Source organism: Atractosteus spatula, chromosome 4 (genome assembly GCF_055471065.1).
Source record: "Atractosteus spatula isolate fAtrSpa1 chromosome 4, fAtrSpa1.hap1, whole genome shotgun sequence".
Taxonomy (NCBI): Eukaryota; Metazoa; Chordata; class Actinopteri; order Semionotiformes; family Lepisosteidae; genus Atractosteus; species Atractosteus spatula.
The window spans coordinates 19,620,623-19,764,801 of record NC_142709.1 but is presented as its reverse complement, the minus strand read 5'-3'; the positions used below and the strand labels follow the sequence as shown (position 1 = coordinate 19,764,801).

General features: G+C 34.5%; 1 protein-coding gene across 2 annotated transcripts; it reads right to left on the bottom strand.

Annotated features, from left to right (window-relative positions):
• Nucleotides 1-72,509: 72,509 nt before the first annotated feature.
• pcdh17 (protocadherin 17) lies at nucleotides 72,510-131,882 on the bottom strand. 2 transcript variants are annotated; one of them, XM_088913679.1, is made up of 6 exons: nucleotides 131,327-131,882; nucleotides 127,757-130,561; nucleotides 113,078-113,128; nucleotides 108,517-108,575; nucleotides 108,221-108,393; nucleotides 72,510-76,684 (listed from the first exon to the last, which is right to left on the bottom strand). In XM_088913679.1, exons 2-6 carry the CDS (start codon nucleotides 130,238-130,240, stop codon nucleotides 76,020-76,022), a joined length of 3,432 nt encoding a protein of 1,143 aa, XP_088769805.1. In that variant the 5' UTR covers nucleotides 130,241-130,561; nucleotides 131,327-131,882; the 3' UTR covers nucleotides 72,510-76,019. The 2 variants fall into 2 exon arrangements, with proteins under 2 accessions (XP_088769805.1, XP_088769806.1); XM_088913680.1 differs by lacking the exon at nucleotides 113,078-113,128.
• Nucleotides 131,883-144,179: the final 12,297 nt, after the last annotated feature.

Below are 144,179 nucleotides of genomic sequence, written 5' to 3'. Positions count from 1 at the left end.
TGTGCATATTATTAAAACTTTAAAGAAATGAAATTAAATTAAAAGTTTCAGTTCTCTAGACCAGGTCAGCCAGTTGCTGTTTCAATTATTCTGAATATCTTTATGTTATTTTAGTTATCAATACAGTCTATTTTAATCCTTACAGAAAAAAAATAAAGCAATGTGAAGTGCAATAAAAACAAGACTAAGTATCTACTATGGCACTGAAGCCATCAAACAGATATGTAGTGTTTTTCCTCAGGTATTATTTTTTGCATATTATTAAAATCAGGAATCAAAGCAGTGGGTGGGCATGGATTTGGAAGAATATGATACTTTCTGTCTCTATGATGTTATTCCTCAGGGTCTGGTAAATGATGAAATATTTACTGTTTGTTCATTGATATTTCCTAAGTAGTAAAACAGATGGCTGTTATTGAGTTTCATCTGTCCTCCATTACACCTTGCCTTATTTTAATGCAATGACATTCCTTTTGATTTTTCAAAATTCTTCTAATTCCTGATCTCTCCTATTCCCAAAAAATGCTGTGACAGACTAGTTCTGTAACCCAGTTATTTTTAGCAGATTCTTCTTTCATCCATAGCTGTCTGCTACCTTCCTCAGATATAATACGGTTTCTTTAGAATCAGTGCTGTTGTTTAGCTTTTGTTTGCATCGTTGCCATGACTCACGGCCGGTGGCCAGCACACAGTATGCTTAATGGAACAAAGTTTCTGAGCACCCCACTGTACTATTTCATCAGATCCCATTGTCTTTCTCCCACCACTATTTTTCTAAACCTTAGTGCCATTTAGTGAGACTGTGAATTTGAATACAAATGCAGCCATTCAAAGTGCGCGGCACAGACACGTACTGGAGGTAATTGGCTACGGCCTCGCACATCGTGACGCGCGATGATGCAAAATACCGCGGTACGTGATTGGTTGACCGACAGGGGCACTCGTGGTCCGTTGGTCGGTCGTAGAAAGATTTAAATGTCTTTACTGTGCCCGTTTTAGTATTGAATATTTATATGGAATTTTACCACTGAAGAGAAATCTTAGTAGCTGTGCATAAAAAGAATAGGAGCATACTGTAACGCGTGTGAAGGCCATAAACGATATTAATTTTGGAACGTAAACATACAGTATATGGCTGGTCTCGGTACTTTAAAGAACAAATACACACCAGTATTCCATTTCTCCCTAAACATTTTAAGCATCGAAGTCTTTAACTAACGTGATACCGGAGTCAACAAGCATACTTTTAGAATTTGATTAAAAGGGAATATAATATGGAATCACGTATCTAAAGAAATTAATAACGATATAATTATATTCATGTACCGCAACACAAGAATAGTACACGCTGTACATTGTCTGTTGATAATTTTTCTGTAGGGCTTTTTTAACACTCCTCATGTGACTTTGCCAGTGGCGTTGTGGGTTAGCTTCCCAACTCCCACATCACATGTTGGGTGTTCGAATCCAGCTGGAGCCATGACTTTTTTTTAACAAACATTTCTTTGAAAAAATAAAACGTTTCCCTGGGTCAGAGATTAAATAAAACTTCACTCGCACCAAACAAATTTATATTTCTAAATATCACAACATGATCGAATTTAAGTCATTTTAATAACAATGAATAGTCACCTACTGTATGCGTTACAATATAAACATTTATATTGATTTAAATCGCATTTTGATTTAAATCGCAAATGCGTGTTTAAATATATGTGTTTTTTGATTCACAATCAGACAAATGCAACATAAATTGATATCTTTGTCTTCTAAGTATCTTAATAAACTTTCAGCATACCTTTCTCCCCATTTAGATATATTTCTCTTGGGATCTTGGGATCAAACGTGGAAAGATTAGATTGTAATCGTTTTTATTTTTTAAATACATTTTAGAAAAGTGTAATCTATACTAAAAAGCTGTACACCACCTGCTATAAAGATACATATTGTAATACTTTCGGGTTCGGATAGGACGGACACAAGAACTCAGACTTGCGGAGTTAAAGCAAGTTAAAGCCTTGATTTTATATATCACCTTTAAAAGTGGCATCTCAAAGCAATACAGTAGATGTAAAAACAGTTAAAAGGACCACAGATTACAAAATAAATACCCAACACTGATTGTACCCATCTGTCATGCTAATAAAGCACCTTGAATTGAATTGAATTGAATTGAGAGAGAGGGGAGAGCGAGCGAGAGAACACAGCCAGGACAGGCAAATAAGATACACTCCACAGACATTCACAACAGTGACATATCATAAAACTTTTGCACATATTGTTAAATTATAACTTGTTTTTCAGGAAGTTAAAAAAACACTTGAATTACTTATCCAGTCTCTCGAAATAAAATTATTTTTCAAGCAATGCAACTAACGTCGGGCAACGTGTTTTTTTTAATCCAACATTGACAGCCACATCTTAAATCTTGTCAGTCAGCTCTTTTTTTCTCTATTTGAATTGTGGCGATTCAAACAACTTGGGATAACAAGTGGTCTCAAAGTCACCGAGCTCACAGAGATTCAACAACAGATGACAATTTCCTTAGTCCTTCCTTAGTCTTCCTGAAATTGTCAGATTATGAGTGAATAAAAGCATTTTTTTAAAAACACGTTTGCGTTTGTTTGGGAGCTATATTATGTATTTTTCATATGTAAAATATAATGATGTGTTCCTGCTTACACATCGCACAACTTTAAAAGCTAGAAAAACAGGTTTCGATTCATATTATCTGGCGAGCCTTGTTTTGTCAAGGGACAGCACATACTTTGAAAAGACCGCAAATGTATTAGCAAGGTGTGATTTGGGGTTTTTTGACAGAGGGCAAAAAACTCTCTCGCCCGCTCTCTCTCTCTCTCTCTCTCTCGCTTGCCCTAAACAGACAATACACAGGGGGGAGGGAACAGAAACAGACCCTGACGAAGTACAGGCTCAGTGACCACAGCGAGAGAGAAAGTTTTTTGCCCTCTGCCAAAAACCCCAAATCACTCGGGGCAGAGACTCTAGGGGGATCATTGTGTGGTACAGAGCGGAGCTCAGTCACTCCATACAAGTAGTAAAGAGAGAGGAGTCAACAATTGATTTAAGGACGATCTGTGAAAGTGCAATGAAATACAATATTGTTGTTGTTGTTATTGTTGTTTTTATCCTGTAAAGCGTTTTGAGAAGCCACCTTTAAAGGCGCTTTTAAAAAGCACTGATTCTTATGGAATGTGTTTTCTTTCTTCTTTTTTTCAGCATGGAATAAACCTATTTCTTGATTATTATGGATGCCCAGTTCCGCCGGGGATTCAAAAAAAATTTTTTTTTGAATCGCGTATCTAAGGAAATAGCAGTATGACCTTATTCATGCACAAACAGTGGCATGTTACATTATTAATTTGGGTGTCTCCTCTTGCCAGAAAGCTCTAAATTGCATTTTGAGTGCGGTTTTTGACTTTTTTTAAATTGCAACCCATAAATAAAGCTGATACTGCTTAGACTTTTAATTATTTTAAACTGTATTACAGCAGCACAATGCACAATGCAACGTAAATTGCAAAAATGCACTTGGAATCTGTCCAAGCCCTACTTTGTCAGGCATTTTCTTTTACTGTAACGGACATACAGATGCAGCCATTCAAAGTGCGCGTTACAGACACGTACTGCAGGTGGCGTCGCGCATTGTGACGCAAGATGACGCGCGGCACCGCAGTACGTGATTGGTTGACCGACAGGGGCACTCGTGGTCCGTTGGTCTGTCGTAGAAAGACTTACAGTAAACGTCTTTGCTGTGCCCGTTGTAGATATTGAATTTTACCACTGAAGGGAAATCTTAGTAGCTGAGCATAAAAAGAATAGGAGCATACTGTAACGCGTGTGAAGGCCATAAACGATATTAATTTTGGAACATAAACATACAATATATGGCTGGTCTTGGTACTTTAAAGAAAAAATACACACCAGTATTCCATTTCTCCCTAAACATTTTAAGCATCGAAGTCTTTAGAATTTGATTAAAAGGGAATATAATATTGAATCGCGTATATATTTTATGAAAGCAAGATCAAAAGTACACAACCTACCTTTATCAGAAATATTTATGCATCAAAGCCTTTACCGAAGATATTACTAATAGTATTAATAATGAATGACTTTGGACAAGCTGTATACTCAAAGTATAATTTCTTTAGCACATTTGTACAAGCACTTGGAATCTGTCCAAGCCATACTTTGTCAGGCATTTTGTTTTACTTCAACGGGCATAAAAACTCCCTTGCTTTTAACAGGGCTTTTCATAATTTCTAACTATGAAAATGATTTAAAATGCGACACTTATCATTCAACTAGAGCTCAAAATATCACAAGGATCCTCAAGAGCACAGCAAAGACTGTATTAAAAGATACTTGTATGAGATACATGAGAATCCAGGCTTTTTTTATCAATGCTTTCTTTTCCGTATACCAGATTTTATGGAACCACTTCAGAAGGGTGTCAGCTAGTCAGATTCCAGGAATCGGTACTTTAAAGGAAAAATACACAACGGTATTCCATTTCTCCCTAAACATTTCAAGCATCGAAGTATTTAACTAGCATGTGAAATAGCGTGTGAAAAAGTGGTAGTTTTAAGGTTTTCTGCTAATATAATATGGAATCGCGTATCTAAAGAATTTAATAACGATATGATTATATTCGTGTACTGCGACAGGGCTGTGTAGGGCTGTTTCGCCTCCCTGTTCATGCGAGTTGTCTTGTAGCCTACTGGTCTACGTGCCTGATTAACAACTTGCAGGTTGTGTGTTCAAATCCAGCTGGTGCTGGACTTTTCTTTTAACAAACATTTCTTCGAAAAAATAGAATAGCGATATTATGGACAATCAATTGACTTTTATATTTCAAAATATCGCAACATGATCGATTCTAAGTCATTTTTGATAACAATGAATAGTCACCTTCTTCCCTTCTGACAACGGTCCCTGCTTCTGCTTCCTGCTTCTATTGTGTGTGTGTGTAATATGAGTAAATTTTTATAGAGAAATGGAGGCTGGACAGTATGCGATACAATATAAACATTTATATTGATTTAAATAGTGTTTTGATTTAAATCGCAAACGCGTGTTTAATTATATGTGTTTTTTTAATCATAATCAGGCTAATGCAACATAAATTGATACAGTATCTCTGTCTTATTTTTAGTAAATAAAGTGCATTTTTGCACACTATATGTGCAAACGTTTTATGATATGTCGCTGTTGTGAATGTCTGTGGACATGTGCTGGCTGGACAGGAGGCTCCATTGTACACAGAGAGCTTAGAAGACAAAGATATCAATTTATTTTAGTCAAAAATGTATATATCACCTTTAAAAGTGGAATCTCAAAGCAAAGTAAATACCCAACACTGATTGAACCCATCTGCCATGCTAATAAAACACCTTGAATTGAATTGAATTGAGGGAAAGAGGGGGGGAGGGTGCGCGGCAAATAAGATACACTCCACAGGCATCCACAGCAGCAACATATGAAACGTTTGCACATATAGTTAAGTTATTACTTGGTTTTCAAAGTCGGGAGACATTAGAGGCTTGCCACACCCGGACTGTTAAACCAACACATTAGCACGTCAAAGCCCATTGAGGACCCGGGCGCAATAATTGTTTTGTCCCTTGATTTATTGATCTGCATTAATTATGGAATACGAGTTCCTGCTCTGTGCAGACGACCTGGTCCCGCTGTTGCCCACAGAACAGAGGCTACGCCAGAACCTGGCACTGCTGGAGCAGCACTGTCAGACCTGGGCGCCGACAGTCAATCTGGACAAGACCAGTTATGGTTTTCCAGAAAAAAAGCCAGACCCCAGGGAAACAGCTACAAATTCACACTTAACAACACATTAACACCTAACAACGGGAGCAGGGACGAATTAGGCCAGTACCCACTATTGTTAAACATACAGAAAAGGATATTAAAGTATTGAATATTAGTATTGGCTTTAGTATTAGCCATACAGAACATTAAAGTGCCCCTTTTCCATTCAGCGGGTGCCTGAGCCGCTGTGTCCTATCTTCTGACAGTCGCCGTTGTGAACAAACATTTCTTTGAAAAAATGAGACGTTTCCCTTGGTCAGAGATATAAATATATAATATATAAATAAATTAAATTTAACTAACGTGAAATAGCGTGTGAAAAAGTGGTAGTTTAAGCTTTTCTGCTAATATAATATGGAATCGCGTATCTAAAGAATTTAATAACGATATGATTATATTCGTGTACTGCGACAGGGCTGTGTAGGGCTGTTTCGCCTTTCTCTTCATGCGACTGTACCAGGAAGAGGATTTCTTTCTATTCGAAACGTGTATTTTAAAAGTTTAAGAAGTAAAAACCTTACAGCGTACACAGATTTCTAAACTGATCAGGATCGTTATCTTTGTCTTATGCATAATAATGTTCACCGCTCTGTCCAGCAAATTAATAATAAACTTTATTTTATATAGCGTTTTAAACGAATAAGTAATTAGATTGTTCATAAACCTAATCACTTGCTTTTTCTTTTTATTTAGGCTCAGATTTCAATTATAGATCGTATTATTAATAACCATAATAACAACCAACCAACAAAAACAACCATATAAACATAATACCAACCAAAAACATAGATAACGACCACAATACAAAATCAAATATATCAAACCATTATACTCTCGCAAATTCCTCCAATTATCATAATCCCGCCCCTTATGCAAAACCAAACCCTCCTCCCATCCCAGTTTCTCCTCTTTATCATAAACAGAATCCACCTCAATTTTCGCTGGAAATCTCGCCTGCTTCTACTTTACGAGTACAACCCCCTCTCTGCAGGAGTGCTGGCTGTGACGAATTAAACCGGTTTCACAAGTATTTTTAAAGTAGGAAGTACAGTGTTAACTGGTAGCTGGGCACCTCAATTAAGTCACTTTAACATGCTAATGCGTTGGTGTAACAGTCCGGGAGTGGCAAGCTTCTAATGTCAACTCGACTCGATTGGAAGACAATGAACGTATTTTAGCCCTAAATGAATTAATAGCAAACATGGTTAACATAAAATACATTTTTCCAAGAAAGTTTATAATAATGCGATCTATAGTTGAAATCTGAGCCTAAATATAAAGGAAAAGCATTTTCAGAGAGCATTCACGCTGTGTTTATGTAGAAAAAGCGATTAGGTTTATGAGCAATCTAATTACCTATTCGCCTAAAACGCTATATAAAATAAAGTTTATTTAGAGATGAATGATCAGTGTCGCAGTTTAAATAATTTTCATTGGAGGGCTTGGACAGATTCCAAGTGCATTTTTGCAATTTACGTTGTAATACAGTTTAGAATACAGTTAGTCTAAGCTTTATCAGCTTTATTTATGGGTTGCAATTTAGAAAAAGTCAAAAACCGCACTCAAAATGCAATTTAGAGCTTTCTGGCAAGGGGAGACACCCAAATTATAATGTAACATGCCACTGTTTGTGCATTAACAAAGTTATACTGCAATTTTCCTTAGATACGCGATTAAAAAAAATAAATTTTTTGAATCCCCGGCGGAACACACTCCATAAGAATCAGCGCTTTTATACAGTATATCGCCTTTAAACACATATATTTAAACACGCGTTTACGATTTAAATCAAAACGCGATTCAAATCAATATAAATGTTTATTTTGTAACGCATAGGTGACTATTCATTGTTATTAAAAAGACTTAAATTCGATCATGTTGTGATATTTAGAAATATAAATTTGTTTGGTGCGAGTGAGGTTTTATTTAATCTCTGACCAAGGGAAACGTTTCATTTTTTCAAAGAAATGTTTGTTAAAAAATAAAGTGATACTGTACAGTAGTTCCATGGGATTCAATCACAGACCATGTGACATGGGAGTCAGGAAACTAACACACAGCGCCACCAGATTTGATAACGCTATAAAAACGCTATAAAGTAATGTGACTAGGCACAGAACAAGTTTACAGCACAGTACAATAATAAATGCTGACCATGACTTTAGAAGCATAAATTACCTTACACTCAATTTAAACACAAGCTGTCTTTAGCCCTCTAAGCTGGTTCATACAGAAATGTAGAGATCCAGGCTCAGAACACACAGCTTCATTAGCGAATACATATGCAGGACAACTAGAGAAGACGTTTTACAGAGGATGGATTTTTAGAAACATCCCATCAGTGACATCACTGAAGTCAACTCCTACTGTGGGTAACTGTCGTGTGGATAGTTTCACAAGAATCAGACAAAGGTTTAAGCATCGCTTGTTCTAGATAAAACTGCAAAAAAAAAACAACAACCCATAATGTACTTCTTTGCGGCTCTGTTTGCCCAAATCATATATTCACAACGTTAAATTAGAAAATAATATTACGTAACCAAAATCCGCAATATGGAAACAGAACCTGTGTAATTGTTGACAGATGATGTTCTCGTAACATTTTTACAAGACAAACTACAACATTTAAAAAATGACTTGTATGTACTTGATATCTCTAATCAATCCACGGCGATATAGTTAAAGCACTCCCCGCACAAAACGAAACTAAAACGCCCTGGGCATACCGTTTCGCGCTTCTTATCAGTTGCTCAAAAGTAATTTGACCGTATGAAATGCATAATATAAACCTAGAAACATATACAGTACGTGAGCAGTACTTACGTAGTATCGGTGTCAAGACATACCTCTCAAATACTGTAAATCAAGTTAAAAATATCTCAAGTCCGATTCTGGTCATAATGAAACCATGTTTCGTGTATGTTTTCTTTAAAGTACCGAGACCAGCCATATACTGTATGTTTATGTTCCAAAATTAATATCGTTTATGGCCTTCACACGCGTTGCAGTATGCTCCTATTCTTTTTATGCTCAGGCACTAAGATTTCAGGCACGTAAAATTCCATATAAATATTCAATACTTAAACGGGCACAGTTAAGACATTAAATATACATATACATACTGTATACAGTACAGTTTGCATACGGTAATATGTTTATGTTCCTAAATCAATCTCTTTTATGAGCATGTGTAAGGCATGGTGAATCGATTCTCAAAAATTACTGTACTTTGCATGATTGGAAAAAAATGCGTGATTGCTAAATGCTGTGGTGTTACTTTTACAAAGACGGTCAATGAAAAAAAGAATGCGGACCAGGGCAATACTTTGAGTTTACAGCTTGTCCAAGGTCATTTATTATTAATACTATTAGTAATATCTTCGTTAAAGACTTTGATGGCTACAGCTCAAACATGAGAGGTTGAGCTTTATTAGCTCCACCTTGCAGAAATTCCGGATAGTATTATTTTGCTAGCGGTATTTACCGGTAACTTGCGGTATTTACCGGTAACTTGCGGTAGACTGCGTACAGCGTACCAGAAAATAATGCGGTATCGCCCGCGCATTTTGAATGGCTGCATCTGTAAAAACTCCCTTGCTTTTAACAGAGCGTTTCATAATTTCTAACTACGAAAATTATTTAAACTGTGACACTTATCATTCAACCAGAGCTCAAAATATCACAAGGATCCTCAAGAGCACAGCAAAGACTGTATTAAAAGAATCGCGTATCTAAAGAAATAATAAGATATTATACTGCGACAGGGCTGTGTAGGGCTGTTTCACCTCTCTCTTCGAAGTCGGGAGACATTAGAGGCTTGCAACACCCGGACTGTGAAACCAACGCATTAGCACGTCAAAGCCCATTGAAGAGCCGGACGCAATAATTGTTTTGTTCCTTGATTTACTGATCTGCATTAATTACATAAATCGAGTTCCTGCTCTTTGCAGAGGACCTGGTCCTGCTGTCGCCCACAGAACAGAGGCTGCGGCAGAACCTGGCACTGCTGGAGCAGCACTGTCAGACCTGGGCGCTGACAGTCAATCTGGACAAGACCAGAGTTATGGTTTTCCAGAAAAAAAGCCAGACCTCAGGGAAACAGGTACAAATTCACACTTAACAACAACACATTAACACCTAACAACGGGTGCAGGGCCGAATTAGGCCAGTACCCACTATTGTTAAACATACAGAAAAGAATATTAAAATATTGGCTTTAATATTAGCCGTACAGAACATTAAAGTGCCCCTTTCCATTCATCTAAATATCAAAATATACATTCACCCTGGGCAGAGGCTGAAGAGCGCCCAGGTGGGGAGCGCGGGGAAGAACAGGAAAGGAGTGAAAGTGGTCAGGGCGGGGTTTAGGAAGGCCGCTGACCAGTGTGGCTGTCCCACAGTGAAGCAGGCGTACAGTCTGGGGAGGTATCTGTTTTCCTTGTAAATAGTTCCCTGCTTCTGCACCCCTGGGTCTTACTCAATTCAACTCAATTCAAGGTGCTTTATTAGCATGACCGATGGGTACAATCAGTGTTGCCAAAGCAAATGAAAGTAATGATATTTACATTAAACAAAACAAAAAATAAAAGTAAAATACAATCTACAGACATATTACAGACATTTACAACAAAGACATATTATAAAATATTGACATATACTGTAGGCGGCTGGAGCATTATTGGGAGACAGACTCACTGTTCCTCAGGCTGTGACAGGAGATCACATACTGGGCTGCCAGTTCAACTGAGTTCCCTCCTCCCTCTCCCAGTAGGATTGGGACCCGTTATGATTCTGGCAGGTGTGGGAACTCTGGGACTAGATTTCTGAATTTCGGGAAGAATGTTTCTCTAATCCCAGAGTATCTGTCATAGTGCAGTAGGAAGTGCACCTCTGTCTCTATTTCTCCCCGCTGGCAGTGGGAGCACAGCCTGTCCTCTCTGGGCAGCCAGGTCTGCCTGTGTCGCCCAGTTTCTATGGCTAGGCTGTGGTCACTGAGCCTGTGCTTCGTCAGGGTCTGTTTCTGTTTGTTGTTTCTTATCTTGGTCAAATATTCAGCTAGTGTGTAATGTCTGTTTAGGATACTAAAAGAGAGAGAGATACTCTCTCTCTCTTTTCTCTCTCTCTCTCTCGGGCACGCGGGCGATATGTTGGCTTGTGCTGTTGGCGGGCGGGGGCGCGGGAGAGCCGGGCTAGCAGGTGGTGACGGAGAAGAAATATAAAGGCTTTAACTTCCTTTAACTCCGCAAGTCTGAGTTCTTGTGTCCGTCCTATCCAAACCCGAAAGTATTACAATATGTATCTATATAGCAGGTGGTGTACAGCTTTTTAATATAGATTACACTTTTCTAAAATGTATTTAAAAAATAAAAACAATTACAGTCTAATCTTTCCACGTTTGATCCCAAAATCCCAAGAAAAATAAATCTGAACCGGGAGAAAGCTATGCTGAAAGTTTATTAAGATACTTAGAAGACACAGATACTGTATCGATTTATGTTGCATTTGTCTGATTATGATTAAAAAAACACATATAATTAAACACGCGTTTGCGATTTAAATCAAAACGCGATTTAAATCAATATAAATGTTTATATTGTAACGCATACTGTACAGCCTCCATTTCTCTATAAAAATTTAAAAGATCGTGTGCGCAGCCTAAGAGGGGGGGTCTACTGTCAGTGACAGCTGACAATCCTCCAAACACCCATGTGAAAAATTAATAATGCCAATGTAAACGTCGTATTTACAATTTAACATTTTTAAATTTTATTTAACATTTTTGATAATAGAAATGTTAAGTTCTCTAAAGCTTTGTGATAGTTGATCCAGGCAGCAAAAGATCAGCTGCACTGGTAAAATGCGACACCGAAGATATGATTAATAACCTTTTAAATCTGAAGGGAGATCTAAAGGGATCCCCCCCACACACACACAATAGAAGCAGGAAGCAGAAGCAGGGACCGTTGTCAGAAGGGAAGAAGGTGACTATTCATTGTTATCAAAAATGACTTAAATTCGATCATGTTGTGATATTTAGAAATATAAAAGTCAATTAATTGTCCATAATATTGCTATTCTATTTTTTCAAAGAAATGTTTGTTAAAAGAAAAGTCACAGCGCCAGCTGGATTTGAACACACAACCTGTAGGTTAGTAATCAGGCACGTAGACCAGTGGGCTACTATGGAAGTCACATGAAGAGATAGGCGAAACAGCACTACACAACCATGTCGCAGTACACGAATATAATCATATCGTTATTAATTTCTTTAGATACGCGATTCCATATTATATTAGCAGAAAAGCTTAAAACTACTTTTTTACACGCTATTTCACATGTTAGTTAAAGACTTCGATGCTTAAAATGTTTAGGGACAAATGGAATACTGGTGTGTATTTTTTCTTTAAAGTACCGATTCCTGGAATCTGACTGGCTGACACCCTTCTGAATTGGTTCCATAATATCTGGTATACGGAAAAGAAAGCGTTGATAAAAAAGCCTGGATTCTCATGTATCTGATACAAGTATCTTTTAATACAGTCTTTGATGTGCTCTTGAGGATCCTTGTGATATTTTGAGCTCTGGTTGAATGATAAGTGTCGCAGTTTAAATAATTTTTGTAGTTAGAAATTATGAAACACTCTGTTAAAAGCAAGGGGAGTTTTTATGTCCGTTGCAGTAAAAGAAAATGCCTGACAAAGTAGGGCTTGGACAGATTCCAAGTGCTTGTACAAATGTGCTAAAGAAATTAGCAAAATAATTCATTCCTTTATCGTATTGGCTAGCTAATGTCCTGTCCTCATTAGTTAGATCAACGAAATGCTGTGGTGTTTGTCAAAGAAAAAACTAAAAATATTTTCGTTTAAAATGACAGTTAGAAAGAATGTGGACCAGCGTAATACTTTGAGTTTACAGCTTGTCCAAAGTCATTCATTATTAATACTATTAGTAATATTTTCAGTAAAGGCTTTGATGCATAAATATTTCTGATAAAGGTAGGTTGTGTACTTTTGTCCAACTGAGCAATCTTGCTTTCTTAAAATATACCAACTTTTTAATGACTGATGATTAACATGCTGTAATACACAGTTTAAAAGCTCAAATGCTGTACATGAGAGGTTAAGCTTTATTGGCTCCTCCTGGCGGTTTTACAAGGTAATTCCGGATACTTTCTGGCATGACGTCAAATGACGCGATATACCGCATGATATTGCGTTTTGATGTGACACGCCCACCGGGGTATACCGCGAAATACCCCACCCATATTGAATGGCTGCATCTGTATGTATACAGTGCTCTGACTGAATGCATTATATAGTATATAGTATAAAGTATATAGTACCGTTTATAGAGAGCTAGAATTATATAATGATTAGCAAGGATCAAAGTTTGCTGATTTTTTCTTCTTTTTGTTTTCCCTCTGTCTCTCATTTCCATGTCCAGTCCACACAACAGAGCAGTAAAACTCTGATTGTCTTAATTGATAGGTGCCTAAACAAACAATGTGAAGATTGCTGCTACTGTACAAATCATGTTTCCTGTTCTAGTCCACACCTGACACTTCCGTCCTGATTGTGTGGAAATGGATGAGCACCTTGACAATCAACCTGTGATGACTACAGACTGGTCAGCCTGCAATTCTGCTCCCCTGTCCCTCTTTTTTTCACACACAGACACAGCTAGGGCAAATAAGGAGGAAACTGAAATATCATGCATGGTAATTTACTAAATGTGTTTATGCAATGGCTGAGAATGGGTTTGCTTCCGAATTACGTAAAGATGTGAGACATCGAATCCTTTCATTACCTGGGTTGTGAGTGTGTTTGGAACTACTGATTTCCTTTTTATTGGAATCTGAAGGCTAAAGATGTTTTAGTGATGCCTTTGAATAAGGAAATTGGGTCCTATTCATTTGTGAGAATCTTTTGAGAGAGAGAAATTTACTCCTGGTTAGGATCCATTATGTTTATAAGGGTGCAGGTTTACAAGGGTAGAATTCTAGACTTTCTATGTCTAAAGACATCAGGCTCCGGAACTCACAGGATTCTAAATGTTTATATACAGTATAGTGTCTCTAGTTTATGTTGTGTAGCATTGTGAGCGTATATAGTTGTTTTTTAAATGTAAAAGGTCAATATAGAGTATATTTTATCTTGGTCAAGTTTGGGCCTAGTTATTAATCTATTATCAAGCTATACTGGTGGATAAATGACACATGTCTGACTTTAGAGACTGAAATTATTAACTTTATCGTTTGCTTTTATAGCAAATCTGTATTGATTTAATAATATCCCTATTTTAGTTATTACATATCACTCCTCTATTGTAACAGTATTGTCACATAAGATATTATAGATTTTATTGAATATTAACTGATCAATAGTGTGTGCACATTACATTGTTTTCTTGTAAATATATCCACATTAATTGTCCTGCCATTGTTACCTTCCTTGTTGTCAGCCAGGAAACCTTGAGACATATGGTCACAGCATTGATCAGTGTTCAACTGAACAGTGCTGTGTGCACATTACATTATGTGCAATTTCTGAAAGCAAAGGTCTGCCTTAATGGCCTTAGTAACTTATTACCAACATCAAATTTTGGCACATGAGGGGAGAAGTATGATTAAAAAATAATTATAATTTCATAATTTATATGCACTTTTAGTGTAAAAATTCCAACATTTCCAGTTATCAAATAAAGACACACAGCCACACATGCTTCCAGAGGAGGGGTAATTTGTAAGGAGTTTAAAAAACAGACAAAAAACAAACATTGACCTTTAAAAGTAATGCTGATATTGCAGTAGGTTTTCAGTCTATAAGTTATCACTTTCAGGCAAAACATTTTGGTAACCTTTGCACTTTGGAAAATGTCTATAAAACATGAAATACATGGAGTAGCTACAAAAGTGATACTGCCAAGTATAATCTATCATGTTTAATGTATGGGGTGTTATTAAGTTGTTATGCCAAAGGCGATACCCAAAAAATAAAGACCAAAAAAAGCTGAGAAGATACATGGCCTAAAATCCCGCAAGTAAATACTGGTAGTGTGGTTTGTTTACAGCTTTTTATAAATTTCAGATACAAAATAAATGCAGACTTTTAACCAAAATTATAACATTTGATTTAATTTGCATCAATATTAGCAATTAGTATATAATTTAATCAAAACTCTGTAAATACAAATGTTAAACATTTATTGTAAAAGTTCAGGTGGAAAAGACCACCGAAACCAAAATTATTCTGCAGCTAGGATCACACATTCTCCCTTCTCTTAATGACATACTGTTCTTTTAAATTTTCTCCATTCATTGGAAGTTTCATTTCACACCTCTCTACACCCATTCTGACTTCACACCTCTTGATTGGCCTCTCTTTCTGTCCCCTGTTACCGCCTCTCACTCCTCCTCCCTCCCAACCTTTGTTCTCCCGCTACTTTACCTTTGCCTACTGCCTTGTCTCTCTCACACCTGAAGAATGCTCCACGGCCGAAACGTTGTGTTTTCTTTCTTCTTTTTTTCAGCATGGAATAAATCTATTACTTGTTCATTTATTGTAAAATGTGAGCAAAAGTATCATGATAAGTTTTCAGTATGACAAGTGACACAATGACACAATGAAGACATTACAAAATAAAAAAAGGGTATGACTTCCTGGAGCATTAACACAGTCCTGGCAGTGTTGACATATAAACTCCAATCAGCCTCTAAATAGACTGCTGTGGGACCACTTCTTCCATGTAGTTGTAGCCAATTGATGAAAGCAGTTGGCCAATTGCAATTCTCTCCTTTTGAGACATTTTTAGTAGTTTGCTACCACACTGTTCAGATGTTCTCCGGATGAAAGAAAAATACAGCCACAACAAGTCCTCAAAATTGTTTCTAGGTGTTACAGTATGTCACTTTGATCATTGCAATACTGTCTATGCACCTTTCGTTGAGTGGATTAATTTACAGTAATGAACCCACTGTTGTTTTAAGGACCTCATTAATGATATAACACTAATTTGTAAGATTATTCTTAATCTGAATATCTTAATCAACAGTGTCCTTGTGTTGTTTTCACTCCTATAGTCACACTTCCACTAACCCACAGGGTGGCTTGAGCAACTCAACCATCACCATGAAATCTCCACACACATCTTTAGATTTGCAAATTGCCAATTTTACTTTAGATCTGCCAATGGCAAAATAGCAATCATTGGTGAATAAAACACAAACCTTGAGTAACTAGGGCAATGACTGTTGGACTGTTTTCCTAATACTGTTGTGATTTGCTGGCTCGCTTCACTGTTTGCCTCTCTGATTTACTACTTTGTTAAGTAATGGTGTTTCACTGGTCTAGATTGGCTGTAACCCAGAGCATCTTGCTTGGGCTAGTGATTGACAGTGTCAGCTGCCTATTGGCAGTGGTCAGCATTAGTTCTGGATCAACTGCAGCATTTTTTAATAAACATATTGTGCAATCTGTTTTTGGTGAACTCGTATTATTTCTCACCATTATTGTGCCTACGACTCCTCACATCCTTTGTTATTAAAACGATCTGTGTTTAATCTATCTACTGTACTTTGCCTTAGTTTGGGAATTCTGCACAGATATCCTTATTAGCACATAAGCACTGGTTGCTGTTTAGTCTATAATAATAGTTTGCATTGTAATATTAGTGCTATTTTGTTCTGCTTATGTGCAGAAGTTTCTGTTTGGTTTCTTTTTTAAGAAATGATCACTTCAAACATCATGTTGTAATTGGTTAACTTCTCGTTTCATTAAATTATTAGACAGAAGTCGCTAAATTCGATGCTGTTATCTTAGGCAACAGCAAAGCCAATACAGCTAGATTGTACAAGCACAATTCTTACAGTTCTCCAAGTGTGTCCAAACAATAATGTTTTCCTACAGAACAGCAAATTATGTGCTCAACAATATATATGTTAATATACCAACAACTGCCAGAAAATATTGTTTTCCCGCATTGCCTGAATACTTGTAAACAATGTTGGATTGGAATTAGTTAAGTATAATGTAAAGCTAAACCATTTCTGCAAATTACTTATCAAAAGCAGGGGTACATAAGTCCAGGGCTTTGGTTTTCTTTCCACCAGAGCACTTAATTACCCAATTGAACTAATTATTTTCTTAAATGAGCAAGTTGAAGATTGTTTGTTCTTAAGAAGCAGGATTAAAGAGACCATCAAACCCACTGGACTGCAGCCCTTGAGGACTTGGATTTGGGCAATCCTGATCTAAAGGTTAAAGTACACTGTAATACCAAGGCTGTGATAGGACTTTTATTGTGTTTGAAGAGAAGCCATTGTGCACCCCAGATGTAAAATACAGGTGATTTCAAACGATTTTTGTCCACAGTCTTCCTGGGTAATTTACCCAACATAAGTACCTTCTGCAACAATATTGTGATTTTTTCCCCTTCTAAATATCATAAAGCCACTTCAAATTCATTATGAATATAAAAATGTTTACTTAATTATGGTCAATATGACTGTTATGTCCCCGTGTGTGTCTGTACTGTATGTTTTTTTTCCATTTCCTGTATTCAGATACCCTCCCCCCCCATTGGTCCAGCATTACACCATTGCTGCAGTTGTGACATCATCATCAATCAACTCCCGGCCAATCAGAACCCAAGATCTACAGTTTAAATACCTGTAGAAGTTTCAACTCCTTTAGCTTTTCGACTTCGGTCAGCTTTTTGCTCAACTTCGGTTTACTACGGCTAGTGTTCGTATTTGCTTGCTAGTGTTAGTGTTTGTTCGTTGTTAGCTTCAGCTTTGTTTATTTGTTTTGATTACCTGTGTTTTGTTATTACCTTGTCCGCCCTTGTTACTTTCCTTTTTACCTTGCTTTTGCTCATTTGTTACCCCATTCCTTGATTGTGTGTTTTCTTCAGTATTACCCATTTTCCCATAATCGTGCAATTTGTTTACTCATGTTGTGTTATTGTTAACTGTAAACATGTTGTACACCAGGGGAAAAGGTATAGGTAAGGTTGTTGGGTTACATTGTGCACACGTAGGTTTGTTTTCTGTTTAGACAGTAGGTTAGGGGTGTGCTTCTCGTGTATTTTGGTTCTGGTTAGTTCAGTGTAGGGAAGTTAGGGTGCATGAAGATGCCGAAGACCCTTTTGATTTTTGTTTGTTTGGGTTAGTTAGATTAGACCTCACTGTCCGTTTTGTTATTTTCTCTCCTTTGGCACCGCTCAATTTCTTTTTCCCTGTATGTTATTGTGTCCTGTATACGTACCAGTCACTTATTCACTTTAAAATAAATCACTTTCGCACCAAACTTTTGTTGTCATGCTTCCTAGGTCCCTCACCAGAAACCCACCTGCATCCAAATCCATCCTTAATGTTAGTACACCCCTTTACCCCTAGACAACTGAGGTCGTAACAATGGCTATGATTAAATACACTTTCATTTTATTCTCCACTGAAATATCATTTTTTACTTTGATGCTCTCCTTTGGATATAGATTGTATGGGATATTCTAGTATTCCTTTCACATTTTATACATTACTATATTACAAGAAATATATCTACAGAGGAAATCTTTTGGTTTTCTAAATTTAATTTGGTATGTCCACCATCAGAAAAAAATAATCTGTAGAGACAGCATTTTAGTCCATCACTTGTATCAAGAAAAACATTGTGAAATAGAGGTAATAATTCTTGTATCCCTTCTTTCATTTCCTTCACTCGTTTTAACTAAATAACATAATTTAGGAATGCCTTTCTGTAATTTAATCTAGTAATGCTTCCCTTAAAAGATTGCTATTTTTGTTTGTCCATTTCTAATACACTTCTGTACATTCTTGAATTTTACAAGTACTCCCTTTCTCTGTATTCACTTTAAGACAGGGAGTGGTAGGGGTAAACATAGCATGACATGGTGATATCTAAGGCAAATTTACATACTCACTACTGATTGTGAAACTAGCAATTTGATAATATACTTGTTAGAACTGGAGATATGCAAATCCATCAACGGAAAATTGTATAGTCACCAAGGCCATTCTTAAGAGGTCAAAGGAAGGCACTATTTCAAAATACAATAGAATAGATTTAAATGTAAATAATATTGCATTTTGAACCCGCAGACTTACAGTACCAAACCTTTATTCACAAAACTATTTAAACAAGAATGGCTGTGCTATGCTGATTAGGTGTAACACTGCAAAATACAGTCTTTGAAAATAGAAATGATAATTTCTGTTTTACAGAATGCCCTTCACTAAGGCACTTGATGTTACAGCATTTTGTCTTAAGAACTTATTCAGTACAGACAAGGAATCATGAATCCTCGACCAATAATATGTGCATGTTATTTCCATATTTCAGTATAACATTTCCATTTACCTAATGGTGAATTTTACTAATGCTGTAGCCCATCAAAGCTAAGATCTTAGGACCATATTAGCTTCCTGTCCATGTACCCTATAAGTAATAGGCTGGAATAGCATCTGAAATTGACAAGTGCTTAGCCCAGAGCACAGATTGAAAATAATTCATGGGGCTCCTGAGTTAATTTCCAATACCTCTTTTGTCAAAGAAGACTGATAGGTAGCAACCAGCATCTTCAAACTGTATCTGTAAATTTTCTCTTTTGCCTGGTATTACTCTTTTTTTCCTAGTGAAATTTCCCTTTCTCAATTACCATAACACCCATAGAGCTGGCTAAAACACACATCACTCATTCAGATTACACACCCCTAGAGCTAAATGAAAGACCTTCAGATGTCATTGTGAGCAGTTTTGTCCATGTGGCTCTGTTTAAAGTGATGCTTCTTTAGGGACCACGGGGTGAAATATGAAGATATCTGGGAGTGTAAATCTGTGCTCTTCGACAGATGGTGGAGCATCAGAGCATCCTCAGACATGCATTTCATTTTTATTCAGGGACACATACATTTCAAGCCAGTCTTAAAAACAGTTGCTTTTATTTAAGTACTTGCAATTTTTTTCAACCACAGGATCAATATCGATAACTGCAAGCTGTGAAGAAGCATGGCAAGTTTGTCCCCTCACAGAGAAAGAAAAACAGGTTTTGCGAGAAGAAACACAAATTCACTGTGCATCAGGCTACAACATGCTGTGCTGAATGCTCCCACAGAAGGAATTATTATTATAGGCATATAGTCCAAATCTGACAGAATCCAAACCTATGAAGAGGTTGCCACTTGCTTTTTTCTATGTTTTCTGTTAAATGTCTATAAATGCAGTGCTGTAAAAATGACTTTTTACATTTGGTGAAATTAAATATCACTGGGTACACATAAACCACAAAAATGTGGAAGTGAAATAATCTATAACAGCAGGAATAGTTGCGCAAGATCTTAGCAGCCTGTTCCAGGTTGATTGATTGTTTGCATGTATCATGTATGTATTTAGAGTATGTGAATTCCTGAAACATTTCCATCTCACACAAATTTCCATCTAGAAAATATGGAATATACAGAACAACAGGCAAGGGTATATCATATCTAAACATTTCAATCACAGCCCCTTCAATCACAAATTCCCCTATTATCACCACTGTTCATTACAAACCTACGGGGCTTTTATTATTATCTACTGTACAATACAACTCCTCACTTCCAAAGGCTTCTAGAGATTTACTTGCAGTGATAATCAACATTTTCTAAAGAAAGGGGATCAAATATTTGGCTTGTTTGAAAACTATGGTTTTCTAATTAAAAGACTTCTTACAGTTGAATCTAGAGTTTAGTCTATAGATACACATACTGCTGGGGTTAACAACAATGAGAATTTTATTATTTATTATTTAATTGACACATCACCAACAGAGAAGTACAGGAAATAGTGCTGATGAAAGTATACAGCAATACTCATCTAGGACAACTAATATAACACAACTGATTTCTTAGTAGTGGGGCAAGGGACCAGAGCCTAAAGGAAAATCTGATCCACAGTGACCAGTGAGTCTTTCTATGCAATAGACCAAAATATGCTCTAAATTATGTCTAATCTCATAGTTTTCTATATTACTGTACGTGTACACAATACACTCAACTGTATGCTAGAGTAAACAAAATTCAAAGTAAACTTTATTGCCAAACCAACACTTTGGGTTGCTTGGAATGTTTTGCAATGTGTTCCAAATAACAGTAGATAATTATCTGATTATTTGTGGAGCATATACAAATCATTCAATCCTGCTGTTTGTCTGTGGAGTGAGTCACTGTCATGGAACAAATACTTCCTGCACACAAAAGGAGTGGGGACTGATCTTCAAACTGGAGTCTTTGAAATCGCTTGGAACGAACATTCCATTTTGACGTCATGTCAGCATCATCAACAGAAGTTTAAACTTTACTGCACTGTGATTACATGTCTCTCTAACAAGCTGAAAAACGACTTTTGTCTGAAATGCCCCGAAGCAATTTTTTAACCATTTTAAACCTTTAAACCATACGACATCAAAACATTCTTCCATTTATTTTAACTAATATGACAGACATACTTGTCTATACATCATTTTTTTATTTTTAATTTAATTTAGATCAACTTCATAACTTTATCATGGTAAACTTAGTTAATATGCGAATGGAAGAAAATGTTTGTTTTTTTTAGGTGGGACCTAAAGACCTAAATTCACTCATTTTTAATTAAATCTCCAAACCAAACACAAATCTTGTTTTTGGACAGGACACTTGTATGACACATTTTATCATCAGTTTATAGTGCTCTCCACAAGATCAAAAATGCTAATTAATGTAATACACAGATAAAGGATTAAAAACTCCTTACTTTGGACCTAAATAAAATACAATATTTTTCATTGTGTTTTTCTCATATGGTTTCCATACTTATTATCCCATAGCTATTATCCACTTATTTGTGAGGCACATAATGATTGTGATATGGTCTTTCTGCATAGACCGTTTTCTTCCTAAGAGAGGAGAGCAAGCACTTTTTGACAGAATACTCTTATGATACTCTCATACTTTAAACACTAAATTGTATACATTAGTACGTTAAATATATAACAATTTACCTGCAATACCTGCATACCTTCCTTTAAACCATTAAATGATATTCTGACCACTGAAGTAAAAAGCATTTACACTACCTACTAGTTTATTGAATAGCAAAAAAAAAATATTGGCTTACTCAAAAGAATCAATTTCCCATTGAAATTCCTCTTTCAATAGACTGGCAAGTCAGACTGGTAACAAGATGGTCTCTTGCATTTAATACAAAATAATTGGCTCTAAAGAAGAAATGCAGCCCATTAATATAGAGGTCTTCATTTCAGCATCTAGATTTCTGTATAAAACAGACGTGTAAAGAAATAAAAGCCCACAAGACTGGAATGCAAATGGCCTCAAATTCTGACTCAGAATTGAATGTCATCCTTTTGCAATCTAATACAAAGTACAATGAATTGTTTTCTAAGTTATTAATGTATTAGAAATTAGTAGCTTTTTTTATTAGTGTAAATAAAATAAAATATTAAATTGCACAATAGTCAATGTTATACAATTCATACATCCTATAAATTTGTTGGTTGAATTACTATTAAAAATGCATTCATTACATCTAAAATCATACATGAGTAAATCATAAGGCTGTTATTAATCTAAGTCAATGCACTTACTTTCAGCATTAAAGGAATATTTTTTATGTTGCTTGTGTTTAAGAGTGTTAAATACATAATACAAAGTACACTGTTTGTTTCTAATTATAAATGTAGACGTACCGAAACAGCCATTAGGGTGTATGCAGACATAAGTCTAGCATTTCACAGTGATCACACATTTTCCTGTATGCAGGAGGGTGTGGAGATACATCTTTTTTAATAAATTGGTCATTTGAGTTGCATAAGATATGTGAAATATGTTGTATAAAGCACTTAAATATCAACTCAGATATAGATGCAGTAAACTATTTAAACAGCTGGGAAGAGCTACTTTAATATAATTTAAAATGCAGAAATATCTAAATTCTATAAAACCATGATTAGAAATTATTTGGGAAAATGAAACAAAAATTATCAACACAGTCTTGTCTTTGTTGCAGTTGATCTCCAATACAAAGAGTGTGTTTTTTAGAAAATCATTAGCTTATGTGATGCCTAGTATTGACAGTAGAGACCCTAACATGCCACTTCATTAATCAAGAGTGTCTCACTAAAACTCTAGAGTGTCCTGTTCTAGTTTCAGAGGAGAAAAGCTTTACAAAAGGGACAGAGGTTCTCTTGCTGAAAATGTATGACATGAGATTTGACATGTACAGGCACAGGCATGAACATGTTTTGAAGCTTTGAGGAGCTGAAGCTCTGAAAACAAACATTGTATAACAGCACCAATCAAGGTACAGTACTACATTAAATACTGTATGTAATTACCTGTATTGTCCTGCGAGAGCAGACATGGTCTACACTTTGTTACACTATAGTAGGTGACAAAACTAGTCAGAAAAAGAACTGGACAGAATACAGTATCTGTGTAGCTACTGTAGGTAAGAAAACACACACAGTAGAATCAGATTATTTCTGCAATATACAATAACTTCCTAGTCCAAGTCATAGTAACAGTGAAGCAATCTATTATATTGCTTATAATATATACACAAAAATGAAAAGCAGTGTTGAATGAGAGTAGGATTTTTCCCCAGAAAAATATGCTCTCCATTTCTATGTTTAACTCATTTAAAATGACTAAAGCCTAGATGCCTCTATGTTTACCTATTTGTTTGTAATGTTCATGCATCACTTCTTCCAAAGTGCTAAAAATGAAAGCACAAAAAATGCTTGGTGGTTTAGGCATACAGAATAGAGGGAGATGCATGCTCATTCTTATAACCTACCCAATTTACTGATATTATCCAATGTGGGGACCCACTCATCAGCAAGTGAAACTATTGCAACATAGGAATCCAACTTTCCCTTGTAGGCCTGCTAAAGGGAAGAACAAGAACCTAATGTCCTTCTTTATCCATATAGTAGGCAGTGCTGCCTCAGTGTGCAGTCCTATCATCACATACTTTCTTTAATGATACAGTATACTGTATGTCAAATGGACTATAAAAGTATAAATATAACATTACAGATCGAGCATAACTATTCATACTTCTATACAAAGTCTTAAATATCTTAAACACAAATATTTATTGAAAAGCAAAAATATGTATAATGACCATTAATAAATTACGTAAAGCCTCCACTAGAGTTTTCAATATTTACAGTAACCTTTTTATTAATACAGCTTACAGTAACCTTTTTATTAATACAGCTTTGTCTGGGGGAAAATAACAAAGTTTGTCATTTTGCAGTCTGTAATTCATACTGGTCAGAATCTTCACATTAATAGCACATGTTCCCCTCTATACAGGCATAAAGCATATAAGTCATACAAGTTACAGATTTAGAAGGAATGATTAATTTATATTAAAATAACATATATATCAGTGGAAGACTGCCATATAATTGTGTTTCTGCAAAAAAATGAACAACACTGTAAAAAGAGAACAATGTGGGTGAGAAGAGAATAATGTAAATGAAGTCTCATGCATTAAAAAGTACATGAGAAAGAAACTGGTGAAAATGAAATGTTGTGACAATTGTCATAAATTTGTTAAACACAGAAATGGTGGCTGATTAAAAACTAAATTGTATGTCTATGTACTGATGCATCATTGGAGAGGAAATTTAACATTTGTACTCTCAATTTTTTAATAAAATGCACTCTATGGCTATAAAGATTTTTAGTATATGTAAAAAATGTATCACATCATAGCCAACCCTAAACCGTAAATGTCCAAACTAAAAGATTAATTCATGATTTTTTAATATACAACCAGAAATACTCCAATAAGATTAAATATGTTCACACTTCAATTTTCTCATATACAATTAAAAAATAATAAATCTAAATGATGACAAAATATCTTATGCTTATAGACTCACAACATTTTCTTGGCAAAATTGGTGGCTTCAGTACTGTGATTAATGATGCTAAAATCAAATCATTAGAGGAACTTTGGATTTACTTTTGACCATATGTTGTCATTTGAAACATGGTAGTAACATTAGAAGGATATATTTCTTCCACTTACCTAACATTTCTAGATTAAACCCATTATCCACTTATGTGATGCTGAAATAGTGATACATGAATTATATCTTTATTTTGTCAGGATTACAGGAATACAGTAACACCTTACTGGGATTTCATCTGAGGTGCTAAATAGGTGTCAGTATGTCCTGAATTCTTCTGTAATGTACTAAATAACTTTAAAACTAAAAGTACTCTGCAAAAACTCTTGTCCTTGTAAATTGTCACCTTGTGAAATTGTCACCTACTTGTGAAGAGTAGACATTTAGGTTTTTCTACTAATTTTTAAAGAAGTGAATGCTCATTCTCCAGATTTTTTTATGTACACTGTCTTAGTATAGTCCAGCTCCTAAATCCGAGATGTGCTGATTTAATCTGTATTGTGCCGAACACCAGGCTCCACACAATGGGCAATAGAGCTTTCCCATGTATAGCCCCACATCCAATGCCATGCCCAGTTCCCATGAGATATTTTGAGACTGTTTACATTTTCAAGCTTGCTTTAAGACCTACAGTACCTTGAAAAAGCTATCAGACTCTTGCAAAGTTTTTACATGTTGCTGTTTTGAAGATTGCTGTCATCACATTTTGATGTAGAACTTAATATTTGTTATATACACAGCCTACTGCACATACGAAAACAAAACAAAAAAGTTAATATGTAATTCTTATAACTTAAAATTGAAAAGTTAAGCATTCAAACCCTTTTCTGTTGCAAACCTTTAATATCAGTTTAGGTGCACTGAATTCCCTTAACAAGCCACACAATTAGTTGAGTTTCCTCTGTGTACAATAATAGTGATTTCAGCACAGTTACACCTGTCTCTGTACACTCCTTCGGTTCTCAAATCCCACATAGGGTTTGCAACAGAGCATCTACTGTAAGTAATAGTGCAGATATGTTGCAAAGATTTTAAGGTTACATTTGGCACAATACAGTGCATTACTCAGTCAGCACCATCTTTACTATCAAGCATGATTTTTGCAGCATTATGTTAAATTTCTCCCTCTCATCGGCAGGGAAAGCTGAAAAGACTGATGGGAGAATGTACTGGCAAACCATAGAGGAAAACCTACCTGGTTCATCTCTATAACTGGGATAAAAATTCACCTTTCAGACAGACAATGATTTGAAACACAAGGCCAAAGCTACAATGGAGTTGTAACTGGTTTAAGAATAAGAAAGTCAACGTCCTTCGGTGGTCCAGTTGAAGTCCTGACTATTCTCCTGTTGAGAATCTGTGGAAAGACTTGAAAACTGTTGTCTGTAAGTGATCCCTGAGCAACTTGAGACAGCTTGAACAAATTTGCCAAGAAGAACGTGCAAAATAACACCAAGCTGGTGTGCAAATTTTGATATTTACCTAAAAAAAAAAGATGCATCAAAAAGCAAATACTGAGTCTAAACCAATTTTGGGTTTCAGTTTTGTTGAAATTTCCTTTAACGTATCATAGCTGTTTTTAATTTAAACATTCAGTCTGAACATTCAGGTTTTTGAATAAAATATTAAGTTTAAAAACAAGGTGTAGGCATCATTTTTCTCAAATTGGAACACCAAAGGGTTCCAGTTTTCTCCCACAGTCCAAACACATATCGATAGGTTCATTGGCTTCTGGGAAAACATGAATGCCTGATGTGAATGTGTGCATGTCTTTGTCTGTCTGTGTATGCCCTGTGATAGACTGGCGTCCCGTCAAGGGTGTATCCCACTTTGCGCCCATTACTTGCCAGTATAGGCTCTAGTTCCCCTCTAATACTGAATTGGATAAAGTGTTTAGAAAATAGATGGATGGATAAAACACCATCGAATAGGTTCACATTCTTTTGCAAGGCACTATATATTGTCACTATAATGTTATTGAAAACAATCTTGAAAAATGCTCTCAAAATTCTATAATTATAATTTCAATTAAAAATGACTTTAGAAATGTACAGAAATATCTCTCTGCCTAAACTTTTAATATTACTTCTTTTTATTTCTGACATTATGTCTCTTTAATAGATAATACAGGATTTGAAATTTAGAACTAAGCAGCAATTTTATTTCAAAATGGCCTTTCTGACCTCTCCTTGGAAATTGAAATACTGCTGGCAGATATTTCTGAGAATGATTGGTCATGATCATGAATACTCACTGCATGGTTATTATAACTTAAAATAACAACCCCATATTTTTTTAAAAAACAAAATACCACACTTACCTTTTAATCATTTGCGATATATATCTGCACCGACATTAGTTGTATTAATTATTCATGTTTTTTGTAGATCTGTACAAATGAAACATAATAAATTTAGATTAAATACAGATTATTTTCTGTGAAGATCACTGCTTGCATGGTTTATATGAATTTATTGACTGTGGAAAGAGCAAAGAAGAAAGGAATCATGTACAGTATGTTCTTAGGGGTTTGTGACAAAAAGCAAAAAATAAACAAGATTACTTCTTTACTCAATTTGCTGAACAGAAAACAAGGTCAAATTCTAATTTTATCCTTGGATTTAGTCCTTGGAAATGAACCAGATATTATGAACAAGACTGCATTTTAGAAACCAGCTAAGATCCTGTGAGCATAATATCATCAGATTTCAATTGCTCATCATGGCATGTTCAATGGATTATTAGAAAAAATATCTAAAAAATAAGACATAATAAAACATGAGTGAAAACCAAACATTCAAAAGCCATTTTATGTCCTGGTTGCATAATCTGGCCTTTCTATATTCTACATATAGTGGAGTATAGTGTATAGTATACTGTACTGTATAGTGGAGTGCTGTACTTCAGTGTTGAATAATGCCCGTCTCCACCTGTAAATTCTTGTGATTTTTTGGAATGAAACTCAGTACATAAAATGCAATTAAGTGGGTCATTATTGTAATAATTTGTCTTCATTGCTTGCTTCTTTCTACAGATGCAGCCATTCAAAGTGCGCGTTACAGACACGTACCGCAGGTGGCGTCGCTCAGTGCGACGCAAGATGACGCGTGGCACCGCAGTACGTGATTGGTTGACCAACAGGGGCACTCGTGGTCCGTTGGTCTGTCGTAGAAAGACTTACAGTACAGTAAACGTCTTTGCTGTGCCCGTTGTAGATATTGAATTTTACCACTGAAGGGAAATCTTAGTAGCTGAGCATAAAAAGAATAGGAGCATACTGTAACGCGTGTGAAGGCCATAAACGATATTAATTTTGGAACATAAACATATAGTATATAGCTGGTCTTGGTACTTTAAAGAAAAAAATACACACCAGTATTCCATTTCTCCCTAACGATTTTAAGCATCGAAGTATTTAACTAGCATGTGAAATAGCGTGTGAAAAAGTGGTAGTTTTAAGCTTTTCTGCTAATATAATATGGAATCGCGTATCTAAAGAATTTAATAACGGTATTCGTGTGCTGCGACGGGGCTGTGTAGGGCTGTTTCACCTGCCTGTTCATGCGAGCTGTCTTGTAGCCGACTGGTCTAGGTGCGTGACTACCAGCTGGTAGGTTGTGTGTTCGAATCCAGCTGGTGCTAGACTGTTCTTTTAACAAACATTTCTTCGAAAAAATAGAATAGCGATATTATGGACAATCAATTGACTTTTATATTTCAAAATATCGCAACTTATCGATATTTGCGATATTTTGAACATATCTTCCCTTCTGACAGTGGTTCCTGCTTCTATTATGTGTGTGTGTGCAACAGAGTAAATTTTTATAGAGAAATGGAGGCTGGACAGTATGCGTTACAATATAAACATTTATATTGATTTAAATCGTGTTCTGATTTAAATCGCAAACGCGTGTTTAATTATATGTGTTTTTTAATCATAATCAGGCTAATGCAACATAAATTGATACAGTATCTTTGTCTTCTAAGTATCTTAATAAACTTTCAGCATAGCTTTCTACCCGTCAAGATTTATATTTCTTGGGATTTTGGGATCAAATGTGGAAGGATTAGATTATAATCGTTTTTATTTGTCAAATACGTGATTGTATTTCTGAATGTTATGTGACACCTACAGTAGTTCACTGCTTTAAATACATCGAATTAAGAAAGTTATGTGTAGCACTTTAGAACTTTTTTCTGAACCAGGGAAAATCTGATCATGTTTCTCTATAACAATAATAAAAAACTTTATTTTACATATCGCCTTTAAAAGTGGCATCTCAAAGCAATACAGTAGATCGAAAAACAGTTAAAAGGGACCAAATTAAATACCAGACAATCGCAAACGCGTTTTCAATAAAATTATTTTATTCATTCAGCAGTTTGTGAGAGGGACATCCAGCAGGGAGAGACACACACACCGGTTTTCATTGACAAAATTGTTTTTTTTCAATTCCTCTTGTCTAACAGGAATGTTTTGTTTGTGGACAGACTGTTAGACAAGAGGAAAAGACCGCCTCCTCCTACAAAGCATTAATCGTGTATCTAAGGAAAATTGCAGTATACCTTTGTTCATGCACATCATTATACAGTACAGTATCTCAATTTGTATTTCGATAAAAAAAAATCGTTTGCCCAGCCACTACTGTTGTTATTGTTTTTATCCTGTAAAGCGTTTCCTTTTTCTGCGTTTTCCATTTCCTTTTTCTGATCACTCGCTTTCTGGATACACATCTCACCTGTCCCGTTCTTTGTTTTCCTGGTTTGCTGATTATTACTTTTTTTTAATTGCATTTTCGGCGCGGACAGCACATACAAGGGTTAATGAACTGCGCCAAGAAATTTAAAATAGTATTCTTTAGGTGTGAGGGTAGGAGTGGACCGCAGCAGGCATAATCAGCAAACCAGGAAAACAAAGAACAGGACAGGTGAGATGTGTATCCAGAAAGCGAGTGATCAGAAAAAGGAAATGGAAAACGCAGAAAAAGGAAACGCTTTACAGGATAAAAACAATAACAACAGTAGTGGCTGGGCAAACGATTTTTTTTTATCGAAATACAAATTGAGATACTGTACTGTATAATGATGTGCATGAACAAAGGTATACTGCAATTTTCCTTAGATACGCGATTAATGCTTCGTAGGAGGAGGCGGTCTTTTCCTCTTGTCTAACAGTCTGACCACAAACAAAACATTCCTGTTAGACAAGAGGAATTGAAAAAAAACAATTTTGTCAATGAAAACCGGTGTGTGTGTCTCTCCCTGCTGGATGTCCCTCTCACAAACTGCTGAATGAATAAAATAATTTTATTGAAAACGCGTTTGCGATTGTCTGGTATTTAATTTGGTCCCTTTTAACTGTTTTTCGATCTACTGTATTGCTTTGAGATGCCACTTTTAAAGGCGATATGTAAAATAAAGATTTTTATTATTGTTATAGAGAAACATGATCAGATTTTCCCTGGTTCAGAAAAAGTTCTAAAGTGCTACACATAACTTTCTTAATTCGATGTATTTAAAGCAGTGAACTACTGTAGGTGTCACATAACATTCAGAAATACAATCACGTATTTGACAAATAAAAACGATTATAATCTAATCCTTCCACATTTGATCCCAAAATCCCAAGAAATATAAATCTTGACGGGTAGAAAGCTATGCTGAAAGTTTATTAAGATACTTAGAAGACAAAGATACTGTATCAATTTATGTTGCATTAGCCTGATTATGATTAAAAAACACATATAATTAAACACGCGTTTGCGATTTAAATCAGAACACGATTTAAATCAATATAAATGTTTATATTGTAACGCATACTGTCCAGCCTCCATTTCTCTATAAAAATTTACTCTGTTGCACACACACACACAATAGAAGCAGGCACCGCTGTCAGAAGGGAAGATATGTTCAAAATATCGCAAATATCGATCATGTTGCGATATTTTGAAATATAAAAGTCAATTGATTGTCCATAATATCGCTATTCTATTTTTTCGAAGAAATGTTTGTTAAAAGAACAGTCTAGCACCAGCTGGATTCGAACACACAACCTACCAGCTGGTAGTCACGCACCTAGACCAGTCGGCTACAAGACAGCCCGCATGAACAGGCAGGCGAAACAGCCCTACACAGCCCCGTCGCAGCACACGAATACTGTTATTAAATTCTTTAGATACGCGATTCCATATTATATTAGCAGAAAAGCTTAAAACTACCACTTTTTCACATGCTAGTTAAATACTTCGATGCTTAAAATCGTTAGGGAGAAATGGAATACTGGTGTGTATTTTTCCTTTAAAGTGCCGATTCCTGGAATCTGACTGGCTGACACCCCTCTGAAGTGGTTCCATAAAATCTGGTATACGGAAAAGAAAGCGTTGATAAATACAAGTGTCTTTTAATACACTCTTTGCTGTGCTCTTGAGGATCCTTGTGATATTTTAAGCTCTAGTTGAATGATAGGTGTCGCATTTTAAATCATTTTCGTAGTTAGAAATTATGAAATGCCCTGTTAAAAGCAAGGAAGTTTTTATGCCCGTTGAAGTAAAACAAAATGCCTGACAAAGTATGGCTTGGACAGATTCCAAGTGCTTGTACAAATGTGCTAAAGAAATTATACTTTGAGTATACAGCTTGTCCAAAGTCATCCATTATTAATACTATTAGTAATATCTTCAGTAAAGGCTTTGATGCATAAATATTTCTGATAAAGGTAGGTTGTGTACTTTTGTCCAACTGAGCAATCTTGCTTTCATAAAATATACCAACATTTTAATGACTGATGATTAACATGCTGTAATACACAGTTCAAAATTAAAGGCTCAAATGCTGTACATGAGAGGTTAAGCTCCCCCTGGCGGTTTTACAAGGTGACGCCGGATATTTAACCACGTGACACCACGTTAACTGCGTCATGCCGCGTGATACTGCGACACGCCCACCGGGGTATGCCGCGAAATACCTCACTCATTTTGAATGGCTGCATCTGTATATGACACCATTAGGACATTTCTGTCTATTGGGACGATTAAGACTGAATATATTAGTGACAGGATGGGAACATAAATCTGAACCAGTAAACTGGGTAGAGGGGTGTTTTTTTTAATTCTGAGAAACCCTGTAATGAAATACGAATATTATTAAAGTATATGAGTATTTTTCAGAGACATTTTAATGGTGAAACATTTTTTTATGAGTGAAAGATGTTAAATATCAGCAAAAACTGCAAAGACATCTCGTTGAATAAAATAAAAAAAAAGAAAAGTAACATTCCTTAAATTAAAATATATTAAATGTAAATATTAAATATATTTATAATATATGTATAAGTCCTTCTACAGTGGAGCCATTAGGTAAATATAATGGTTTTTACATGCGTAAATAATAAAAAAAAAATAATTCCTGCTAATCTGTAGGGACAGAGGAGTAGTGGAACCCTGGAAGGTTTCCAGTTCACATTAAAGTCTTTACTCAAGTTTTGATGTTGCAGTCAGCTCCCTGAAAAAATACCAGCTAATGTGATGAGATCCACGCCCCTGTATTAGTTTCTGCTTCTAAGATATTCTAATTGTTTGTTTCAAATTGAGAGGATTCTTTAACAGATGGGAACGGCATAGAACCGATAGAAATTAAGCCAAAGGAATTAATCTTCCAAGAAGGTCTTAAAAACATGGTTAGTGTGAGTTGAACAATGAAGATGTGTAACAAGACAATTTAGGTAATTTAATATTTTTTTGCCTAATATGTTTTTCCTGTGTACTCACAACACCATTTGGTCCATACTGAACCGTAAAAACGATTAAAATACTTTCCTATTGACAATGCCAATTAAATCAAATTTTAACTTAACTGTTTTTTTTGTCTCACTGCATAGTATGGTAAAGTACCGTTGTTTTGATTCACAGTAATTTAGTAGATTCAGTTCACTACTCATCCAGTTCACTCCAGCAGTGTGAACATGTCAGAATGTGAGATATTCTTTTAGTGCTTGTTCTTTGTCAGTAGAGGTTCCTCATGAACTCTCAACTCTCCTTTATGATGCGCTTACTGTATGTAATGCAGTATGATTCTTTATTCCTGCTCTGCTTTAAATCTGCTGCTTCCTCACCCGCTTTTTGAGTATTCTGCTACAGAAACAGACTTTGCTATTTGTATTGTCTTGAGCATCATTTCATGGAGTCTGTTCTTTTCATTTGAAAGATTTTGTACTTATTTTCTTGAAGCTTTTCTCCTACTTTAATCCCCAAGACATTCACTCCTTAGTGTGATCAATTCCTTTTTTTTGTTCTTATATTCTGCTTCAGTTATTGAACCTAATCCTTTTAGTACAACACCTTCATGTGTATCTTAATGCACATGCTTGTAGTTTTTGAACAAATTTATTGTCTGTCTGAAAGGATCACTCAGCACTATTTTCATTAACAAAAATTGCTTCTGTCTAAAAACAACTTTCAACCCAGTGTTTTCTTTAGATTCTATTCCCAATCAAATGCACCTCTAGTACTAGTTCTTGCTTTACTGATATTTTTATTTGGATCCTTAAAATACTGTAGGTACATTCTCAGGTAATAGCTCCACTTAACCCTCAACAAACAAATGTAGGGGTTTGACTCTCCAACTATACTAACAGAGATGAATAATTAATGATCTGTTTTATTTCTTTGGTTTCTTGATTCTGAAGTGGCTCAATGGACTAACCGTGTCAATATTTCTGAAGATCTTGAAAACTTGGGTCAGCAATATAATTGCTTTGCATTGATTCCTGCACTATGTTTTTGAAACTGGTATTCAGAATTGTACACAATATTCGAAATGACTGGTGGCTTGATTGCAAGGTGGTTAGTGCTGCTACCTTATAATCATTCCTGGGTTTCTGGGTTGTTTCACCACGTGGATTTTGCATTTTCTCCCTGTGTTTATGTGGGGTTTTATAATGTGATCAGGATTCTTCCTTACACCTTCTAAAAGCATGTTGAGCAGGTTAACTGATGCCTCTGCATTTCCCCCTGAAGTGGATCGGCATCCTGGCTTCCATAACAGGCCCTGTTTTATCATGAACTTCAGCAGAAATAAGCAGCTTTCTGATAATGAACAATAGATAAGTTATACATTAGATCTTATTGGTGCATTCTTTGATTTCACTTCTACACATTTTTCTATATGTGCTAGTGTTCTGTTTGCTTTTTTATTGAAAATAATGTGTGTACATATACAGTACACTTAAGGATTTTCATAGGAAGCTTTTTGTGCTCAGTTCATCTCCGTTTCTGCTTCCTGCATTTGCCCAATCCTTTGCTACTTCTGAGAGTCTATTGATCCTCTTATTTTGGTATATTGTAATCTTTGAACTTCACTAGTTTATGAAGTGTATCCATATCTATTATTATTATTATTATTATTATTATTATTATAAATTATAATTTAGGAAGAATGATCATTCTATACATTCCCTTACTCTACTAATTATGATACTCAATCTAAACATTCACTCTTTATATTTTGTTTTATGTTTTATGCCCATTAATCCATTAACGGATATCCTCATTTCAAACGTACTATTTGTATTACATTAACTTTTATAAGAATTCCAAGCTGTATGTACTGTCATATCCATTACTGCTGCTGTTTTTAAAAAAATTCTAAGAAGTTAAGCAAGGCCTGTCTTTTCAAAATCCATATTGAAATCTGGAATCATAATGCCAAAGAGATTATCTTTTAGTTTAATTTTAAAAATTGTTTCCATAGGCTTGCATGTAAGAAAAGTAAGACTTATTGGTCTATAATTGTTTGATTTGGTTGTACCATTATTTTTTTTATGGGTGTTTAATAAGTCATTTTTCAGTCAATGGGTGTTACCCCTGTCTTGAGTGACTGTTGGAAGAGTTTAGTTAATGGCCTGTAAAAACATTTTTTGTTTCTGTAAGTACAACTGGTAGAACACCAAGGACTAGAGCTTTATTCTCACTTTCTTATTCCAGTTCAAACCAATTTCCAAGGTTCTACAATCAGTGATGAGTTCTGTCAGTTCTCATCTAAGACCAGAGCTTGCTTTTTTACCACAGGGGAAACTGACAGCACATCCATCTTGACTTGCTTGAGTGCATCTGTTGTAAGTAGAGCTCCATAACAACTTGGGTGTCATGCACACTGTGGAGGCTCTAAATCAGCTTGGCCGAATTCAGAGAGAAAAGTAAAACTATAAAGGCAGGAATTTGAAAGATCTTATATTTAATAAGTAAACTGAAATAGCCCAGCAGACATTTTTCTTTAGTCTCTAGGGTGGGCTACATAGCAATTTTTCAAGTTAAATGAAGGATTTGGGTTAGTGGAAAACCCTTGAGATGCAATCTGGCATTTTAAATGCAATAGATATCCATTTATATGAATGAGAGAAAAATACAACTCACAATATTGACAGCTGATAGTTGTGAATAAATGTGCACTCTTTAAATTTAAGTTGGTACAGTTTTGGAAAAGCTTACAAGACCAATACTGGGAAATTGATACTATTTATGGAATTCTATGTCAGCAACATCTCAATTATCTAAATGTAGACACTAAAAACAAAAGACTACTACATATAAAATATGGCTAGCACATTATTGAAGTGTCATTAACTATATGCATGCTAACATTCTAATAATTGAAAGTGAAAGACTATTGTATATATAAATTGGTTAACCAATTATTGAAGTTTGTCTATGTGTGTTATCATTCCAGTACGTTTTAGAATAACCTACTTTAAAAAAAAACACACAGATATTATTGACTTTCTTGTTTCTCCAGACAAATAATGCACGAATTGGATTGTCTCATAAATATGTTTGCTGGAAGCAATGATACAACAGATGTCATTGAATGTAAAGTAGGCTACATTGGCTTGTTGACTGAAAAGGACATTTAGGAATTTCCAGTACCATGCACAAGAAGAGTACAATTATGCAAACAGTTTAATATTTATATCTGAAAACAGAAGTGGGGAAAAGGTTATTATGTTTATTAAGGAAGGTCGTGGACAATGGAATAAAGCTAGGTTTTCACACTGGGTTATAAAGTACTTTAATGGTTAGGCATGGCCAGCTTGGAGGTACTTTGTGGAAATGCTTAGTTTTTCATTTTGTAACAGTCTTTGTTTTGCAATGCTGGTAAAAAATCAGCTTTGGCTAGTGCTAACATCAGTGACTGGGTGGATCTGAATGAGATTTATGGGCTCTTTCTTTCTCTTCAGAGTCGTACACATTCAGCAATAACCAGGATTTAAACAATTTAGCAAGGAACACCTACAATAACAGTTGCATCACTGATACGGTGGTGTTGTATTTTGTGCTTACGATAGAAAACAATAGATCACCCTGTCAGAATAAAATGAATAACTTCAGATCAAACCTTTAAAATACATATTCATGACTGCACAAATAAATGATGAATGGGAAGCTTTTTTAAATTCTATTAGTATTAAACACTTTCTTCATGAACAATGTGAACAATTCCAACATCGAATTCAGTCATTTTTTTGCTTTACACTTGATTCTAAATTTTGGTGTGGTACCTCAATTTTTGATGAGGCAAGAAAATGCTTTAATGAGTCTATCAACATTTAGTTACTATTAATTACAGAGTTAGTAAGAACAATGGGAGTAAATAGCAATACTGTAGTAAAAAAAAACAGCATAAGACATTAACCAATACCAATACTTAAAATGTAACATGGTTTAACCTGGTTGCAGTGGTCTAGTTGTTCTTTAGCTGTGTTAATAAAAACACTTGACTGCAATAACTGCCCTAGTAATTTAAGGGGATTTCTGAAGGACACTAAACAACTGAAGTCCAGAAAAGAAATGCAAAACCAAATATTTAATTCGTTACATTTATCCTATGGATGACATTTTCAAAATTATCACCATTTAAAATTTGCAAAGGTTTGGCTCCATCTTCCGCTTAAAGATTGTGAATTTGGTTACCCATTCCTTTTCCTTCCTTTTGAAGTAATGTATTATTCACTGGAGCCTTCACACAGTCCTAACAGCTTCATTTAGTATGAAAAGGACGAAATAGGATCTTCTGTTTTAAGCAGCATAAACATTGTACAGTATTCTACTCTTGGACCATCAGTACAAGCTGGTTATTAAAATTTCAACTCTTTTTGAGACACATCCTCTATTCTATCAGCCAGTCCATAGCATTACCCATGATTACCCCACTGACCTAATGAAGTAGTTACTGGGATGCTCTGATTTTAGAGTCCTTAAGGTTCTGGTACGTAAGAGGCCTGCAGCAGGTGGGAAATACTTGTGTTCCATTGCACATGCAGCAAAGAATAATTCTTTCCTTACTTATTCACATATAAACAGAAGATTCATATCTCTGAGTTCAGTTTTTCATTAACGATTATTAAAATAAATGTGATGTTTGTTAATGCAACACTAATAATAATCAGAATGAGAATACATAACATAGCATATCTTGGTGGTATTTGTATTACTTTTAGACTTACAAGTTTATAGTTGTGTGGGTACATTTTGTTAAGCCGTAAGCACAAACCATCAGCAGAGTGATTGTCTCACAGTAATCCTTATGTTTCCACGGAGATCCTTATCTTGCATATTAAGATTAAATCACATTAACACTGATAATATTACTATTACTAATAAGACCAATATCTTGTAAAATATAAATAAAATGGGATAAGATATGAGGTCCAACTTGAATGTAACTGCAGTTTACCAGTCCCCAATAAATGTTTGAATACATACATTTATTCTGTTCTATTTATTTAAGATCATCTGAGATAAATCATGGAGACTGTTTTTTGCATGTGATTCAAGGTCATTGCTAGCTTAACCTGAGGCTATTCTGCACCTGCTATATAGTCCCAGAGTGTTGTTTCCTTGTTTTTAAGCACTAGTAGCAGCAGTAATTGATCAGGTTGAAAATGTGGGTTGTTGGGCCATTGTTTCTTTTTTTGGACTTGTGGTGGTTGGGACTATGAGAATATTGTTCAGAAAAGCACATGCTTATATTTTGGTTAGAGTGTACTTAATCTACTTAATATGTCCAAAAGGTGTCTGCATAAGAACACATATCAAATGTCAGTGTGACTACAACAGATATTGTATTTCTTTTTTCTAGGCAATTGTCCAAATTGTTCTTTAACAATAAAACTGTTTGTTCTGCTATTCTAAATAAGTACCTTGTTTTTTAAATTGTGTATTTCAAAGACACAGACAGCTTGTAGGTTGCAGACTTTTTAACCCAATAAATTGGACACATTTCTAAGTTGAACTAATTGTGTGACCAATGATGTTTTACTTTGCTAAATCCTTGCTCTCTTCTCCTGAGCATGAAGTTAATTACAGTCAGGAACCACAATATTATTTACTGTGGAAATCCACACAGTAGCATGTTCTTTGTCCACATCCTTTCTTTGTTTTATGGCTCCATACTGTCCCCTACATTGTCGAAAAGAGGATCACATCAATACCCATATTGCTTCTCTAATAAAGATTGTAACAACATTTGTAGAATTTTCTGGAGCATTGTAATACGGTTATATTATGGATAATTTAGACTGTATTAGCAAGGCTTTTACAACATTACTGTAAAGGATGAGTCTCACTATATCAGGCATTTAGGGCATAATGTTGTAGCCATGTTCCAAACACTTGATAAATTTACATTGTGTATATATGTTCTGTAGGGCAATGGTTGTAACAACATTGTAAATAATATTTCAACATCCCCTGTAAGTCTATAAACTGGGATTCACAAAGTATTTTATGATGTACTACAATGTTATTTGTCTAACTGGATAGCTATATGATTTAAGATTTTCTAGCTTTGTAACATAATAAAGTGCCTGGAGACCAAGAGTTCTTCTTAAATATGATGTTCTTTTTCTCACCTATTTCTATGTTTTGCGGGCATGTAAGAAGCAAACCTTAAGCAAGATCTATATGAATGTTAATTAATTATTTTTAAAAAAGGAAATTGTGCATAAAAGATCCTGAAATAAAGCTGGTTCAGCTTTACAACTCGAGAGTTGTATTTCTTGTGTATATCAGTCCAGATGAAACCTGTGGAATGCAGGAACATATCCACAGGTTCCAAATAAAGATTTCTTCCAACCCCTCTGTCGCAGATACAGTCATTTTTGGGTATATGTGACTATGCCAACCACTCCATTGGTTCATTTGTTTGTCCTCCATTGTTCATACTCAATGACTATTACTACTGAAATTACAATTCCAGGTTTCTGTAAGAACTCAGGTTTGGAGTCTCTAGCTAAAAATTCAGTTTCCCAAGGTTGTGTGGAGACTGAGACAACAATGAACATCATCTTGTTACACTCATTTGTAATAACTATTCTTATGGTGTGAAGTATAGCCAGATTACATTGTTGTAATGCAAAAAATGTGTCAGCATGGCCAGGTAAATTATTTGCTTATAAGGGTGTGTGTAAAAAGTGTTAATTATCCTCTTTTCTATCTGGTCCATCCATTTTCTAACAGCAGGATACACACAGGATGGGGTTGTTCGGTTTTTGTTCTGAAAATTCCGTTAAACATTATTTACGAAAAGGAAGCTGCTGCATGCTGCCCTTAGACTAATGTCACCCTGAAGAAAGATCTCATCCACTTGTAGCAAAATGTGTACTAGGCTTGAACTGACACACATACTAAGTCAATTACTTGATTTAAGGCAGTGCACGCTTGGTTAGGGAGAAAGTCTGAAATATTGGCTTTTCTTTTTCCAAATAGATGAGTACATGCATTTTTCCTGTTCAGTTACACATACTAAGAATTGTCAGATTTGTTCTGCTTGCTTTTCAGAGATTGAACGGAGGAGATGACCATAAGGTGGCTATGACAGTGGTCAAAAGGCTAAAAAGCAAGGTAAGATGGTGGTTTGCATGTGATCAATATGCAACATAACAAAAACAGCCATTAAATAATAATTTAGGTGAATTATATGTTGTTTTAGGAAAACATTAAACTTCTGTTTTTACTAAGAAAACAAGGAGAAGTACTGAGAAAGGGAATGGTTTGCATTAGCATAGCAAGAGTAGAGCGCATCAGGAATACAAAGGAATTATTTGGAAAGGGCAGGGTATGCTACTCATACTCATGTTACTCATACTCATACTGTTTCTTCAAAAAGCAAATGTACTACACAGTCCTTGACAGAATTATGTATGGAGTTAATAAACCTAAGAATAAGCACAAAGAAAGTAAAGAATTTGCTCTAAAGCTTCAGAACGTAAACAATCTTAACTTAACTGTGTGCCTCCATTTTAGGCTTGGATTATTTTCTTTGGTGTAAACATGTTCCTGTTAAATTTCCAGAAATATTTTGACCATTCTTTGGCACATACAACTTCAAGTTCTGCATATGGCTTCAATGGCAATCTTCGAGTCTGCAGCATCCTGTTGGGAATTCTGGTACCCGAGATGACAAATCTATATGCAATCTACAGTACATGGAGAAATAAAGGGGAAGAGCAGCCCTTTCTTTCTTTTGTTGAGAAGAAATACCTGCAAGGCAAATTCGTTCGTTTTATTAGAAGAGTATTATGCAGTAAATGTTGAGAGGGCAATTAAGTCTGCATACTGTATATCCTTTGTTCTGATAGGAAAACTAGCCTTAGGTAGATTATTGTATATATTGAGTCTTAAAATTTAGCAACAGATTAATTTAGCTCTAAAAATATTAGCATTAGCTAAAAGCAAGGTTTCGATTTTACTTTAATTAGAGCAGTCTTGTTAAGAACCCACAGTCCACAGTGACTGTGTATATATTTTTAAGTTTTTGAATTTGAATCTTACCATGTAAGAACATATATTTTAATACATGTTAGCAGTTTTTTAACTGTTTTAATCAGGTTTATTGCTGTACTTTAGATAGAGCATCCCATAAGTAAGGCTAATTGCTAACATTCTGGTAATGTACTGTATCTACAGACACAGACACAGACACATTCACAGACACAGAGTCTCCACTAATACAGAAAACATCATACTGGCATCACAAATGCATAGCTTTCCTATGAATGTCAACAGTATATTACAAAATGTATTTGTTCAGTGATGCAAAGCTGGTTCAGAATCTAGGGATTACAGTGCGGAATAACACCCAAAGAAGGCTCCACAGCCGAAAGATTATGTTTCTTTTCTTCTCTTTTTAGCACAGAATAAACCTTTACTTGTCCTTTGTAGCCTACGCATACTGACGCAGCTACCTACTTGAATTAATACATAACATTGTTCTATTCACTAGAAATCTCCCTACATGGTGTTTCCAAACAGTACAAGCAGTACTGTATACATGTATAGATATATACACAAACAAGCAGTGCATATTTGGAAAACGTTTGTTTGCAGTCAAAAATGCATTCTTATGTCCAGTGAAGAAAAATGGCTTTAATTCACCAGTGTGTCTTAATCTGTCAATCTCTACAGCATGTACAACCTGCTAGAGATGCATTTAAATCATTTGTGGATGACATAAATGCAAACCAGATACGACAAGTACAATTAATGAAAATTTACTGATGCGTCAGAAAACAGGTTTTCTGTCAAGCTGTCTTTTTTACTTCAATGGGAACGTAGATGATTCCGCATCTTTTCATGTACGTCAGCAAATTGAGTTCTTTATAAAACTGAAAGGTTATGTGGTTATTTTCCTTACCTCACACAACACTTCTGATTTATTTTTACATTATCTTTAGACAAATTGACTACGTCGGGCTGTTCTACAAATTACTTGGCTTGAAGAAGCATCAGCTTCAGTTGAGCAATATTTTCTTCATTACAAATAAAGTTATGCATTTGGTTTGTACTGTACTTGAGTGGTATAGTTTTTATGTTGGAGGAAGTTAAGGTTAATTGCTGAAAAGCAAAAAGTACAACTGAAGTGCTGTTTTTCTTCATTCGACTTTTCAGCATAGAATTAACCTTTCCTATGCAACTAAAGCACACTGATGCAGCTCCCCACTTGTAGTTCCTTATTTTGTTAGGTAATACAGTAGATTTATTGCTTTAGTTGTGAATAGCTCTATATAGAGAAGTTTAATTTTCACTTGGCTTTCCTAGCATTTGCCATTGCAAATCATACAAAGAAAAATATTCATACAGGTAAACTTAAGGTTATGAGGATTCATATTTAGAAATAAAAATTCTTCTTAAATTTTTAAAATATTTTACACATGCTGTAGGAGAGAATTTCCCTTTCCTAGTGCTGAAACAAGATGTGATATACTATAAATGGAAACAAATAACTAATTGCAAAGTGATGGGACTAATTGGGGCTGAATTAACAGATATTAATGTTCCAAGCACAACTTTTAGTGTGTGATGTTTCACGCTCACTTCTTAATCCAATTAACAAATATCATATGCCAATCAATTGAACTATAAAATTAATGCTTTAGCTACTGAACATTAATGTGTTTCTAAATAAGATGTCAATTGAGAGAGACGAGGCTTTTGTTTCTTTTGTCTACATATCTATAGACTAGTATGAAAAGTATATCAAAACTGATTAAACACTTATTACAGCTGTGGAAGGCCCACACTTCCCATAAGCACATTTTTATATATTAATATTTTTTCACTAGGTTTAAATGTTTCTGGTGATTTAAAAAATCACAATGATTTGTATGGTCTTTTCTATGGCCATTCTGTTATTCATCAAACAGAAAACATAAGGGTTCTAAATCAACAGAAAACACCCTTTTGAATAGTGATTGAGTTACATATTATTATTCCTAGACAACAATGGCTCAATGTATAAGGATACATATATTGCACTAAAAATATTTATTTTATGATTGATTATTTAATGATTATTGTATGATTGTGAACATATTAATATCATTTGAAGAGCACATCAAAGAAACAACTTTTTAAATATTTGTGAAATGAATAATTAATAAAGAAAGAAATTAATAATTGTAATATTACATTTTTTACACTCCCATTTAATCCAATAGAAACAGTATATGTAGCCTTAACTCTACATTTACATATTTTCAAACATGCTTTTGTCTCTTCCACTGTGGACGATGTTTTTCCTCACACAAAAGTCTTGTTCTTTTGGAAAGAGTAAAAAAATAACGTTTCCTGTTGTGGGTAACACAGTCCCACTGGCATGGCTCCAGTAGAGCACATCTGGTACTTGAAAGACATGCAACACAGAAGGTGATCACCCAAGAGTAGGAATGCTGCCAAGTGTAGTGTTTCATAGCCGTTCAGGGACGCCAAATATGTAATCATAGTGGCTCTCTGAAGGCACCAGTTCTGTAGGGTTTGGGCATTTACTGAGACAATTATCAATTGTAGCAGTAAATCACAAAGTTGATTCTTTTGATGGCTTTAGAATCCAACCATGCGACATAACTCAAACAACGCGCACACACAGGTACTAATACACGAGGATAAATTTATTAATACATAGAATATGCATATAAACCTAACAGATCTTATCGAGAGGGTTATCAGAATACAAAAGGTATATATTCAATCAGTTACGAAGTGTTACACATCAAGAGGACATACGTTCAGTATATCATTCATTAAGACCGTTTCGTAACTGAACTTGGTTATAACTTCTACATTAGATACTCAAAACAAGTACATAACTCTTAGGAATTAAATTGATATCAACTGGTTGGGATAACAACTGAATTCTCGAGCTGTAATGCATTGAAGTTGAATACTCATCCAATTTCTTGGGATTCAGATCTCCTGCGGGCACAAAGAAACAGTTGCAGGCTGTTGCTGTCCAATCCGCGCTGTCTGGCTCGGTGCCAGGCTGTGCTGTGCGGCTTGCGACGGTGCGCTGCAGATGCTCACTGACCGGCTAGTTAGTGTTGGCTTTAACTAGCAAAGTTTGTGCACAGGAGAAAAGATGACTGTGGGTCCCAGCAAGTCAGGAAGAGGACCGGTTCGTTCCTGATGAAGAGCTAGTTCTGAATAGTGATTCAGCTGTCCACAGTTCTGACCTGTCCACGAGGCCTGCTGCTGGTTACTCTCTGGCAACCTCCACTCTAGACTCTTAGAACAAAGGAAAGTTCTGGCACTCGGACACACTGGCCGTTCCGTGGTTGTCCGGGCTGAGTCTCGGGATGGTCAGGAGGCGCGCTGCGAGAATGTCCTGCCCTTGGGAGCCTTCTGCTCCTGGGCCGTCCTGCCCTGGAATTCTCCTTTGAATTCCCTTTAGAACAGTCCACAGAATCCTCTCCAGAATCTTACTGAATCTCCCGAATCTGAATCTTGTTGAATCTCAATCTCCAGGCCTGTGTTGCCTGTTTTTACCTGGAGGAACTTCAGCTTGTTGATTGGCTGAAAGTTCCATGGGCATCAGAGTCCCACGTGGGTTACTCAGCCCTACCAGTCCCTGATTGGTTGATCAAGGTGAGATATGAGTCACTTAGTCCTGACACTTAGTAATGCAGTCCAGATGTCCATCCGGCACTCCCTAGACTGATAGGCGCCAGTGGATGACCATTGATCATGATAGCCAGACTTAGCTAAGTGCATCCCCCTTTGGGAGCTTGCTTCTTATCAAAAGAAAAACATCTTAAATCAACTTGCATGAATTCTTTCTCTGTGGTTGCACCACAGAGATGGAGGGTGAGATGGGGCCTCCTTTAGGAGCATACCAATGCTTAACTCTGTCTTATTACAAGCATTGCCGCTACACAAGCATGGTAAGGCAACATTCTCATCATGATAAAATGCATTTGAACTATAACCTTAAGAATACAGTGGAATGTATTTTTCATTTTATATAATAAATAATGACCATCTATCTATGGAATCTTCAAAGAATACATACTGTATATGAAAGGTCAGAGGGATAATTTAAGGGGATTAATTTTAGGGATATTTTGGGGGATAATTCTTTATGGAGTTACTGTATCAAGGAATAATATAGCCACTTAGACACTTCATGAACTCCCTGAAATCTGGTAACATATATAAAAAAAATATCTGGGTGGATTACAAATAGAATTAAATAAATATTTCTAGCTGCTTGAATTACTGTAACAACAAAGTACATTAAAGCCAAAGCAAACATAGCTAAACAGGAAAATTATTATAAATTTACTAGAAACAAACCAACATTTCTTATTCCACATTTTGTCTTCTATTTCAAATGACACTTGTATATTTTGGGTGGCTTTCCAATACAATTTTTAACATTACAGAACTGGTCATGTCTTTTGTTTCTCAGTAAATCACACAAAAATACACGAATAAATACCATGCATATTCAAACCTGAAGTGTGTAATGAAAAGAAGGTTATGACATTTCAATTCTTGTCACAGACCTCAACATTGAAATTCCCAACCTCACACTAGATTATTTTATGGAGCACATGATTTGGGCCAGATGGTCAAATTCAGTAAGTGTCTATAGAGATCACAGCACGTGACTTAGAGGCTGTGCTACTGAACCTGTTTTAATTACTCAGGGACTTTAGCTTCATTGACATGTGACACCAAGATGCTACCTTGCCTCATCATTATAATGTCTTCAATCTTAACTTTAGAAACACAATTAAACTGCATTGTATCACTGTTGAAACTGAAGTACAAACATTATTTTCCTCACTAATATTAGTTAGGAAAACATAATCAAAGTTTTAGGCCATTTTTCCTTTAGTGTATAAAACAACAATAATACCACATATACACTAGAGATTACCAAAAAAACACCATAGTATATACTGTACATAGAAAAATGGTAAATACAAATGATCATTTAAATTACTAAATCATTTTTTTTTCAGATGTTGTGTTGAAACCAATAGATTAAGAATTATGTGAGTTTTTGAGATTTGAGCTGGTGATGTTTCATGTCTATCCCTACAGATCTGCATCAGATCATCTTTGGGCATTTTCTTTTGCTGTGCAGAGTATTTATTCCTTGTCGATGCCAGTATTGTTTTTTCTAAGAATATGTGCAGCTCAATCCCACCAATTTAATGGATTAAAAAATGTTTGATTTTTAAATCTGAATATCTCATTGTTTTCAACAAAACATTTTGAATAAAAAATAAGTAATATCACTATATAGAGGAATTTGGCAAAACATGTAAGGGATTTGTCTATATATCCTTATACAGTACATATGAAATTGCTGTTTTTTGCAACAGAAAATGTATACAGGGATTTTTTCAAAGTTGTAAGAAAAAAAGCATTGTAGTGGACCAAATAATTTATTTAAAATCCAGTTTCTCATCACTTTGTAAATCCAGGAATATATTAGAAAAAGTAAAAATGTACTTGTTTTTCACAAGTAACATTTGTATGGAAGCCCGTTTCCGCCAGGCAGTAAAAAAAAAGCGCTATGGTATCTCGCAATTGCAACTTTGTATCTCAGAATTACGACTTTAAATCTCAGAATTCTGACTTTATATCTCGCAATTGCGACTTTATTTCTCAGAATTGCGACTTAAAAACTCAGAATTACGACTTCCTATCTCAGAATTGTGACTTAAAAACTCAGAATTATAAAGTCGTAATTCTGTGCAAATGTGAGATATAAAGTCGGAATTCTGAGATTTTAAGTAGGGATTCTGAGATTTTAAGTCGCAATTCTGAGATATGAAGTCGCAATTCTGTGTTTTTAAGTCGCAATTCTGAAATATGAAGTTGCAATTCTGAGATATGAAGTCACAATTCTGAGATATAAATTCGCAATTGCGAGATATAAAGTCAGAATTCTAAGATTTAAAGTTGGAATTCTGAGATACAAAGTCACAATTGCGAGATACCATAGTGCGGTTTTTTTTTACTCCCTGGCGGAAACGGGCTTCCATACATTTGTGAAATTGTGTACATTTAGATATTATTCTATTGTAAAATAGAGGGGGATCATGCAACCTTGGTCCTGATGAGCTATAATGTTCTAGCAAAGGATGTCTGGGTTAACCTCTTCTCTTTCAAAACATGCCATTGGATTTCTCAGAGTATAATCCGAAGGACATCACCTGTTACAGTATAGTCAGTGTCAACAGTCACTATACATTGGATGAGAAATTTTGTTGCATAGGGAAGAGCATCACCAACTGGTCCAGCAGCTACATGTTGCAGCAGCTACATGGGTTTTCTTGGTGGTCTCTCAAGACAATACTAAATAGACTTAGCTTTCTAAGTTTCTGAAGTCTTATGAGATCAGCTACATGGTGGTAAGGCTGTTAATGACCAAATAATCAGTAATTAATTTCTCATCACCTTCTTAAGCATAGAGCTCCAAGTCACCACAGATAAGAACATAAGAGACTACTAGGCCACAAAAAAATAAAAAGGTTAGAGGTGAGAGGAGGTCTTTCAACCTATCCTAGACTGTTTGGTAGTAGCTAATTGATCTCAAGACCTCAACCAATCATTTCTTAGAAATAATTCAGGGTATCAGCCTTCCCAAATACTGAAGAATACTTTTGGAAATTTAATTTAAAAACTATTTATGGTATGTTAAGTATTTGCGCAAAGATTAAAACACAGAAATTCACTGTTGTACACTACATTACAAAGGTAAGACTCAATTTGTACTATAAAACTTGAAAACAATATTTAATATATAAAATCTAGACAGTGCACAGTTCTTAAAATGGTTCAATATGAATCAAAAGCCATTACAAATAAAACAGTCTCGGGTATAAGAAACTACATCCAATGAAGGCAAGTATAAGTATTCTGAGAGAGCGTGCACTGAAGCTCACTGTAATAATCTGTTTACCTTTGAAACCAATGGTTGCTTGTTTAGCCAAGGTTTAACACTTGATAAAGTCATTGCAGACAAATGTTCCCGTCCAAGGTGCCATCAGTTGTTGCGTCAGAAAGATTGCAAAACGGAAATATACAAATTCTCTGCATGATATAATATGGATTTCCAATATTATAGAGTGTTTGTTACAGTGTATAAATAGAGGAAAATAAAACTTAAATTCAAGGTAGAAGACTACATCATGTATGGGGAATTGTTGCTTTAGTCTGCAGGACAGGTAACACATCTTGTTTCTATGACAATTTCTCTAGAAAAAAAGTGTCTCCCATGTTTACTTTTAAATGCACCTTGTAATTGACCAGTTCGCTTCTTTCATTCTGCCAATTTAAGTAGGACATTATTTTGAGGCTGGGAATGTGTCTGGATGCTCTTTTCTGGACTGATTCCAAAGCACCAATATCTTTTTTTTGTAACATTGTTTATGTTTTAAAATGAGGTCTAATTAGCATTTTGTACAATTTTAACATAACACACACTTATTTAAATGCTATGCTTTTAACGATGTAACCTATCATTCTGCTTTTTTACTGTACTTCTTTTGTCATCTATAAACTGATTTAATAAATACTATACTTCCAGCTCTAATAATGAACACTGTATAGGCCTTTAAATATATTTGTAGCACTTTAAATATGCCAAAATTAAAAGAATGTTTTATAAAACAAAAGATCTACAATAAAATGTGACAGTGACTAACAATGCACACTGCTTCAAATCTGTGTAAACCAGGGTAAAACTGAATCCCTCTAACTAGTGTTCTCATTAAAGTTTTGTAGGCATTTCACTACAGGTGAGCAGTGACCTGAAATTAGCTTTGTGAAAATAAGTTTGATTTGCAGTATCTCAAGAACTTAACTGTACATGGAAATCATATTTTCAACATAACTTAATGAGTAGACTGATTCAAAAATATTAAATATATATTTTTAATTTACACTCAGAAACCTTAAGACCACTTAGGCATTAGTTTTTGTCAATGGTGTTCCATTAATATTCTTGGAATATTTAATATAGATTTTTTATGGCATAACAGTTTCTGGTACATGCATATACTGTATGGTTACTTTGTTTTTGTTTTCTTGGAGTACTAGCTATCTTTGAAGACACTCTAGCAAGATTTCTTTTAGTGTTCCACACCCCAAATTTCAGATCTTAGCAACTACAATATATTTCTGTGTAGTAGATATGCCTGAACCTCAGTGCACTGCAATCAGCAATCAATTCAACAATCACACAAAGTATAGGACATAGAAATAACTGCAAGGTATCTACTGTGCATAAACCAGGCAATTGAAATACAAATAAGTGAATTGACCAACAAAAGACAGCAAGCACAATGGGGATTGGTACTTTGGACTTAATGGCTAAAAATGAGAGTTATCCTGTGGGAAAGATAATATTCTGATTGAAAATGTTGATGGGTTATCAGGGTCTTCTAGTACATCTCTCAGATGATGTCTCTGATTTCAAGAGCTCTTATCCAGATGAAATAAGCACTGAACAAAGATGAAGAAGAGTTTGTTTATTAGTATTTATTTTCTTTGTCTGCATAGTTGTTTGGGCTATACTGATGGAAGTGCCACTTATAAATACATGTAGCTAATCTGTTTATGTTCTAAGTAACTGTATGTTCTGTATCCACTTTTCAGATGCTGGATAAAATTTTATAGCTCTCTAAATGAATTTTTTGTTTTTAAATGTGATTCATGTCTCATGATGTGTACAGTATAACTTTTATATGTATTATTTGTCACTGTATAGGATTTCTTTTTTTCCAAGCACTACTGTAAGATGTTCATAATTAAAACAGTGCCCTTGTAGGTAAGGATATTTTCCTTGTTTCTTTTAAACATACAAGAAACCCTGGGGAGTCACCTGTGCTTCATAATCAATACTGTGACAGTTTGAGTAAGAATGTATACAGCTTAATTTGGCATCAGTAAAGCTCCAAGCATTCATTATGAAACACTTTTAAAGTTCATGTAGCAGATTAATTTAATTCTCCTTACACTAGATTTGTATCATCTGTAGGAACAAAAAATATTATAGAGGACATGACATCACCTACAGTATAATATCATATTCATTTATACCCTGGTAACTTTTTTCCTCTCTGCCTCAACACAGTCCAGACACTCAAAACATTGTGTGGAATTAACCTCTACTCCTTCACCTGTAATAAAATAATCTTGGCTGTCTTTATGATACCATTTGTTCTGCACATTTGATGGCTTATACTAATGAAAAAGTAGTAAAAAAAGGAGAAGAATTTTACGTATTTTAATTTTTCATAATCTGTCATTGCAAGGTGCTTTCAGATAATAATAAAATCAAATTATAGAGACAGGCATACATAACTTAAACACTATTTAAAGCAACTGTATAAAAGTTAGGTTTAAGTCAGGTTTTCAAAGTACAGTTATTTGCACGATATGGTATGGCTTGGGAGAGCATTTCACAGTCACAGTCGTGCAGCAACAGAAGAGAAAGCGAGTTGTTCAGAGCCTTAAAAATTAAAGTAAGCCAGGGTCAGAAAAGAGCAAATAAGATGTAAGTGTACAGGGGTTAACAGTCCACTGATGTAGTCAGGAATCAAACTATTTAAACCCCTTAAAGTGAGCAACAATACTTTAAAATTTGTTCTAAAACACACAAGCAGCCAGTGCATGGAAGCTAAAACAGATGATATACAGTACATACTTGTGCATTTCAGTTTTGGATAAAATCTGAGCAGCTGAGTTCTGAACGTGATCTTAAGTTGAAACAAGTTTTGACATTGTAAAGCAATGCATTACAAAAATGCAGCCTGGAAAAGATAGGAATATGCATCACCTTTTCTGAATCAGATTTATAGAGAGGTGTATGGATATGTGCATTATTACAAAGGTGAAAAAGGACACTTTCACAACTTTGCAAGCATGAGATTAAAACACAAGTCTTGGGGCAAAAATGATTCCAAAATTCCTGACCTTCGTACTTGGTCTTTTTCCAAGACCATCAATAGTCGAGCTAAGGTTGACACATTTACAGTACAGAGCTGATAAAGAAAGCCAACTAACACAACTTTGGTTCTGTCAAAGTTCAGATGAAAAGAGCTTTGTTGCTTCCAATATTTAACATCATTTAATCAGGATGACAAAGCAGATAGTGCTTGATTAATATCAGGCTTCCTGTGATTATAAATATGAGAGTTGCCATAGAAATGAAATCTGATGCCTATAAAGAATCTGACCTAATGGTGACATATAGATACTAAAAGAAATAAGTTTGCATGATGTCAGATGTGTACAGGAAAAACATCAACTGATGTGAATGAATTAGATACTGTATGAATTAAGCCTCAATGAAGTGGGTCCACTGAAATTAACAACACTATCTAATCATCAGCAACATCAATAGTATAAAAGACATCATTAAAGTCTTGCATGGTAAGAATGGCTAAAACACCAACAATAAGCAGTCACCAGCAGATCCTAAGTAACCCTAATACAATTTGCAAAGGAACAAGTAATAGGTTTATTCCATGCTGAAAAAAAGAAGAAAGAGAACACAACATTTCGGCCGTGGAGCCTTCTTCAGGTGTGTGATCTTCAGGTGTGTGGAGAAGGCTCCACGGCCGAAACGTTGTGTTCTCTTTCTTCTTTTTTTCAGCATGGAATAAACCTATTACTTGTTCCTTTGCAGCCTACGCATGCTGACGCAGTTACCCACCTGAACTACTAATACAATTTGTATGAACATAACATCTGATTGGTTTGTATTGTTCCTGAAATTTGATGTTTCTATTTTTCATTGTGTTCGGTACCACTCAGATTAGGTCACGATGTACAGTCAGTTACATTTCTATGAAAATGTTTATTAAAACCCTTAAATTATTTCTTTAAATTTATTTGTGGAATTTTCAGAGCCTAATCTAAAGAGTTTTTCTGTCGTTTTTTCATCTTACAAATTGTTTAATTTCTTTCAAAGAAAGTTCTTTGATTTTTATTTTGATTTTTGACAATTGACTCCAAACAATGAGTCAAAGCAAGACAGGCTGATCACTATGTTCGTAGTTCTACAATGAGGGACTAATTATAGTTGACCTGTCAGCTAATTATCCCAATACTTTTTCTTCTTCAAAATAAAGAGGTTCAATAGAATTATTTTGTTTAATTGATCAAAAAGGGTAGAACTGAATGACTTTTAAAAAAAAATTGTACTATCAGTCATGTTTTTTTCATAAGAAATGATTATTATTAGAGTTGACAGAGAAAATTGCAGTTTAGATTTAACCAGCACAATAAACCATGTAGAATATTTTAGTCTCTAGGTAAAGTTGATTTTACATTTCTTATGTAAAGAAATACATAATACACAGCTATGCTGTTGAACAATGAAAAAGGTGGAATAACTATGAATAGAATTCAAAACAATGTTTTCTTCAGGTAAGGTCAAACGCAGAGTAAACTGACCTAAAAGCAAAGCTGTCATCAGGTTTATTCATTCTGGTGTTACACTAAATACTACTTTAGGTGACATAAACATGAGAACTCAGTGATATCATTACCACATGACATATTGGTAATCAGCCCTGCTGATTGGCTGCTGTTTTGAAATTGTAATCTATGGGGATATGTATTTGAAAATGCCACTTCTAAATGGATTTAGGTCATTTTTCCCCTACGGGTTTTCCTTACTATAAGTATGAAGAGTACCAATAAGCAGTGTGAATGGAAGGATGCTGATTAAAAACCATAAGTGCAACTCCTGAACTGACATCATTTTTTTCATACTGTTGTAACAATTACTATTGATGGAGTCAATCACTAAACGTCAAATATCTTTATACGTTTAGATTACAAACGTAAAGTTTGTTAATAAATAAAAAGGGCAGTAACTTACATTTACACCACAGCATCCAGAATAAGGCCTCAGTTCTTTTTTACATTCTTTTGATGTAATTATCATCATACACCCAGAAAGTGTATGAGTGTCCTGCACACTCCAGTGTACAAACCTGTGGACCAAAAACACCATTAATTGACATACATGTATGTGATGTAAAAAATATTAAAGTTATACTTTTTTAGATCAAATTTGAATTTATCTAGAAAATTAAAATATAATCTCCTCTGATATGAAGCTATTGCACAATGCTTAATTCTAGGGAGACAGTAAAAAGTAAGTACATCATGTTAGTTTCACTTATACTGTTTCAGTGAAAACATAAGCTGTTCGTTTGAAAGCAGGCTCAAAAAAAGCAAACTCATATTCATCCTCAGACTATGCTCATACACAGTGAACAAGCAGTTCACTTTAAGCAGGCTATACTCATACAAAACTCATATAAAACTGAACACTTAAAATAAATATCAGTAATTGAGTGCAATATCTTCTACACATGAGAAATTATACTGGCATTGCCAATACCATCCCAGATTCCTTTGGTCTTCCAAGAAAAATAAACCATATGTCATTCCCAGAACAGGCTGTTTGACAGTGATTTGTCCTTAGTTCATAAAGATGCCCTGACCCCGTGAGTGTCTAATAATCCATATGGGTGACTGACTGGTAAGGATAATATTTTACACATCAGCTAGTTTCACATTTGGCCTTCTTGCATAAAGTGGTTCCCCTTGCGAAGCAGATAATTTGTTTATTCAAATGTGGATTATTTTTAAATGGTTTTATGACAGGACTGATTGTTTATCAAGCCCTGCATGCAACATTGCTGTATTTGGTGCAATGTCACATCTGGAAATACACTGCCCAGTCACCATTAGCTACAGATGGCTACTAATTTAGAAACCCATATTTGCTGAATTGTACTGTCATCTCAAGAGATGGCACATACGGGATTGCATTTAAAAAGCGATTTCTTCCCAAATAGGTTTTTAAATAACAGATGCAAACATTAAATGAGAGGGTGTTCAAAATTGCTAATTGCAAACACTTTATTTGACACAAAGTATCCAGAGTAAATAGTCTACCTGCACATGAGGAACATTAGGGGATAATCTAAAATCACTACATAGTTAATTTTGAAGTGCATTTAAATTTCTTGTTTAGTACTGTACAGTAAATACAGTGATTTAATGTACAGTTTAATGAGATGTCAGATGGCTTCCATTAAGGCATAAAGATCAATGCAGACTCTTCTCTGATTACTTTTCTTTTAATAATGTAAAATACTCCTCTGCTGTTTTACTGTTATCATGTGCCAGTCACATCAAGGGTCAAAACATAGGAGTTGTGTTTTGTTTTCATTTTACCTGTATCTCCTGAAATTTTTACCCACCATAAATAATTGCTGACAAGGTTTGTTGAACCTGCTAATCGCTTTTAATATTTTTCTTAAGCATTAAGGAGTACTGGACAAAATACAGTAGCTTCACTTGACAAATGTAAATACTGCTATCAAAGCTCTTAGTTCTTTGTGTCTTTGTTTCCCGATGACTAATGTCCTACATTATTTCAAATCAGGCAAATAAGTCAGCATCCAGTACTAAAAAAGGCTAGTTGTGCTTGGGATCTGTGTCATTCTTTAATTTCAGGAAATGAAATCCTTCAGATGAAAGAACAATTAATTTTAATTAAGATGTAGCCTATTATATACCGATTATAGACTGTATTGTCCAATTTTAGTTATATAGTTTTAAGTGATATCAAATGCCTTTTACTGAAGTTATGAACTGAGATAGTCGCTGAATTTGTAGCTCAGGGCTGTTGAGCATGTTGAATGTCTCTGAGGTTGTACTGCTAGCAACACACATCTTTCCAACAGTAGAGCCAAGGGATGCATTATGACAGTGACTTTGTTTTTAAACAAGCTGGAGTTTTCACCCTACAGACAGCTGGCTAAAGTATCCCAGAGCACATGAACTTAATTTTCATCTACTAAAGAGTGACAGCACACAGCTTTATAATCCAATGTAACTACTGACACTGTATTCCTATTTAATAGTCATGGATGCATTTGTTTATTATTACTACAATGATGATGATGAAGAGACAACCATAAAAACTTTTAATACACACAGTCATCTATGTTATTAGCAACACTCTAACATAGCAGTTTGTTCATGTAAGACAACACTGAAGTTATAGGTTTTTGGAAATATGTTGTTTAGTAACAATTTTGGAATGTTTCACATGACTGGCACGTTGATTTGCTTTAATACAGCTGCTCACCTGCATTGTTCTGTAGTTCATTGGTCATTAAAGTCCATAGTTGTAATAGACAAAAAATTGTACAGCCCTTTTCCAGCTCAAGTGCCATCTTTTAACAAGTTGTCATTAATTAGTTATTATGAATTAATAAATATCAATAAACAAATAAGAATATTTAGAATACACAATCTATTGTGATTGTATTATAATAATATTAGTTGCACAATTTAAGAAGGGAAATCAAAATAATAGATTGTATTAAAGGGAAATACTGTAACTGTATGAAGCTTTCCATTGCATCTCATTTGCTGTGCTATCTGGTACCCTTTAGGGTACAACATATTTTCTATTTATTGTCTTTTTTGCCTTATAACTGAACAAATTCAAGTGGTAATTACATGTGGCTGCAGTATGACAACAATATGATAACCTTTTTAAAACGGTTGTCAAGGGACGATATATTGTGCTTTGAGCTACAATTTACAGCATTGTTCTGTGACTGTCTCTTTTATTTGTTGAGACAATACCAATTGCAATGGCTTTCTTCGTGGTCTCCCTGCTCACTCATGTTCTTCAATAACCTCAGGAGAAAAAAGTCCATGCGATGGCTAGGTAAAGCAATTGATTAACCATTTAACTGTCACTCTTGGAAGCCGGAAACAAGAGACACAGATGTACAGGCTTCAGTTGTTGACACTTCAGACAATGAAATGTCTCAAAATAACATTTTGCTCCAGCACAGCACAACACAACAATGACAATGTTTTTTCAACTACCAGCTGCTAGCTGAGAAGAAATGTAAAGTAAACCAAATGTGTTTTTTTTTCTTGTGATGATGTAATGCATTTTCTTTATAATTTACCTCATAGAATTTCCATTCTTGTCTACAATAATTCACATCTTATAAGTATTCAATATGTTTCAACAAATAGCTCTCAGTGAGGTATTCTATTGGAATTTTTAAAAATATACATGTGAAAGTGAGTATGAAGAATAAACTGTTTTTTCAACCCTTAGGAGAATGATTTCTGCAGGAAATAATTTAAGGCATTCTTGCAGAAAAGTTTGTATGGACCTGTATAACTATATCCTGTACTATAATTTCAGATAACCTTACTGTACTGAAGGTATTGCTAATTAAATAGGATAGAATAAAGCTTACAGTAAGTTTTATTCCCAAGTGATGTGTACAACACAGCTAAAATGCAGTTATACAGATGTAACGGGTTTGCTGTTGTTATTGTTCACAGGCTATAATTATGTAACTAATTCCTCACAGTTCACTGCTTAGTTTTTATCAGCCATGAACCAATTAATTTACTGTATGTATATAGAAAACACTCTTGTTGAGCAGTATGTTTTACAAAAACAGGGGATTTTTAATGTAATTATTTTTTTTCCTAGTTGCAGAAGAGTGATGAAAATTTGTATTATCTGAAAAAAAAAATTGATTGATATTCAAAATCCATCATAGTGACTTTGAACACAGATTGTACTGAATTGTACTGGCAGGTGCTGTCACTGAAATAGAACAAGAGCCAAAGGAGCTGCAGAGGCCGTGTCTTTTCAGGGAAATGATTAATTATATTTGCATTTGCAAGAGGGCAAATTTTGCATTGTGACTCTTTATCAACAGAAAACTGTACATATGTATGAATGCACAGTAGTACAGAACTCAGAAAATGAAATATTGCACCATGTTCCAAAAGAAAACTCCATGTGTTACTTAAAATTCTGTTATATTTTGGTCCACAATATTATTATTTGGTATGATACTACATTACTTTATATACAGCAACGCAGATGTCCTACACTACAGGTGCATTTCAAATGCCATATGCTGATATTTCTGGAACAAGCCAAATGTGGGTTTAGAATGTTTGTACATGGTGTAAGCCTTTGGCCTCTTAAGAAAATAAGAAAGGTTTCAAATGAGAGCAGGCCATTCTGTTCATCAGCATTTGAAACATGGCTGACTAGCATGTTCTGTATGTCCACAGCCCTTTGAATAAAGTAGTAACTTGATCATTATTTAAATGAGAATTTTCATAACCAAACTAGCTAATTAAATTATTAAACAATAAAACTGTTTAAGTCTCTACTGAGTGAAGCTGTTTTTTGTAAGCATGGACTAAAACAAAATGCACATTCTAGTGACTTTGCTATGCTGGAAGTGACAAGTCCTTGAGAACTGAATTCTTGCAGGTACAGTATTTTGCAATTATCCACTTCCATCCATCCATGTATTTTCTTACTGGTTCATCCATTTCAGGATCATGGGGCAGCTGGAGCCTATTCCAGCAAGCAAGGTGGGATAACAGGATACACCGTGGATGGGACACCAGTTCATTGCAGAACACACACAATAACAAACACAGACATGCACACTCTCACATGAGGGCCAATTTAACCAGAAGCCATATAACCTCAATATCCATATGTCTTTGGACTGTGGGAGGAAATTGAAGCACCCAGAGAAAACCCACGCAAACACTATGAGAAAATGAAAACTCCAAGCAGATAGCAGCCCAGGTCCAGATTCGAACCCAGTGCTGTGAGGCAGCAATGCTAATCACTCCTCCAGCACGGCACCTGCAATTAGTACCTTTTTAAATTTTAAAAAATGCAGGTGGTTTGATTTTTTATTCAAATAATTTATTTCAATGCAGTTATCAGAGACTAGAGGAAAACCCTACTTCTTTAGAGAATTGGAGTCGCCCATCCCTACCCTAGACCATTGTTTTAAAAGAGTTCCCTTGTTTACCCTATACTAACATTATAATTAACACTTCTTTCTTTTAAAATTGTTTATTCTGTGTACTACTGATGAAGTCAAATCCACAATTACTGGATTTAATTACTGTGGGGTACAAGTATAGGACCTGTGAATGAGTAAACAGACATTAGCAAAAACATAGAATCTTCTTCAGCATATTTTCTCATAGACGTATGAAAATGTATTATCGGTAGAGGAGAGTTTTCATAAACATTGGAATTCTTTGTGGAATGTGCTTCATAGATCAAGTTATTGATTGTATTATACGTATTGTGTTATTGTTTTTACAGTATTTTTACTTTTTAGTTTGCCATACTGTACAGTACATACCTTAATTATTATAATCAATAGGGGTGGCATTTGACTTGTGCCATTCATTTTCTTTTTCCAGTTCCTGAAATCATTAAAGTAGACCTGTAATGAGCAAATTATGAAAAGAATAGAAAGATGCATCTTCCTTATTATAACTAAAATTATCCTTGCTATGCTTTACTATACTGTTGCACAGTGAGATTTGAGGTGAAAGAATGATTTAACCTCACTACAAGCAATGAGCTTGTAAAGAGTAAAATCTTTATCCTGCTGTCTGACTTTCACTTACACTCCTGAAAACTAAAGAGCAGAAATTCAAATGGTGATGTTCTGCAGACCAGTAATAGTGTATTTGACAAAGTCAAGCAATCTCAGCACAGCATGACACCGAAATGGTTTTCAGACATAGATGAGCATACTTTTTATTAGCTACTGCAATATAAAGATACATGCGATGATGATTGAGGAATTTACTGTATTATGAGAAACAACATGAACCAATGAAAGAAAAGTTATACATTTTGATAAATGGAGTCTTGTACTGATACACTATGTATTCATGTGTCCTTCCTCATTCTCAACCACAGCATCCAAGTGAGGAATGATAGTAGAAATCATGAAAATCTAAATGTAATGTTTGCATTGCCTTAATATAAAATAAATATAGTAATACAGTATATTTAAGTAAATTCAAGTAAATATAGTCCATGAAATTATTCCATAACTGAGGACTTTATACAGGGTGTTTGGAACTGCTGTTGCACCTGAAATACTATATGTACTGTACCAGAACAATGGTATGCTGAAGATAATGTTTTTTCTTGCTGGATGATTAACATTCTCACACTATGCCTCAGAGGAATTGTTGATGAAAACTGAGTTAATCAACAGGAAAGTTGCAGTTTATTTATACAAGGCATTATTGTAAAAAACAATTTAGTTGTACACAAGATATTTCGAGAAAACAGATTAATAAATATTTTGGTTGATAAATAATATAGTTATGTTAGTGACTGTTGAGGTGTCTCAAGAATCTAGGTACAATAATTAACACCTGGTTTGTGTCAACATTTGTAGTTCTCAGTTCTGAGGAATTGGAGTGGAAGGGTGTCTGAGACACACCGATCAAAGGGTAAATGATTAAGAGTCATTAATAGTAATTGTTGAGGAGTAAAATCAGGCAAGTATAATGAGAGAGAGCAAGGAAATGAAAGAGAAGGAAATGGGACGAAGAACAGCAAGACATTACAAAGGACAGTGCAAGACAAAGAGGTCCTTGTTCCAATCAGTCTTTAAAATCAGATTAGAATTAAGTATTTGAACCTTGTTAAGTGATTTTGTCATTCTGTAGCTTTTTAGGAAAGTGATTTATAGAGAATTCCTAGGTTAAATGGGTCTCTCCTGGTTACTGTATGCATTTTTAGAACAGAGAGTAGGTGACCAATCACTTTGCAGCATCTGGATGTGTAGAGAGATTTGACTCTAGGTTGTATTCTATTGGGTGCAGAAGGCAGGTTACTGTATCTCTCTTTTGGGGCTGGCTATGCGTTACAGAGGATTCAAATACTTGGTAGCAGTCTGGGTTTTTTTCTGGTTGGTCAGGAAATAAGCGTTGATACCTTGTTTGTAAATAGTGTAACATGTATGTTGTATGATGTTTAGTGTGCATTGTGTCATTATTAAGAAATATTTGTTTAACCAATGTGCCTGAATTATTAGTCTTTTCGTCAAAGCTGTACTAGAGAACAAAGAACTCAAGTGCCTCTAATTATACCAACTACTTGGGTATATATTTGACAAAATCTTATCATTTTGATTTAGATTATTTTAATTGTTGATTAACCAACTCAGCCCATTTCCAGTATTTTCTATTTTCAAAGCAACATGCACTATTACATCACCAACAGCAAAAATGAAAACATTGTTAAAAATGTATGTTTGCAGTGCACAAATTCATTGCATGTTGAATTTGTAATTACTATAGTAAATATTTATTTTCAATGTGACAGGTGATACTCTACCTATAATAGCTTGATTGTGTGTGCCATTATGGTGTAAACAAACTTTAATATTAAGGACTGCAGCACAAAACATTGGACCTATTTTATGTGTCAATTTGCCTGAGGGAATTCCAATCAAGTGACCTCAGGGTATTCCTGACATAATTACAGCCATACAGAGCAGAACAGCTAACAAAATGTATTGTGAGGTACATGTCCATGTATTTCATTGCAATACAGACATTCCAAGTCAGATGTCAGACTTTAATTTTAAATATGAATATATCAAACTGCTTTAGACTACAGATGAGGCAATCAGCTTATAGTCAATTCAAGGACTTGTTGACTCCCAAGTCTCATTGTTATTGGTCATCTCCCTTATGCTTTAAATGTACAAAAATCAACTAGGACCAATTTGCTCAGGAAATGCTGTAAGTCAAATTAATATGTGGAATGAATACACTTGGAGTCTGAGATATAGTGGTATCCTGGAAGAAGGAAAGTACTGTGCTTGTCTGTGTACAGTAGTTTGAGGAGAAAAAAATAGCTGCTTCTTGAGAATAGGGAATACCTTACATTCCATGAAATGACACCAACATGAGTAATCCTGCTTAATATGACAAATGGACTCTTTTAATCTCAATGAAGTGGATGTTTTTTATGCATTAATCCCACGAATCAAAGGGTCTATGCAAATAGACTTTTAAAGGAATTTCCATCTAAATAAGCATTGGTATTAGGTACAACCCAGTTAGCTTTGAACTCACCATGTAAACATGTCAAAATATATCTGTTTAGTGTAAACACTCATGTCAGAAAGTTTATCTTTTTCTGCATGATGTATAAATGCCAAAAAAACGTATGATTTAATCATAATCTATGATATCACATCTGCATAAGGTTTCTTTTACATGCAATTTACTCAGTTATTTTGAAAGAGTATATAGAAAGATATTCATATTTACTATATTATACCAATAATATAATTCAGCATTCCAGTGCAGTTACAATTCAACAATCGGACACACCTCTCACACCACGTCCAATGAGCACCCGACCCTCTCTGCATTCTAGTGCAGTTTCAAGATTCCAGTGCAGTTTTTGTTTTCAGATTGGTTTTTCGGATTGATATCTTCCTGTTTTTTTTTAACTTTTTGGCTACAGACCTTGATTTCCTGGTTTTCAGCTTCTTTTCTCATCTCCTGCATAGGGTCCATCTTTTCTTTTGCTTAAACAAAGTGTAACAGGACTACAGACCATACAACATAGTAACATACTATATTCTTAAATATGAATTTCTGGAAAACCTATGTTGATTAGTATGTTATTTTAAATTTACCAGCTCTACTATATATTTCAAACATTTATTGTTGTGATATTTTTTATATGTGATATATTGTTTTTAAACCAAAAGTGTGTTTGTGTTTTACTTTGCATTCATCTTTAATAAGTAGTCATCTAGTAAACATGTAAATACTGCACATATCACCCTTATTGACTGGTAAGTAGGATTTTGTGCTATAAGGTGTTTTCTGTATAGATATTGTGTCTACAATGTTATTACTCCACTTGCCATGTTTTTCTGCTATAAAACATTTGCATGGTGTCTTTATTTTACAATTATGTAGACAATAACAAATTATAGTTTGTTGGTAAATACATTCTGCATTTAAATGACTAATTCTGCTTCCTTTGTAGAAATGTATTTACAATTTCAAAACAGAAAAATCTTTTCATGATTCTAGAGCTCAGGAACACAAGATGATTTTCTGCTCCAATATTTCTTGAAGCATCTATCAATTTAAGATGTCATCTATGTCAAACGTCTACCCACAACCAGATGTAGCTATACAACCCACAAAAATGTACCCCCTGTAAATCTAACAGTTGAAATGGAGCATGACGCCTCATGGTTTGCCATCTGGGCAAACATGTTTTATTTGTATATTAAATGAACAAAGAAAAATAATTGATGCCAAAGTTATTTGACAAACTGATTCTCCTTATCTTACTGTATATTTTGGTCTTATACTAGGGGAGGACATACAGTAGGTAACCCTTGGAATTTGTCAATGAAAATATTCTTTACCGTGATGTACTATTGGTGCAGGGCAGCAATACTAATTACTGTGCCTTAGTGCCACCCTGTCACATAGCACTCTTTTGAAAATCATTTTATTTCAGATAATCTTTTTAAGTGTGGGTTTCGAGAAGTAGTTCACAGTTGCTGGATATACTGTACACTGTATACTGTATCCATATTTAATCTGAAAAGCCAAGGCACTTTTTCTCATTGAGTATTTACTACAAAGGAGTAGTATTCATCATCTGCTATTCCAGAAATTTAATTTCTTAATTTTACTACCACAGTCATAAACTATTGTTTCTTAATGATTCTCTTTTATCATCTCTGCCTATATCATTCTTCATCTTTCTAATTCACTGCTGTAGGTTGTTATTGAACAACCTTCAGTATATACTGTACACTAATACTTCACCATTTGGCCTCAAACCATTTTTCGGAACTAATTGTCTTTGCCATGAAATCTCTGCTTGTTGAAAATTCTTAAAATAAACTATGCATGCTGGAGCATGAAATGAATCGGAGCAGAAACACCAATCCCAAATCACACAGAAGGCCTTAGTGTAGAACAAGTTTAAAACATTGATATACTGCAGGTTACATAAGTTTGAAGCATTCTTCCATTTGCATTAAATACATGTATCCTTTTCATTTCTAAAAGACCATAAAAACATCTTGCCGAGTTTGTTTTATACCATGTTTATGGTTAGTATTTTTTTTACCTTTTCATTACTTATGTTTGAGTTCATAAAACACTACAGTGTTAAACTAAGTCCTTTTTGGGGGATTTTACAGCCACACAGAATGGGTGTTTGCAGACTGCCTGTGGAATTTGATCTCAGTTAAAAAAACATCGCTCAAGTTCTAGCATGTTAAGAGAAGTGCTATTCCTGTTGAAGCTTGTGACCCTTTGAAACATTTTTCTCACAGTGAGAACTTGGCAAAAACAAATAGTACTTGCCATTATTCAAACTGGCCTATGACACGTATCACATACAAATGTAAAACATTACATATTTATGAGAATCTTATTGATTATTCATAGAGTAGTGCACATTAGTATTACATTTTTAGTGTACATAAGAAAAAACATTTCATCATGTTGTACTGATATGCTGTACACCATTTTATTATCACACAAGTTGTGTGAAAAATAAGAGTTAATATTTTCAGTGAGATTCTGCCGCAGTGAAGATACAAAAAGTAAAAGCTGACAAGGCCCTGAGATAATTACATGAAAATCATTTAATTGAAGAAACTTGTTTATCAATGTATTTAATAACAAAGTGAATTAATTTGGGAGGGTTGTAAAATAGTCTTCCAAAATGCAGTCTTGAGAGAAATAAAAATGTGTCAGCAAAGTAAAAAATCAGATTAGAACATTTTATTTGATTATATATTTCTTATTTGCATTGTGCTGCTGCAGTACCTGACGTGAATATATTTTGAAAAGTGCGAGTTTGCAAAGTATAGTTGTACAACCCAGGTCTATAAAGGTTATGTTATACTTTAACATGGACTAAGTGAGCTCACTTTGTCACTACTAATGCATTGTTAATGAATACTTTTAAACTGATTATGTGGCATCAATCATTATACCAACTCACTGAAATGAGAAGGCTGTTTTTTGATATTTAGATATTAACATTTTTGTCTTAATCACTGACCTTTAACTCATTATCCTGTACTATTTCTGTTATTCTGGTACATCTTATTGTAGAAACCTGACCCTAATAATTAATTGTCTGGCAGTGCTTATCAAGAAATCAGGAACAGAAAAACATGGAACAGGTGACATTTAACAATAAAACGCGAACACAAATCTGGACCATGATTTCGGACAATTTCATATATCCTAATTGATTTGGCAGCATCAGTCAGCATTCTGTTTTGCCATAGGGAATAATCCATTTGGAGATATTCATATGTCTACTTCATATTAAGTTTCTATAGTGCTTATTGACCTTTTCATTTTACATTTTTACTACTGAGATGAACTGGCCCATCTGTAGCTTGTCTACACTCATTATTCTCTGTGAACCACTTGTGATAAGAGAAACACAACGGTTGAGACATCTAGCTGAGTGGGTTCTATTTGAGAAGCAGTTTAAAGGACAGTTTCCTGAAGCTAAGATCTTGAACAGGAAGTCACAGGCCCCTTAAAGGATTTGCAATGTCACTTTCTGTTGCCACTCGGTGTTACTCTGTGCATAACTCCAGGTCTGGTTCACTTCACATATGTATCTCTGCTGTCAATGCACTCCTGTATCCAAATACATTTTAGCATTATTAGTATAAGAGAATAGTGTTTATATACAGTGGGTATAGATAGTCACCACCTCCTTTCAAAATGTTGACCTTTTGTTGGCCTAAAGCCCAGAAAGAAGACAAATAAAATCAGACTTTTTTTTATTTACAAATTATACCTTGCCACATCCAAGTAAGGTGGATAATTTGCTTTGAAATGCACTTCCAAGCAGTGGAATCCTCTGGAAATAGCTGCTTTTATTCTGTACTAATCAAAATCACCACTATTGATCACAGGGGGGACCCAATTAGTTTGTTGTGTGATCTGTATAGTGATTGGTTATACCTGAGCAAGTTTACATATACAATTGTTAGGGGGGTGTTCACTTATCCAAATAAGGTATTTTACTGTTGTAATATTAATTAATTTTCAGAATGTTTTAGAGTTTTATTTTAACTTGGCTAATGTGAGTTACTGTGTGTTAATAAAACTGGAACAAGCTTAATTTAAATTGGTTTTTTTTTTTCCAGAGTGTCATACAACAAAAGGTAAACATTTTGAAAGGGGTGGTGACTTTCTATACCCACTGTACATGGTACATAAGTAGATATAAAAAAAATAAATATTGAATTAGGCCTGTAGCAGAAAGTACCAACTAATTTTCATTATCATTGTTCCATTTACGTTTTTCCAACTGGAGTGTCTCACTACAGGATTTCCATTTTCTCTTCTTCTTTAATGGCATTTGAATTCTACGCTTTTGACTATATCCTAACATTGCCTTATTGTTTCCCACATTGTCTGGAATATGTAAATTATATGTCAACCCATCTTTTTCAAAAGTAGCAAAATGTATAAAGATCTCTCGCCCAGGAGGGACTTACAATAGAGGAAACGTTAACAATATGGCTAACAAAGTATTTGGAAATGATGGAAACTGATTCCGAGACCTCACACATGCAAAGCATATGCTCCATCAGTGTTCTATTGTTAAAACAAAACAAAATAAAACCACATGTATATTTATCCGCATTTTCATCATACGACATGACAGTCAGCGTTAAACACACATACTTGCCATTGTGTTATTCTATTAAATCAAAAGGGAAATTACTTTTTGGATTTGAATTATTTACCTAGCAATTAAGCATAGTCTGATGATCAAAATAATGAATGCTGTAAGTTGCAGAAGTAGTTAATGCATAGAAGCAAGTACATGCTGGTGCCTTTTACAGGGTTACTTCAGTAACTCTTGTTATTAGGCTTTTCTGGGTCTCAAAATAGCCTCATAGACTTCAGTCCAAATAAAAAAAAAAATCCTCAATCCCTTTCCTTCTATTGGTGTTCTACCTCAATTTTTCCCAGCCTGTTTGGGGGATTGAGTATCTAATTCACTATCCATGCTTTATAAAAACAATTCCACTCAGTAATTTGTTTCTCTTTAAATTTAAAAATAAAACTTCTTTCAAAGACCTCTTTCTGATTTGCTTACCTAAACTATAACAAATTAAAACAACCTGGTCTCTGAAAAAGACCACTAACTCTCCTTTGCTCTATCTATATATCTATGTATGCCCTGAGCCAAGGCCCTCATTAATAACACTTGTACTTAATTGACTCAGGTGAACTGGGAATTGTAGCATTTTTCTATTCTCTTTTTTTTCTTTTTCTGAAACTACAGAATTTAAATAGAGAAGTTATAGAAGCCAGGTACTGTGCATACTGTAATTCTGAGATCATAACAAACACTTTGTACCACCTCATTACATATTTGCTCACGATGCCTAAAAGCATTACTTTTCAATATATAACGAGGCACCAGCACCACATCCATTCTGTTCTGTTCTGGGCAATTAATGTGGTGGAGTTTCCATACACAGCAACTCTAATCACACAATCTGGCAGTATCATCTCTGACACCTGAGCCACCACCAACACCACCTACATTACTAATTCTACATATTTATCTCATGACTCTCAATTTGCAGGTCCTGATCTCTATAGATACATTCGAAACAATTATTCAAAACAATTATTACTAGAAATGTCTATTGGTAAAAATAAAACTTCCCCTGAACTCAATAAAAACTAGAGAAAGCATTTATAATTGACTGAAAAATACCCCTTTGTTTACATTTGATCTCCACCGGTTTAATAATCTTTTCAAAAAGTATCTAAAACACTGCATTATCCACAACACATTTTCTTTTCCTTTCTTCTGGTTCTATAAATGTTTTTGTCTTCAACGAAAGGGGAGTCCTGGATGTGTAGCTGTGCTTATTGTTGGCATTTGTGAATGACACTGTGACTAGTTCTGCATCTTCTAGTCTTTGTTGTACTTCTACTTTAGTTTTACTTTTAATAACAGTGGTTAAAGTGGTTAGTTCTTGCATAAATCACTGAAGAAAAAAAGTTGCACAACAAAATTACTTAACAAAATCAAGAGTAAAACAAATGCTTTCATGGGTTTTGACAAACTAAAAATGTCAACAGTTGTAAAGTATCTATTGGATTTTGGTAATAAGTCAGACATTCATGGAGCCATACATGAAGGCTCTATTGTCCATTGTGGGTGTCTTTAACAGAATAAGAAAATATGAAACAACAGATCTCAGATTAAGTGTTGAATAATTTTCATGCAGTAGTATTTTATGGTAACTTAGAACTAGACTGTTTAGTGAATATGTAAGCAAGAGAACATTATACTTTGGGAACAAGTAATAGGTTTATTCCATGCTGAAAAGAGAAGAGAGAAAACACAACGTTTCAGCTGTGAAACCTTCTTCAGGTGAGGTTCTGACAATACAACAGGCCTGAGAAGTGTAAAAAATAAATAAGCATTTGGAACAATATTTGTTTTCCATCTTGGTTGTTTGCATTCTATCCATTTTTTAAGCTGTGCCTTGTCTGAATTACAGTATCACCCAAATTTGCACTGACTACTAGTCTTAATGTATTCCCCATCTGCACAGCAGATTGCTTATTTGATCAGCAGGCTGCACACTAGTAAAACAGTAGGAAAACAATTCAAATGGTAGCTTTAAAAAGGGTGTAAATGACAGGTAAAGACAAATAAAATAGAAAACAAAATATCCATTCAGAATACCCATATAAGAGTTATTGGCCAAGACCCTTAAGGTAATTTAATGGCAATTTTCCATGTTTTTGCTCAAGTGACTTTTTAGTAGAGTGCAGTGCACTTTTAGTACAGTTTCACTGCAACTTTAAAATCATATCATGTGGATATCCCCTTTTTGCAATCACAAGAATGTGATCATCATAACCATTCCCAATATAAGGGGACAAATCTGACTGTGGGAATTGCAGGGGAATTCCCCCTCCTGTTTATTGTATAGTATGTAAGATCCTGGCCCATATCTTACTTAACAACTTTTATTCTGTTGGTAAGGAGATACTCCTGGAAACTCAGTGTGGCTTCCAACCATCTAAACATTACTGTGAGCATTTATTGACAGGCAGATCTAAGGAAAATATCAAGAGCAAAAAAAGAACTGGTTTTCTTAAATCATGATGCTACTGTATGTGCATCATCTTCCAATGCTTTGGCTGTCTGATGACATTTGACACGACCATTACCATTGTGAGTGGAATATTGGAGACCAACCTTATATTCCCAGACTGTTTTTTTAGCAAAGTTCTATGATTGCCTCCCCTTGGTTATCTATCTACATGACCATGATCATCCAGCTCACTTTCAGCACCCAGCATCCAGCGCCAGCATCCAATAGTGACTGAATGGGAAAGTCTTGGTTATATCCAGCCAAAACCAAAATTCAACACAATCTATGCATATATCCAGTTAGATGCTAGATCTATCCAATGCTTCATATAAAAGCTTCAGTTTAGTCTTTAATGTTGCTGAGACAAAGGTCCTACAACAGTGTCCTCCAGGCCAGCTAAACATCCTTTGTGTCATCCGTGTACATACAGTAGGGAGGTTCTAGAATATGGGGAGTGAATCCCAAATCTCAGCAGCCACCTCTCCTAATGGGTTACCATGGATGAAGATGTCCATATCAGCAGATGCGCTACCTTCATGCTGTAACAAGTTGCCTTGTATAAGCTAGATACCTGATTTATAAAACTGCTATACTAGCCACCCTCCTTTACAGCAGTGAGACTTGTACCATATACCAATGTCACATTAAAAATATTGAGACAACCCACTAGTTGTACAGTAGTTACATTATTCTCCATGATCAAACCATTACTCTTTAGAATAAACTCTGATGCAACAGTTCCAATGCCAGATTCTCTTTTACCATCTTTCCATTGGTCAATTTTCAAAAGGCAGCCAGAGAAAAAGTAGAGATTCCCAAGGTTGCCCTAAAGTATGAAGGTATCAACAAAATAACTGGGAGGCATGACACAACTTGGTTTATCAGGGTGTGTGCACTACCTCATGATCCAAATATTTAACACCAAGACAGAACCTCAGGAAGGACAAGGACACTAACTGGGGGCTGTAAATCCCACTCCCCCATGGAACAATATGCACCAGTGATGAAGAATGTGAGCATCCAGAATTGAAGTCCTCAATCTGTCTGCTAAATCTATCCCCAAACTATCCACTATCCTCAAATTAACTGTATTAATATGGACCACATCTCCAATCATATAATTTACTCTGTTTAGAAATAAAGGAAGTGAAGAATCAAAAAGGCAAACATTAAGAGATTGTGCTAACTTGTCCAAAAACAAATTAGAGTTAACATCAATACAAAAACCAATGGTGGTCCTAGCTGCACAGCCAGGTCAGAGCATATGCAGTGCTCACATTGAATCATGGACCATAGTCTCTGTCAGACTAACAGGAGGCAGCCAGGGACATCCAGCCGCACAGATCCCACCCAGCAGCAGCAATCTCTGATGTCAGACAGCAGGGTAGTCAGCACGTAGGAGGTGAATACAGTAGCAATGCACAGCAGCAAGTAGAGACCCTATTCAGGAATTCAGAAAGGAGAGCAGGTAAGCAAGTACGCATGAAAGAAGTAAACACAAACAGGGATACAATACAAAGTACAAGAGGCACAGCAAACCTGCAATCCACAGACTAGTGAAACATTTCAGTAAATAGTCAGCAGCAGGCAGAGCAAATTTAATATAAGTCAAAAAGTTTAAAATATCAATAACACACAAAATGTTTTCTTTAGCATTTAATTTTTCATTTACATCAACCACATTGTTTTGGTTTTCTGTTTGTCTATCCAAGCCTGTTGTCCTAAAAAATTACCTTTTCAGGGATATACTAAAATATCTTTATTTACTTTTAACGTGCCTTTTTTAGGTGTTTGCATAATTTCCTATTTTATTATTAAATAAACTGTGATGTAATTGCTACAGTAACAGTATTTTATATCCTTTAGTGCTTCTTCAATTGCTCTTGTATTGTTAAGTTGCAAAGAATTACAAATTTATGTAATGTATCTAAACTCTAAAGACCATACATAGTGCCTTACTCTGTGAAATCTATTGATATAGTAATTCTTTATTTAATTCAAAAGTTCTTTAAATAAACGTACAGTACAAGATATAATCTCCATGATCTCTCTATAATAGACCTTAATGTCACAGAGGTAACTATTGCCTTCAATACATTTGGTTTCTATTGTCAGCACCTTCACCAGCTGCAGTGATCTAATTTCAATGTCACCTTGATTATGTGCACAATAGGCCCACTGTCTAAATTTTCATGTTCCACATTATGGCTACACATCACCCATGATCTGCACAGAATCTCAAGTGCATTTGCCATTCAAAGTAGCTCATTACCAAGCTGTTGATTCATATATCATCTCTTTTTTTCCATTTTTTTTTGGGGGGGTGGGGTTATTTTATACCCTGCATTCAATAATCAAAGAACTACCTATTCACTGAGAAGAATTTAACATTTGCTGTTCTTAAGAATGTTATCTATGCTACTTTCATCTTCTTTAAAAATCTATTTTGCTTTTTTTATCTCATTTGAAAAAGGAGTGAGGCTATATTTGTCATGAACAGCTCTCTGCTTGCTTTGTGCTCCTATTTTTCCTTTCAATTGTCACTTTTTCAACAAAGGCAGTCCTGTTGATGGTCTAATTAGTCCTCATCATTCCCTCCTTCTACAAACCTTTATAATGAGTAGATTTTATAATGAGATGAATGCTGAGGTTTACTTGGGTGAATCAGGGTAACTCTTGTTTGTATTTATGTTACAGACACAATTATGTTTTCTAATGAAAGGCAGATTTTCCTTGGCAGATTTATCCTTAGGAACTGAACTGTTAATGTAAGAATCTGTAAATCATCAAAAGACCACTTTTTCATGGTACAGGTAATGGCAACCTGGACCCTATCCTAGAAGCATAGAGCGTAAGGCAGAACTACACACTGCAGGGCAAACACATACACACTATTTAGAAAAATCAATACAGTATGTTTTTGAAAGATGGGGGAACACCAGATTACCTGGAGAAAACTGATATGAAAGTAGGCAGAAAATGCAAACTTCAGACCAACAAAGTTTAACCTTTATACTTAAATTGCTGTTCTTATATTGTATGTATATGTTTTTTTTTCAATCTTTCTAATGCTAAGGCAAAAGAAGCTACAAATAGTAATAATTCTTGTACAAGAGTAATTGGGAAGGTGGCTCAAGTACCTGCTGCTGACACTGCTGTTGAGCCGTTAAGCAAGATATCCGAGGTGGCATTTGGCATTTGAGACCAACAACCTGTCAGTTAGTCTGAAGTCCAAAGGCATACACACTACACTATGCCACCCTCCCAATTACTGTTGTAATAGCTTATAAATTTAAAAAAAAAGTAATTTCAGTGGCGTTTAAATATAAGGATAAGTTATGAATCAAATGTTTGAATCTTAAAGGGAAAACAACTAGACACTGTAAATAAAAACATGCAAAACATTATTCCATTATTCCCAGGGCTCTTCCTTTGTCATACAAGAATTATAAGTATTTGTAGATTTTGTAGCATTTGCCCCAGCATTTAAAAAAAATCAAAATTAAAATGAAAAAAATATATAGCATACAATATAAGAACAGCAATTTAAGCATAAAGGTTAAACTTTGAGAAAACAGGTCACCATAACCCAGTTGCAAGATGCAATAAACTATTTAACATATTTTACATGCTGGAACCATCATAATTTTATCTTGTAACTTTATCTTTTATCTTAGATGTCTTTTATCTTTATAAATAACTTTTATCTTAGAAGAGGTGAGTAAAGGAAAGAAAAAAACAATAAAAAGATAAAAGGATAATAAAGAGGAGGATGTAGAATGACTTCCAAAGTATTCTTATCCTGATCAATATTTTAGATTTGGTTAAAGTTAGCCAAACATTGTAAAAGAAATGGCTTTGAAATCATAGAAGATTAGCAATATGAACTAATTTCATATTATATATTATAAAACTAAATAAGGGCTTTTCTGGTATGCATAGTAAAGTTCTCCCTTTGTGACCAAAATATAGAAGAATTTTTTTTTCCCCTGGCAAAAAAAAACAACCTAGCTGTATATTAAAACTTCATTCATATGACATTATGACATTTCATATTATAACGTCTTTTAATCAATTAAATATATGTAAAGACTGCCTTATAAATATTATTCCCTCATTAGATTACAAAGTAATGTTTTTATAAGTTAAAAGCTACTAATAATAACATTATTTTTAACTTAATAAAGTTAAAGAGTACTTATTTAGAACCTGTTTTTTCAATTAAGAGTTTAAAACACGAATGGTGTCGTATATTCTGCGTGATATTCATCTATCTGTGTGAATTACATTTTAGCTTTGGTGTGAATGTGAAGAAATTAGCAAAAAACACATCTTCCAATCACAATATTTTAAAGATTTGCCCTTGACAAACTATAACAAATGGCATTCCAGAAGCAACATGAATCACAATGATAATAAATGCATTGTTAATGAGATCCGTTAGGTACATGTATGTCTCATCCCACCTGTCCCTTTTTTACACTGTGATTATTTAAAATCATAGGAAATGTTACTTAATGTTAATATATTTCTTGATTTGAAGTGGTCAATTTTTAGTTTTGAATTGGTCTTCCATGATGTTCTTTTTCAAAAGCCCCATTATCCAGTAATGATTTTGCACCTCTTATAGTAAAATGTATGCGTTGTCGTTCTTAGAAACCTGATAACTAGATGCAGCAACTGTTGTGCCACAAGTTGTACAGTATATCAAAAGTAATTAATGTCAATTTCCCAGTGGTATGTAGTGTTTAACACATATCCTCAATGTTAATGAATGTGATAACAGGAGACACAGCTATTAGTAATTGCTTTTTATTCATAGTCTTCATTTTCCAGATAGATCACATTAAACACAGCCATTAGACAATAGCGGTTGAGATAATCCATACAATGTATGTCTCTTTTCTTTTCACCAGCTGCCTGGTGTAGCTTAGAGCCCTATGGGGTGACAGGGGCTGATAAATGTTGAACACCAGCCCATGGACCAATAGGGGCTGGAAGAGTTAGGACCTCAATCAGGTTTCATTCAATTACGCTCCAAATCAACAAACTTTGATAGCCGAAATTCCCTTCTGACTAATGCACCAATTAATCCTGCCTGATGCCAAAAGAATGTAATTAGACAATAATGAGTAGGTGTACATTATGCTAGATTTCAAACTACTTGTTGACCTCAGCAAGTTATACTCCATTAGACAACAAACAGCTTGAAAGTCAGCAATAATAAAGCATGTCACACACATGGATAGAAACACAGTTAGTTTTCAGAGGACTGAATCTGATTACAGGCTTACAGGACATAAGCAAAGTCTAAAAAGTTTTGGTCATTTGTTCTGATTAACATAACTCTCAATGTTTGAATGCCAACTTTTATTTTTAAAGTCACTGTAAAATGCCTGTGAATAATATTATTCATTGTTGACATTGAACAATTGCAGTATGTCCCTATTCTTCCCCGTGGGTAAACTGTGGGCAAACTGCTCATTCCATAGTAAATGAATTAGATGGGCACTTGAACAATTGCAGTATGTCCCTATTCTCCCTATGGGTAAACTGTGGGCAAACTGCTCATTCCATAGTAAATGAATTAGATGGGCATTTTGCCCACTATTTCCAAACAAGGAAAATCACTTGCAATGACAGACATGCATGAAAAATGTCAAAGAGAGAAATTTTGCTTAAAAAACAGTCTTTCTGGATTCTGGTTCTAGCTTGTTTCCTTAGGTTTTTATTTGTTAAAACAGAAGAATTTAGTTTTGGTCTGATGATAGAAAAAAAGAAAGAAAACTGTCAGACATAAGTCTTCGTTTAGCAGAGATGTGATCATAAGCACTCACCACACAGTCTGTTTCCTTTTTGTTGTTGTTTCTGAGCTGTTCTCAGTAACATGTAGAGCATGTCAGACCTGTCAAACCTGTCTGGCTTTTGTAAAATCTCATTTAGTAATGAGCACAAAGTATCCTCTTTCCAAAATGGATCTCTAGTAGTTCAATACTACTACTACTATGTTGGAAAAACAAGTTGCAACGTGTTCCTTTGAGTTTTATATATAAAATTAGTCAGAGAATGCAATTCCCTGGCTGTTGGTATGGTGAAAAATTGGTTCTGAAAACTTTAAGTATTAAAGGATTTTCAATTTGATACTTTCAATTCATTCGGAAGCATTGTATGTTTTACTTTATCCTTAGCTCCCAGGCTTTGTGGAACAGGACTACAGTAAATGGAACTCAATCCTTCTAAGAATGGATGATTAAAATCAATAAAACTTTGGCAGTTTCAGGATCTCTACGCTAAGGATGTTGGTTCATTTTGACAAATGAATGGACAAGGCATGGCTAAACAATGTCTGACCCATATTCTTAAGCAATAGCCTATGGTTGCCCTTATACCAGTGTAAGTGCAGCATTACTTTTCACATAATTTCATTTTTAGGCCAACATCTTTTTATAGATTCAATTTCCTCTTATCTCAGTATAGAAAAATCATCACTGCACTACTGTGTTGACAGCTTTCCATATGTTTCTCTTACATTTCTTTTAATATTGTAATAATTGTAATCATTTTTAAATTGTAGAAAGCTATGATCTGAATGTGTCTTGTTAAAAGCCTTAATTCACATTATAAGCCCTGAACATACATATTAAACCCTGCTTCTACTGCTACAACAGTGCTTTATTTTTTTTAAAAAAAGTAAAATGGAATTTCAGTTATCAAGTTTGGTTAGTCTTAGAGATTTCTGGTGAAAATAACAATGTAATACACACAGAAAACACAGATAATACATAAACTGCTCAAAAGGAACCTTTTTGGTCCTATAAAACAATAAAAAACTGTACTGCACATTCTCATGTGGACTGTTAAATGTCCTCAATAGATAAGAGCACTACAGTTATATTAAGATTTTATCTTTTATTTCTAATGTTAGTAAGGCAGCTTATATTATTTTGTAATGAAACAATTCTGTAGTAAAAATGCCAAGTTTTTCTTTAAAAAAAATAACTAAATATATATTCTAGCTGCCTTGGTAAAGATATATCAGCTTAGGAAATGTAACATATGGTTGTTGCTTTTTTATTAGCTGGCTCATGAAGCTTTGAACAGTTTATGTATCCTAGTACTTTTTGACCAAATGATAAACAAGAGACTTCGCTCTGAGGCACTGCTACCCACTCCTGAGGGAAAAGGGAGCAGACAAAAATGAAATTAAACTCATAGAGTTCGACAGCTACTAAGGCAACAGTTGCCAAATACAATATAAGCCCAAGTATATTGCAACACAACTATATATTAATTTTAATAAAATACACAATATAGCTCTTATACACTTAACAATTTGGCTCATATGCACAGAAATTGCAATAAATCAATAAAAATATGTAATTTGATGTAAACACATTAAATTCGATACACTTGCACATTAAAAGATATTGTGTATAGTGATAATGTGAAGGGACATTTCCTTTTAAGAGCCTTTGCAGTGTCCTCTGCTGTTCATAAATAAATATTTCACAATTAACTGCACTTTAGCATTTTAACGTTGTTTTTTTTAAAAAAATTATAAATATTTTGTTATTATCCGGACACTACCCATAAGTATATATATCTTTCACAGTAGAAGAAGAATGTCCCTAATATACAGGATTATGTGTGTCACAGGGGATGTTTGACAAGTGGACATTACTTTACATGAAAAGATTGGGAATTTATAAAGAATGAGGAGTTCACACAATGAGCAGGGTATATTGTACTGCTTCATCAATTTGGAATGTACTATGCAGCAGATAAATATAAGGGAGTACAGTTTGCACAAGTGATTGCTGATGGAATGTGAAGATCTGCGAAAGTTTTCTCCCAGCCCTCCCCCCAACCCTCCAACTATAAAGATCTTCTTTTGCATTTCCACAATGATACAATGAAATCCTTCGTATTTTGTCTGTTCTTCTCCTCAGTTAGACCAAGTGGGTAGAGAGTCCACCTATTTGACCACAAGACTGGTTTCTAACTGATTGTCTTAACATTCTGTCACCCATCATGTCAGTACGGATGTCTTCAACTCTCCCCCACCTTCCCCAGCTGTGAATTGGTGAATCCTTAAGAAGGACAAAACTGCAGTGAAAAGGTATGAGTCGGTGGGCACTTGAAATGCTTACTAGAAGCCAGAAGCAGCATCTTCAGTCAGTTCAGGGATCCGTCTCAGGACACATCCCTTCAAAGCCACCTCCACTTTCTTAAGAAGATGCATTGCAATTGTCAGTGTGTATTTTATTCTTTGTTTCTTTTCTGTTGTCATCATTGTTGTTGTTTTTTTTCACTTTCTCACCGATGCTGCTTCACTTCCCCGACAGTCCTGTAACAGCTTGTCAATTTCACGTACAACTTGTTCAGCATCCATGCCCTCACGGTTTAATTCTGGATTGGACTGATCTAACTGCTCCAATACACAGTCCATCTCATTCGAATCTCGACTTACTCTTGAATGCACATCAGCAAGGACTTTAGCCATGGGATCAGACAGAAGGTATGGGGAGTCTTTCAATTGTTTATTTGGTGACATGTACTGGCTGCTTGTTTCTGCGAAGTTGCCAGATTTACCTTCACAGCCTTCTATAAGTCCCTTTGTTGATGTGCATGCAGGAATACACATTTTGCTGGGGCTGTTTGAAGCAGAGGGAACCTCTTGCAATAATGGGCTCAAAGCACGCTTGGCTTTCAAATAAGGTTTGACGTTGGCAACAAGGATGGTGTGATCTCTCTTCTCTTTCCCAAATGTGCAGAAAGTCTTTTTTCCATTGGGGTTTACAGTTTCATAAGTTTCCGTCTCCACAGTTGCTTCCATTCCTGCTGGTACAAAAAGGTTTGTGCGATAATCTGCGCTTTCTGCCTGGTTTGCTGTAGGGAACTGTGGCATCCAACACCTGTCAGAATGTCCTAGTACTCGACACTCATCCGTGCAATTAACGCACTCTTCTTGCTCTGTGAAAAACAAACAGGGTTTCTTATTAGCTTTAAAAAATTCAAAACCACAAAATTCTAACATATATTAGACTGGTGCTTAAAGGGTTAGCATGACCCATTGTGTCCTGTAATTAAAAACAAAAACAGAATCATTATGAATATAAAAAGACACACTCTCATGAGAATACAGGATACCAGCTGGCTGACTTTGTGTTTTCCATGCGTATGATCAAGGGATCATTGTGTTTACAAGGAGCTTAAAAATGACTTTTAAAAAATGTGAAAAACAAAAACTGTCCAATTTCGCAAAAGAGTGGAACTGTTTTCATAAATTTACATCACATGTCTTTGAAGCCCTCTAAACTCACATTCTCCTTACTTTACAACCAAGTGCATCATGCATTTCTATAATTGTGCTCCCTTTAATCTAAAATTCAATAGAAAGTACATTTCAGAAAATTTCTGACAATATGTCAAACAAGTAGAAGGCTTTAAAAAGACTTCTTTAAATATTTAAAAAGCAATAAAGAGTCTGAGCAACTCCAGTACTTTGAGCATTAATATTCAAAAGACCCAGGTAGACAAGTAATTGGCTAAATAAAAGTTGTATTAACTGTCATTATTCAGTAGGCTTCTAGAATATTAACAATACCACAAAATATGCTAAGTATAGACTTCTATTTATCAGGTAAAATTATTTCTACATGTCTAAAAAAGATCAGCTACAGTACCCTCTGATTCTACCTACTTTCATGTAGACATATAATAATCATAAAAATAATAAAATAATATATATATAAGTAGCTACTGGAATCAAAGGGAGATATGAGATGTGGTCATTTGTTTTAGATTAATTTAGGAGGAAAAGGGCATTGCTTAAATATGAGCACTTGAGTTCAGTATAGTCAAAAAAAACAAATCAATCTAAACAAATGAGTACTACAGAGACAAAAAAGGGAAAAATATTTGATCATGATTAATTAAAACTTATTAAAATAAGTGTTAATTTTATGCATTGGTACTGCAACAAATATGTAAAGAATTCTATTATAAACCTTAAGATCTTCATTATTTTTTGTTTTTATAATCAAACAGCAATGTGCCTTTAATTATATGAATTTCAGCTAAGTGAAATTAATTAATGTGAATAATATAAGTGCAGCCTGTCTGTTTTTATCCCCCAAACAGCGCTACATGAAACAATATTTATCTTGCTGCATGCTTTAAATGGATTTGATTTTACTTTAATTGTTCCAATCAAAACTTGCTTTACTATGTACCAGTACTTGCTAAACTTACAGCTATTACTATAATAACATATCTCTCTACTAAACTATAACTACTGTATGTGGGTATGACAGAGTAAGTTACACTTTCTTTTACAACTACTGATTTGGTGCTATAACACAAAAAATATAAAGTGCTGGTATATGGAAAAATGTCATGTCATCATGTCATTTGCCAAACCGCTTTATACCATATGGTGTCACGGGAAGCCGAAGCCTACCTGGCAAACAACGAGCGCAGGGCAGGGTGCACCCTGGATGGGGCGCCAGTCCATCGCAGGGCAAATGCGAGCCAATCATACATGGGGACAATTTGGAGGCCATGGTAAAGGCCGAGGAGGGAAATTTGACCTGGACACCTGGATAACTCCCTACTCTTATTGAGAAATGCCCGAAGATCTTTAATGAGGACTGAGAGTCAGGACCTCAGTTTAAGGTCCCCGTCCCTATACCTGGGCATTAGGACCCACACAGACCACAGGGTGAGTGCCCCCCACTGGTCCCACTAACACCACTTCCAGCAGCAACCATAGCTCCTCAGGAGGTCTCGCATCCAGGTACTGACCAGGCCCAACCCTGCTTAGCTTCAGTGGGTTGCCAGTTGAGAGCTTCAGGATGATATATTGTAAAAAGGTGGCAAATAATAATAAACAAAGTGAGCAGGGTGTATTGCACTGTGGCAAGAAGTTGTAATATTAGTTGCCACACCATGTAACCTGGCCTTTAGACTTCATGTCCATACAGGGAATCAGGTAATTATACATCTTTATTAATAGATGTAGAATTTACTGCTTAACTGCACATAATGTATTATGTGACAATGTTCTGTGTCAGAGAGTAGCAATCTTTCAAACCCAGCAAACTACTGGCTTTTACTGTTTTGTATTTAATAACAGAGTGATAAATCACACATTACTGTATGCTTGAGATGTATTACAAGGCACAGATTCATTGTTCTCTTTCATCCACAACAATTATGCAACTGAACAGACCACCTATTACCTTACCTTTAAAAAGAAAAGGACAAATAATCTATGTATTTGCCAGGCATACTTCCTTTAAAACATTTTACAAAAATACATTCTAGAGTTTGCTAGGTCAAAAGGTCTTACACTACAGTTACCACATAATTTACTTTTCTCTGTTTTAGTCAGTAATATATTCAACACTGCTTCAGTTATACATTGTTTAATATCCCGCTGTTCATGCTGGTATGCTTAAAATCAGTGTTCCATGTGAACTGCTTCAGGCCTGTAGGTCAGTAGTTAGTTTGCTCCTTAGAGACAGCAATGGAAGTGAATGAGATCAGCTTAAGAGTTTAAAAATGTCTAAGGAAGCATGAAGATGTTAAAGGTTATTTTATATTTTGGATGTTATCTGCTTTTCTGGGGAGACAAACAATTATAGACTGATTCTGAGAAGACAAATTTACAACTACTTTAACTTTAGGTACAATCTGATTTCCCTGAAAAGAAGAAACCATATTTATTTAGTAAAACATTACAGATTTCTGATAATGTGGACGATTAAAACACGGGCTGCGTATCAGTCATTATACACTTAATCTTGTGTATTGTACAGTAAGCATTTTTTTTGCAAAGGCATTACTAATTTAAAGATATTCAATCATATATATATATATGTGTCACTATTTTATCTAATTTAAATTTGTTCATGTATAAAAATCTTTTTACAAAAATATTTTTAATGGCGGTAGAGTGGAACACTGGTTAGTGTTTCTGTCTCACAGTGGGACTTGGTGCTTTCTGTGTGGAGTTTGTGTGCTCTCTCAGTGTGTGGGTTTGCTCCAAGTGCTCCAGTTTCCACTCACAGTCCAAAGACATACTGGTAGGTTTATCGGCTTCTGTGAAAATTGGCCCTGGTGTGTGTGTATGTGCCTTGTGATGGACTGGTGTCCTGTACAGGGTGTATCCAGCCTTGCACCTGTTACTTGGTAGGATAGTCTTCGACTCCCCAATGACCCTGTATTGGATTGTGGTTAGAACATGGATGGATGGAAAATTCTGACATTCATATTTACATGAATATAGATAGAGAACTTCTTTATACAGTATCATATCTTTATAAACTATAAACTCTTTATGTCATTTTGATGTATTAGTGGCTTTGAGTATTAATTACCATGCTTACCCAGATAAACACAAGAAATTATTATATGATTTAAACTGAAATTATCACTTAAAAAGACAATTTTCACAAGACATGAGTGGGTAAATCAGTTTATCAAAGTTATAACTCAATTATTTTACTACTGTGTTATTCATTGTAAAAATAAAATATTATTAATAGTAGTAGAGGATGAAGTAGTAGTACTTTTCAAGAATCTAATTTAAGCAAAAAATAAATATTTTATGTTCAATCTTTCTACCAAACTACAATTAGTCAATTTCAACGTTGCTATTGTCATTCCAATTTCAAATTAAATTACACTGCACAGTTCTTAGTTTATTTAAAGACCATGTCAGTCTCAAAACAATGGCTTTGTGAAATTCTCTGATGAGTACTTAATATTCAATGGAAAAGCTGATAACAAAAAGGACAATACAAAAAGTGCTAACTCTGAACTGAAAGGTAGGGTTTGTTCATGTAAAGAAAGAAAGCATAAAACAAAAAAAATGGTTACATCCAAGCTAAAACATAATAATGCAAATGCAAACTTACCCAGGCTAAAGTGGGTTGCTGTAGCATTTTTTCAATATTGCAAAATGTCCTCCATATTCATAAGTTTAAATATGTGCCAGTTATCGAAAGGAAATAAAAAGAAAGACACCCTATCAGTGCTTGTGTTTTATAATGGCCTTTGAAACATATAAATGTTTCAAACATAAATAAAAACATACGGCACAATGTATAGAATACGTGTGCTCCTTATAAACAGACTTCACAATTTCACATACAGTATTTTGACATGGCAAGCGTATACCCAAGAAGTGTTTCAAATAAAAATAATTTCCGGTATCTGAAGGTTGATCACTCATTATTTGATTCCACACTACTCAGAAAGATAATGTATAAAATGAACAGCTCCTGTGTACATCTAATGCACAGACAGATGCATTAAGTGTTTCTGCCAAATCTTTTATTAGCATCTCATTTTTCACTTGGTGTCTCAGCCACAGAGTATGCAGTATATGTGATATTCGGGTTTCTAAGCACTCTAAAACACAGCTTATTCTGTTTGGTTAGTCATTTGATTTATTATATTGTGTAGGAGGCCAGAAAAGGTTCTTGTCAGTTGCATGTTGGGGAATATGACAAAGAATGACACTACAAAGCAGGGGTAATAACACTGAAAAAATAAAGAAAAAAATCTTTTTTTTTAAGGAGAGTTTTCATCTTTTTATTATTTTTATGTGTACTGTTCTGTTATCCCCAGTTCCATAGCTATTTCAGTGTTCTAAGTCACTCATGAGCCAGGAAGACTGAGGATAAGAGGCCTTTCTCTGATCTCACCAATCTTTCCAACAAGTGTAATCCTGCTTTATTTCTGAGCTGCTGAACCCAGAAGGACATAGCACAGCTTGGCCAGTCTCCACTGTGCTAGCAGTGCCTTTGTGGGACTCACTGTAGCATGCTGAGGCAAACAATTCTTAGGTGATATTCCCTTCCTGGCCCACTGGAGCACAAACACCAATACACAGCACCCTAGGCAGTCCAGGCCAAGGATTTTAGAGTAAATACAACCAGAGATCAAATGGCAAAATCAAACAAGCTTTTGATATCATTCTCAATCATCAAGGGTAAACATATATCTGATAAAAAAGGTGGCAATAGCTTAACAAAATCATTGGTTTGCATAGTGTAGGAGAATTTAACCCAGGCAGTGATTTGAAGCCTTTTTCAGAAGTTCAGTGCTATAGTTTACTAAATATGGCAATAAAATTATTTTAAATGCACAAAACTAATAAAAAAGAGGTGCTTAATGTTTTTAATTCCTCCGCTGTGTAAGATCTTAAATGTTCTTTCAGAGAAACCAGTTCCATGAGCTAGTTCCATGATAGAAGTAGGTTTTACCGTATGAAAACAGCTTTGGGGTCCTAAGTTAGATTTTGCCTTCTGTGTGGAGTTAATATGTTCAATCTATGGCCACGTGGATTTTCTCCAGGTGCTATGGATTCCTCCGATACGTGATGTCTGGCATCTTAAAACTGTGCCCTCTAGGCTTGTGTATATGGTAGTAATTGGCAGGCCTTTCAGGATATATCATGTATTATTCCCATTGTTTGCTGATTGTGGCTCACTGCAGCCCTGCATTAGACTAGGTGGTCACTGAAAATGAATAGATAGTAATACTGAAGAAATGTGTTTATTGCATTACTCTTTATCCAGATCAACCTTAAAATAGCACATCAAGGGACTCCCAAGTGCTTTAGTTAATAAAGGTCTTCATTCCAAGTGCAGGCTAAGAGCTACATTACAGACATTGCTGATTTGACTCTGGGCTATGTTAGGTGTCCCTGCAGCACACAAATGGTTAAGTGTGAATGAAGCTGGGTGGGTTAAGTATCCTTGACTTGCCTCAAAGTAGACGCATTTGACAGTATACCTCTTCGAGTACTAGTGAAAAGTCCCCATCCATTCATTGCTTGCACAATGTCCAAAGCCATGAGGTGAGTTGATTTGACAACTAAACATTCCTAAGTGTGGTGTATACAAACAATAATTGAAATAATACCACAACGCCTCTACTTCACTTAGTGAAGTCTCTGAGCTAAAGAATTGTAAACTATTGGACTCACCCCTAGAACTACAAAATAGTGTATGTCATTCCATTATGAGGCACAAAGGCATTTCTTTCTACATATATTAATATACTTATTTATAAGGAGTGCATCGTCCCACATGTTGGCACAGCAGGATGAATGGAATTCTACTTGAAAGGGTTCTACATTAACAAAGAAGTATATTTTTTTCAAACACTCAATATTTTAAAAGTTGCTTCCAGCATTTCTCACCGTTGGATGTGGCAAATGATTAATTATAAATTTTGGGGCTGGCTTGATCTTTTTTGTATAACAGAAATGAGACTCAAACCGAGCAATGTTTTTTTTAGTAGTAAAGTGGATAGCAGGATGAAGGACAGGTTGATTTACCTAAATGTCGCAGTCACTCCAGGTTGCTAACCCATCCAATCTTCCTTTTATTACACCACACTATGATTAATGGCTTCCGATCACTACGAGTAAGGCCCATAAAAAATGTCGCTGTGAAATACAGCCTACAAAACAGTGTGCACCTGTGCCCTGCGACTGGGCACAGTCATCATAACTAGCAGGGCTGCACTGCCTCCAAGTATATTCTGTGGCAGCTGGATTCAGCCTTGAGCATCTGTGACAGACTAGAGCTGCACCTGCACACCTAAGGGACAAGAGCACTATGATCTGAATAAACCTCACAGTAACACTTTGGGACTTCAACAGAGATGGTAACGTGGCTTGCATAAACGTGGTCACCTCACTAGTGCAGAATGCTAAATATCTGTGGATACTGAAAGCTTTTTCCCCCCACTTAATATCATACAGCTAGTCATATTAATATTTCACATGTGCACCACAGAAATCTTTGCCTGCCTTTTTGAAATATTTTTTTTACACTTTTCGTGGTGTAGTTACATTAACCCCAAATTTCACAAACCTATAAACACAAATAATATAGTAATATAAGCAATATAAATATGAGTAATATTAAAAGTAAAATCCTATCAATTCAGAACATAGAATCACACAATTTCCTTAGCAAATACCAATATCACTGATTATTATTGCATAATATGTATTCATTACCAACAAGTGAAACAAGACTATTCTGAATTGACAACAGTTATGCAAAGTACATGACATAATGGCACATTTTATGTTTATATCTTTTATTATTGTACGTTCTAGAACCACACCAGCGGAAATCTAACTATACCAAAACAAGTAAAAAAACTGAAACAAACAAGGTAAAAATGGCTTTTGATCAAATGTGTTGTTTTGCCACTTTATTTCAGTCAGCAGGACTCCAAGAATGTAAATAACTGTCATGTTGTTCAAAGTTACATCCTAACGAGACCATGTTGATGGAATGAAAACATGGTAAGGACAAGAAGAAAAAAAATAACCTATAGTTCTGGTTGCTTAAAAGTTACTTTCATTCCTCCATAAAAGGCATTCAATTATACAGTATATGGTGATATTTCTATATTGATCATAATGCTATTCCAGTCCTTTGTATTCAAATAATCTACAAAAAACCTTACAACTGGAAACATGGCATATCTATTTGCTAAAGGTTTCCCAGCTCATTTAAACAAGAAGTTTCTCCACCCAGCAAGCTGGAATACTGCAACTCAAGTTTCAGAGAGGATACTGTTACATGGGGATAGACTGATTGGGATTAAATGCACCTTTGTTTGTTATTGTGTTCCTACTTCAGCTACATTTAGGGAGGGCAATGGGTATATCTGCTGCACTGGTCAGTTCCTGAGGGAAGCTGTAGCAATGAGAAAATGCAATTGTTTGAATCTCAGGACAGAGTATCACACTGACAAAAATGATCTCTGTTCCTCAATTATTCAGCAATGATTGTCCATAAAAACAGATTAGATTCAAACATGGTATATTCACAGTGAGAGGGTTAAGAAAAAGCAGCTCCTTCCTATGTTAAGGCATAGTCTGCTCTGTTAGGCCTTTAAGAATAAATAACATTTAATTTATGTTTACACACTAAAAGTAAACCTTTGAAAAATGCATAAAAATTACAATATTTAAAACATTGCAAATGTAGTTGTCTCATTATTGTCTGTGCCTTGGAAGATGTTAACAGTTCCTCCAGACTTATATTTTCTACGTAAATGATTATCTCTCAAGAACATGATGGGCAAATCTTGCTTTCATATTTTATTTCTGATGGAAATTTTTAAAAATGAACTTAATACTTCAGATAAATAATAAAATAAGTCTAAAAGTACTGTGCAAAGCAAGAATTATACATCATGCAACAAATTAAAAAAAGAAAAGTACAAGTCAGCATTCCCACCATTTATTATAGTGTATATACTGTATTCACAACCATCACTGCAGAGATGCTCTTTAAAATGAGAAATTCATATTGGAATTTTTAAAAACATGCAGACTTTAATCATGTTTTAATTTATATAAAAAAGTTGAATGAACTCATGGCAAGTTTTCAGATTTCATTTAAGCACCACACAGTGAAATACACAAACTAGCCTGCAATGCAATAACATCCCCATGTAAAAATATACTGTATATATTGTTGAGCCTACACAGAGTGTACTCAAGTGTGTTCAGACTACTCCTAGAAGTCGTGTCCCTCTATCTCTGTGCTTAATATAAACAATAACCTTTCCTTTTCTTCTTATTACTTGGATAATAATTTCAAGAACATAAGGCATGCACTCTCAAAATGCCTTATAAGCCTCAATATAGTGTTATTGTATTCAGAGTTTAAGGTGTCACATGAAACATCACTTCAATTCATTTAGCGGTTATAGAAATTCAGTAAGGCATTCACATGTCTTACTTTTCAAGTGAAGATTAATGCAGTGGGGTGCCCAGTTCACTTTACAGCAGACAACAAATCTACCAGCATGTCTTTAGGAGGTAGGGAGAAATGTGACTATTTGGAAAAAAACTGCCCTAACCCAGAAACAAAGGACCCCGGACCCCAGAGCTCTAAAGTAGCAATGTAAACCACCATGCTACCATGCTGAGCTCAATAAAAAAAACTTTCCCCCTTATCTCAATTTCTCAGCTCTGCACCCAGTATGTTCTTCTGTAGGACTTCTGGCACATAATGACTGTAGCATGTCACCCATGTGGGTGCTGCACTTCAATGGTGTAAGTGTGTTATTTTCTATATACAAAACACTTTGGGATGAAAAGCACTATATCAATGTGAAGAAGTAAAAATAGCTATTATAAATAATAAATATCAATTATTATATTAATAATATCACCACCACATTGCCCAGTAATTTGTATGCATGAAGTGTTTACAAAGTGGGTGCATCATAGAAAAAAATTATAATTGCTACATTTAGGGAACACATAATCCTACAGAGAATAACTTAGTAAAACAGTATAAATATTCCTTAGTTATTATGACAGTGGTTCATTTTGTTTTTTGTATTTATTCTTCATCTACGTGCCATCTACATCCTTCACTAAGAACAGTAATGAACAGAAGAAAACGTTATCCAGTCCAGGTGGTAAAGACGCAGCTGTGCCTGCTTAAAATAAAGCCATTAATGCAACAGCTTCCATTTTCACTTGTTTATTCTTTTAAGACAATATTGATAGAAGTCATTGCTTTATATCCAGCCTTAAAGGCACATACAGTACACAGGGAAGAAACAGTATAGAAAACAAGAATATTTTATTCTCTCAGATGTTAACCTTCCAAAGCTAATAAGTTGCACTGTACCTGTGTATTCAGATAGAAACACAGACAGAAAATCTCTACTTTCAGTTTTTAGAAGGTTTATTCCGTGTACTCCTCTGACAAAAATGAAAATAGTTAGGCCTCAAGGAACCTATGCCTGTTATGAGTTAAAACATTAAGCCCGCAAGAACTGTATTACTGTTTTGTGCTTTCCCAGCTTGCCTATGTTCTTTCAAGGTCTCTCGAGTGGAGGTGTAACTCATGTATCCTACGCTTGATTCAGGTAAATGAAAGGGAACAGGGGTCTTAGCTAATTAGGGTCTTGCTTAATTGCCCAAGGCTGACCTACAGTAACTGCCTAACAGAAGAAAGAAAACACAACGTTTCAGCTGTGGAGCCTTCTTCGGGTTTAAGAAAGAGAGGGCAGTCAGCAAAGATAATATAGCATGGGAAAACAAAAGCCAGGAGAGAGGAGGAGGTGGGAGCAAGGGAGAGGCACAGTGGCCAATCATGTGGTGCGAGGTTGAGAGAGGTGAAGAGAGGTGTGAAATGAAACCTACAAATGAATAGAGAGAATTAGATGGTGGCCCAGTCCCCACCTTTGTATTGTGAGGAGTGAGCCAGTTGGATGCTGCAGGGCTGTAGAAATGGTGGTGGGAGGGGTACGAGAGAGATGCACTATGGAAAGCCCCAGGTGTGAAACAAATGCTGTACGTAGACAAGACGAAATTCCTCCTTCCTAATTTCTATTATAACTTATGTTATAATTCAACTCGTTACACAATCATAAAGAAAAAATGCTGCTACAGTATGTTTGTAAACATAACTCCTTTTAATTCGGAAGAAGTGCTACAAACCTTGCTTTTGAAACTTTATACTGGGCCCTTTGTAACTTCAGAATTACTATGTTTTAAACTGCAAGACCTTCTCAGTAGAAGGCAAGATATACTTATATGGGTAACAAGCTTTGTACATTTGCTCTAAGAAAATGCAAAATCAAGTTAAAATTGACATACCAATTACATTTCCTACACACACGCCCCATTGTGTATCATGTCTTTAAAACATAATATTCAATTGTTCTAGCACAGGTGCACATTTTGGAGAAATACACAGGAAAGTATTTTAAACAGGTGAAAACAGCAAGAAGCAAATTTCCAATTTCAATTTCATTAAATTGTTTGCAATTAGTACATAAGGTATCATGTTATCTTTTTACTAGGCATGTAATCCACATTTTGAATGCAGATTTGCTTCTTCATGCGCAAATCCATGCAGAGATTCCAACACAAATCATAATCAACACCACATAGCAGGTGCACCTGGAGAAAGATACACCTGAGGTTAAATTGTGGCAAGTTCATACAGGCTTTCTTTCTACATTAATAGATCATTAATTGCTAGAAAAACATTATGCCATTATCAATCTGTTGCATGTTTATTTTACTAGTTAGAAAAGCATGTCTTTGTTGACTTATACACATTAAAATTAACCTTTGTGGTATAGCCACACTGTACAAAAGAGGCATAAAAATATTATATAAATATGAGAAAAATAGGCAGAAATATTTGAGAAGCATTTGCACACTCACTAGTAGGTTTTGAATGTACATAAGTAGTCAGATGTAATAAAAAAATAATAGATCAATTTAATGTTATGTCTTTCAGTAACACCCTGGAAATTGCATATTGTTATAATTGTATTATTTTGAAAACAGGTGGGGCACATGAAAGTACTGCAGTATTATATTTATCCATGACATATAATAATAAGACTGGGATCTTATGATTAAAGTTTGCTAATAATTACAAAAAACACTAATACTAATTTGCAAAATAGAAAGAGTTTAGGTTTGTTGGTCAGTTAGCCTTTTCTAAGACTGTACAAACTGTAAATTTGAGTCACTGCAATATGAGGAAATAATCTGACCACATGCTCATTCATGATAATCAAGCTTAGCCAGCTTCTGAAAGACACCACTCCACAAATAGAAAATCAGGACAGCACCAAGTGCTGTGGGGCCCACAATTACAATTCTTTTTATAATTTAAAATGATATTTAACAGTTTTTTAAGTAACTGAGTAGAACATCTGTCACTAAGTTACAAAGAGGTGAACACAATACAATCACTGCACACAACAATTTATTTGTACTTTTGGGGGATGTCATGGCTAATGAATAAATATGCTGTTTAAACATTCCTAATTTAAACATGAATTAATCACCAAAGTAATAGTGTTTTGAACCTTTCATCTCTGTCACACCTTGCATTAACATCTTGATAGTTTGGAAAAAAAAGCATACCAGTAAAAACAGTCTTTAAATAGCATGCATATTAAACTATTTATGTTTTAATATACTCATTGCCATGCAAACATTCAGCTGTACATTACTTGCTTTCAAATAGTTGGCCTACTTAACAATCCATGCTCTATTCATTGTTTTTAACATGTCAACAACACAATTAAACCAAATATGCTATTGTACTATTCTGATGAGCATTGTGATGGTCAAGTGTGTTTTATTGAGTAGGTTATTTACATTTTAAAAATGAGCATTTACCTGCAAAAACACCAATTGATTTTCAATAACAATTATTCAATGAGCAATAGTTTGGAACAAAATGCAGTAATAGCACTTCTGAATCCAAAATTCCTGAAGTGAATATAGAGCAAGAACAGTAAAGTGATTTATTCAATGCTGAAGTTTATAAGTTCTATAATTCATACTTAGGTTCCTACATTCATCATCTGTGATTTAACCATTGAGCTGCCCAATTAGCTGAAAGGTTTTTGGGTTTATTTTTATGCAAAATCAGCACTCAGAGTTACTACTCAGTCTTTAATAACATTTCAAAATCCTGTTTATGTTACAAGCAAAACTTTCATGAAAAACATGTAGACAGAAGTCAAGATGCACAAACCATAATAGTGGAAACAGTCAATGAGTACTTACTGGGGTAGGGATCACCATCATCTGTTAACAGTACTTAACAGATGCCAAATCAATAAATACACGATTAAATAAATTAGAAATTACATTTTCAAACCAATGTCAGCTGAGTTTACTCCAGTCGTTTATTATAACCCGGTATTCTTTACTAATATCTTCACCTTCAATGGCTATGGTTTTTCTGCATATTGGCTACTTGTTCATATCACAATGTTTCTGTTATTAATAGAAGACAGTATTCATTTGTGGTAGTGTGATGTAAAGTTAAAGGCCATGTATCCAAGAACTACTGTATAGATTTTGAAGGTTTACTGATGTTCATATGTAACACATTACAAATATCAAATAGTAATTTAATTTCTGACAACTGGTGCTGGTACCACAATTCTGACATCAGTCCTTGCAATTGCTTTTATAATATCCATTATAATTATGAGTTAAGTATGCAAATGAGTGGGATGCATTCCGCATTTCCTCTTAAAAGCCACCACTACACTTACTGTAAAACTAGGGAACAGTCTTCAGCTTTAGAAAAAAAAAATCTACTTATGCAGGGTGTAATGATCAGTAACAGTTGTGGGTCTCATTATACATAACTAGGAAATTTAAAAGATAAAAGACTTTCACCAAATACCAAATTCATTAAATTCCTGTGAATATCTAAGTCTATATGAAGTGCAAAAAAACCCTAAAGAATCAAATATCTTGTGAGGTCTGATGCAAAATATGTGGGTACTGCAGCAACTAACACCAATAAAGCATATAACTAATATGCACAAAATACAATAAAAAGTAGATGACATACAGTACCACCTAAAAATTGTCAAATGCTCTGTAAAGATGGAATGACATTAACTCAAATCAATGGACTTAACCCAGAGATTTATGCAGTGTCCTGTTGAAAGCACACCATGTCACTATGTTTGGTTTATATTACATGTAAGAAAAATACTTACTGAAGGTTTCTGAAAAAGAGCAGCACATCAGGGAGAAAACAAATCAGCAACATTGCTTTCTCATCTGTCCATAAATGAAACCCCAAAACGGCACACAGAAACTGATGTCAAAATTCTTTTACAGAAGAACCACACACTTTCATGTATAATTCACTAACACAAGCTAAAGGCAACGGCATTGTCCTAACAAATAATACAAGTGTGGTTAACAAATGTAATTCATGCTCGATTGCAATGCTCAAACTCAACAGTACATTTTGCTTTGACTCTGTCCCCTGTGTGTCAAAAGTATACAGCGAGAAGACGCACGACAAAACTGTCAGTATTAGTGAGATTTCACAGGTTGTCGCCTCTTGCCAGACACTGAAGCAATTTTCCCCAAATCATGCAAGATAATTGACCCAAAATAATGTCTCACATGCACTCAATACCACAACAATGGAGTATGCCCAAAACTGTTAATAGGTTATAAATTAAATCTTTTAAGTATACCTGTATGTTTAAGAACCTTTTCAGTCCCATCTATATGAAAACTGAACTGGAAAAAAAACCCTTGACAATACGTTTATCTGGTATGAAGGGGCTCTGTGTGTTAGTGAAATATGAACTGAACTATTAACTTTCACAGATCCTCCAGAAGCAGGAATGAGTCAACATTGATCAGAGTAATTAACTTGGGCAGCAAATATAGACTGGAAACATACTATATATATAAAAAGTATCACCTTACAATTATATTACGAAACAAACTTGTTCCCACACAAAAAGTATGAATGTTGATACCTGCTTCGTTCACCATGACCAATACATTGTCATCAACCTGTTAACAGCAACAATGGAAAAGGAAGGTAAACCCAAGGGGGTAAAGCTACTGCTACTTTAAATGCTACCTGTACAAACTGCCAGTAAGGTTAACAGGGACATACAGTAGCAGATACATGAGAAACTCTGGAATTGGAAATGCAACAGTTACTGTTGCAGTTTGGAATGCAACAGTTCCTCAGAATACATTAGAAAAAATGAGAGCTGATAGCTTGTGTAAGTGTTTACAAATTCTGGATCGTTTTTAAAAACTACACCATGATTTAAGTGTTTACCAAGAAGTCTTTAGGCTGGCAGAGAAATTTAACAAATCACATGGAGTTTGCTGAACACTGTAGCAGCATTCCAGAGAATACTGAACTGATAGCTGCTGACTGCTAGTGCTCTTAGCAACAAGAATGGCTCCAGTTAGCAAAGATGTTGTTCACACTTTTTTGGATTAATTGCAAATTAATTCTTGTGCAAATTCTGGGTGAAATCTGGTGTCATATGCAAGTTTAGAAAAATACATATGCATCTATTAGTAGTGCATTTGTTAAAAGTGACATTTTTATCACCTTTTATTATATTGTAACATGCATACACTATAAATAATTTCTATATAGTTTTATATATACAAGTATCTTAATAAGAATTTTTTTAATCATGTAAATTAAATTTTGCATATATATATATACAGATATATACGATATGTTTACCATTTATGGATTGTTAGGGATACTTTAATAGATCTGTTGTTATTAATTTTCTTACTAATTTACCTATGTTTTTATCAAACTGACATACATTTTATGCCATTTTATATGACTGAACATTCTACTGAAGAAATCTGGGTGAAGTATTTTGGCACAAGGGCAAATCCTAATTGGGATTTGAACCCATAACTCTCCACTTACATGTTCATAGTCATAATAACTATTCAACACTAATCCTGTTGTAAATATACTGTAATAACTATAAATAAAAGAAAACAAAAGTAAATTAAAACTAACAACACAAAATTAATCATAGAATATTTTTGTTCATGGTAGCAAGGACGCCATTTGCTGAACAACATAAGACAAAAGTAATCATATTTAGAGGCTGGTATTAAAGAGCCTTTATAAATTTTCACTAAGAATCTAAATGCATCAGGTGTTTTTACAGAAGAGAAACTGCAGTTTCCTTTAATAATATGTATAAGATGCTCACTGTATGTAAACAAGGCTAGAGTTTCTTTGTATTTATTTAGTATTGATATTTTATCCCTTTTCCTGCATATTAGTGTTTACTGTCTAGACATACTCTGTTTATATATATCATTTCATAACAGTGATTGAATTAAGACAGCCTTTTGACTTGAGTGCAATATGAGCTTATTAAGACATTACATGGGATAATCATTATAAATTCTCATATCAAGTTACCTTAAATTAAATCTGTGCATCTTTCCCTTGTCACATATTCCTTCAGGCCATAAAATAGAGAAGCCCTTCCAACGTCTGCGAGCACAAGCCAGTTACCAAGCAGACATAAATCTAATACTTTATTTCAGAAAGAGTGAAAATTACATTTGTGTATAAATATATAATACATAGATATTTCTATTGGTATTAATTCTAAAACTGCAAGATTAGGGTCAAAGATTATTAAGATTACATAGGATAAGTAAAGGATTATTGAAGCAAGATTATGATATATAACAGTTCTGAAAAGCAACTCCACACCTGTCCTATAAGCAATGATCAACTGATGATGACCTCCTGCAGGATACTCAAGAGAGAGGTTTTATTTCAGCTGCATAACCATGAAAGATGAATTAAACAGAACTGCCCAGACCTCCATTCCTGTCATAACACTTCTGGATTAACTTCACAATACTCTTGAGGGTTTTTAAAGCATTACAGTTCATTTTGATTACATCTTACTCTTTTGTACTTCCAGAATATCACTGTGGATTTTTATATTCAAAGGTACAGCATGGAATTCAAGAAGTACATGTTATTTCTACCATACATCAGCATATATTAGCCACAATGCTCTTCTCCTTTTTAAACATTGTGCAATATAAATAATTTTATGGTCAAGAATGATTAATATTTCTTTAAAATAATATAAATACTGTACCAACTGTTATACAGAAACATGCAGATATTTTAAGTAACACAAGAACATGTTAATGTAACATAAATTGAAGAATGCTGTTAAATTATTTATATTATAAAGTTAAGACTTTTGAATAATAATATATGCTTCTTTAGTACAGGTATATAATGTAGAAACATACTAGACATTATCGACTCAATAAGAAAGTACACAAATGTTATAATAGGTTAAGAAATACTAAACATGGCTAAATATTCAGATTTAAATTTTTAGGAAATGAGCTCATGATCAACCTGTGGAACTGCATCTCATTTGTTTCTTTGATTGAATTTCAAGCATTCACTCATTAGTCATGTTAGCTGTATAACAATTAGTTTTATCAACAAACCCTGATGCCTTTTAGAATTAGTGAAGTGTTACTGAAATAAAGTGTGGAACCACTGGTATATATTACACAAATCGTTTCCATGATGTAGCATTTTTGTGGTGTTAAGCTATTCTTGAACAATGAAAACGTATTTTTAGGCAGGCTAACTGCACCGTACCTCAAATTACAAGAAGTGCCTGATCAAATTCAGGAACATGTTGACAAAGTAATAAATAACCAATGGTTTAGTTCAGGGATTGAAAATTCCATTTACAAATTCTTAATAATTTGTGACAGAACATTAATAGAGTGTTAAAACCCTGTTATTAATCAATCCCTACAAATTGTTAAGGACATGGTCATTAACAAAAGTATAACAATTGCTTATATTTATAAATGTATAGTATTTTCTTCCCAAAGGATCTCAAAGTGTTTTACACATACAGTAGAAGGAAACCCACTTCATTAACATCTCATGTATTCACCTGGGTGACATGTTGTAAATCATTCAACCTGGCTTTTCTTGGAGGTCTCCCATCCCCACAAGGCTTATTTGGCTTTTGGATCTAACAAGATCAGGATACACAGTAGTAATGGTGCTCTCACAAATGCTTTCTTGGTGTGTACAACAATGTTTTGAAATTTGCTTCTCAAGCAATGTCTATAGCTTTGTTTCTCACATTTTTACAAAGTGTTATTTTCAGCCCCTAAACTCACGTATATTGGCTACTCAGTAAACAACTTAGTGACAAAATAATAAAAAAAACATATATAAACAGAGAGTTTTTTAAATTGAGCTTTAATGTTATTAAAATCAACTCAGAACGATCCACAATGTATAATGCTATCACTTGCAAAGTCAATTTGCATTAAAAGTTTAATTTTTTCAGTTATTATAGACATTTTATCAGTGACACATTACAAACATTAAAAGGATAGACTACATAGAATATCAGCATGGTGCTTTAAATCCTCAGTTTTCACAGTGAAGTGCACATATGCATTTCCTTGGCACAACAACAGTTGAAAAGCTGGTCTTGTATAGTAATACATATTTACAGTACAAACACTTGTTCAGGCTAAATGCCTGCTAAAAGAGACTTAAGTCAGGATATGAAAGCCAAAACTACTGAACCAAACAGTGGTAGTAGTGCATGACTATGTTAAAAGCACATTTCAAATGCAAACTTACTGGCTCTTCTGTTGAAACAGCTGGATACACATCCCACCCACACTGAACTAGAAAATTATATTGAGCTGGCTAGTGCATAGGTGATGTGCACTGGGCTCTTGTTGCTTCAGCTCACATGACATTTCAAATACAACTAGAAAACCTGACACTAATTCACATGCTTAAATTAATGTAAAACATTTAATGTTCAGGCAGTTGGTGATACAGAATAACCAATTCTAAAAAGAATGTTCCAATGTCTCTCTTTTTGTGCATCATGCGATCCCATGTGTGTCTCTTTGATTAACAGGATAAATTTATTCCTCACAAAATCTTGATCAGGCTATCATGCTGATCAGTGAGTAGACATGACTACTAATTGAAGACCTGCTTCAGATGTCTGTATTATCAGCTGCCTAGTTCAAAGTAGTATATCTTTTCTTCGTTTTTTTGTCTTCATTCCGCTACCCTGTTTCATTGCGAACTAAGCCTTATCACAATCTCTTGACTGGATTATCCTTTGGCCCTACTCACAGTATACATTTCCACTTCTGAAGAAAATATATAACAGCAAGAGGCTTACTAATCTCACTGATTTGTACTTTTTAATCATGAAGGATTTCAAGCACCTTCAGGACAGATGGCCAGTCTGCATTCAAAGCTGCCTTTAAAGCAGTAATGTGAGACAGGTCTATGCAACCTATTAAGCTATAGCAACACGGTCACCTGAGTCCTTTGTTAGACTGCTTTTAATTAAAAAACAACAAAATATCTCCCATTTCAGATATTTATAATTTTGAAACATGCAGCAGAAAATAGAACAAAAACCTCCTTATGTGATCTAGCGTGAAGATTCCAAAGAAATGGAAAAACAGCATTTCAATTTCAATATACAGCAAATGCTTGTAAATGTTATGCTTTTCATTAAGTGCAACATACTTTAATGGCTGTGCAACCTCACTTGTGCTTTAGCAACACCTGACAGCACTAATCCTATAATAATGAACCTTTTCAAATGGAAAAAAAGGAAAAAATGTGAAAGGTGCAATTTAAATAAACATTTCTAATGCCTTCGTTCAGTTTTTTTTTCAGAGATTATTTTCTCCTGTGGCCTATGGTAATGCAGAAATATGAATAATGGCATAAAGGACTATACCATCTGTACAGCAGCATACTTACAATATCCATCTATCAGGAAATACCTTTCAAAATACTATTTTAATAAATAAAAATTATCTGGAAATATTTTTTGAACTTGAATCTCCTCTCCAAAGGACCCTTCTCAGCAGTTGGAAAAACAAGAAGCATGTTGTGCGACAGGCTTTTTCTAATTAACCTTGGTTAAAAGAAAGTTATTTTTTTCAGTTTCATAGCCCCTTAAGGCATTCACATGTGACTTTATATTAGCATATTCCAATATGCTATATGTTTAATTTATGAAGAAAACAAAATGTTAAAAGTGAAATTACACAAATCTGTATAAATCCTACAACTTTCTTGCATTTCAGGGACTCACTTTTGCAAATTCTGAACTATTTGAATCAATATGTACCTCCCTAACACAGTCACATGCTCAATTAATAATATAATAAATACCAAATGCACTGTAATTCATCTGGTAAGAAAAAGGTAAGATTAAAAAAGTAAACATGTCTTGGTCTCCACAAGACACCAGTCAAGATTTAATTTTTTCTGGAAAGTGCATTGGACTGTAATACAGTTCTCTAATAATATTATCTAATGTATTATTTCAATTCAGGGTAATTTTTGTGAATAGAGAATAAAAGAGGGAGCTACCTTCCTCAAAGAAAACATTTTGCAAACAAAACTTGTTTTTTTTATTGCTGCACTCCAGACAAGTTTTGTTAAAGTCACTCCACAAACCACTTTAATGCAAATACACTGTAGAATCAAAAGGTACATGACTCTGGTGACAGCACGTCAAGACACTGCTCCTATTAAGGAGAATGAGTCTGTGTGGGTCAAACAAAGCGACACAGCAGAGGAAAAAAACTCATGGCTAGTGACAAACTTTAGCTAGCAAATCCATTCTGTTTTTTTTATTCAAAGCTTTTTTAGTCTAGGAATCATTATGTTTAAAAACAATGACTTCAGATTTTTTTTTACTTGAGAATACAGAAAAAATTAAAAACTTTTCCAAAGCTGTTTTTAAGAATCTTTTTATGTAATGAGTGGTGCTTATACTACACACTTGGTATACAGTAGTGTTGGTATATTTAGCAGTGAAACTTAGAAAATTAGATAATGATTTATATAGATATATGACACACCAAATTGATTTTGGGAAATCTGGTTATGCATTATGAGGAGAGGAAACAAAAAAACATTCCTATAGCCACAAGGACAGACTTATTACTACATTAACTGCAACTGATTGCAATAGATCTGAACCCACAGGCTACATCCATGCATCTTATTGAATTGGATGGCTGAATTCTGGATCAAAGTTTAAAGATGAGTGCAATGCTTTACATTGGAATGTTTTTTGTATGTAATTCTAAGTATGTCTACCTTTTGAATTTGGCATGATTCAAATGGAATGCTACAAAACTTAATAAAACAGAAATAAAGGAAAATATATTTTCAGATTTTTCTCTCCCTCTAGCTCTGTTAATGTATAAACATTTGATATAAAACACACACTCACATAATAGAAAGAATGCAATAGTGCCAGAAGGCAACTAAGCCTCACTATAATCCTCTCTGGAGCTTTACTCTGCTTTTGGTATGCTTTTCCATACTTCTTCTTTAGAAGTTGAAAAGTAACTTAATGACTGGTGTTTATTAGTTTACCTTTAGTCCAGAAAAATTCAATGGCCTCTCCATTTCTTCCTTAATTCAATAACACATGGACATGGATTGGCAGCAGTCTTGTAAGCACCTTGTAGCCTGGTCTTGTCAATTCTCAAAGCTAAGCAAGGCTGGGCCTAGTCAGTCACTACTGGATGTTAGACGTCCTAGGAAAGCAAGGTTGCTCTTGCAAATGATATTGGAAAACCAGCAGGTGGTACTCATTACTTCAGACCAGAATTTCCAATACTATATACCAGTATATTGACCGAGAACACTGTTATACAGGAGGTGCTATCCTTCAGATGAAGCATGAAACTGTGTTCCTGACTACTTGCTCAGTAAAGATCTCGTGGCGCTTTGAAAAGACGATATGTTAACCCCTGTGGGCTGGCTAAATTTAATATTGAGTGGGCACAGAGGTCCCTTATTAATTCAGACAGTCACTCACTTCTCTAATTGATCTGCAGAGCTGCTGGTGCATAATGCCTGCCCTGCATCACCCATGTTGGTGTTGCATTGTAATGGTGGGTGAAGTGGGTCCCCTACTATATCTAAAGTGCTTTAAGATGCTTTGGGATGAAAGGCACTATATAAGTGCAAGAATTTATTAAATATAAATAAAATATAAATAAAATGGTGGACAACACCATGTAGGTTCAAGCACTGAAGCATAAATGCTATTAATCATCCTCACACCAGACCTGTCTGCATTCCAAATGCATTGCTCGACCAGCACATGGTGATTCCAGGGAGGATGCTGAAGGATGTGAGGCTTTGCTCATGCCTCTGCATTTTAGTGTACAGTTAGTTCTTGAGCAGCCATGTGTGTCTGAGATATTGGAAGGAATCGACTGAAGCAAGCCACCGCAGAACTGACAACAAAAGCTGCTGAAACTAGTAGTGTCTTACAAAAGAAATATTTCCACATAATTCCTTTTAGTCACAACTAAAAAGAATCTGTAAACATAAAATAATCAAAGGAAAGAGAAAAAAGTGGCATCACTTTCAAAGTCTATGAAAAATAGACTTTGTCAGCCACTGTTTTTTTTCTTTATAATCTGCAATACAACTTCTGGCGTGTATTATCTAATCAGTATTCTTAATGGCTAACTAATTAAGCACAACATAATTATACACTCAACAATGCCTTAAAGTAATAGGTTAAACCAAAATGTCTAATGTATTGCCTTGAGTACAGGCACAACATTAATTAATCACACATATGTACATTTATCACAGTTACAATGTTATTCATCAGTTTAAGCAGACATAAACTATATTTGTTGTTACAATAAGGGAGATATATAGATTTTTATATCTATTAGTTTATCATTAATAGCCTGTTTTCACAACTTGAAGACAAACACTGGCAAAAAGATGTATATGTTAATTATTCATTAAATGGAAAAAACACATGTACAATACCTTAGTAAAACATCCATGATATAGTGGAATTGCTCAGTCTCCCCATATCACTTCCACACCCCTGATAATAATGTCAGTATGTCTAAAGGTTTCTGCATGGTAGGCTGCTTCTGCTTCTGTGTTGTGTTGGATACATTTTAATCTGTCTCAAAGCAGCTCATTGCAATATGGCAGAAATCTTCAGCTGAATGTGCACAATAAAAAAACTTCAACTACGTATGCTTAAAACAGGAAATCACTATGTTTATAACATTACTATGTGAAAGACATGACCCTCTGTGGTATAAATACGCAAGGGATTTGCAGGAAGTATTTAATTTTAGTAAATTCACTTTTTTTTGCAATTCAGATTCACTGAACCTTCACACTGAGCCTGTTTAAGTCTATCGCTGTACCTTTTAAACCAAACTGCTACTCAGCAGGATGGGCACTGTGAGTGACATAAAACACTTTGTAAAAGATTAGGGAGCAGACAGCAATGGCTTAGTTCAGAAACATGTCTAATGGACAACAGAATAACTACTGTACTACTGTACATCTACTAAAATAAGTCATTTTAAGTCACAGTATCATGGTATATATATATATTTCGTATGGAAAAGCATTTTAAAAAATATTTCATTTCTGTTTATTCAGTAATAAGAAGATTCACAAAAACTCATGAAGTACTGTATGTTAGATTTAAAAATCCTAATTTATCCAACTTCAGTAACTGGTGATAAATGCTTAGTATAATGTTTCTGTGGAAACAAAGAACTAAAAGAAAGAAGAAATGCAACACTTTAATATGCATTTACTTGAATACCAGTCACTTTTACAGTCCATTCTCAGTCTCAGAACACAAACTGAGATCTGGCCTTGCAGACAACATTACAATGCTGTAAGGTGTTTTCTAACAGCACTGATTAATACTGCAAATCACTCTTGCATTCCAGTCACATAGACCTCACTACTTCCGAGAGAAAGCCACACAATATTGAGTATATTTAACTGCTTATGTGCTTTTTTTGTTCATGCTCTCAAGAGCTGCATCTGTGAAAAAAAAATCAAGTTTACAAAAGTACGTCTGTATGTAGGCTTTATATTTTTTGAGTGGCTAGGGATGAAAACGTTTTTTTTTTCTGTGCGCCATCTTCAATATTTTCTGTAACTCCTGTGTGTAAAATAAACCCAAAAATAAAATAAATATTCAATATTTCCCTGGCAAATACTTGCAAGTAACATTCCAGACTATGACAAACTCATCTATTTGGATTTAACAAGATAAGATACAATGAATTGCAGATTAATGTTTTCTCAATGTATTGCCTGCTGTATAGAAGTAACAAAAAAGCATTATGCCTGACATTTATACTTAAGAAATGATTAAATTCCTTTATAATAGAGGAGAAACAATCATTACAATAGATCGATTCTGTAAAACAGTGATGTAATACATTAAAATCTCCTTCATCACAAACCAATGCACAGTTTTATTGGGATACTAAATCATTTTGAGCATGGGCAAATAACTATTCTTACGAAAGAAAATTAAATAAAATAATTAATTATTTTATAACACAATAATTAATAAATTCTGTTGTAATGCTTTTGTAGTATTAAGTATAACCTACGAGTCCTCTATACAGTATATCCCATGTTTCTTAACATTTTTTATAAGAATATGTTATGTTTTTTATTACACAATATAGTTGTTCATTGTTTACCATATTTGCATTTTCTGCTTTTTATTTTATTAAAAAGTCTTAATTTCCAAAAAATATAGTTTAAATTTATTAAACCACCTGGCAATGACTGAAAATTCACCTTAAAATATACAATACGTATCTCCTGATAATTCTTTGCTGAACAGATGTTTCGGATATACTATTCAGATAACCTTAGCAAAACAACTTTAGGAGTTACAGGTCCCAAAAGTGCAAGGATTTTTGTGATATAAATTAGTACTAAATTAAAAATTCAGCTCACCTACAGTACCAATTTGCCAAAGGCTTCTTGCTTCTAAGCAAATGAATCCATCCATAGAACAGTACTGGGTTTGTAATTTATGAATGGTGGGCCGGTTAATGTTTTGATGTAGTCTAGATGCAAGTTTGATTCAAATATCCTAAATACTTGTTTGGCTACATGTCCATTAATAAACATTAACATTTTCTTACTACTGCTTAAATTTTGCTTTTACACAAGAACAAATTAAATTGTTTAAAATTATGATAAAATGGCAGAGAGTGGCTTTACTTCTGATTGTTAAGGTTTGTAAAGCACCCTTTCCTTCTAAATTCCCTTAAGAAGAACTCCAATATTTCACCAACAAGAACAGAATATATACAGAAGGTGACTTAAAGTTAAGGCCACAAACTTACAGTACTGTACAGTAACTTTAAATTAGAGGAGATTATGTTTTCGGTAGTCAGGTCAGTGTTTATAACTGTCCCTTAAGGTAATATGTTAAGGTTCTTTAATGATTAACTTGCAATTGAATTCTATTTTCATTTTAAAGACTTTGTGATTATAACCTGCCTTTATGAAGAGAATCTATACATCTGTAGTACATTTCACTTGGCATTTTTAGAAATAATGCCGTCTAACCCAGTAATCCACACTTCTGGTCCTGGAGAGTTGTAGGTCCCAGGTTTTATAGGCAACTCAATAGCTAAAATTATTAAACTTAGAAACAGTGGCAATTAATACCAGATCTGTCAATAATTGATTCAATTTACTCGTTAAGAGCTTCAGTAGAAAGAAAATCAAATGATTCTGTAGCTCACCAGGACCTGAATTGAGTATAACTGATCTTTCCTATTTTTTCATGGTGATGCAGTTCCTTTGCAAAGTCTTTAAAGAAACAACGTTTATTGTTTTTTTTTTAAATTAAAATTACTTGCTGGTAACCCCAAAAGGCATTTGTCAACAGATGCCTTTTATCATTATTTTTTAGTTGTGTCATAATTTCTTTTGATTTGTGATGTTCCTGGTAAAGAAATTATTTTTGAGAATAAAACGCTTGTTGATTGTTCAGTTTCTCAATATAGCATTTATTATTATTTCTGCAGACTGTAAATCAATATCATATTATTTAATGCAATTGATTATGTTTCCAAATAAAGCCAAAATGCTACAGCAGAATATGACCAAATTATGAATCCCCCTAAAAGCCACACTACCATGTCTTGAAGGAATAAATTGCTCAAATGACTTCCTTAGTGAACTTTTCCACATGATTTCTTCTTACATCTTACTGTCTGTAATGCAGCATGACAGGTCTTCAGAATGTTCTCCTGTGTTTTTTTCTGATTTATGACAAAACTAAGATATGGCTTTAGGAATAGAAGCATATGCTATATTCTTCATATAACAAACATATATTCAGTAAATAGAAAGAATTGAAGATGTTTAAATAAAAGAATCAGATAATTTCAGTAAATGATATTTGTTGCAGCATTATTTTGCCTAGAAGATCAGTTACTGTAAGGGCTTTCTAACAATTACATTTAATTTCCACTATGACAACATAACTAGTGTTTTATAGTAAAAGAATTTGATGACAACATATTGGCTCTTTATTATGCATTACATACAGATACTGTACTAATCAGAAAGAACCTCACATTTCATAGCAAGACCTTAATACACAGAGCACAGAAAGTTTTCTTCAAAAACACAGTATATCAATGAAAGATGATTCAGCAATTCAACAACTCCATTCAAATCTGAACAGGTCCTAAGAAACAACTGTGCAACATTTTCTAATATTCAAAGCAGAAAGTCAGACCTTAATGGATGCATTACAAGTGCACAATTTGATCTATTAGATAAAATTTGTGGTAGTTGTATTATTTTCTTTTCCAATTAAAAATAAACGTTTAGGCTCTTTTCTTCTGCATTTTTATTATCTCCTTTGACAACACTTCTTCCTTATGAGTAATCATTTGCATGCAGCTCCAAAGTGCTTTAGGTGCTTTATTACCCAATTTCTGTAGTTTAGTTTTAAAATCTCTTCAGTATAACCTCTGAGCCACGAAGCTGCTCTATGCCATGTAATTTAACTACTGGCATGATAAATGCGTGCCACTCAAATGATTTATACACCTTTTCTGCATTTCCATACTGATTAACAGGGACAAATTCTAAATAATTTATGAATAGCTGAGTACACAGTACTGTATATGCATTATACTGTATTATAAAGAAAAAAGTCATAGAAAAACTTTATAATATGTTAGTTAACTTTTGGTCAAAATTTGTTCAAAATGTTATTTGAATATTTAAAAGGCAAAACATTTCCATATTTTCTAACTGTAATATGGATTATGTGTGATGGATTTCATTAGACCTATATAGATTAACTGAAACACAGGAATAGAAGAAATTTGTTACCATGGCAACACACATTGAAAAGGTATCTGATCCGACTTTACCTAACACATTTCTCCTTTGGAAATACACTTTTAATTAATTTTGTTGCATGATTAACTAATAGTGTTTAGGCAAGGATTATAAAAGTATAAATTCTTTCCACTTTCACTTCAAATGAAACCTAGGTAATGGCCTTGTAATCTTCAAGTATGCAAACTACTTCAAGGGCATCTCTTTGTTTTAATCTGCTTTTTTATGTGGAAATGATTAGCAAAGATATGGTAATTCCTAGGAATTACCTCCTAATAAAGCAGTCATCATCTGAACATTTAAGATAAGAATATAACTGAAGGTCAAAGTGAGATGTGTAAGTTTAGATACAGATAAAATAATATCACATACTGTATACACATACACACATATACACATTCACCCATGAAGAATATATGAAAAGAAATGTTTGCTGATCGTTATTATTTTCAATACTTATATAACATCACCTCCACTTGTAAGAGAAGTACCATAAAAATAAACTTGCTGCTAGCAAACAAACAAAAAGCACAGCCTTTAGACAGGTAAACTACAGCAGCGTTTTGTACATAAGCATTCCTCCTATACTATTTACTCAATGACTGGTTTTGAAATGGTGAAAGATTGTGTTTCAATAGGGCAAGGCTTTTAAAGACCAGAAATATTTGCTGCTCATATTGTGTGGTTATAATACTCAGAGATGGAAGCCAATCGTAAGGAATGGAAGAAACTTTAGAACTTACCCAATAATTGTGACCTGTCACAAAGTGACAGTAAGTGTTAGCGGAATGTCACAAAAAGTGACTATAGGACATTAGTTCTCTCAACAGTAAGACAATTACATTTCTTAAAAAACATCATTATAAGGAACATGAGCAACTGATATTCAATTAAAGGAAAGCTTAGCTGATGGTAAAATGGGAAAGCTGTCTAAATTTTATACAGACAGAAAGATACATCCATGTTGTTTTTCCATTTACCTATATATGAAACTCAAGTGGTTAATAACAACATAGGTATCATTTTATTTTACAGAATATCATTTAGTACTGAAATTACATACCATCATCATACACTAATTAAACTAATGGCTTTGCTGATATGTCAGAGTATCAGTATAATCTTTGTTTTAACAAGCCAATGCTGTACATTGTTAAGAAGCAATGGGTCACGAAACAGTACTCCTACAGACATATTACCATGCACAAATTAAAGCCAATTGTGTGAGGTCAACCTGAACATTTAAACAATATCAAATGCCTTTCCTGTCTCCTCACAAAGCAATATTGTATGGCACTCTCACAGGCATTGTATGATACAGGAAAACCAACTCAAGCATGCAGCTGCTGATGAATGCATTTCAGGATTAGTTTGTGCTGGAGGCAAATCCTTGCATCAATTAATCACCAATTAATATAAAGCTTTTAATATTTTTCTGCTTAATTAATATACAGCTTCTAATTTGCAAAGCTTAATTAATCAATTTTAAATGGCTTTAATGTGGTGAAACACATCTAATAAATGTATGGAGACGTTAAACAAAAATTACTGTAAATGACTGGGAATTTCTGATTAACTTCCACCCCAATTAATTTAAATCCAATTTAAGTTTAGAAAGCAGTCTAACATTTTCAGTGAACTACACTGACCAGAACATGTATGGAATCAAGAACAGTGGTGAACTAAATTATATCATTCTATTTACTTTGTGGATAACATTTCTGGGAATATGCTCATTGTTTTCAGCTCACTGGACAGAGATAAAAACAGTCAAATAAAAAAGGTATACTATTAGAATGAGCAGGGAGATGAGCTGAAATTAAGACGGAAAGGAGCAAAACTACTCTCAGCTAATCTGCTTTTATTTGTAGATTTTTGAAAAATTCTTATGACCCTCTTTGTTAGATATTTATGGAAGATGTAAAAGGTAGATTATCTCATATACAGTACATCCCCTATTCGAGAACAGTTTCTGTAATACAGCTTAGGTATTTTCAAAAAGCTCTCTTTAATTAAAGTATCTCTTGTACTGAAATTGCTGTTGTAGATGACAGAACTGAATATACAGTACACCCAACACATTATAAAAGTATAAAGTATAAAGGTATAAAGGTGTATTTTTATCAACACTATGAACAATATGAACACTCCAAACTCACCCACTTCCAATGACGTCTTATTTTGTTTTTAAAGTATTTTTAATCTTAACTTCAGTGCTCAAAATGCAGGCTTTTATGGGTGGAAGTTAAATGCCAAAAAGGCACTATACAGTATGTTCTACTTATATTCAGTAGCTTGAACCTTCAAGTTACATACCTACAAACTGGAGTACATATTCTAATCTTTGGTCCTAGAGACTTCAAGCAGAAACGTCAAAACATCTAAAATTATTTCTGAAATCACAAAGTTGACTTAATCTTAATATAGCAGAATACAGCAGTTTTTAACCCTTCCATCTCTTTTGTTTTAACTGCTTTATCCAATACAGGGTCCTGGAGGAACCGAAGCCTATCCTGGCATGAAACAGGCACACATCCAAACAAACACGCACACACTCACACCAGTTTTCCCAGAAGCCAATTAATCTATCAGTATGTCTTTGTACTGTGGGGGGTAAACAGAGCACCTGGAAAAAACTCACACAAAAACAGTGGGAGAACATACAAACTCTAAGCAGGTAGCACCCCAGATCTGAAACTGAACCCAAGGCCCCAGCACTGCAAGGCAGCAATGTTGACCACTGCACCACCATACCCTCCTCTGTTTTTATAATAGAAGGATAAAACCATCAATTACTTTCACTAATTCTGCTTTTCTGTCTTGTGAAATGACTACAGTAGGCTTTATTTCCTAGGTTACTTTGTTACTTATCTTTTCTAGGAATCAAAAGCATGTTTTAACATTGTTTTCTCACTCTTGTGAATCTTTCTCTACAAAAATTTAGTTTTTAATTTTCTATGCATGTTTTTCATCATCATGGACTTTTCACTACAGTTTTCAGTAGAACACTTGTATGAAAAATACCTCCTTAGCATAGCTGATTGTTTTCCTGTCATTCGGTGAATACTCCACAAAGAAAGAGCTGCACTTTATTCACATTAATTATGTTAGATCCACAGGAAAAGAAGCATCCCCTAGAGACATTTATGCTGAGAAAGCATTTGTCTAAAATGAAGACTGTGCTACAACTTAAACGATCTTAATTACATTATTGCTTACCATATAGAAATGTTTGAATCTTTTACATTAACAAGACTACACATGAGACATATAAACCTAATAATAATAATTCACAATTCCCCCAAAAAATCCAAAACAGAAGAAAAACCAAAATATATTTCTGTGTGCATACAGTATGTACTGTTTTGAAGAGCACAAAATAACAACAAAAAAAAAACAATGCAGAAAGGTTCTATTAGACAGCACATTTCAAACTCTGGTTATGGAAAATACATTTTATACATATTTAAATTATTAATTCAACCACCAGGCAGCTCTAGATGTTTGCGACTCTGTATTTCTTCATGTGGTATTCTGTATTCCAGTACAGCCTGACTGAAATCCATGTCAGCCATACAAGACATATTAACAAATATGAAATGCACCACAGTCCTTTTGAAATATGTCCTGACATCCTTGGTCTTATGACTATTTTTATGTCACAGGATTGCAACCAGCAGGACAGGTCTAGAAAAAGAATGTTACTGGGAAAACAGAAATAAGCCAGCTGGAACCAGTTAACTTTATTACATGGATATGGATTTGTAGAGGAAAAATGTTCATTTCAAATGTGTTCTTTTGCAAAGGGAGGAACTGAAACTCTCTATAGCTCTGTTTGAGCACTCTTGTATCGGGTGTACACCCTCAGAAACAGCCAAGCTCATTATTACTAAACAATTTACTGGATTGTTTCATTACATTCTGCTACCATTAACATTAACATTAACAGTAACATTATCTATGCTGTCTGACAAGTTATCCCTTGATCTTGTCCATTGTAGTGGCATGCCAATAAATTTGGTAATTTAAAGCTATATTCTTGTTATGCCCATGGATGATTAAATCAGTTCATTTTGTAAATATGAAACATATGGGCCACTTTAATTGGCCAATTTTTCTTGGCTATGCATTTATTTGAGCTAAACCTAATGAAGATGTAATAACAAAGACAGACACACACATTGGACCATATCTGCAACAGTCACGCCATCCTACTTAATATGTACTAGCCAAACATTTTGATAAAACAAGTGTTTCTTATCTATAATCAATAAAAGTAGCACAGATGTAGGAGTTATTTTTTTGTTATTTAAGAAGGACTTCATTAAAAAACATTTTCTTTTTTTAAAAAACAAATAAATGGTATTCACTTTGTGCAAAGAAAAAATAAACATTTGAGGCAAAGGATGTCTGATATAAATTATAAAACATTTGACACACCCATGATTACATTCCTGAAGATAATGCAGCACATGTAGTGAACCTTCCCTTAAACATAAGTGGATGAAAGTGAAATGCATATTGGGAGAGTTATTGTTCTACACATGTCATATGTAATTTTTCTAAGGACAGCAGTTAAAATAATTATTCATTTTTAATCAATCTGTTACATTTCCCAGTGTATGATAAGTCATTTTCCGTGTTCCATTATTAAAATTTTAAGGAATCATGCTTAGCACAGGCCTCTAGCTTGAACTAAATGGGAAGGCTAAAGTGGTTAGGCTTATAAAATCATAATGGGCTTGTCTAGTTTGATAAACTGTTAATGTGGCTGGTGTACAGAAAGAGAGAATGAGGAAGAGAAAAGGGGAGAGGGAGAGCAAGAAGGAGAAAGGGCTGTCTTTATCGTCAAGATGTCAAAGCTTTAACTTCAACTCACCCTGCTCAAGAGGTTGGGGCTTAACTGAAGTTGCTTTCATCTTCAGGGCCTCCTTAGCTGACATATCACAGCAGGAGCCTTTATTGGTGTCCTGGTCACTATCAGCCTGGTCACTGTCCCCATGCCCACTGTCTCTAAGGCTTGCACGTTCAGGGTCCTTGAATGTGGAGCTGCTAAAAATAAAAAAAACCACAGTGTCTCCTTTACTGACTCTAATTTGAGTAATATAGTCTGAAGGAGTAATTCTGACAGGAATGTAAATGCGATGGCTGAGCAAGTTATTTAATAGCCCTTACCTTTGAACAAACTGCTGCCTGCTGCCCATGTAATTGGGCTCTGCGGGAAAATTGTCTGTCTGTGAAGGAGAAAGGAGAAAATTTACGTATTGTGCTACACAGAAATATCTCCTGCCGTGCAACAAGATTTCCTGGTGGAAAAATGATTAATAATGCAAAAGTTCTCTTTAATCTTCGAATTTGTACATTTTAATTACTTAACAAAACATTGGGCATATTAATTATACTTTCCAAACAATTCCATAATTCCAGGCTTCAAATTACCTGCTAATGTAAATAACAGGCCCTCCTGAAAAGGGCAATTTCCATCTTTAATAGGACACATAATACCATTTCTTAATTAATGATGATATGACGCTATAGTCTTTGAGGAAAAATAATATATGACCCTACTCCATTGAGAAATGTAAAGGACAAGCATGCTATGATATCCACTTTAATTGTGGCATTTGCATTAAGTTCTAATTGTCACTGCTCTAAATTTAGCAAGCCAAATAAAAAGTAAAGGGATGTTGGTTTCAACTACCCTTCAGATTTTAATATTTTCTGTTTTTATTTAATCTTACATCTCATCTCCTGAGGAAAATTCTTTGCTAAATAAAATCAAATTCCAAACATGAATGCCTACTGAAACTGGGCAGGCAAGGAACACCAGTGATATAAAGTAATATAACAGAAAAATATATAGGGTATTTTTCAAGGAATATGAAAAGGTTTCTCTCTGTCAGATATATACCATTTAGTGAGCAAGGAAAGGCTTTGCAATATCAGATTCTCCACACAATGCCACTCTGAAATAGTTATTTAAATATGAAGCATTAAGGATGGTTTTCTCCCTTCACATCCCCCATGTTGTGTTGAAAAAGATTTCCATTCTTCACACTTAACTCTCATCAAACTGAATTGACTTATCCCTGGTTAGTTCAGCACATAGTTCTAGAGAATATAGATGAACTGAAATTTAAGAGAGAAATTAAACTTTTCTGTAGTGACTACAGCCTAACAGCCCCAAACATTTTTTTCAGTAGGTTAGACTTTAAGACAGGACATGGCCATTGGAACCGAATGAACCCAACCAGAGGAATAGGCGGGGTAAAAGGCACACGGTGCCTTACCTTTAAATTAAAATGAAATAAATGAAAAGACCCAGTTATAAAACAAAAGTCTGTTTTGAAGAATGTCTAATTTTTTTACAGTGGGAAAAATCCTGGGTAGATAATTAAATTATTTTTAATTATCTAATTTAATTTTTTTTTATTTAATTTTAAAAAAGATTTACTGGACTTTCTGAATGCTTTTCATTTTCATTCAGTTTAAATTGAATACTAAAAATACAGCTAAGAGTACAGGTAAAAAAACGTTTTACTGGTTATAGGGCTCATGGTAACTTCCATAAAATACATATAATTGCATCTAACTTTATTTATTTATTTACATATCCCATTTTGCACCTGCACATCATCACATTAACAATCCTACTTACAGTGATTTACTAATATAAAACGTTGTACTATGTATCAGTTAGAGAGAACTTGGGGTACAATGTGTTACTTCTGCCATCACCTCACATTTCAACAAAGGTATACACTATCAGGGGACAGAAGTGATGCTTCCGCATCAATATCCTCCCTACTTTGAAAAGCATCCCAACAGCTGCTTACAGACTGAGGAATATTTTGTAAATAAGCGAAAAATGAAATTTTTAGGATGGAAAAGTCCATAACCTAAATATATAAACATATGAACAGGTGAATCAATCTGTGTATGCAAACACTTGCGTATATACGGTATACACCTTTTAAAGGAACAATCTCCCAGCTCCAAAACACCTTTTGTTCAATGTTTTCTAAAATAAAAGATTAGAGTTTATATATCTGAGAATTTGTAGGAATAGTGATAACATAGAGGGTGGCATGTTGTAGCAGGTAAGTCTTTGGACTCATGGCAGGCTGTGAGTTTAAGACATTCCTGTTTTACCTTCAGCAAGGTACTTTTCCTCAGTTGTTTCAGTCCACCCAGCTGTATAAATGTGGACCAGCAGGACTGCTGGGGGAGTAATACCTATGATGGACTGCTGTCCCATCCAGGGTAGGAATCATATGCTCTCTCGTGTGCTTAATGTTATAGAAACCAGGATGAGCTCTGGCCTGATGAGGCGTAGTGGCTCTGGTGTGGACAGTACTTTTTACTGCTGCTGTATTTATGTGTTTAATAATAGTTTTATATGAATTATGCCTTAGAATGAGAGTTCAATTTTAAACCTTAGAAAAATGTCCAGCAGTGTAGCACAGTAAAATAATGTCCTGTATGTAGTTACCTTACAGTAGCACTGTTGGTTAAAAAGCCATACCACAGAGAAATATGTTGCTCAGTGAGAGATTAAATGTGAAATCTTTGTCTACCCACGCTTTTTGGAGTGGGCTTGTAGTCTGCATTTTGGTTAGAGGCTACTAAATTTCCTTGGAAAAGTAATCTTAACAGATATACAGAAAGGTGGTGGTGGGGTGGGGATACTTAAAAACTGAAATACCAATAGAAAATAATATTAGAACTGATCTCCATTTACATGTATGTGCCTTAAATATAATTTTACAAGAAGAGTTATAATCCCTTAAAATGAAATGAATAAAAGCTTAAATTGGTAGATAGTACTGAAGCAAGACAGATAAACATGAAAACCATTTTTAAGAAAATGCTATTTGTTTGGCTGGTGCCCTCTTAAAAAACTCTCAGTTGTAATGCTGTAATACTAATTAAATAAAATATATTGTCAAAGAGACAAAAAAATGAAGATGCATATACAGTATCTCCAACCATAATCTTTAAATATTGTTCTATTTATTGGATAAACTGAATGTTACAGAATGTCACAATTGAGAATTAAGATGATCAAACCCTTAATAAAAAAAAGATCAATAAATAAAAAGATAAACAAAAAGATCACAGGGTTTCTGTTTAAAAATGAAAATGCAATTAGGAAGCTAATTTCCTTCATCTTGGTGCATTATTTTAAGTAGAATGGGCATCTGTTGCCGAATTCAATGGGCAATACCAATATGGTAGGAGCCTGCAAGTCATATGTATTTACAAAGGAACACTTTAGCATCTCTTTAAAAGAGACTTACTAGCAAGCACATAAATAGAGAGCAGAAATAAATTAAAATTAAAAATGTGTATTACTACATTTATTCAGCATAGAGCAAATTCATTAGGATACAGAGAAAAAAAGTTTCCTGTGTTATTATGCTTTTTCCTGCATGCATTTACAAGCCTTGAGAGCACATTTCTACAAATTGGGTTTAAGAAATACTCCAGTAACTGCTATTCTAACAAACAAGAGACTACAACAGACAATTTTGTCCCAATAGCCAAAGTGCATCCAACATATTTACATCATTTACTAAAGATATGCACTTAGCATGAGCCACACTGTCAATAAAAAGCACATTAAGTAACTATTGAAAGGGCTTCCCTGTCAGTCGGACAGCAGATGGATTCTGTTGTCTGAGTTTTCCTGTCAATTTAATATACTAGGTCATATTAACAGCAGAGCCTTGTCAATAAGGCGGATCTGAATCCTATTAATGGAGTTATCCTGCCAATATAATCGGGTTCATATTTATCGAGCTTTGCAGTGTTTGGAAAAGCTGTGAAATGGGATTATAAGGTTACCCTGTGTACATCTGGCTCTTTGGCATATAAATATTTCAGTAATTTGATCACACAGGCTGAAGAAACACCTGTATAATCACTTTTTGTTCCACCTACAAGACTTTGAGACAAGAGGAGCACTCAGACACATAGTGAACAACACATTTCAGTTGCAAATCAACCCTTGCAGCAATTGTACTGCTGTATTCTGCAAAAAAATTTTCACATTTAAATTTAAAATAATTCTCAGCTACTCCACATAGCGTCTTTTGTTTTCAAAATAATAAAAAAACATTTACTTTTATAAACTTCCTTAACTTTATTGTATCAAACCTGATGTTGTTGTTAGATGCAAACACGTTGTAACATTTGAATTTCATTGAAAACATGTTGATCCTGCCTGTATTTGCTACAGTTGCTTCAGTAAATGAGGCTAAAACCAAGAGCTAAATGAATGACAGTAATGAGAATTTCACTCATAATAATGACAAAACAAATTAAAACAACAACACATTCTGAGCACTGATTGTTCAGAGCATAAGATTAATAAATCTTATGTAGTCAGTACCTCTGAGACTAAATTTCTTAAAATAATCAGATATTCAAGATCATTTCACAATGTTTGGACAAAACATATCTTCAATGTAGATTAAACCTTTATCAACATTATCTTTGAAATATACAGTACATAATCTTGTTACTTGCTAGTGGAAGGTTGTGTAGGTCTTTATTATTACTTCAAATTATCCTCTTTTAACCTCTCAGAGTAAGCTTTTCAATAAAAATATGGAGACAAATATGACATTTGTTCAAGGCCCTAAAACAGGACTCCTGATATTTTAGCTTTCAAAAATAAAAACATGCATGCCATGTTAGGAATGTTAACTTTATTAAATTATTACTTACATACCTTAATGGAGTGAACTAAATGCCAGTGGCATTCATTTCCTCTTGCTGGTCCCTAGAAGTAAGTACAGTATTTAAAATCAACTTTACTAACTCCCTAAACAACAGATGCAGTCTTGAGTATGGTGGAAGGAATATCTGGTTAGATGAATTAGACAAGAAGGAATCATTTCTCTTAAGCCCCATCCACAAGTCAAAGGACTTTTGTATCCTACAGGCTTATAAATACATATTATATGTTTCTGAAAATTAAATATCAGTATGATATTTTAGTAGCTCTTTACATTAGAGGTTAAATTCCCAATTCTTCAATTCTGTATGACCCGAAACAGGATTTTTAAACACCTAATTAATAAATGTCAAATGGAGCATTAAAAAAGTCTTATTGACCTAGTAGAAACCGACTGTAATCTTACTAAGGATTAATAACATGCTTAATAGCAAAACCCATAATGTTCACAGATATGTTTTAGTAATTAACAATTTAGTGATAATAGCTTGAATGTTATGCATGTGTAAATGATCACTATCAACCCCTAAACTAAGGTTTACTAACAAAACATAATTGTTTAACATAGTCTTGGAATAGCACACCAGAAAAAAAAATATTCTTGCTTAGAACTGGAAAAATAGTCCAAAATAGTAAAGCAAAAAAACTCATTATCATTCATCTTGGAACAAAGTATTTGAAGTATAAAACTGATGGCATAAGCAGAGAAAACAAAAGGCTTTCATAATTTGCATTGCAAAGGAGAACAAATCTAAAACAATAGTATTAATCTCCACCCTTACGTGGCTGGGAGTGCAAATAACACAAACTTCTTTTTGTAAGTTGGTTCAAATGAAGAAAGTTGCATTTATGTCAAATAAAAATTGATAGACAAAAATATAACCCTGGCAAAGAAATAATAAAATGAAAATATCCTAGAAAATTCAGAATATCTACAATATTCCACTTGTATCAAACTATATGTAAAGTTCACAATTTAGAAGAATGACATCCATGCAGTGGTTTTTAAGAAAATAGATTAATAATATACATTTATATATTTATACTATAAATGTATAGAGCTCCTTTAAGAAAAAAAAATACAGCATAACTTTAACAAGGATACATACTTTCTTTATTGGTAATGAAAGATAAAATCATACTGTGGATCATACATTTGGATGAGATTGTATTGAATGCTCAGCAGAAGAGCTAATAGAACCTAAATATTAAACTAATGATGAGGCTAGTAATAGGGTGAATCTGTATCTGAATTATTGACAAAATAAGAATTATGAAATAGATAAGAGAGCAAAAAGACCAAGGGGGAAATATATGAGTGGGGACAACTCCCACTATACTATGGAAATAACACTTCAAAGCTCATAGCTTATTTGTTTAAATATGTGGTACACTTGAACATCTATTATTCACTTTCAACAGAACTGACATTGTAAAGCCCTATATGTCCATTCTTATAACACATCATTGAACAGTTGAAAAATGAAACTCCCCTTTGTTTATTGTGCAGAGGGAAAAGACAAAAACATCTAGTTTGAGCTTCAGAATGTTTATTTCATTAGTGTAGCCACATAGATAGCACCACAGAGTATTTAGCTATGTCTTAGTCTCAAATTTAAAATAAAAAAAAACAATTGCATGTTTGTCACTGAATTTTCATGGTCTTGGGTAAACAACTAACATAGCTCAATTCATTGTTCTCAGCCATCTTACACTCAGAAGTTTACACCTAGGGAGATTAAGGTAATAGATACTATACTTGTTTCTGATTCCTGGGAAAAAGCTCTTTATTCTTCTAGACCACATTGTCCATTGCTTTTCAGAAGCATAAGCATGAATTTATTTAGTAAGGTACTAAAATATAATGTATAATTCAGATAATATAAACCAGGTTTGAACCAGGTTTTATTTCCTTTTGAACAAAGTAACCATCTCCAACGTCTTGAAATATCCTGTCCTTCAGCCTGTTAGAATTTCAAAAGTACTTTTCAATTCTATGTGTAAATTAGTCCGTTAAAATATTCATATACTATATGGTCTTCATCAATACCAGTAAAAAACTGAATACCTTATCCACTGCCTTACAATGAGAGCAAGAAAAGAATAATACATAATATTTAATAAGAAACATAATATACCATTATATATTTTTTTGATATTTCATATAAAGCTTTTACATATTTACTATTTTTTCAACAAGTATGCTTTAAGTGATAAATAATGATAAACATTTTGGAAAAAATTACCAGAATTCCCTGTAAAATAATAATCTATTGCATTTCGTTCTGAATTACCTGAAAAGTACCACCAAAGTCTTACTTTTTTAGCACTGGAATAGAGGTACATTTGTAGTTGAGCTACAGGAGGTTACTTGTATTCTAGGGCAAAAAATAAAAGTCTATCTCAAAAAGAAAAGTTTTAATACTTTATTTTCAACAATTTAACTAAAAAATGTCACATCTTCATCTTCACTCTTCAATAGTCATTGTGCCCCAAAGGAAGTAGCATACAGTAGGTTATTATTTCATACCTTATCAAAAAGATATACATGTAGACAGGTTTATTTAGTGATGTTTGAGAAAGTCATTGTGAAGAAATGATTTTATACAATTAAAAGGAGAGTTTAGCACAAAAGCAAAGTAATCTCAGAACAACACTATTTTGGGAAGTTTAGGAGCAGCGGTCTCTTCTTTTCTAAAAGTAAAGCGAAATGAAATGGGAAAAAAAGGCTATTTCCAAATATGCAGTATACCTTAAAGCATAAAAACAGCTCTTTAAGTGTTCTGCAAAAGTGTCACAGCACAGAATGCCAGTTTAACGATTGCAACCTAGAAAAGCTGTTTGATTTTGAACCCTTTCAAAATGTGCTGAAAGGTAGTATTCAAAATATTTCATAGTATATAAAGGACGAATATTGTGACATCAATCCCCAGGTCTTTCAAAGATTTTCAAGTTGCCCTAATCAGGATTTTGTGAAAAAGTATTGCCACCCACTGTGACCCGGCAGAACAGGCACTGGGAAGAGTACTTACAGTATAATGATGATTCAAAGAAGTTAAATCTAAATGAGTAAGCTCAGTCTATATAAAGTAAGTTCAGTCTTTATTTGACTTGTGGAAGTTCAATTCATGCAAATAAGAAAATGATTTGCAGTGGCAGACAATTCTCAAAAACTGCATTTATACTCCCTTCATGTAATATGTTGATAAATTGACAGTATTATTAACTTATTTGGCTGACACCTTCATTCAAAGCAAATTATTACTGTATTTCTATTTAAATATTTGGACATTTTCTGTGACAATCAGAATGACATTTCTTGCTCAAAGGTACAGTACATGTATCTGCATATGCATATGATCATATATATATAGTATACACATAAACACATGTACATACAGAATATTTTTTCAGAGAATTGTGTAGAGTAAGACTGATAGCCTTCATTTTTCTTGATTATGTCTCATGGAGCACAAAATAGAGCTGCACACAACATTTACCTTTATATGTGAGGAGTGAAACCTGCAGAGACTAAAGTGACAGAAGAATGAGTGAGTTACAGCACTGTTGAAAGGTCATGCAGGAAGTACAGAGCCATTACAAAAATGAACTCGACAAGTGGGCCACACTGTACTGTTACAGAACACTGAGCTGCATTGTTTATTGTAATGGGTATATCACTGAGAGCCTTTTCTGACAAAACCAGTACAATTCTCTTCTGTAATTACTGACTTATCCTCAAGACAGTATAATCATAGCTATATTGTTCACTGCTTACCTGAATTAGTTGGAATTTTGTGTGTTAAGAAGGGAGAAAGATTAGCAAACACTGTGCATCATCAGATGATATATACCGTAAATCAGAAAAGATATTCAAATTGAATGGATCTCCCATTATACAAATACTTAAGGTAATTCATTAGAAATTAAACACCAGATATTTGAACTGTGTTGAAAATAAAACAGTTACTCAGTTTTTGGTTTTACTACAATATTATTTACTTGTTAAATAATTTTTCAAGATCTGTTTGAAAAATACATTTTAAAAGAACACTGACTGCTCAAAGATTATGGGGAGCAATTTTAGCTGACATCAGTTGCAGATCCTTAAAATGGTGTCTTTTGTCAGGGAAAGTTTGCAAAATGATTAATTAAAAATCAATAGAAAGACATGCAATAACAGGCCAGGCAGAGGCAAACCGTGCTGCTGGGATTGCATGCACTTGAGTCGGCTCTGATATTGTCAGCTTGCTACTTAACAGCAATCTCTGGGATTCCCCCTATTTGCCATGGCACCTGTAAACTTGTAGTTTTGTCAGTGAGAGCTGGACCTTTCTTTCAATCATTGCTAGCTCCCATGCAGTTACTGTGAGGCTCAGGGCGTGAGATATAGTAGCTTGCTCTCACAAGTGGAAATTCAGAGGAAATTTTTTGCTGTCCTCACCCCATCTTGTCCCTCCCCATCCCCCATGTTAGTGTGATTGCTAATTTTAAACTGGAAGTGTAAAAAGAGAACTATTTGGAGTGGAAAGAATAAATACCCTTACATCCCTTGAAAGATTGAAAAATGCTGTAGACCTGTAGAATTTAGACTGCGAGAGCTGTTTTTTTTATTCTTGCCCTGACCATTGTAAATATGCATTTACAATATTTAAATACATGTTCTGTGTTTGTTTTGACATTTATAGTAGAGGTATAAACGGGGCTGTACGTGAATTATAAAAGGCATAAAAAAGATTGTATTTAGAGAACAGTTGTGCAGCTCATTCCAGGAGGACCTGTCCATTAAATAAACTCATTTCGAAAACTTCACAAAATTGTGCTGATTTCTCACATCACTACAGACCAGTGGAAAGACTTTTGTATTCAGAAACAATCTATTCAGAAGACAAGAAAACCTGTTTGTTGTTTGACAGCTAAAACTATATAAATCTTAAATGATTAACTTTGAAAGAATACTACACAGTATCAGCTAACATTATGAAATGTGTCTGTATTTTTTGCAGCAATGAACTCTTCCAACTTAGTCAAAATCAGGTTATCACTGTAAAGGTGTTTCTCAATTTTGTTTTTGATTGGAGGGATTTAGTCTGCATTCATTAAATTAATATAATTTACAGTATATAGTGCTTTTCAACCAAAAAGATCCTAAGTTACATGTATATTTACATACAGTATAGTATAGGACCTACATCATGTGCCCCTAAAGTGCAGATCCATCTCGGTGATGCATGATGGTTATTATGAATGCCAATAACAATATCAATATGAGGTAATCTCTGTATCTTGACAAAGCTAAAATAAATATTTCTTAAACACAAAAAATACTGTGCATATTCACACACAAGCTTCTTGTTCCTGTACATTAAATATACACCGTACTTTCATCACACTTTTGAAATTGCTAAATAAAAGGTCTTACAAATTGAAATATACCATGTTTCCCTTGGATAAAAAGTTTGTTTAGCTTTTATATTTATCCAAGCAATGACATAGAGCCTTTCTATATAATTTTATTGAGGTAGCAAACCCCAGTTGATACAGTACGTTTGTTGAACTATAAAGTACAATACATGAGACTTTCAATGCTGACAAATACAAAAAAAGCTCCCATCTACAAAATGATCTGCAAAAAAGTACTCTGCTTTTTTATAAAGGTGTTGTGAATGTTCAAAAACCTTATGTAAAAAATGCATTACAAAAAAGAATGTGTTAATAGTTCAGTGGAACATAAAATGCCCCAAGAAAGTATTGACACAGCAAAGTCAAAACTGCTTTTGCTTTACATTCTATCTGCATTTGTGATATTAAGACTAGTATGTATAAGTACACAACATTGTATGTTTCATTTCTGAGTAATTGCATGCATACAATTGATCAAATAAAAACTAAAAAAATACTTTGTGATTTCAAGAGACTATAATAATAATAACAATAGTTGCTTACACTTATATAGTGCTTTTCTGAACACTCCACTCACAGTGCTTTACAGGTAATGGGGACTCCCCTCCACCACCAATACCAATGTGCAGCCCTACCTGATGCAACGGCAGCCATAGTGCGCCAGAACGCTCACAACACATCAGCTATCAGTGGGGAGGAGAGCAGAGTAATGAAGCCAGTTCATAGATGGGGATTATTAGGAGGCCATGATTGGTAAGAGCCAATGGAACATTTGGCCAGGACACCAGGATTACACCCCTACTCTTTGAGAGAAACACCCTAGGATTTTTAATGACCACAGAGAATCAGGACCTCAGTTTTACATCATAAGTTATGATAAACTTTTACTTTAAATTTCAGATTGTACAAGGTTGTTACTGGTTGTATATACAGTACTTTTGCAGTAATAACCACATGATGGCTGTGGCTTTTTGTGTAATAATTTGAGAATCTTAGCCAAGTGGCCTATTTTATGATCATTTGGGGTCCTTAGCTCTTAGCTGTTCTTGGAGTTTTCATAATTCAATTTTTTTCTTCAGCATGTAAAATGTATGCTAAAATGGATTTAAATCTGCAGATTGACTTTACAAGTCTAGGATTTTACACTTAGTTGCACTGGCCATATGTTTCTTTTTTCATTGCTGCATAGTGAAGCACTACCCAATAAGAAAGAAACCATTTTCTTCTACATAAACTGACAAAATGTTTCTGTATGCCACAAAATGTATTCTTCTCCTGCCATCATTAGTTACATTATTAATAGTGAGCCCAGTTCCAGTGGCAACTATGCATACTCAGGGCATGGCATTAATGTCACCATGCTTCACAGATGAGGTGGTGTTCTCCGGAGCATCTGCAGTTGCTTTACTTATCCACACTTTAACCTTTCTGTCATGTTGGTATACAGTAGTTTTATCTTGGTCTCATCTTTCCAAAAACACTGTTCCAAAATCTTTCCTGTCTCGTCTTTGCACTTTCAATTCTAATCCACCTTTTCTGTTCTCATTGCTCATTAGCGGTTTACTTCTTGTGATATAACCCTTATAATTTTTCTGTCTCAATCTGTGGAATTGAATAGCTTCCCCCCTGCACTCTGGAACATATGGGTGATTTGACTGACAGTTGTTTTAGGGGTTTCCTTGATAGCTCTGATATTTTTTCCGTCAAAAAATAAAGATGTTTTTTCGTATGGTCTATTTTTGGCTGATTGGTAATTATACCTATTGTTTCTTTCCTCAGTATATTGTTGATTTAGATATGCCCAATTTGTGTACTATGGGTCTGATTAAGCTATTCTTTTCTTTCATCTCCAAAATTGCCTGTTTTCTGTTAAAAACAAGATCTTTGGTTTCATTTTGAGATTTGACTATTGACTCCAGATACTGAAGTCAAACCATAACAGTTTGATAGAATGGATGTTCACAGTGCATTTGTGAGTGCCTATTACCAAAACTGACCAACAAGAGACAACTATCAGCCACTTCTCCCAATATTTTTACTTTTTCAAAGTAATGAGGTTCAAAACAATTAATGTTTAAGTGACCCAGGAAGGTGGAACTGAATTAAATTTATTAGAAACACAATTCTTAGTTGTTGTACTTATTACTCATATTTCTTTTTTCAGCAGAAATTATTTTTAATATTTAAAAACACTCCTTATACTTTGCTGTCCCAATACTTTTGGAGGACAATAAATAATCAGCAAGCATGATTTTTATTGTTTTACATTTTGTCAGTAAAATTTCAACATGCCTTGATTTTCAGGATTGTGATTACAAAAATAAACAGCACCATATGCCATGCCAGTAGCGTCTACACAGGAAATCATCCTACAGGGAATGAAACTGGTCATTCTACAGAGGTGTGATCACCAATTTTCTTTGCTGTGCAGTAACAGTTATCCTTTAATTGATGAAACACTTCCAGATCCCAATGTGCTGATGTAGTGTGGTCATACCAGTTTCACAGTATTCAACAGTCACTTATAATTGTGCCGAGGATGCACAGGAGCAGAAGTACTATCACAAAAGCTTTAGAATGAAACAACTACTCTCAGAGGAAAAAATCAAGCACAATGTATGCCTATTAAATAAGTTGACCTTCTTTTCAAGCATGGAGTTAATATTAAGAATATTCTACACTTCACTTGTCTGCTTCTTGAGTTTTCAGTCACACAGTGGTTGACATTTCCTTGTGAAGGTATTCTACTGCTGAAATTTGAATTCAGCATAAATGTAACCCTTTTCTCTGGAAAGTCTGGGAAATGAAGAGAAAAAGAGGTCTTTGAAAGAAATAATTGCAGGAAGTTTTGACTGTATTCAGACAAGCAATTTTCCTTGTTTGACAGATTTTAGGAAATAAATATTTAAATAGTAAAACCTGTAGCTACAAAACATCAAATTTTCCATTCTCACGTATTTAAGATTTAAAGAAGTATTGCATATAAATGATAAAACTACTACAGTAACAAAAGCTGGTCATATTGTTTAATCCACAGTAACAAAATAATGTTTTTAACCCTTGCATTAGCAATCTATAGTTTCAAGCTAAGCTGTCCGTGTCTGCTCAGGCTTAAGAAGTTTAATTCTTCAGGCAAATAATCTTTTCCCAGTCTAGTGTGTTAACCCTTTTACTTGCAGGCTGTGTTTAAGGTAACCTACCAGTGTAGTGAATAACTAAAAAGAAGAAAGTAGCAGCCTGTGTGATATGTAAGGGGTTTTGCACTAAAAGTAGCAAACTGCAGTGTTTGAGCAGGTACTGTATGAGTTTTACAGTATCTGGAGGGTAAATGCAGACAATACAAAAAAAAAGTGATCTGAGCGTGGGGCTGTGTCACTGTGCAAGCTGGAAAGGTACTGAAAAATGACAGACCAAAGAGAAGAAATTAATAAGTATTGTCAAAACTAGTTCAAACTGCTATGCATGGGCCTTCAAGATATAAAATACTTTATAAGAACCCCTTAAATGAATGTAGTTTTTGTGCATCTGCAAAGTACTCGAAGGAGATTATACATTGCTAAACAGAAAATCAAGTCTTTAAGTCCACACAACTTGTATATCAACCCTGTCATTTTTTACCAAGGTTTTTAAAACTTTGCATGAGCATCATATCAAAAATAGAATTCATACATAAAACTGAAGACTCCTGTTAATTAGATAATATAACTATGCTGTTAACTCTATGAGCATGTGTGCAACCAAATGAATTACAGATTGAGATCATAAAGATTTGTTCCCCCTATCAATGCAATTTTGCCAAATAATGTCTTCATTATCAAATTATATTTAGATAGCCTGGCTACAGGTTTTTATGTGCAACATGCAGGGAAGGGGTCTCTCTTGCAAATCACACAAAGGAATTTTGAAATATTTTTAACTTTATAGAATTCAAAACAGTATACTGTCATTTAGACACATTAAAACTGCATTTATGTGTGAACAATTATATTATTAATGAACATGAGATCCATTAGTACATTAATTCAAAGACAAATATCTGCTCATAATTGGGCAGAAAATAAATTATTTTTATCAATTACATTTTTTTTCAGCAAGCATTTTTCAACCCAAAGAATCCCAAAACACTGTACACTTAAGAAGGAATTCACAATAGCATTCGCCATTGAAGTGCGGTACCCACCTGGGTCACAAAAACAGCCATTGTACACCAGCAGCTACAACACAACAGATCACGTAGAGAGGTTCCTTAGAGAAATTACTTCACCAACTAAATTAAGTTGAAAGTTTAGTGAGACCAGATTGTGCAGCCTCAAAGTGTAACTTAGCCAGGACACCAGGGTTAACACCCCAGCTCTTTCAAATGTACCATGGGATCTCTAATGAGCAAATAGTCATGACCTCAGTTTAACATCTCATCTGAAGGATGGCACCTCCTACAGCCAGTGTCCCATAAGTCATAATCTTATGAGCGGCGCAATGAGATCTTTAATGACCAAGTATTCAGGAACTTGGTTTAATAGGTTAAAGTGATTCTTTTTAACATGACGTACATAGTGTAACAAACTGGAGAGGAGGTTTTAATTAAATTGCTAAAATAGTAATAAAAATGCCAGGTCAAATATCCTAGTAAGATAATGAATTAACCTGTTGTGCCATTTGCTACATCTTTATTGACACTCCTGATTAGAAAAAATTATAATCTTACACATTTAGCCCAGGTGAATGAATAAAAAAACTTGTGAGAAACCTGAAGAAATGACAAAAAGCGGGATCTCTCCTAGACACAACTATGTTAATGCTCTCTAGAATTTAAAATCATCAGAAATCTCTAGAGTAGAGAATTATACGGGGCTAAACAACACAGTTAATTATTTATAATCCTTACATGGACTTCTAGAAATGTCTATAAATAATGTATGGATGTCCACAAATGCCTATAAATATCTAAATAGTGCTAAAAACACCAAGAGACTTTCTATCCATATATGTCTGCATATTTCTTTCATGATTTCATATTCTTTACATATGGGCTAATTCAGATCTGAAAACAGAAATTTTATATCCAATTACTCAGTACCTGAAATCAAAAAACATTTATATTACTGCAATTCAAAAGAAAGAGGTCTTTAAGCACATTGCATTTTCTAAAGAAAAACAACTTCTAAAGGAAATAAATTAACATTCAAAATAACAAACGAATGATCACAAGTTTAGCTTTATCCCATCAGCACATAAATAAAGAAATACATCTTAATCAGCATGGCTGATTTTTGGATATATCAGAATAAAAAGCAGTTTGGATAAAACAAAATAAAAAATATTCATATGCAGCTTATTTAATGAAAGTTGTGTTTGTTGTTGTTTTTATTCTCAACCTGCACTAAAGTTTTATTACAGCTGAACAAGACACAACACAATTTGGAAACATTTACAAAATGCAATTATTTCTTAATAACCCTGTAAAAACAGTAATATTTGTATTCAGTCTGCAATACAGAGGTGCATTAATGAAAATAAAAAAGTCAGATAACATAAAAGAAATCATAGAATTATAAGCAAAAAGTATGCTACTTCATAGTTATAGACTGTATTATATCTTATTACTAGCACATGTCCACAAGAATTAACCATTTCTGAATTAAATATTTAAGAAAAATACATCAACACAATGTACAAAAACATCCTAAAATAATCAGTTCACACTTGGTATGAATGATATATAATCCACTCATGATCCATCTAGAATAATTAATGGCAGTAGGAGATCCTTGGATCAGTTTGCTACAAAAAAAAACAAGCTAAATGGGGTGAAAGTCCTCCTTTCATTTGCAAATGTCTTATGTTGTTCCAAACAAATATACATATAATGTAAGAAACCTGCTTTCAACAAGTTTCAGAAAAATATAAATATCAATCTAGGAATTTAAGCTAGGAAAATAATTCAAAATCCCATTTTCATACTTTTATTATATCATGTTCTACTATTTTTAACATCTTTAAATGTCAATCTTAAAGTTTCTCAACTTGAGGTTTCTCTGAAATGAATATAAAGAAACACTCTAGAACAAACCTGAATGCTGTCACTCTAGATGCTCATTGGGAGTATGAGAGTATTTTCAATAAAATACAACTACAATGATACTGTATATTACAGGTCTGGAACTGTAAATACCAGTAAGTCTGCTCTAAGTTATCCACCATTACTACTGGCTCCTGGCACAGTTATTTTGATTAACACATACTGCTGTTCCCATACTTAACCCTACATTTGGGGAAAAGGTGAAATGTAGAAAAGACCTTATCTTTATCACATTCTGCGCAACACACAAAAACATTCTCATTGAAATTAATTGCTTTGTGAAGCGGCAATTGTATAGTAGACCTGAGGCAATATATGCCTGCAAACCCACAAAAGGCAGACTTTTGTCTTGGTGTCGCCGACCTTTATAAATGGTCTGTGGTGAGCCCACCTTGTGAATTACTGGCCTGTCTGACTGTGTGACCTTGTGCAAATCAATTGACCTATCTGTACCTGTGCCAGCCCTGACTGATAAAGGGGACAGATTCAATATTACACTGAAACTAAAATGTCTCTTTTCAGTTGAAATATCCAGGATTTAGTGGTTTCAAACAGCTAGACCATAAGTACACTTTTGCCTATAATACACAGTGAAATGTGGAAGTAAAACCAGTTAGGAAACTTGGCTATACCTTGAATCGCTTAATCACACGTTACATGCCTGTCAATTATGAAACACTTTCAACAGGATGAACGCACGCATGATATAAAAGGAGTGTGCAGCATACTACTCCCCTGTTGTAAGTCCTCCTTTTCTTCTGTACTGACCATGTAACAACCATAAGGAAGACTAACTCCACCTAGAGGAGAATAAGTAATCTTGTTTTGGTTTTAACAGACACTCACAGTTTACAAATGTGATTTCCAGGGACTGGAGTAGTTTTACTAATGTTTTGAACGTTAAAATAAATAATGTGTTTCTTTTTCATGTTTTTAGAATTCTTTCTTGTATTTTAGCATACCCTGGTTGTTTCTGCTTTAGGCCATAAGTATATAATAAGTACACAATTCTCGACTGCTTGTATATAACTTGTAAGGATGATATATCTTGCTGTGCTCACTATTTTCAGAACCACCACAACATATTCATTTTAACCTTGATTCAACCATAAGTAATATTCATTAATGCTTTAAGCTGAATTAACTAGCCTTTATTTCCCTACTCAATAATTATTTACGAATCAAATCGCAATTTTTGTTTCACCAAGCTGAAACATCACATGGGATGCAGCATTTAACAGTTTTTTTTTATTTGAAATGCAGCCAGCAGATAAACTTCTGGACTGCTATAAAATGTCATTATTGGTTCAGTAATATTGCATGTACTGTTAGGCTCATAAAAGGCTTAAGGTGACCTTGTGCAGCAGCTTTTTTTCTGCAGTTAATGATAGATACAGCCACACTAGATCAATAAAGGGAATTCTGTCTTTGTTTCCTGCCATATTCCAATAACCACTCTGCAAAGATTTAGGTTACCCACTTCAGCACCTGACAGAAAATAGTTTTTGTCATTGGAAATGTGATACTGGGTATCTTCCTACATTGTTTCTTGTAAATAATAGAATACACATGTTCAATAAATAGAGGGAATCCATAGTGGTGTGCTAAGAATAATGTTTTTTGCACCATGTAAATGAGAAGACCACAAACATGTAATGTGAACTTCAGATATTTGTAAAGGGTTTTTGTTACATCAACATTCAAACAAGACCTTCCAATAATGTTAAAATACTTTGCTCTTTTATAAAGATTTTCCAATAACCAATTTGTTGATAAAATATATATGCGACAAGGCCTTTTAAATACTTTTTACATCACGTACACTCTCGGAAATTTATATTTCAGCTATTCCCAATTCTTTGAAAAAACTATTGTTGGGCTTCTGGGTTAGGCTCTGGGTTGCTGTAACCTTTATCAGAAATGAGTAACCATCTGAAAATAAATGGATGAATGGATATTGTTTGGAAATGGGAATTTTCTGATTCAGAGAGAGACAAAATTTACAGAAAAGAAATGTTGGTTTAGAACGTTTACAAGTTAGAAGCTTTAAAATATGCTTATAAAAGTTCAGAATTCTCTGTGACTCACGTTCATAATTTTTCAAAACAACAAATTAACACACATTACAATAACTACAAATAAAACCACCGTGGGAAAGTTTGTGCTAAAGAATAACTAGCTACATGTAAATACAGCAGGACTGTGGTGTTTGCCAATACTAATCTAGCAGGTTGCATATGTACACCTGGATGTATTCTGCGGTTTAAGTCGGACTTTAGCCTTGTCTGACATGACAGATTTCGAATTGCTTAAAACAGGCTTAGCACAACAGATACGCAGTGGTTGTCAACGGCTTAGTGAAATCGCTCCTCACAAAGAGGTATTAGGAATGTGGAAAACAAGTAAACCCCTTCGGCTTCTAAGAAAAATCTGAGCACCTATTTGTTTTGAAGGATTTTTGGGTAATTTGCAGTCTTTGAAATTAAAACAGGTAAAATGTAATGTTAACTCATACATTAGAATGTATTCATCATATAAATATCTCAACAAATGTTTTGTTGAAAGAATATTTTCCATTAAAAATGAGGAGTAGTAAGTATAAAATAAAAACATAATAAGTAGCATTCGCCATCATTTTAAGTGCATAGATACTGATAATCTTTTTAATACTTTCAAGAATTCAGAAAATACTTAAAATCATTGTTTCTAGCCTTCTCTGAAACACTTAAGTCTTATGTTAAAAATAGAAATCTTACTGATACAGTAGTATCTCAACAAATACAGAGCAGATTAATTTTGGCATTGATGTAAGCACATTATACGTATTTATAAAACCTATAATAATTACGAGAATTATTACTTCAGTAAAAACATGTAAGCACATCCCTGGATCACAAACAAATTGCAAAGAGACATTGGTTTCTGAACAGAACACCAATTAATCTTTTACCTCTCTTAGTTACAGAGTGGTCAGTGTATATATAATGACCTCAGTGATACTTAAAAAATAAATCTAAACTTTTGAAAAAAAAAAGATCGCCTATTATATGTAAAGACTGTCTGACTTCATTTTGCAGCAGACAATGTATTCTAAATTGCACTATTACTTTAAAAAAATGTTTGCATATGGAAGTGGAATAAAAATTGCTGAATTAAGAAGTTAAAAGACAGATATAAATTGTGTTTCCTACCTGAATAATTGACATCCTATTTACTGGAGTCTCAGTTGTATTAGTTGCAGGCCCTGTGAAGCTGGTATGACAGCCAACATGCCCTTGAGGAACAGTCAAGTTGTTAGAGGTGGGCTTGAGATACATGACCTCTGACCTAGGAGAGCTGAGGGGTAGTCTTGTCTGGTAATCAAAGTACATGGGGGAAGTTGCAAGTGAAGGACTGCTCACCACATTCATGACATTCATGGCATCCCTCTCTTCGACCTCGCTTTGCACCAGCATGATGTCATTCTTATTAATCTTCTTCTTTTTGTTCTTGCCCAGTTGTGGATGAGAATACTCAGCAATCCTGCAGTTGTAAGTCCTGATCTCTTTGTTTTCTCGTTTGCACTTTACAGCTATGGTAATCATAGCTGCAAGAAGGATAATGGAAATAATACTCAGGGTGACAATCAAAGGCAAAGACATGTCCCAGTGACGTTGCTCCTCATTTATTCTGGGCTCTCCCTCTGGCAGAGATCCAGAATGAGCCTTGATTATCAGTTTTGCTACAGCAGAAAGGGTGGGCTTTCCATGGTCAGTCACTTTAACTATAAGCTCCACAACTGGGGCAACCTCTTCCCAGAAAGGGTGGACTGTCCTGACCTCTCCAGTGACTGAATCCATCTCAAAGAGGTGTTCTTCATTTCCATCAGTAATCTCATAAGTCAGCCGGCCACTTTCTCCATAATCATTGTCCACTGCCCTTACAGTGGTCACAATGTGTCCCACCCCAACATTTCGGGGCACATGAAGTTCCGCAGTGTCATTTTGCAGCAGGGGTAAAACAATGACCGGTGCATTATCGTTCACATCTAAAACACTGACCTTAACTGTTGCATTACTTTCCAAATGAGGAGACCCCGAGTCTTTTGCCAAAACTTTAAACTCAAAAAACTTGGTTTGCTCATAGTTAAAAGATCTTAAAGCATATATGGCACCATTTGTGGGATTCACAGACACGTACGTGTAGATTGACACATCTCCTACATGTGATGGTAAAATTGAATAAGAAACAGTGCCATTTTGACCCAAATCTGGATCGTGTGCCAATACTGACCCTAGATACTCCCCTGGGATGTTATTTTCAGGCACCTGCAGAAGATAAACTGGTTTGGTAAAATGGGGTGCGTTGTCATTTTCATCTAAGATTTTCACTGTAAAAGATTTGGTAGAATTCAAAGATGGGATCCCACTGTCTTTGGCCACTATTGTCACATTGTACTCATCCTGAACCTCTCGATCTAAAGGTCTGTCTGTAATTACAGTGTAAAAATTATCATAGTTTTCTTCCAGTTTGAAAGGCACATTGCCCACCACTCGACACTGGAGCTGTCCATTTCTCCCCGCATCTTTGTCAGTTACTCTCACCAGTGCAATGACGGTACCTGGAGGGGCTGCTTCACTTATGGCTCCCTGCCGGACAGAAACAAAGCCTATGATGGGTGAATTGTCATTTTTATCAACTACTTTTACAGTGACTTTACAGTGGCCAGGAATGGGATTGGGCCCCAGATCTTTAGCTTGAACGTCAATTTCAATAATTCCATTTTCTTCATAATCAATTTCACCCTGGATCTTTATAACACCAGTTTTGGGGTCAATAGAGAAAAGCTCACGGATCTTGTCTGGTGCATATCCACCAAATGAATAAACCACTTGTCCGTTGCTGCCTTCATCTGGATCTGTAGCATTTAAATCTATCAATACTGTGCCTAAGGGTGCATTTTCAGGGATCTCTACAGTATAGGAGGGCTGTTCAAACACTGGACTGTTGTCATTAGAATCAATAACTTTAACATTGATTTGCACAGTTCCTGATCTTGGATACTCGCCCCCATCCAAAGCTGTTAATATTAGGGTATGATGGCTCTGTTCCTCCCTGTCTAAAGGTCTCTGAATAACTAATTCAGGAAATTTAGTCCCATCTCCTCTCGATTTCACATCCAGGGAAAATATATTATAATCGTCTCGGGTGATCTGGTATGTCTTTAACCCATTTTCCCCCGAGTCAGGGTCGTGTGCGCTTGTTAGTGGGAAGCGTGTCCCAGGGGCTGCGTTCTCAGAAATGTCAATATCGATCTGATCGGATGGGAAGCTGGGAGAATTATCGTTTATGTCCTGGATTTCCACTTTAATCATACAGATCTCTTTATCGTTCGCAAACACCTCCAAAGAGAGCTGGCACTTGGGGTTTCGTCGACACAGTATTTCCCTGTCGATTCTCTGCTTAGTATATAGCCGTCCGCTTTCAGGATCCACATCAATAAGATGAGGGGCTGAATTTTCTAAAACGCGAAAGCTGGGTTTCTTGCCTCTTTCTCCAACTCCGAGCCTGACGTCTTTGGCAATGTTCCCAATCACGGTGCCAGGTGCCTGCTCCTCCGGGACAGAGTAATTTAAGTTTTTCAATGTCAGGGCTTGAGCCCAAAGAAGAAGGAAAAAGAAAACAGAAAGATACATCCCCCTGCGATGTGTTCGCTTATTATTTGAGATATGCTTTAAGTTTCAGACCTGTTGATCTGCTCAGCAAAATTGCAAATCTTCAATGTAATTATCATCGGTCAGATAGTTCTGCTCACTGCAATATATATATGTATCTTTGCTTTGCGGTAGGAAAAGAGCTTCTTTTTGTTGTTGTTTTTTTAATTACAAACGGTGATGTTGTACACCTTTAGAATTTAAATGAAACGCTCTCCTGTTCATCTGAACGCCCAGAAACATCTGTGGTGTAATGGGAAGCCGGTTTCCACAAGAAGAAATAGCTGTAGTGCTTGTGCTCTTCTGAAATACAAAAGAAAACCAAAGATTCCCCAATCAGAGGAAGAAATACACTACAAATCGACTATTTTGTTATGGGTTGCTGTTTTCCTTTCACAGCTGATTCGTTTAGAAAAAGAATAAAATAAATGTTCGTGATTTGCAAAAGATCGCTTTTACCGACACTAGGGCTTATTGTATCATAAAAAAGATTGAGATGTGATTTTCTCCAAGATTGATGAATGCAGCAGGCTGATACATCTTAAATGATATTATATACTTATTTAGACTACGCATAAGCTATTTTGATGCTACAATTATATAGCTAATTTTACAAGCATGCGAGTTAGTCATCTTAAACAGAAATAGTACGTAATTATTACAAAATTAAAGATGAACGTTAAAAACCAAGGTGAAAACGCAAATAAATCTAAGTCTATGGGAAAGATAATTCTACTGCAACCAAATGCTGAACTGTGGCCATCTCATTTTCCTTAAAGCTACAAGAAAATTAATGTACACAAATGTGTTTAATTGAGCTTCCTAAACACTGACAACACAGCATAATGCGATTTATTCACAACCTCCAATACAACTTTAAAAACAAAAACGCAAAATAAATACATATTCCATAGAATCGCTAGTTTAACATATATATATTTAGCCTCTAGGGCTTCTAAGTAGAAGCTGTTGCATCTAGCCCGAATCATTGTAACTCAGAGAGCAAAACATTTTTTAATTCTCACTGTAAACTCTACATGTTTGCATGCATGATCATATAATACTTACCCAAGTATTTGTTTGCTTCTGATTAACAGGTTGCTTCCCTTCTTTCTCCTTGTGAACCTATATCTTCTTAGAAACTAAAAAGCCAGAAGACTCAGTGCACAGTACTGTATATGCAAGTAAACTGGTCCAGAAAGTACTGCTTGTAATATCAATGAGGAGAGCTCTCTCAATTTCTCTCTGATTATAATGCAATAGCTCGCCTCGGCTCACGGTGTCTTCAGTGAGTCACCAAATTCCCCTGAAGAATGCTTATTAGAGTGTGAAGATCCAGATAGAAAATATAGATCCAGAACGGATATTAACATTGTGATCAGTCTTCAATGTCTTGCATGCTGCAATGATGCAGAATAAAAGATCTGTTTGCATTTGCCCTTGCTCTTTTAATTAGTCCAGTGTATACCGTATAAAAGATAAAGTCAAAGGTCCGGTTTTTACATATTTTAAAATACGAAACTCAACACGATCTGAGGATCTTCCGTTTTACATCAACAGTTGAAAACGGTGGGATTACAATTTTACACACCACACACCTCCAGCTCCCTCTCAATGCCTCTCGCTGACTAACTCCGTTCACCTCATAGTGCGTTAAACATTGTTACTGATCTCCTGCCAACCAATGAATAGAATAGGGAAAAAACCTGCCTCCGGGTTCTTGTCCAATACGTTTTCTAGTCTTAGCGTTGAGGGTGGGATTTACAGATCTGTTCAGGGAGTATGTGATTTAGACCAGTTAGTTTTGACAGAGTAATTGGAGAAAGGTTATAGTGGAACACGTCGTGTTGCAAAAACACGAAACGGGGTTTCTAAGTGTAAACTAAATTCATTAGTCTTATTTTGTTTGCCATTCTACGGCCGCAAAGTCAGATTGTAAAAGATGTTTTAAATCTTTAATAATCAATGAAAATGATACAAACTTAGAGGGGCCAGAGGAACTGTCTTGTAACAGATTGCAACAATTTGTTCAGGATGGCTGATCTAAGTTTCTATATTTTAGGACAATCTTTCGAAACCGCGAGCTTCGTCTTAACGTAAATCGTAGATTTTTAACTCTTACCGCTATAGTAAACTGGGCTATATGTTTCTTTTAAAAAAAATGTGACTGGCTTTTTTTTCTGCGATTGTGTTCAAGCATCCAAATAGAATGCATCTCTGCACCAAACTGCCTTTAGACGGCTATTTTATGTACTGTACACTGAGAGAAGGGGGTGTGTTTTTTGTAAATAGCCACCAGCAATTTTTATAATTCTTTTCTTCTTGAAAGTATTCTAAGAGAGGATCACATTTCCAGTCTTGTGAAAGCTGAGGGCTAATGACGTCTACACGAGGAATGTTAATGTGACATTTTGGGTTTTTTTACATCTGTAAAGTTAAATAAAAAAAAACTTCGTATTTTCAGAAGGATTGAACTTAATATAGGAAGGCAACGTCTTGTTTTTCAAAATCTCCCCAATTCTAATGTTAATAAATCGTAACAGTAACACACAACCACAAATACAGTACCTGTCTATAATGGTATAGCTATTCTTTTTCAAACTAGTATTGTTTTATTTATTCCTTGAGGGATGCTATTTTTGAAAAAGATGTTACCTGGGACCAGAAAGGGGTATAGATTTGACCCTAATGGCAGAGAAGAGAAAACAGTTCACACGTTATCATTGCAAAATACTGCAAAGGCCTGTGCATTTGGAAAATCTCACTTGTCTGCTGGGCATTTAAAGGAAACCAGTAAAGTCCAAATATATAAGCTTTTATTTATTTAGATTTTTCATTTTATGAGATTTTTTTTCCTGCTGCTGTTTTATGATCAATATCAGAGCCTTGGTTAGTCATGAAATCAGAAATATGATCACAAATCCTATGAAAATAACAAACATGCTGATAAAATTGTAATCACAATGTAGTATACTGTACTACTTATAAAAATCATAATTACAATTTAAATGGTTTCACTATTTAGAAAAAGCTTGGTGCTTGTTTATCAATACCTCCAGCCAATATAGCTGTAAAAGAAGTATTATTCAGAATTACAGATGTAATCTGACTATTTTAAGTTAACAAAACACTTTCCACTGGCAAATAGTTAAAACTGCTGGAAGGAAGGAAGCATGTTTTCAGATACAGTACTCTTACATTGTTGCCTGGTTCAAGTTTATTTCTTATACAGCTAATGTACAGTACTACAACATTTTCGTTTATGGCTAAATCAAACACTAGAATTAAATTTCACACACAATGCTTTCTTGCTCTTAAAATGTGCATTCTTTGACCCCTAAGTGGCTTGTAAAATTGTGTTTTGTATTTTGAACTGATGTAATGCATAGGAGAGCAGCACAGTGACACAGTGGTTAGCACTGCTGCCTTGCAGTGCTGGGTTCAATTTCTGGGATACTATCTGCGTTTGTACTGTATGTTCTCCCTGTATTTGCATGGGTTTCCTCCCACATTCAAAGACATACTGGTTAATTGGCTTCTGATAAAATCGACTCTTGTGTGAGTGTGTCTGTGCGTGTGGTGTTGTGGACTGGTGTTCTGTCCAGGGTGTATTCTGCCTTGCACCCATTGCTTACTGGGACAGGCTTCAGCTCCATTAATAAATGCATGGAACCATCTTGCAAGGGCACAAGATCTGCTTCTCAGCATCACAGCACCATCATTTTATGTTTTCAATGTAGAAAAAATCCTGATAAACAATTAATTATTGAGAGTTTTATTTTACATTGGTCATTTGCAATCTGTGATCCAAATCTGAAAAGTCAGTGAACAGCAAAATCTTTCGTTATTATTATTGGTATTGTTGACACATGACTTAACGAGAAAGGATCCATTTTGCAAGTTTCCATCACTATAAGCCACAACAATATAACATGCAATTATAAGAAGTGAATAAATCCCAAAACACCATCTTCTGTTTAGTTTTCTAAACTTACAGTACCTTCTTCACAATGAAGAAATACAGGTTGTGAGTTGATTTAATTGATTTTGACTAAATTATGTATTCCTCTTCAGATTAAACTATTAAATATACATAGCATAATTATATTTCTATATAATATAATTATATTATATTGTGCATCCAGAATTACAATTCGTTTGTACTTTCAATTTTACTTAAAACCTGACTGCTTATTTTATACTATATTAAAACAATGTATTTCTAAATCATAAAGAGACTCTTGTCAAAGTACTAGAAATAAATTCTAGCTTGCCTGTTGGTTTTTATTTCCTGTCCTTAATATTTTTATTCCTTTTTTATGGGAACCACTGTAGGAGATTAGTAGAGACTGTTATAATTTTAAAATCTTAGCTAACACGAACATCTAAATGTGTCTTTAAACTGTAAATGTCAAATACTACTGCTAAATGAATGACACTGTACAAATTTCGGCTCTTAGAATTATCTATAGTAGATCCTCAGAAAGACTAAGTACGTTTATTATATCACTTAAGAATGAAAGAAACTTTCCAGTCATGCCAGGAGTGCAGAGGACGGTGCTGGAACACCAGCGCCACCTAGCAGGTAAAGTTTCCAAAAACAAAGTAGAAAGGAACTTGGCGATCTTGTGTGTGTAGGACTTGTTGCAATGCAAATTATCACATTTTTATTCTGTAACACAGTAAAATACTCTGTAAATCTACATAATAAACAACACATTCAGCTTAAGATGCAAGTTATGGCAGCATTTGGTAGAGTTATGCATAGACTTTTAATGTATTAGGGCAAGGTGCGAATGTAAATGGAGGCTGAAATCTTCTTGTATTGTTAACAACAAATGTCAGCTGAACAGGTTAATCTGCTACACTTTCCCAATGAAAACACTCCCTATTCATATATATATATATATCTGTGCATCAAGTAATGTGTGAAACTATTTCCCATTTCCCATTAAGGGTTTTGTTTTGTCCGTTTTACACACAGAACATTCCGCCTATTCCTTCATGCAGCCTTACTTTACAGTATGTACTGCAATTCACAACAGGTTATTGAACATAAGTAGCTTTATTTTTTGCATTTTTCTAAGCTAGTCAGAACCGTGATCTTCACCTAATACTCCACTGCACTTGATATCCAAAAGTAATTATACTCTTTAGATCAAACAGTAATTAGTACTCTTTGGACTTGTTTCACAGACCTGACATCGATTATCATTAGTTCCAGGCATGCTTACCTAAATTTACATTAGGTAGTCTAATATTATCCCAGATCAAGTTCTGTGAAACTGCTTCCTTAAGTTTGTACAAGCCATAACAAAGAACTCTGCAACTCCTGCAAAACCTGTCTGTTCAGACTTTAACCCTTTTGACCTGACAAATCTTTCTTGGTAATTTCTGAACTGTATATTGTGTTGTTTTGCTTCTTGTACTGTATATATTGTATTATTCTGCTTTTTTTCCACACCATATTATACCTACTACACAGTACATATTTATTTTTTACTTTAGTAACTGTGAGCACAATTAGCACAATTTACACAATAAAGAAAAGAGTGGTTTGTATATGTAACGGTTCTTTGGGTTTCTGGCGTTGCTGATCTTGCCCTGCCAGTTCTTCCCTGACTACTTGGGCGCAAACCCGGGTGTCCGGCTTAACACAACAGGGAACTCGCCGGCTGAGCTAAAGGAGACCTCCCCCAACCCAGGTGGCTGATATCCCTGTTATATGCAGGGGCATGTGTGTTACACATATCACACCATTTAAAATAACATACAAAAATAATACATTTTCTTTAAATGCTGATATAATAATATATAATCTTGTCATTCTATAAAAAGAAATATTGAGGTTCCTGAGTGTTTATTAAAGGTACTAGTTCAGAGCCAAGGTTGGGCCCTACAGTCCAGACATCACAGTCCCCAAGCAGCAGCACACAATCGAATGATTGTCACCAGGGGTGGGTTGGCTTGTAATTTGCCAGTATTCCCTGTGAGTTTACAGTGTTGACAGTGCATCTCTTCTTAATTATTAGCGAATCTTCTGTAGAGGCATTATGGAGATCAGAGTGTGTAAATGGTGAATGACTCCAGGAAGTGCATGTTTTGTAAGAACGTGACTTTCTTCAGTCCCCTTGTGTTGATCCAAGGGGTGTAGTAGTGAACCATAATGCTTAACTGCTGACAGCTGCAAATCACAAACAAATAAGAAAAAGATTATTCACAATGCCAACATAAAAAAATATAAACACAAAAAAATAAAATTGAATAAAGATAAACTCTTGGAGAAGTTTATATTTCTTAATGCAATGTAATTTGTAGTTTTGTTTTTCTCATTTACACTGCAAATGTGGTGTACACATGATAATTAAGGAATATAAGAACCCATTTCTTGGTTTAAGATTTCAATGCTACTCGTGTCTAGCAGCAAGGCATTATCTCCAGTGTAAGATATAGTCATGCTCTGCATGCATTGTTTCCAAAAAATGTTGCGGTATCTAATGAATTTGAAATGCTAAGAAATCAGTGATGTCTTTAGAGCTGGGACTGCAGTAGGTCCAGACTCTACAAAGCATGAGAAATCACCCCCAAGTGTAGTCTTTCAATTTGATAAGCCAGAAGCTATAAAATACATGGTGAGGTGTTGCTCTGAAGAAGATATTAGAATGGTACTAGCTGTAAACTAAAACATCCTACTAAATATTTAATGTACATAAACTGTTTTTAATGTGTGTTGTCCTTTAAACCTTTAACTTTTAAACTTTTAAAGTGTTTAAAGGTTAGTGTTGTCAAAAATGTGTTACTGGAAGTGATTGTTAATAGTATTAACTGTCAGTTCTCTGAAGATTACCAGCAGGATGCAGAATAGAGAGAGCATTATCTTTAACCGTTTCTGTGATAAACAGAATGCATTCTGCTACTCTTTGTAAACACCTTTCAGGTTCAGGCTGGTAGATCCATGTTTCATTGTAGGAAAAAAAGTGTTTATGGATGATCTGGATGATATGGATATCATATAAATATATGTTAAACACAATTTTTTTTTGCAATGTCCTCTATTCCAATTTAATTTTTCTACACAAATGTCCAGCCAACTTGCACAGAGGATCATTTTAATATATTTATATTCATATATCTTCATATATTTAACATCCATCCATTTTCTAAACCGCTTCATCCAATTTAGGGTCACGGGGGGAGTCGGAACCTATCCCATCGAGCACAAAGCAGAATATACCCTGGACGGGATGGAGAGCACACAGATGCAGATATGCACACACATTATGGGTAGTTTTCCCAGAAGCCAATTAACCAATACTGTATGTCTTTGGTAGTTTACGAAAGGTAGGGGAAACCTGGAGGAAACCAGAGTACTTGGAGTAAACCCAAACACGGTTAGAACTTACAAACAACACATAGAAAGCACCCCAGGAATTGAACCCAGGGCCCCAGCACTGCGAGGCAGCAATGCTTACCACTTTAACACTGTGCTGCCCAATTATTTAATATATTGAATAGTCAGTATGTATTTAGAAGTATCATATTTATTCATTTACTCATATGGATTGGATCAGTCAAAAGATTCATCCTATTAAATATTTTTCATAGTTTTGTGTGTTTGTGTGTGGAAGTCTTCTCACCTTACTTAAAAGGAGTTTAATTACCACTGTCCTCTCAAACAGTTTCCACATACAGCACCATTTTGAATGACAAAACAATACCCTCTAATGAATGACAGCACAATTACACCACAACAACTCTGATAATATCCAATTTGCCAGATAACATTTGATATGCATTGACTGGATATTCCTATAATAAAATTCTGGATCTTTTTCAAATGCATGTAGTAATGTAGTGGAAATGTAAATTCAACCTAGTTAGAATAGATATGTGTGATAGTAAATAATAGTTTTATAGACAAAATAAGTAACATTTCCAATTATATTATGTTTTATGAGACAAAATAAACATTTTCCAATTATATTATGTATCCATATCTAATAATGAAAATATATGATGTTAAGTGTTACAACATCAGAAATCCATATAATGTTTTGATTTGCTATGAAGAATTGCTTGTGTTTAATGTAATGGGTCTAAAATTTGAACCCCCTTCCACACACTACTTTCTGCATCAGTTGTGTATTATTGACACAGTAGCACCTACAGCACCTACACCTACTAACGACTCAGCATTGAGAAATAAACTAATGAAAATGTTATTTAGTATATAAAACATAATATAATACATAACAATAAAACTGTTTGATCGGGAGAATACAGTAATTATTTATATTTAATTCGTGTGCTTTATTCTGAAAACTGCTGTAAATGTATTCTGCAATGTGAATTTTCAAATCTCCAAAATAATTTAGTACTTGTGAGAGTTAGTTTTCTACCTTATTTTTTAATACAGGATGATCAAAGCCGGATTTCTAGACAACATAAAATATTTGTTCCATATTATAATTTAATATTACTGTAAATGAACAAAAAAAGCAAAGTGTCAGATACATTCAGTGTGATCCTATTGTGTTCAAGCTGTCCTGCTTCCAGCCAGTCAACTAGATGAGAGATGTACAGTACATTTCTTAGACACATGCATTAGTGTGTCTTTGAGGGAGATGACTGTATATATTCCTGAATCGTGTTATGAATCATCAAGATTGCCATATTCTCTTTTGAAGCCTACATAATCTCATTTAATTTCTAATCATCAGAAAAAACTAACTTTTTGTAATAAAACGCTGTTCACTGTTCACTGTTTGCTTCTTGTAGAGATACTCAGACAGGTCATTCAGCGTGTTTCAGTCCTGAGTAACTGACAATGTTACTGTATGTCAATAGAATTGTTTATTTATTGCAAAATTTAGATTTTATTTATCTTTTTATGTTTATTGTTTGAATGAATTACTATGGTAAAATTCATAAAGAAATTTACTTTTAAATGTCTTTAGTTCTTGTATTTCTTGTATAGTTCAAGCTTTAGTTTTTGTATTTCTTTAGTAGACAAAATGTTATGAAAGTTAAATTTTTAACAAAATAAGAGATTGTAACATTTACTTTAATTGATCAGTCTTTTGTAGTTCTGCAATGTCAAATGTTTTAAAATAAAAATAATTCCTGTCTGAATTTTGTTTTTAGCTTAAGGGTGTTTAAATATACTCTCACAGTCCCCCAAACATACTTTCTAAAGACAATTCATATCGCGTGATATGGGAATCACATTCACATAGTTTCTTATTCCTTTTCCAAGATTTTGTATTCATCAAGTGTTACAGTATACGTATACCTCTTTAGAGCCTTTGTCATATCATCACTTGAGAATTTCTTTAATATTGCTGGTTTGAAACACTTCAATCTCAAATTCTCTTTGATTATCCTGGAAACTGCTATGTTTGATAGAACAGCTCTGTTAACTATTTTTCTCTGTCCAAGAGAGGAGTATGTACCTAGTGACCTTGTGAATGCCCTTCTTACTTGATGAATACTTTTGGCAGCTGTGGCAGATCTTGTCATTTGCTGATCAGCTTGCTTGACTGATATATTCTGTTTCTTTCTGTTGCTTTGAGGTGAAATGAATTGTTGGCTAAGAACCTGCACTATTTGTAACATTCTATTCCCCTTACTGCATCCATTTCACCAGATAGGCAATAATGAGTCATTTTTCATCTCATGAAGCAGATTTTGCTGATCATAAACCATAATTCCAAAACCCTTTTTCTCAATTGAACAGTTAATAAAGCCAGCCATACGCTGAAGGCACTTTATGCATTAAAAATGCAAAGGAATTAAAAATATTTTTTAAGAAATATGACAAGAATGACCTTTTACAAGCCTCAGTACACAGATGCCTTTAATGTGAAGAATATACAGTAATAACATCAAAACTTGTCCTTGAAGAAACTGACTTTCCTATAAGCTTAAAATAATATGCTGACATCTTAATCTAGAATTTAAATTAAATAGAGTTCTCTTTGTTGTGTGTGATGTTACTAAGAAAATCCTTTTTATAGAATGAATCCTTTTTTAGAGATTCACTAATCATCAGACACAACAACCACAAAATCTGCATTTAAGCAAGATAATATTGTATTTAAATGAGATACTGATTATGTTCAAACAAGAAGCTTGCGTTAAAACATAGTAATTACTTAGTAAATAATATTGCTATGCAAAGTAGCATTGTCATTAACAAAATATTGTTACATTCTTTTTGTACGAATGAATTAATCCAAAAGAGCATGTGCAATGTCTATTGCATTACTGTTACTGTTGGTCAATCGTTGAATATTTAAGTGCAAAAACCTCAAAAGCTTCTAGCCTATATGTTACATCAAATACATTTGAATTTGGAATTACACAGAAAATGCAGGAAACATGTCATTTGATGGGAGAAGAAACACAAAGTATTTCTGCAATGGAACAAGTAAAGGTTTATTCCATGCTGAAAAGAGAAGAAAAGAAATTTGGGTGTGAAAGAAGAAGACTACACAGCCGGAATGTTCTTTATTCTTCTGATTTCAGCATGGAATATACGTTTACTTGTTCTTTTGCAGCCTACACATGCTGACACAGCTACCTACTTGAACTACATAATATTTCTGTATTGGTTTGCACAGACATGAAGGTAAAGAGATGGGAACGCAAAACAAAACGAAAAACAATTCCAGGATGGCACACAAGCCATACCAGAAGAGTAATACATTTATGAAGAAAGTCTTCTTGCTGGCAATATGTTAGCTGCACTATCTTGTTTTAATGCAATATTATCTCATTTAAACATAATAGGTGTCTTGCAATATTAACCTTTTTAAATACAATAAGTATCTCATTTAAACACAATATTATCTCATTTAAACACAATAAATATTTTTTTCTCCATGGTTCTTATATACTTCATTACCTCCGTTCTCTTACCTGTCCACACCTTTTTACATTAATAGAGCCACTTGGATCTCCTGCAAATGCACTTCCAACAGTACACACATACCTAATTCCTTTTTCCACTGTAGCAGAAGACATCATGTTGTCTGGTAATCTTATTTATTGCATTTCTTGCAGAACGTGTCCCACCATTTCGAATAGCTAAATAAGAAGACTGACCCAGAGAAGAAGATGTCTATTCTGGAGAAGAATATCCATTATCTTACCTCTCCTGGTCATGAACAAACAACTCAGTTTTTGTATTCATTCAGAGACACCTTGTGCTACAAAAATATCAAGTGCCAAAATTTGTAATAGACTAGGTCCACTCATCCCTAGCATTCAAAGATCCACTAATCTCTTTCTAATTTCTCATTTTATACTATATACAGATCGTTGCCACATTTAGCACCATCCCTTGTAGTCTGTCAAAAATATACCTAACCAATTTATCCAGTTATTGTTAATCCCTTATTTATTCCCTTATTTATTTTTTCTTGTCCCCTCCACAGTTTCTCATAGTTCTGCTCTCTGCTGGACACACCTAACAAAGGATCCACAGCCAAAGGGTTTTGTGGGACAGTCCTTCTTTCTACTTCTCATTATGAATTAAACCTCTGTTTATTCCTTTGCAGATCACACACTAAACCACCTCTGTGCTCCAAGTTGTAACACAACAAAGATCTTAAATGATGTTGCTGACATGGCATGTAACTGTTATTTTATTGCTTATTTAGTACTATAATTTTGTCAACTGCCTCAAACTACATTGTACTCGTAACAATACCAAGATATTCAAACACATGTTTAACTGAATGAAACCTAAAAACTGAAAATGAGAGGAGACCATCTATCTCGTTTGGCAGTGGCTAACTCATTTGAGGATGTATTCATATTTGTTTCAAATCCCCTTAGCTCTTTGCATAAACCCTTTTCCCCTCTTCTTGGTATTAACTGCACTTCCCTATAATTTACCCTTGAGCACTTTGTATTTCACTTTTGATTCTGAAGAGGTCTATTGAGTTGACTTTCACAATGCCTTTGAGCATTTTAAATGCTTTCAGATTTTGGGTTGATTCCATAATAGCAATATATTTTTATGTAGTGACCACAATTGTACATAATATTTTTAAGAGGTCATTTTGCAGTGCATTTTGACATTTTAACACAGCATCCTTGATTTAAATTCTATACTTAACTATATATCCTAAAATTCTGTTTGATCTTTATTTGTTACGCTACATCACTTTAAACTTCTATTAACTTTGTAACAGATAATGTATTTTTCTACATTATTAATAGTGTTTTAGATATATTACTGGGGAGATTATAGTACTAACAAGAACACTAAAATGACCAAAATAACATTTTTTTTCTAAAAAAATGTATATTGCCATCAAATTGCTTAAGACTTACAACGAGTTGTAGGTTGAGGGGGGTAAATGATTTATTCATGCACTTCAAATAGCTCTAGAATATTTTTCAAAATGAGTTACAGCTCTGAAAGAAGCTTCTGCCAGAGTGCATTCACCTCTCTCAGACTTTGTCTATAGTGTCAGGTTCACGCAAAGGCATGAATGTACATGTTTTGACAAGGGAGAAAAAAGTTTACTATTCTCTATGTTTCTATAGAAGCTATATAAACCTTCAGTGTTTTCTCCTGAAAATTAAATGTTTATCTTTCATGCAGTGTAGTTCATCTTTCATCATAGACATTGTTTGATTCAATGTATTTCGTTTCATTATTTCAGAGCATGTTTTGATTGAGCTAGATTATGTCCGCAAAAATGCTGCAGTGTTCAGTGCACTTACCCTTTTATGAAAAACTGTCGATTAAATAAATAATACCCACCAGTTGACATCGCACATACAGGGGAAATTGTATGAATTAGATAAATCATATACAGCAATCCTGCTACATTTAAGCAGCACACAGTTGACACCTTTGCTTTCTCTCTTCTTACAAATGGAAAAGAGTTTTAAAATTTTATCTGGATAAATAAAAAGCATAATATCTTAGGATGTTTGAAAGGATTACCAAGAGTTTATGTTCTGTCCTGATTATTCAATCATTTCTATCTGATCTTGCTGCTAGCCATACTGTATAATATATTTATACTACTGCACTTCTGGAGCTTTTGTGTATGTAGAGAATATACATTAACATTACATCAATTATCATTTTATCTAATTATTGTTAGCTCTTCTTTGTTACTAAGTACAAACAAAAAAGACAATCCTCTGAAAAACTAATTGTTGATGTTCAATAGATTGCAAAAGAATGGAGATCTGAATGATGATGCAGTGGCATAGTGGTTAATATAATTCAATTCTGGACCTCGGGTGCAATCTGCATGGAGTTTGTACATTCTCCCAATTTGCGCCTAGGTTTCCTCCTTGGCCCTGGCCTGTGTTTATGTCTGTGTGTGCCCTGCAGTGGACTGGAATCCTGTCCAGGGTGACTCCTGCCATGCACCCACTGCGTGTTGAGATGGGCTCTGGCTTCCTCCACCATGTATTGGATAGAGTGGTTAGAAAATGGATAGAGATCAGAATCAATTTTAGTTGATAATGCTTTAATGCTTGGTCGTATTGGAAAGGCACCATAGTAATTTACTTGCCCTGTGTGCTTTCTGATAATCAGAATTCCAAAACCCGTTTTCTCGATAGAATAGGTATAAAGTCAGACACAAAACCATGCATAATAAGACAAACAGTAACTATGAAACCAAACAACTATCTAGATCACTGACTTGTCTTTCCATTGTCTGTATTTTCATGATTAAACTACTTTAAAAATATCACTAGTGGAAACACATCTAACTATGAATGTACAACATTTATTAAATTCTGATTTAATAACAGTAGTCTTTCTTGCTGTTATTTGTTACATATCCATCATTATAAAATACAGATTAACTCACTAGTGAGAGGAATATTTTACCTAGGGAAAGAGGAAAGTGGATAGTGCACTTGTTCTTATGTGACATAATGA

What these genes read in the sequence shown, in the direction of transcription:
- pcdh17 (XM_088913679.1), bottom strand. Translation starts at nt 130,240, where the DNA reads ATGTATCTTTCTGTTTTCTTTTTCCTTCTTCTTTGGGCTCAAGCCCTG. An exon ending in AGGCAGCAGTTTGTTCAAAG is followed by an intron (nt 108,394 to 108,516) that starts GTAAGGGCTATT and finishes TTTTATTTTTAG; the next exon opens with CAGCTCCACATTCAAGGACC. An exon ending in GCCCCAACCTCTTGAGCAGG is followed by an intron (nt 76,685 to 108,220) that starts GTGAGTTGAAGT and finishes TGTTTTTCACAG; the next exon opens with AGCAAGAAGAGTGCGTTAAT.